The 121896-nt window shown below is 40.4% G+C and overlaps 1 protein-coding gene and 1 long non-coding RNA gene across 8 annotated transcripts; one reads left to right on the top strand and one right to left on the bottom strand.

Moving 5' to 3' along the window:
• The first annotated feature begins 347 nt into the window (after positions 1-347).
• ANKEF1 (ankyrin repeat and EF-hand domain containing 1) lies at positions 348-90284 on the top strand. Of its 7 annotated transcripts, none has more exons than XM_070588830.1 (11): positions 540-713; positions 38957-39347; positions 44394-44593; positions 45338-45487; positions 46931-47054; positions 50681-51503; positions 52924-53150; positions 54621-54784; positions 55994-56131; positions 57005-57185; positions 89803-90284. In XM_070588830.1, the coding sequence occupies exons 2-10, from the start codon at positions 39002-39004 to the stop codon at positions 57161-57163; spliced, it is 2331 nt and encodes a 776-aa protein (XP_070444931.1). In that variant the 5' UTR covers positions 540-713; positions 38957-39001; the 3' UTR covers positions 57164-57185; positions 89803-90284. The 7 variants fall into 7 exon arrangements, with proteins under 7 accessions (XP_070444929.1, XP_070444931.1, XP_008532198.2 ...); XM_008533977.2 differs by lacking the exon at positions 540-713 and adding an exon at positions 33562-33933; XM_070588829.1 differs by lacking the exons at positions 540-713; positions 89803-90284 and adding exons at positions 33562-33933; positions 81373-82387.
• On the bottom strand, positions 23143-28897 carry LOC139078167 (uncharacterized). Its single transcript, XR_011530979.1, has 2 exons — positions 28653-28897; positions 23143-24174 (listed from the first exon to the last, which is right to left on the bottom strand). It is a non-coding gene; the product is annotated as an uncharacterized lncRNA (long non-coding RNA).
• Positions 90285-121896: the final 31612 nt, after the last annotated feature.

Here is a 121896-nt window from a genome sequence, read left to right as displayed (position 1 = left end):
ATTGGTGCATTCCTATTCTTTGGAAATTACAATCCAAGTGAATCAGTTACACAGTTAAGGGATAAAATAAATCTTTGGATGTCTCTCCATCAGGTTATTCATGGTGAAGCAATAGCCCATATTTTACTTTTAGCCATTATTTTGTGTCAGTTGAGAAATCAAAAGTTTCATTTTACGGCTCTTCTGGTAGATACTTGGAGGAATTACAACACACTTTAGCATGTTTAGAAATGTCCTTTTTCCTGGCCACATCTCACAAGGACATAATTGCACAGTGGGTGCTTTCGGGAATTTTTAAATATCTTCTGTGAACAAGGAGAAATACAGACATGTTGGCAAAGCTAATCATTTTCGTTGTGGATCTCACACTTGCTTTGGCCATTTTTGTTATCCTATATGCTATTTACTTAATAGCAGCCACAAGTATTTTCATCTCAGCCCTTTTCTATATTTTCAAAGGGGAGAGGGAAAAAAACTATGATTTCAACAAGGGCGGAGTCTGGGTAGTGGATTCCAGCAATGCTGCTGGGAAGCCATTTGTAGGCAGCACAGAGAGAACCAGCTCCAGGATGCTTCCTGTCCATTTTCCAGCAGGAGAGAAGGGGCCTTCTTGCCCAAAGAGAATGGTTCTGTCTTCTAAAGAACAGGAGCTCTCTGAGGTGGAGGAGACACGGGGAAGACTTGCCAGAACGCCACATCCACCCAAGTGAGAGGTAATTTTTAAGGCGAGTCTGTGGAATGCTGAGCTTAATTCTCCCTTTTGTTACTGAGATAATACAAGTAACATGCATGCTTGAGGGGAGAGAAGAAAAACAAACAAATGCTTTTTATCACCGCCTTCCATTTTTCACAAAGGGAGTTGTCTACATTTCAAAAATGTAGTCCTCTTTAGGGACTACAACCAGCTTTTGTTTTCAGCTGAAAGTCTCATTTACCTAGTAAATCAGGGGGTCCTACCTGTGTTATTGCCTCTCTCAATTATTGGTTAGACACAGGTCAAAAATGGTTGAAACTTCTGTTTCAGTCTTCTCTAGCAGTTTAGCTGAAAGGCTTGGTAGAAGAGAAAGTTTGAGAAAAGGGATGTTCATTCCAACTGTGGGTTGTTTTCCTTGACTCTAAGTGATAAAGACAATCAGCAGTTGTCCTTGAGTGCACAGTGTATTTTCAAAATGGTCCTTGGAGCAAAAACAATGCCTGAGCCCTTGAAACGGCAGAAAGGACACTTACTCTCTTCTTGGTTCGGTGTCCTGTGAACAGGGGAAAAATTTCAGGGTGACCTAACACTAACACTTCAAACTCTGCAGCTGGACTCACTTGGAGTTATCTTGTTCCTTGTTAATTTTACCGCTTTGGTGCAGTGGAAGCAGATGAATCGACTTTGTCTTGGTTTTTTGTCAGATAAATGGCCACCATAGCTGCTCTGTGTTTGGGTTTTCATGGTATAAATCCATATATTTTATGGTATATAGATACATTTTTCTCGAAAACAGTATCTGGTTAGTTTGCAGAAGCTTTTGGTAAATTAATTCAATTTTAGCAATTGTGATTCTAACTTCTTAAAACCAAACCTTTGTCCCCATATCCATCTCCATTGCCTAGTGGACTTTTGACACCTTAACTTCTTAAAGCATGTCTTTCCAACAAACTGTAAAATCATGTTAGTCTTTATGTAAGGTAACACTTAAATGCACTCTTTACCAAAAAAGTAGCAAAATGGTACTCAATAAGGACAAATAATAAGCTTAGCTTCATGGACAATAAATACTTAAATTTTTAATAGATTTTAAGCCTTCTCACTGCAACAAAGAAAAAATTAAAAGAAAAGAAAAGAAAGAACATAGTAACTCAGTGAGGTGATGGATATGTCAACTAGCTTGATTGTGGTGATTGATGAGGATTTTAGGCTGGTTAATTTTAAAACTTCAGATGAGAAGCAGGTTCCGAGGAGTGGAATTTGCTTGCCCTTTGATCAGAGACAGTTGCATTTGTGAAGGAAATCTCCATGCCTCCCTCTCTGCCCCAGGAGGAAGGGGGGATGGCCTTATCTCTGGAAACTCTTAATGGTGAAGGCAAGGATTTAAGTTGGTTACTGTCTGGCAACCTCATGTAACTGACCCCCCCTCCCCCCAGCCTGCAAATATTCTTTTGTCTTTAGCTGAGGATGATATTTAAGCGGTGACTTCTGCCATTTATGCAATCTGGTTTGATTCTTATCTAAAAGTTGTGGGACGGCCCAGTGGCCAGACCCTACGGGCACTGGTACCATTTTAACTTTTTTTTTGCCTTGTAAAGAGATAATTCACATACCTACGCCTTAAATTTAGCCTTACTCTCCACCCAACTTTGAAGCAGAAGCAGCAGCAGCAGCGGCTCCTCCTGCCCGTGGGCCCTGTCCCCACGCAGCAGCCTGACTGCCACGGGTCCTGTCCCCATGCTATTCCACTCTATTCTCTAAATAAAAGAGCACTACTGCCAGATCTTGAGAGTCCAAGAAATCTTTCTTTCGACTCCTCAGCTCACCGACCCCGCATCAGTGATTACTTCACAATGTATACGTATATCAAAACATCAAGTTATACACCTTAAGTGTATATAATTTCCAATTAAGAAAGCTGAAAAAAAATAGAGCATAATGTGTCCAAAAATGAAAAGTAAATAAAAGCTCAAAGAGGGAAAAAAAGTGCTTAAACTTTTAGAAAACAATGAATTAACTTTAGTATAATAACATTATCCATGTTTCAGTCATGGCATTTAAGAGTTTAATAACTGCTCCACGGAAGAAACTGATACATTTTGTTGAATGAGCAGGTTGTAGTAAGGGATTCTAAAATAATTCTCCATCACATAGTTTCTGACTTTCTATACAAATGTAGAGGGGATGACCTATCCTGTGGGATGTGGGTTCACGACGAGTCCGCACCTTAAACTATCAAACTATTGCCCCTACCTGCTGACCACCTGCAGGAAATTTACAATTACAGAAACATTATTTTGCTTTTTGAAAATAATGAAAATTGAAATGGTTTTTCAATGATAAGAAAACTCAACCACCATGCAAATGTCATGGAAGAGGTACGCAGAGTGTGTTCCTATCTGTCTTTAAGTCTTAATTCACTCAGCGACCTCTCTAGAAGGTGCAGAGAGGTGAGGACACAGCTCAGGCCAATTTTAGGACAGGTCCCGAATGTGAGGTATTGCCTGGAGTCAGGGATCCTAGTGAAGAACTAAGCAGCGGTGGGGGGCGAGAGAGAGGAGCGTGGGAAAGGGAGAAGGGACATGACCTGCAAGCCTTGGGTGTAATCAGACTGAAGGGCACCCAGGCAAAAACGCAATTTTGCCTTGCATAAGCAAACAAATTTTGCTTTGCATAAGCATTTGGATACCTAAGAAACTTCTACACTCGACTGTGCTACCTTTCAGGGGTAATGGGCCACAGTTACACCCCAACAAAGATTTCTTGCATGGTCTTTGCCATTTGTCCCAGAGCTCTCTGAACTCCTCTGTCTTCCTAATGTAGAGGATTAGGGTCAATGGTAATGATTTGATAAGACAGGAAAGCAAAAGAGCTTTACATTTTGAATATCTTGAGGTTTGCCATCAACCTTCACCACACAGCTGTCTTCAGGCTGCCTTCAGAGAACCTGCTGGCCCCTCAGGGCATTGAGTTTGCAGGCTCTGCCAGGCTCCTGCAGCTCCCTTGAAGTCCTTTTCGCATCCAAAGCTGTGACTGCCCCTAAGCCCCGACGTGAATTCCAGAAACTTAGATTTAGTTCTGTCAAATTCTTAATGCTGTTGGGTGAGAATTCATTTCTGAGACATATTATTTACCAGCGATTCAACGAGGGCTCTTTTTAGCTTTATTTCATAGAATGTAGCAGCACGGTCTTAAAATTTAAAAGGATCTTGAAAGTCATTGAGTACACTTCTCATCCAATTAAGAAATATCTTCTATAACATCACTGAAAGGTGGTCGTCCAATTTCAGTTTAAATATTTTTCGTGAGACGCACAAAGCAGCCTGTTGTTAAGAAGTTCTTTACAAAATCCGATAGAAATCAGAGTCCCCACAACTCCCATCTCTTTGTCCTACTTCTGCTCTGTTAAGCACTCCAGAAAAGAGTTGACTAAGTACAGTGACTTCACTGGAATCACAAACTCTAAGAAGAAAGAGGAGCTTCTCTCCTTATGAATTCCCTACTTGCTACTCACACCATTGAACAAAGTTGCTGTTTTCCATGTAAATAGCCCCATTTAAGATCATAACTCAGGAGATAAATTTAGGGTTTATTGTGTACTTTTATAAAGGATTCTTAATTTGTCTTTTCTGACTTCTTGTACATATTTGTTAATCAGAAATTTTGAAATTCATTTCGAAGCTTCTTGAAGTCTGGGAGTGTTGCCAATTTGCAGCAAAGAACGTCATTTTATTAGCACATTTATAACTATTAAAATGTAATTCTAATGCACTGACCCAGTTTCACAGCACATCAAAAATTTAATTCAACTCCAAATGACTCTCACAGATGTCCAATAATTTTCCAGTGGATGTTGTTATTTGGAAGTTCAGATGAACTTGAAAAGTTTGGAAAATTGGCAATCTTGTCAATACAATTTTTTGTGAATACAAAAACAGCAACAGTTTGAGTACGCTAATCTTTATGGAATGAGGCCCCTTTTATCAAAGATAGCTAAAAGCAGAGAAAATTGGGAAAGGGTCCAGCTGTCCCATTTCTAGTGGCAAGGGGACCAGCTAAAGTGAACCTAGGACTGGTGAGAGGACGTTCGTATGGCCACGATCCCCACGGCTTTGTTACTAGGCTTGGGAAGTTAGGGTGCTAGAAGCCAAAGGTTTTCTAGTTTTCTGGTTGGCTGAGGGAGAGCAAGCTTTCAGAAGCTGCAAGATGAGGAGGGAACTCAAGTCCTGGAATGCATATCTATTGTCCCTTTTTTTGTTTGTTTCTGCTTCTGGTGACATTTCTAACAATATATAAGTTTTTGGTTTTGGGAGTTCAATTAGGATCTTGATCACATTGCTTATTGGCAGTGTAATTTGAGTCAAGTGACTGCCTCCCTAGGCCTCTATTCCCCCATTTGAAAAGAAGGGGATGTGAACCCGATGACTGTGGGCAGCAACCCACTTACAAAATAGAGAAAGATTGCCACAGATGTTAGCTCAGAGCCAATCTTCCTCAACAAAACAAAACAAAACAAAGCAAAAAAAAAACAAAGCAAAACAGGGTAAAGGACTTAAATAGACATTTCTCCACAGAAGATATACAAATGATCAATAAACACATGAAAAGATGCTCAAATCACTAATCACTGGGGAACTGCAAATTAAAATCATAGTGAGATACCACCTCATACTCATTAGGATTACTACTATTAAAAAACAGAAAATAACAAGTGTTTGTAAAGATTTCAAGAAATTGGACCCCTTGTGCACTGTTGGTGGGAATGTAAGATGGTGCAGCCACTACTGAAAACAATAAGGTGGTTCCTCCAAAAATTAAAAATAGAATTACTATATGATCCAGCAAGTCTACTCTATACCCAAAAGAATTGAAAGCAGGGTCTTGAAAAGATGTTTTTACACCCACATTCATAGCAGCATTACCCACTATGGCCAAGGGGCAGAAGCAACCCATGTGTCTGTTGAAAGATAAATAGATAAACAAAATGTGATATATACATACAATGGAATATTATTCAGCCCTAAAACAGAAGGAAATTTTTGCATATGCTACAACGTGAATGAACTTTAAGCACACTATAAGCCACTCATAAAAGGACAAATACTGGGGCCAGCCCTGTGGCTGGGTGGTTCAGTTCACGTGCTCCGCCTTGGCAGCCCAGGGTTTCGTGGGTTCAGATCCCGGGCACAAACACGGCACCGCTCATCAGGCCATGTTGAGGTGGCATCCCACATAGCAAAGCCAGAAAGACCTACAACTAGAATATATGACTATGTACTGGGGGATTTTGTGGAGAAGAATTGAAAAAAAAAGAAGATTGGCAACAGTTGTTGGCTTAGGTGCCAATCTTAAAAAAAAAAAAAAAAGACAAATACTGTGTGATTACACGTATGAAAGGTACCTGGAGTTGTCAAATTCATAGAGACAGAAAGTACAATGGTGGTTGCCAGGGACTAGGGGAAGGGGGAAATGGAGAGTTATTGTTTAATAAGCACAGAGTTTAAGTTTTGCAAAGAGTTTGAAACACTTCTGTGGATAGATGGTGGTTGGCAAAATTTGATAATTACATTTATCTTCTGAATCAATATATAGAATATCGTACAAATTAAAGTGAAGATTTTCTTTTCACCTGGCTATAGAACTAAGCTATAGGGGATAATGTTCTTCATGGGGCATTTTATATAGGTAAATTGTCCAAATTATTGTGGATTTTACAAAATTGCATAAAATACATATGCCGTATTTCAACCCAGACTGCACAGTAAAATCATCCAGACAGCTTTTTCAAAATAATCATTATTTGGTCTGGGGTTTAAAAAAAATATTTCCAGGTGATTAGAATGTGTGGCCAGAATTGAAAACTGCTCTCGGCTCTACTACTGAATTATCTTTATCAGCCAGAGACTATTGGGGTTCTTCTTGGCACTAATAACCATGGGTCTCCCCAGTGATTAGCTAGCTAATCAATATTGAGGAATTCAATATTGTAAGCCCCAGCATGTAAATCCTACAAATAAGTACTATAGATTCTTATATAAATTAAAAACAATTCATAACAGAGTTTAATGGCACTTTTATTAGATTTGCTTTCAGTCTCGAACAAGATGAGTCAATAATTTACTTGACATTCTGATGCAGTTAATTCTTAGGAAGGCGGTTCAAATACGTTTAAGAAAAGACAAGTTAACTGAAGGGCTCATCTGAAGGCTCCTATCACGAGAGACCAAAGTGAGGACAACAGAAAACAATTACAGAATATTTACTATGTGATTGTTCTTATGCAAGACTCTCCAACTAGGTGACAACCATATTTCCAGAGGTTGGGATTCATTATTTCCTTTGGGCATTAAGCCATCATGCTGTAAATTTCCAACCCTGAGTTCTTCACACAGCTCCAGCCATTCCTCATATTGCATCATGCGTGCTAAAAGTCCTGGCACCAAATTGAAATTATGTTTTTCCTCTTCTGTGGGAGCTATAGAAATAGACTCTATTTGAAGTCTTTGAACTGCATATTGCTGCCTGAATAATCTTGGTAAAAGATGACGATGGCACTTGTTTCTCTGTTCAAAGACTTGCTGTAGCTCCCATTCACCCGAAGGAGAGTAACGTGAATACCTTGATCTGGTAGTCTCAGCCTTCTAACCACTTAAGACCAATGATTCCCCTGTGGGTTGGCTGAAATTCAGCTGACCTAGGCTGGACATGGCTGGGCTAGGCTCCAAGCTATAGGTTGGGTCTATGTCTGGTCCTCAGATCCTTCATCCTCCTTGGACTGGGAGCTACTTGAGGTGATGGCAGGAGTACAAGAAAGACAGAGGGACCCTTGTGTTGACTTAAGGTGCAGGCTTGGAGTTGGCACAGTCACTTTGAGTCACATTCTTTTGGCCAAAGAAAGTCACGTAACATCAGTGGGGCAAAGAAATACACTCCTTCCATGGAGGTCATGAAGTGGGTGAATATATACTGAACAATAATTTAGTATACCCACGAGACATAATAGAATAAAAACTTTCATAATCAATAACATTATCAATATTATTAAGTGGTTCTTATTTACTATGAAATCAAACGCAGGCTTAACATCGTCAGGGTGAAGTTTTAATAGAGGATTTGAAATTCGCATGCTTTACTTTTTGAGATTTTCCATGACTCCAGTGAAACAGAGATTGGGCTCATTTGCTCGAAATAAGTGTTTGGAATCTACCCTTTCTTTGGCCATTTTTCAAAGCTGGAAATTGTACCATCAGGTGTCCTTTGAATTCCTTCCTCGACCTCCATCATCATTGCTGGTGGCTCAGCTCCCCCAGAAGTGTACATAGACGAGGCCCGAAGTCAGTGCTGTCTTGGTAGAGAGAACAGGGTCTTTAGGGTGGACAACATCCTGGATCCACCATAGGCTGACTCTGATCCTGGGCAAGTCATGTAAACTCACAAGTCCACAGTTTATTTAGTAAAACTTGTCCAAAATAACAAATATATTGCTGTGTTGATTAAATGAGATAAAATATGGAAATACAATTCGAAATACTAACCAGAAAATAGATGTCCTTATTTATAATTTGTCTAGACTATAGTCTCTGTAGGTTTTAGTTCTCTTCCATTATGTTTATTTACTTGATTTGTCTTTAGTTAGTAACCAGGTGTCATTAAGAGCAGAGCAAAATTTTTTATTTATGGATAAGTAGCTAACTGTATTCCTATATTAATTAATTTTTCTTAGAGACCACTGACAGAAATAGATTATAATAAAAATAATCAATTAGCTAATCATTTAAATTTGGTTTAATAATCTGGGATACCATAATCGCTTCAAAATTTTTCACTTCATAATAGCAGCTAATAGATATTGACCACAAAGGAGATAACTTATTGAAGTAAGTAATTTTTCCCTTCTTTTAATTATGTGTGATAATTATCCCAATATATCTCTCAAGGCTTACTAATTCAATTAAATAGCACTGAAAGTATTTAAGAATTGCCAGAATTCTCCGTTTCACTTTCCATATGAATGGTTTGCTGAATAAGAAAAAGTGACTAGTGCATACATTCTGGATATTTTTTTCATCTCAAGTTTTGCTCCCTACCCATTTTGCTAGATAACATCTCTATGAAACACTGTAATTTCATGTCACTGTTAATGTTGACAAGTTCAAGGAGGAAATCACAGATTTCTTTTAAAACAAGACTCATGTTTCTAAAATAGGCCTGCCAAATTAGACAAATATATTTGGAAAGGCTTTTTATTCCTAAGGGTTATGCTTTTTACAGCTAGGTTTATTTCACTCGAGAGTGCTTATAATAGGATTTTTAAAAATAATGTAAATGTAACTTTCGTGGAATCGTGGGATTTGTGTTTATATGCTCACAAATCTCACATATGTCAATTAATCATTCAGAGAAAAAGAACAATTCTTGAAAAGGGACATGACTATATAATAAGACCTGTGAGTAGCTATATAAAATCCATCTTTTTAAAGTCATACTAATGTTTTATAAACACAAATATATGAATATATAATTTTCTCCAATTTTTTTTTAGTCTGAAAACCATAGGCTCTTGCAAAGTTCCTAAGTAGCTAAGTAAACATTTTCAGTTCTCCCTGAGTCGAGACAGGCTCAAACTTTCAAAGTGGAAGTGCTGACCTCAGAGCATAGGATAAAACATTCTGAGTGCCCCCGAATGAATTGCTGCACTATAGACTTCATTCCCCTTTGTAAAAGTGATGAAATAGTCTTCTTTTTAGTGAATAATGCTCAAGCCCGTAAGAAATCTTGGGGTGCATGAGCTGGAGGATATGAGTGCAAAAGGATTTTAATTCCAAGTAGTAACATATGGAACATTGATTGTCAAAGTGTTTCCATTCTTCAACCCTTTAGGTTCTTTGCACTGTGACCTTACAAATCCTCCCATCAGAGTGGCTGCATCCCTTTACTCACCTCTTGAATCCAGGCTGACCTTTGGACTTGGTTAGGCCAACAGAACATGGCAGAAGTGAGAGTGAGCCAGTTCCCAGCCTGGGTCTCAGGTGACCTTGAACTTTTGCTTTCTTTTGTGGAGTCCTGCCAGCACCTTGGGAATAGCACCAGCCAGACATGTAGAGTGGAACCCAGTTGCCCAGCCAAGGCCATGACCAGCCTATAGTCAGTATTTAAAAAGTTATTATAATTAAAATAATAAATATTAAAACTTAACAGCAGAGGGGCCGGCTCCGTGGCCCAGTGGTTAAGTTCGCGCGCTCTGCTGCAGCGGCCCAGGGTTCAGATCCTGGGCGCGGACATGGCACCGCTCGTCAGGCCACGTTGAGGCGGCGTCCCACATTCCACAACTAGAAGGACCTGCAACTAAGATATACAACTGTGTACGGTGAGGTGGGGAGATAAAGCAGAAAATAAACAAAAAAAAAAAGATTGGGAACAGTTGTTAGCCCAGGTGCCAATCTTTAAAAAAAAAAAAAAATTTAGCAGAGAAAAATACATGGCCTCACATATCCACCTAAATAACAGGACAGAATGAAAAGAAAAGAATTAACTACTGAAGACCAAAAGTCAGGACATAATAACAAAATATACTTAAGAAAAGGAAGAAAATAACAAAGATAAAGGCAACATTAATGAACTAGAAAACAGAAAAATAGTGGATGAATTGACTAAAAAGCAAGTAATTAGAGGTAAAATAGCAACACGACAGGTAACTTACTGATGAATCTAACCAACAAAAGGAGAAAACACAATTTTAATGTTTGAAAATGGAGAATCAAAAACAGAGAGGAACTTAAAAATACCCAAAGAAAGTATTTTGCAACTGCAAATAAATTTGAAAAATTTTGCTCATCTTGAGGATTGTCTTGGAAATAGAATTCACAAGATCGACCCCCAGTGAGAGACTATAGTGTATTTACATATTACTCTTCCTGGAAGGAATCACAAGAAGTTAATTACAACTTACCCTTTGAGGAAAGAGATCTGTAGGGAAAGGAGAGAATTTCACTTTCCGTTTCATCTCTTTCAGAACTGTCTGAATTCTCTAGTCATACCTGTATTTCACTTTTTTTAATCTTCTGGGTTCATTGGGAAAAGAGATTATGTATTTCTTTGTATTGACTCAAATGACAAAAAATAAAAGATAAAAGGGACAACTGTGTATAGGGTGCACAGGCTGGAGATCAAGGAGTCAGGTGAGTGTGGTGGTGGGCGGAGAGTCGAGGAAAAGGGCCCAGAGACCTGATTACGGGCAAGCTTCATCTGGAAGCAAGGGATGGGCTAAGTCTAATGGAAAAGCAGCTAGCAAGGGATCAGCAGCCAAGCCAAGGCAGGGAAGGGGAGAGCCCATAACAGGGCATCTGCATGAAAATGGACCCATGGCTGGGCGGAGAGCCTCTCAGAGCATCCAGGCTGGCCTGCACCAGGGTTATCTTTGCAGCCTCATCTTTTAGTACATTTCCCCAGGTATCCCACTGGCCATCACTCAGTTCTAAAATGCATTATGTTTGTGTATGTGTTTGTTTTTCAATGTTAGATTTATTTCGGGAAAAATATCCAAATGAGGCTATTTAACACAATTGAATATTAACACTATTTGATCTGGTACTCACTGTTTTTGGACGTGCATATTACACCAACAGGATAGTTACTGATCAAACCTGTTTGTTTCCTCTACAATAGGGGATTAGAAAGGGCAGTTTCCTCGTTCAGAAAGACGGAAGTTAGTTGAAATACAATTTGTTTCGTTTCTTATATTTGAAAGTACATTTTAAACAAGCCAAATAGACACCGTATGGCTTATCAGTAACTTGACATTGAAGAACAATGCACGGTTCGCGTTCTATTTCCAGTTTGCACACAGTGAGTGTTAATTCCTCCCTGCCTTTGCTCTTGCTGTTTTTCATGGGCAGGACTTTTATTTATACATTTTTCGTTTCCTCTCTTCTTCACTCAGTGCCTAGAGTTAATTCATATCCTCACCAGTTGTACATCAGGCTAGTTTCCCCTTCCAAAACCCTCGAGTTATGATGCCATTTATTACTCAATCTGATGGGTGGAAAATTTTATCTTTAAAAAAAGTTTAAAAAATTCTGAATATGGTTGAGCATCATTGAATATACTATTTGGACATTTCTCATTTGGGCAGATATGAAAAATGTTCTTTTACTCTCGAAGAGATGTACCCAGTATGTGACTAGTAACGTGGTTCTAAGTTTCTAAAACCTAAAACTTTGCCCTGTGTGAATCAGGAGTACATAAATCATCAGAGCACGGAAAATGTACCATAGTTAATTAAGGATCCTTTAAATCTATAACTGGGCTTGTTTTAGCAGGAGCAAAATATATCTTTACTAGAAACAAATATTTTAAAATATATTTACTTATTCTAAAAGCCAAGTACCACGGTCACCAGGTGTCTTGAGACTGTCCTGTGTGTCAGACATTATTGCAATTAAGGCCAAAGTTAGCTCTTAAACCTTGGAGAATTTTAGCTCTAGAAAACAGTAGATCAGGATTCTCAAACATTACACTGTTCATGAGTCACTGGACATCTTGTTAGAATGCAGGCTTTGAGTCAGTAGTTCTGGAGTGGGGCCCAGGACTCTGCATTTCTAAAAGCCCATAGGTGATGCTGATGCTGATGGCCTGAAGACCAGACTCTGTTTTAGGAAGGCTTTAGACCTTAGCTAGCTTGGCTCGTCATTTTATAGGCACAGAAAATGGTTAATATACCCCAATACTTGCTTTTTTAATTTAGAGAAACACACAGAATTTGCTTAAGTGTTTCAAGCTAAAAACATCCTATTTGTGTAACATAAATAATATGTGAACAGACTGCCATGAGTAATATAACATCTGTAGCTCTTAGAAAATGAAACATAGTTAATTAGGGATGGCATGAATTCTGTAATTATTGTTTTTAATGTTTTGTTCTTTCTAGGTCAAACCGCCATCTACACATGAATACCAGTGAAATTCTCATAAACAAGCAGAAATACCCAGCAGGCATGAAGAATCACAATGCTTCAAAAATGCATGTATTATGACATTACAACCTCAGTAAAGATAGATGTCATAACTCTAAAAGCTCAACCTTGGAGAGGATAAAAATGGTGTTCAACACCATGTACTAAAACTTGTTGAAATGTCTTCGGAGCTTGAACTATCCAGAGCCACCAAAATGTCCAAGAGTCAAATTGAAAATGTTTTTTCAAAATGCCTTAGCCAATCAAAAGCGAGCTTTTTTGCCACTGTGGCAAAACCGACCATTGCTTTTGCTGGTCTCAGTGTGGTCCAAGCGGAGCATCTTCCACAATCTGATTGAGGAACAGTGTGAAGTCTATGCTTCCTTCTGGCTTTGACCAGACGTAACTTCTCTCTCCACCATTAACACCCTGTCAATACTTTGTCATATTTATCACATTCTGTTATTTTACTCGCTTTGGTTATTTGTAAAGTTTTTCCCGTTTCCTATTAGATTATCCCTAAACTTTAGCATCTCAGCTGCTCTGCATTCTCAATTGTGCCTATTCAAGAGCGGTGAATATTAATAAACACTTTTCTGAATCAACAAACCCCCATAAAATCCACAGCCACAGATATAAATACTGTACATTTCTTTTTTTCTTTCTCTCTCTCTCTCTCTCTTTTTTTTTTTTGCTGAGGAAGATTCTCCCTGAGCTAACATCCACTTCCAATCTTCCTCTTTCTGTATGTGAGCTGCCATCACAGCATGGCCACTGATGGACAAGTGGTATAGGTCCACACCTGGGAACCAAACCCAGGCCGCTGAAGCAGAGCACGCAGAACTTAACCACTAGGCCACTGGGGCTGGCCCAATACTGTACATTTCAAGGAAAGGCAGAATGAATACAGGTGGAACATCAGCTGAGAAATGAGCTTACCAGAATCCTAAAAATTCAACAAGAAGGTCCAGAAGTTAGAGTCCTAAATGTTTGTTCATATCTTTGTTCACATATGGTTAATTCCTTAAGAGTAGTTAATCAGCAGCCAAATTCTAGTTTTTAGACACTCCCACCTTTGTTCATTGGAAGCCATGACAGTGTCATAAGAGCAGTTGGGTTGGGAGGTGTATGAGGAGCCATTGGAAAAGGGGAAACGGGGGAAGCTGGGCATTCTGGAATATGTAGCTAAGCAGCACTGGGCTCCCCAGAAAGCTGAGCTGGACACAGAGTGTGTATGCTGGAAGTTTACTTTAGGCAATTCTGTCTCAAGAAACCAGAGCCAGAGACTGAAAAGTTATCAAGCTAAACACCACTGTGGGCAATTGGGGCTCAGTCCTCTAGGGGGTGCTCTGAGGAGCTGCATGGAACACACCTCAAAATTGTCCACCAGAAGGACAAGCAAGAGATTACGCATCAGCTTTCTTCTCCCATTGGTCAAGAGTTGCCCCAACAGGGTGTTCAGGACCCTGCCCTTCCAGGACTGCACATGCCCAACAGCTGAATGGTTTCCAGAAGGCATCTTGAGAGAGAGCAGCAGAGCAGCTCCAGGGCAGGAAGCAAGAGATAGGTGCTGCTGCTGACGTGGGGTGCAGTCAGGTGACACCTCCACCAAGCTAGTTACTATAAAAAGGCATACCAAGAGGATGTGACCCAGGGCACAAGAGGGGGCTGTCACCAGCTTTTAGAAGCACATGAGTCTAATGCAAATCTGTCTGCTCTGGAAATAATGAGCACAGGATCATACCCATCCCTTCCGGACAATAGTCAGAGAAAGGGGTACTCAACCAAGGGGCAGCCAGAGAGAGAAACTAGCTGGGGAGGAGAAGAAGCCAGGACATCGGGTGCATTGCCTTTACCTAGGGCCAAACTCCACCTTGTCTGTGCTTCAAACACAGACCAACACCTGGGTGGGAGTTTTTCTTTCTCTCTGTTCACGTTTTCGGTATTTAGTTGCTACTTATTTTAAATTGCCAGCTGAAGAGCAATGCCATCTGCCAGCCATTTTTATCTGCACATAAATTCAGTTACTTTATTGCTTTAGGTGCTCCGAGTTTTGTGCATTTTAGAGAAAGCTCTCAGCTTTTTCTGCTCATAACCTGTCTTAGTTTGGGTTTCTTGAAAAGCTGACCCTGAGGCAAGGATGTGGGTACAAGTTGTTTGTTTGGGAGGTGACCCCAGGAAGTGCTGCAAAAGAATGAGGAGTGAGGTAGGGAAGGAAAGGCAGCCGGGAAGTGTGTGTGCATGAGCAGGTTACTGGTGTCAGAATCTTTCTGGGAATGTACCCCACTGAGTGACGGAGAGCTGGGGTGTCTGGACCACAGGCTCCAGTTGCTCATTAGTTGAAGGTTGCTACTGGGAATTCCAAGCTGCTTGCATGGAGGCAGAGAAAGCTCTTCTGGTGCCAAGAAAGCCCCCAGGCTGAAAAGCAAGCAGAGAGGTGTGGATGGTTGAGGTGGAGGGGCTGGGGTGTACTACAGCAGTGAATCCAGAAGTTGACTGAGGGCATGTAGATTGGGGCATCAGTAGCTTCTACTATACACTCTGAGATCGTTTTGCTATGGGCAAAATATCCCAACACAAAGAAAACAAGAGCAACAACCTCCTTCTAGCATCTGGGTGGAAAGAAGCATAGTTAATTAGTAAAGGATTAGAGACAATTAAAATTAGTTTAGAAACTGAGATTATTTATTACACTTTGTAGACAAAAACTTTAGAATGGCATTAGATGCCCTTAATAAAAATCCCCTTTGCTGTGACTGAAGAACAAATTGGGAAAGAAACCGACATATTCATGGCTCTGGCCTATAAACGAAGGACCTCACTGAACCATGTTAGATAACAAGCGCTCGGTTCTGTTCCCATGTGAACACGTGGAAACCATAGGGGAGTTTTTGATTTTCTTGTACTAGTCATTGCTCTGGACCATCACTAAGGTGGAGTCACTCAAAGATGAGGGGAGTTTTGACCCTCTCTTTCTCCATCTGATGTTTTCTGGTGAAAAACCAGATGACAATGTGTGAAAACTTGGCATGAATGCAGTGGATTTCACTGAGGAAAGAAGGCCAGACAGAGCACAAAAGAGAAACTAGAAAGGAAAGACTCTCAGTGGCTTCATAGATTAAAAATTCACCCCAATTCTTCATTTCCTTTTAATAAAATTGTAAATACAAACCTCTGCCATGGCCCCACGGTGCCAAGTGAACAATCCCTCCCCTTGATTCTGGGCTTGGCCTTGTAACTTCCTTTGAACAATGTTGGCAGACATAAACTTGAATGGTGGGCATGTCTTCTTGGCAACTGTGGGCCTCCATGAGAAAAGCATGTCCCAAGTAACTGCTACTCCTTCTCCTTTAGCCTTGGCCCCAGAATAAAACTTGGTTCCAACTTGAACCCAATCCCAGCAGGTGCTTCCATCTTGGAACATGGAGCCTGAAGGAGAGCTGCCCATGAAGCCTATTCTAGATGACGCCATAGCAGTCAACCTGAAAATCAAGCATGAGGACAGATGCTTACCGTAAACCACTGAATTTTGTGGTAAATTTTTAGGTGAATTTATTATGTAGCATTATTATGGCATTGTAAAAGTTCTCAGTAAATACCAAAGTATTCATCAGGCTACTCCCTTTTGAAAATTTATATATACACAGTGTTTAGTATACGAAAGTATTTATTATCCACAGAGGAAAGAGTTGAGGGAGGAGAAAGATGGAGAATGAAGATGGATTTTTGCTTTTATTACATTTATATCTATAATTGGTAAATTTTTTATAACTATGCATTACTTGTGTAATGTAGAAAAGAAAAATCTGACAAAAATTGTTTCCAGAAATGGAAAAATTTCATGAAACGAAAACATTATATTTGGTTAATTTAACTACCAAATTACCATTTATATTTCCCAGCAACTACTATGATGGATTAAAATCTTGCTACTCAAGGTGAGGTCCTTGGACCAGCAGCAATGGCAGGATCTGGGAACCTGGTAGGAAATGCAGCATCTCAGGCCCCACCTCAGACGAGCAGAATCTGTAACAAGATCCCCAGGCGATTCTTGTGCATAAGAAAGTTTGAGAAGCATTGTTCTAAAACATTAAGCATCTTGATTTCTGCTTTAATCACTGAAAAAGAAACTTTAAGAAGTAAAATATTTTATTTAAATTTCTTTCCTAATATGTGAAAAGTACTTGAAAGTATCTTCAAACATCAAAGATAATTTGTGAAGATAAACCTTTCACAATATTAAAAGATGCTAAAATGTTAAACATAAAACTAGAACTTTTCAGTAACTAGGGAGACAGGACAACTGCGTAAAAACAAAACAAAAAACAGCATTTACATATTTCAAGAAGGGCAGGGTGAACTTTGTAAATTGTGATTTTTCCTCCTACATCAAAAATCAGTGTTTCCACTTCCTGAGTGGAGAGCCAGCCTGGGCGTGGCTGTCTGGATTTTCATTCCCCCGTGAACTGCACAGTGCATCAAGACAGGACAGGGAGAAGTAGCCACCTGTGTTCCCATCACCATCTACAGAGACCTCAACTTCCTGCTTTCACATGTAAATCAAATACATCAACCTCTCACCCAAATCCCACCCCAATTCCTACCTAGCCTTTCCCAAAGGAAGCTCCCTGGACATGTGTGACTCCACCTCTAATTATTCGTGACTATATTTGCATGTAGTTTTCCTTATTATACTGTCATTAGCATGAGGAAAGGGCTCCTGTTGCCTGGGCAACCAGAAGTGGCACAAGCATTGTGCTTATTGACTGAATCCTACCTCTAGTTTTTCTGTTGTGCTTTTGGATCCTCTCAGTTTGTGGTCAAAATAATGCAACCCCAACCCCAGTCCTGCCTCTTTTCTTTTTTGCAGCTCTATCGGCAGTGTCCAGCTGATTTGTCTAATTTCTCTTGGATTTATGACCTTAACTTCTCTCAGTTCCACTTGCTAATGTTGATGCTTTCCTATTCCCTAATCAGACCCTCCCTTTTAAGAGCCCCTTCTGATCAAGATTGCCCACTCAATGTTTTCCTCTCCTAGACGTCTTTCTAAAGTGTTACATTTACTATAAAAATGACCCCATTTATGAAGTTTCCTTGTCTGTCCTTCTTATTTCCCTCCTTTCTTCTCGTGCTTGAGTTATTTTGCTACTGCAATACAAGGCTAATAGAAAAATGATGCCCCCTTTTATCATAATTCCTAATAGTAAGCTACATGAAATATTATCTGCCCAACCTCTTTTTCTAGAGTAGTGATTCTTAACCTTGGCTGAGTGTTGGAATCTCCTGGGTGGTTTAAAAAACATTGATGCTTGGGGCCCACCCCCAGAGATTATGATGTAATTAGTCTGGGGTGCAGCCTTGGCAGGGGAGTTAAAAAACCTTCTCAGGTGATTCTAATGTGCAGCCAAAGTTGGGAAGCATGGAGGGTAATAGCTTTTCAACCAGACCTTTTGTTTTTGTCACTCCTTGGCATTTATGATGATAAATTACAATTTTACACTTCGTTTAAGTTCTTATTCCACTTTGGTCCATTTTCACTCCACTTCATTCTCTCCTTCCCTCCTTCTGTGCATTTGAGAAGGCTGATTCTCATAGGCTGTCGTTTTCAGGCTCCTGTCCGCTGGTTTTCAATGGTCTGCAGCTAGTGGGAGGCCTTTCCGGGGATCCTGGAGTACTATGGAGTGAATATTTGTGTCCCTTCAAAATTCATATATTGAAGTCCTAATTCACAATGTGATAGTATTTTAAGGTGGGGCTTTGGGAGATAATTAGGTCATAAGAGTGGAGCCTTCATAAATGGGATTAGTGCCGTTATAAGAAGAGGCAGGAGAGAGACGAGCTTTCTTCCTGCTAGGTGAGGATACAGCAGGAAGGCATCTGTTTGGAAGCCAGGAAGAGGGCTCTCACTAGCAACCAAATGGACCCACACCATAATCTTAGACTTCCCAGTCTGCAGAATTGTCGTGTAAGCCACACAGTCTATGGTATTTTTGTTATAGTGGCTTGCACTGACACGGAGGGTGGGAGAAAGGGAGAAGGCAGGGTGTTTCTCCCCCTCTCTTTTGGCCTGTGTGGTGCCTCCAGCTGTGTCCCCTCTGTGTCTCTAGCTCCTGTCAGACAGTGAGACAGACTCACTGTGCTTTCAATTTCCTAGGTATGACCTGGCCCATAGATTTTGTTAATATAGCCTCTTTCCTTTGACCCTCCAGTCAAGGAGTGTTAGTATACTGTTTTATACTGTTAGTAAATTCTGGGCTATATCATCATCCCATTTGGCATCTCAGTTTACTCAGTACCTGTGCAACCAATCGCCAGTAGAATTGTCTCTGTGTTAAATACTTTTGTTACAGGCTCTTAACATCAGCCCTGATATCAGTTCCCCACATTGAACCCAGCGTATACGGGGTTAAAACTAAAACCCACCACCCCCTTTCCTGCTTCTCTAGCTCCACACATATGTAAATACCTGTTTCTTTAAACTTGGACTCTTTGAGCTTTACAACTAAATGGGAGTTACAAATTGTTAAAAGCCCAGGTGGCCTGGAGTTGGAGGCACACTAAAGTTTAGCTAATCCTGTGTCCTTGAGTTTGCCAGGAAAGACGCTGTCTCAAGAGTATCAAGGAGCGGAGGCTTCCCAGACCTCAACTCCTCGACTCCCAGCACTCAAACCTGCCTCAAACAAGAAGATGAGACAACGGCGAAGGATGCCCACCTGCCATCCTCCTATCTCACCCTCCCCCCGCCTTGCTGCAAGCAGCCTCTCAAGGCCAAACGCAGGCTGGAGGGAAAGCACCGAGCTGCACAAGCTACATGTTCCCCCCTCCCCTACCCGAAACCCCAAATAAAAATCCCTACCCATTCCTCATCGGGGAGCTAGCAATTTTTGAGGCATGAGCCCTTGCTTTGCTCCCTGTGCCTGGCATAGTAAAAACCTTTCCTCTTCCACTCAAGACTCTGTTCTCGTGATTTGGATTGGCATCGGGTTCAGAGACCGAACTTTCGGTTACACTTTGAACTGTTAGCTTCCATGGTAGAGTCCTGCTTGATACAGTTCTCAACATGGTGTCTAGTTTCCCAGATGCAAAATCCCTCATGCGCATTCTGCCAGAACCCACTCTGATTGACCCTCAGAGGGCAGGAGTGGGTGGTGTGCTAGGATGTGTGGCCTACATACCATCTTAAGGAGGCAGGTCTATGTCACTTTGTGAGATATATATATCACACGTTGACCCAAGATCTGTTGTTCCGAGTTACTACTTTAACAGTGGAAATATAAGAGGACTTCCCTTTCCAGCAAAAAACAACTACACATCACTAATATCAGGTGCAGAAGCAAAATGCTATATGCCCCACCCAGACCTTGGAAGGAGTTCTCCAAACCCTTGTTATCCCAGTGTGATTTGTGAACCAGGAGCATGAGTGTTACCCAGGAACTTTAGAAAATCAGAATTCCAGGCCCCACCGCAAGCTTTCATTTATGTAATTCACATACCATCAAATTCATCCTTTTAAAGTGTACAATTCGGCAGGTTTTTTAGTGTGTTCATGACATTGTGCAACTATCAACACTTCTAGTTCCAGAGATCTTCATTATTCCAAAAAGAAATCCTGGGCCCATTAGCAGTCACTTCTCGTTTTCTCCTCCTCTATCCCCTAGACAACCACTAATTTGTTGTCCCCATGAATTTGCCTATTCCGGACATTTCATATAAATGGAATCCTGTAATATTTGGCTTTTGTGTCTGGCTTTTCTCACTTAAAATAATGTTTTTAAAGTTTAGCCCTATTATAGTATGTGTCGGTACTTTATTCCTTTTTATAACTGAATCATATTTTATTTTATAGATAAACCACATTTTGTTTGTCCATTTACCAGTTGGTGACTGTTTGGGTTGTTTCCATCTTTTGGCTACTATGAACACTCATGTAGAACACTTGTGAAGAAGCTTCTGTGTAAATATGTTTTCAGTTTTCTTGGATACATACCTATGAGTGGAATTGCTAGGTCATATGGCAGTTTAAGTTTTTGAGAAACTGCTAAACTTATTTTCAAGGCAGCTGCCCCATTTCATATTCCTATCAGCAATGTATAACAGGCCAATTTCTCCATATCCTCACCCACACTTCTTTCTGTCCATGTTTTGATTATAGCCATCCCAGTGGGTATGAAGTGGTATTTCATTGTGATTTTGATTTGCACTTCCTAGTAACTAATGATGTTGACCTTCTTTTATGTGCTTCTTGGCCATTTGTGTATCTTCTTTGGAGAAGAAAATTCAAATCCTTTGGCCATTTTTAATTGGGTCACTTGTCTTTTATTGTTGAGTTGTAGGAGTTCTTTATAAATTCTGGATACTAGAACCTTATCAGATACATGACTCGCAAATATTTTCTCCCATTCCATGGGTTGTCTTTTCACTTTCTTGATAGTGAATGCACACGTTTTTATGAAAACATACTTTATCTTTTCTTCGGTTGCTTTCACTTTAGATGCCATAACTAGGAAACCATTGCCTAATCCAAGGTCATGAAGATCTATTCTTAGGTTTTTGCTAAGAGTTGTATAGTTTTATCTCTTATATTTAGGTCTTTGATCATTTTGAGTTAATTTTTTGTATAAGTTGTGAGGTAGAGGTTCAATTTTGGATTATTTTGGCCATCCTGGGTCCCTTGAATTGCATATGCATTTTTGAAAGAGCTTGTCAATTTCTGCAAAAAAGATAGCTGGGATTTTGGTAAGGATTGTTTTGAATCTGTAGATCAATTTGGGGAGTATTGGCATCTTAACAATATTAAGTCTTTCAATCCATGAACATGGGATTCCTTACCACTTATTTAGATCTTCTTTTATTTCTGTCAACAATGTTTTGTAGTTTTCAGTTACAAGTCTTGCATGTTTTTTTGTTAACTTTTTCCCAAATGTATTATCCTTTTTGATGCTATTGTAAATGGAATTGTTTCTTAATGTCATTTTTGTGGCCTGGCATTTTGAAATCTGCATTTTTAGCAAGACCTCTAGATGATTCTTACACATGTTAACAGTTTGAGAAGTGCTGCTGTATTCAACAAACTCAACCCAAGTGACATTCCACACAACACTGCCCAATTCTGTCCCATATAGCTGCTGGCTCTCCAGTAAGTGACTTGAGACATCATAGTTACAGAAAATGGCAGAAGGACCAAAGATACTACCTTACTGAGTAAATTAAATGATTTTAAATAAGAGGAAGCAACTAGATAATATAACTAGGATTTTCTGTGTTAATTCCTATGCAATGGAAAACTATTATTAAATATCCATTTAATTTATGAGTAAACTACAATGTTGGCTTCTGTCTGAATTATGTGGATGTAAGCCATTTGAAATAATTGTCAGTTCTCCATTTCATTCTCAATGTATTTTTTGTTCTTTTTTTCAATAATAGCTACAATTAAACAGTTATATCTTATACTAAATATGTTTATTAGACCCTGTTTTGCTTTCTGGTTCCAGATATGACACTAATTACCTCCGTGACTTTGGAATAATCAGTTAATCTTTCTAACTTACAGTTTCCCCAACTGAATAAGGTAGGAATTGGACTAGATTTCTCTAGCATCTCACTCTTTTGGCTGTACATCAGATAATTCTAAATTTCTATCATGTCCAAATATACCATTTAATTTTATGGACTATATATTTCAGAGTCAGTCATAAATAATACAAAGTATGATTCAGAATGGAGTCTGTGAGGTCTAACATTTTTATACATAGATGCAGCTACAGGTCAAATTCAACACAACATTTATAATCATAACAGTATATTCTCTCTAGTGATATATTTTTAGCAAACAATTGTTGATAAAACAAATTAAACAAAATACAGTTTAAAGAACTTAGGAATCCCATGGAGTTGGTTAAAATGATATTTACATGTAAGTCTTCTTCAAATTAATCCTTTTCTGTATATTTAATACTCATTTTCTTTTTTTCCAAATTTCACATCAATCATTTTATAAAAAATCAATGTGCAAATTACCATATTTGTACAAAAGGCTGCTAACACGATGCTTTCCAAAGATGAAGTGAACATTTTGGTAAAAAGCCACCAAGCTAGGGACATTTAATACTTGCATTTCTTTACCGTTAATTCAGGTTAACTTTTTCCATCAGTCCAAGTTACTAACAATTTACGATGTAATAAACATTCTAAGATTTCTGCTAACAATTATTGCCTTGATAAATAAAATCTATTTTCAGAAAACTGTAAAGATGGTTTCTTTCTCTGGTATCATTCAATTAAACATAGAAAACATCGCATTGCATGTTTCTTCAACATGTCCATGAGACTGATGATATGCTCATGTGTCCTGACAATAAAGTCAGTTGTCTGAACATAAAAAATAATAAAAATACTTGTCTTCCTATGATAGCAATAGCCTAGGAGTACTTGGCAATTTGACTGATGCCTTGTGTCTTATTTCAGTTTCCCTTGAAACAAAGCACGAAACAGAGATTCTTGTTCAAGCGATTTATTGAGGGAATGCTCTCAGGGGAGACCTGTAAGAGACTGAGGAAAGCAGAAGAGCGCCAGGGAAGGGAGCTAAGCAGCCACAGGGATGTAACTGAAATCTAGCCTCAGCCTGATCACAGGAGGAGCTCTGGAGTGTGAATGGCACCAGCTGTTAACCCTGCACTGCTCATTTGATGCATGAGTGGTGGATTGCATCCTCCTGGGCATCTCCTGGGATGCGGGCCCCACCGGCTCAAGGCAGTGCTCAGAATGGGCAACTGCGAGCTATTAGCAGTAGCAGTCACAGCAGCTGGGGGGCATGCACTAGTCAGGTAAAGGGTCAGCATCTACCAGAGTCCAGTTCCACAAGTGATGGAGAAATATTTATCCAAATTCTGGTTATTAAATTAAACAATTGGGCTGCATGACTTTGATATATTTCCTCTAGCAGAATGACTATGAGAAGCAGGTTTTCTATTTCTCTGTGTCTCTAGCCAAAGTCATGCTTATTTTTTAGTTTTCCCTTCAGGAAGAGCAGAACTACTTTACAAAACTATATACATTCGGGACAATTTTTATGTTATGATTTTCATTTGAATGTGTCACAATATATTGACCAAAGATTCAATTTGGATTCAATATCCACCTCTATTATCCATATTCATTTTTCTAGTGGTCCAGGGCAGAACCTTGGAGTCATGCAACTTCTCTCACTCAGCCAATTGGTTCTTCTATCTGTAGATACTCAGAATCCACTGACTTTTCACCATCTCCTTGATTGCCATCTGTATAATGCAGTACAATAAATACAGTGCATACAATAAAGCCATAATTCTGTGTCACAACTACCCCTAAATTTGTGAGTTTATGAGTTGAGAAGTTCTGCCAGTCTCGCTCAGCTTAGTTAGGCAGCTCTTCTGGTCTTGACTGGGGCTCAATTACATGATGAGAAGCTGCCAGTTGGCTGATGTAAATTGGCCTCAGCTGGCAGGATTGGCTCTGTTCCACATGGTTTGTCATCTTCCAGGAGGCAAGCTAGGCTCAAGAGAAAAGAAGAAACGGGAAGGCCGTTAATTGAGCCCATCAAATGAAATCAATCTGCCGTACCGTCCTAGTCTAAGACATCAATTCTCATCTGGGTATTTGCATTTACCTAACTTCTCTCCCTACTTCTACTTTTGCTGCCTTCCAAATCTCTTCTCCACAGAGCAACCAGAGCAATCCTTTTAAATCCTAAGTAAAATCCTACCATTGCTCTGCTCAAATCCCTCCAATGATGTCCCCTGTCAGGTTAGAAGCCAAAGTCCTTATCTTATCACCTATATGAGGTGGCCATCTCTCACCCCCACACACTGTGTTCCAGCCATAGCACACTCCTTCTGTTTTATTGACCTGCCAAGAAGATGAATCTTGGACTTACTATTACCTCTATTAGGAATATTCTTCCCTTAGAATCCACTGGGCCCACTTCCTCACTTCTCAAATGTCACTTCTTCAGCGAGGCCTTCTCTTGTCAACCTGTATATATCAGTACCCACTCAGCATTTGATGTGACCTTTACCATTGTTTACATTTCTTCATAGCACCTATCATTTCCTGACTTATTGTATGTTTTTCTGTTTGTTGGTTTGCATATATTGCTTGCCCCCTACTAGTATATGAGCTCCACAAGAATTGAGAATTTATTTCTTTTGTTCACTGCTGTATCTCCAGTGTCTAGAACAGTGCCTGGCGTATAATAGGTACTTAATAATGATTTCTTAAATGAGTGAGTCAATGAATAAATATCCTTTTGCACAGAAGATTATGTTTAAAATTGTTCAATTATTCAAAACTCTCTGGAAAAAATGAATGAAGAGTGAATTGCTGTGATGCCAATGAAAGTTAAATGATAATGCACTGAAGACCGAGATCTAAATCTTGTTATCTGCCATCACCCTTATCTGCTGTCTTGGCTTTGTGTCATGGTCGGATCTCTTCTAAATGTGACTCAAACAAGGATGCAACTAACAGGAACTAGAACACAAATTCATATTGCCCCATTATATTACTCTATTGGATTCATCTTTCTGTACCACCAGATGCGTAAGGATAATTTCAAAAGGAATTCAAGAGAAAAAAAAATGGTCACGGTTTAACACAATATGAATGTATTATTTCTACCTTTTTCCTAAATGATCTTCCTAAAATGTTTGAAAGATACTTTAAAATCATTAAAATATTGAGAATAGCAACATAAAACACAGTAATAATTTCCTTTCCAAACTGTTTTATAAAAAGAAGTCTTCCTTCACTGTTTTGAACACGAGTTATTTTAAGAACTTAGCACAGAGAAACAAACAAAATTCTCAATGCAATAATCATTTTACTGCTTAGTCATATGAAATGAAAATAATGTCACGGATCTTACTGGCAAATCCAGACAGAGCAGTGGGAAATATGACCGAAAGCATGCAAAACGAATTGGACTGTGTCTCTACTACCTCTCATCTTGTGTAGTTAACAAACTCCCAGTCCATTTCATACCTAGATGCAGCCTATGACCCACCTATATGAACCTATGAATAGTCTAAAACGAAGTGAAAATAAAATCTTCCTGTAGTACAAGACAGAGCAGTCACTAAACTAAGATGAGGCAAGTGCTATGAAGTACGAAGAAATGGTACTTGAATTCTGTTTATTCAAGTCTTCACAGAGCTGAGCATGTTCTTTTACCAAATTCAATTACTGATTTGAATATGTAATATATTTTAATTATTGCAGCCATGAAAAGAAGCACTGGCTAAGGATGCATTTAATAAAAATATCTAATCAGCTTGAGGTTAGTCAATCATTTAAGTTTGTTTTTTCATGAAGATCTAATTTCTAGAACAATTGTGCCTTTATTTTCTGTAGGTACGTCCTCATACTCTGGTCTACATAGTGTGCAAATCGTTTTAGAATTGTACCAGTTTATTTCAATTGCTTTTCTAGAGAAGTGTTAAATAGGAGAGAAAGGTTTTAGCTCTTTCTGTAATTGAAATAAATGTACAATGAACAGTAACTTCCTGGTTTCACAGCTATGCTTTGTCTAGTTAACATAACAATGTAGGTTTACTCTGCTTATATATGGAATAGTACAAGAAGTTTGAGAAGGAATAATTATCAATTAATGTAGGCCATATATTAGTTTTACAGACCAGCTATAATTTTTGGATGGATATTCAGATGATATTTACATTACATAGAAGAGATAGACATCAAAAGATTTATTTAACAAATGTATCAAATGTTGATGAACATTGGTTGGGTATCAAATGATGCTATGCAGTTAGGATGTTTGTGGCTGTAAGAGACATCTCAAAATGGCTTAAAAATTGGAGGAATTATTATCTCATTTAGTATGAAGTCAGAGGTAGGGCAGGTTCAAATTAATTCAAGTTAATTAAAGTTCGCAAGTTCTTGGAATTCATTCTGCTAGCCCTAGCTGGTGGCTTTTATCCTGAGGCTTGTTCCCTGTGGTCAGATGGTTACAGTACTTCCTAATGATGAAGCTTGAACACAAGGTGTAAACCAGGTTGTCCCTCAAACCATTGATACGTAGTCACCCTTTTCATAACCAATTATACGATTCTTTGTAAAGGTCCCATTCTCACTTGGTGATGGGAAAATTATTTTCCTCTTCAATAATCTAGTCCAATCTAGGATTTTATGTCTAATTCTGTTATTATAATAGCTGTCACAAGTAATTAGTCAATGAAATCCAGGTACTATCAGTATTAGCACATTGTTCATCACTGGTGTGTGCTGGTGGGAAGGAGAACAGAGGAAAGGGAGAAAATAGAATCTGCTTGGATGAGTGATGGTGACTGATGGTTTCTTGGTGGAAAGAGTTGGCCCATGCTGTCTTATACTCCTGGAGTCATCAGCTTGTCCTGCCCAGGTGCTGGGCAGATAGGGAGTGTCTGATTTTTTAGTTATTACTGATGTGCTGGCTTCAAAATAGCTGGACCGCCAGCCTTATCTCAGCTGCAATTTCCTTTGGATCCCACAGATCATGCACACGCCCTTTATGGGGTGTGTCCCATTATTCCATTGTCACTATCAGGCTAGCTCACAGCCTCTGCCCCTCAGCTGATCTTAGAGATCTCCCATTTGGAAATGCAGAAACTTGTGGGATCATATTTGCTGCCCTCTGAGACCTTAGGGGAATGAAGAGAGGGTGGGTGATTCTGTTTACCCTGCAACCACATCATGTCCTGTTGGCTCAGATCCTGCATGACATCTCCTGCCTTCAGTATCTCCAGATGAGACAGAGGTACCATCAATATGGTCCGGCATCCATGCAAACTTCAAAAAGTCTTATGTTCAGGCCTCTGCTCTGCCTGACCACTTGAATTTAGGAAGTGTTCAGGCACCAAACTATCTTGCCTAAACTCTGGCTCCTCCAGATTATTTCTCTCTCCCCCACCTCCTATTTGTACCTCCTGTGGCATGGTTGGGAGTGAGAGAGGAACAAATCAATCATTTTGTGACAGTCTCCATTTATCCTAGCCATGGGTCATCTAGGCTAAGGTATGATCTTGAAGAGAAAAAAGCCTGATGTATATCATAAGTGTGTATTATAAGTAACTTTACACACATATATTTTATTACTAACTTACCTTCTTGCAACAGAATGCCCTTCGTTGGCAGGTACCAGCCTTCCAGGTACTCTAAATCTGCATTTTAACAAGATTCCTAGGTAATTCCTATGCATTGTAAAGTTTTAGAAGCACTGCCTTACCAGTTTTTGGGCTTTCAGTGTCCACAGAAACTAGAGGCAACAATTAAACAAATGATAAAATAACATTTATTCTGAGCTGAAGACCAAAGTCTGCAGATTGAAATATCTTCCTGAATTCCAGGCAGAATTGATAAGAAAAGATACCAACCTAAATATATCCTGGTTATATTCCAAAATTTAGAGAAGGAAGGGGAAAATACCACAAACTTTAAGGAAAAAAATAATTCACATACAAAGTAAAAAGGAAAAGCTATCTAGTGACAGACATCATCTGCTAGATGACAGTAGAATAACTATCTACTAGAAGAAAATAGGAGAAGCTGGAAGGTAGTGGAATAACATTTATAGAGTGCTGAGGGGAAAGGACCTACCCTAAAAATTCAACACACAATCAAGATACCATTCACTGGTCAGGGTGGAATAAAGATATGGGCAGCTATACAAAGATTCAGAGAATCCGGCATCCATGAAGCCCACTGTGGAAAATCCTGGAGACAAAACTCTAACTGCAAACAAATGACCCAGACAGAAGTGTCAAGATAGGGAAATGAAGAAAAAAGGGGGATGAGGAAAGAATCTTTCAACACAAGCTGTTGGATCAGATAATAAAAATAACAGCGAAGTTCTTTACGTGCTCTATCTTATTCATTCCAAATCACAACCCTGGGAAGTGAGTGTATTAGTTATCTTTTGCTATATAACAAATTACCCCCAAATTTAGTGGCTTAACACAACAAACAGTCATTACTTCACACATTTTGTGGGTCAAGAATCTGGGAACACTGGTGCTGGCTTAGGGTCTCTCCGAGGGATGAAGTCCAGATGTCAGCCAGGTCTGCAGGCACCTGAAGGTTTCACTACAGCTGAAGGATCCGCTTCCTAGAGGACTCACTCACAGGACTGTTGGCTGGAGGCCTCAGTTCCTCCTCCCATGGGCCTCTCCAAGGGGTTGCCTGAGTGTCCTTATGACATAGCAGCTGGAACCCTCAGAGTGAACATTCTGAGAGAGATTCATAACCCACAATATCTTTTATGATCTCATCTCAGATGTGACACACCGTAACCTTCACTTTATTCTAGTCATTAGAAGCAAGAGACTAAATCCAGCATACAAGCAAGGGGAGGGGAATTAGGCTCCACTTTTTTGAGGGAAGGAGCAAAGAACGTGTGGACATTTTAAACTACCACAGTGTTGTTATTCTTTACATTGAAGCACAAAAAAGTTATTTAACTTGCCCGAGTTTCTATGGTTAGCTGGCAGGGGAGCTGAGACACAAGACCACGTAGTCTGACTCAAGTGCCCAAGCTCATCACTACAAGTGAAACTGCCTTTCAATGAAAAAGGGAATGTGTCATAGGCATTGACATGGAAGACTCATACTGCCAGTGATGGTATAATAATTGTCTGGAATTAGAAGTTCTAAATCATCTTGGTGAAACTCAAGAGTTGGAACCAACTCTTTGGAGAGATGTAAAATCATCCCCAAGATCTTAGAGTGGAGGAGTAAAGTGGGGAAATGAAGGTGTTCTTTTCAGATTGGGGAAAGCATTGGGAGAACAGAGCTTCTGGAGATAAGTGGGGAAAAGCTCTCTTATTCTTATAAAATGAAAAAATAGATTATTAGTGCCTGAAAGTGGAGGGTGATTACTAATGGAAAAATTAAAATGGAAAAGTTCATCAGGTTTCCCAAGTTAATAAGGAGGAATTCGAGCAAACCAGAAAAATAAGGAAAAAAGAGGTCATGGCAGAGTAAACTAAATAATCACCAATAAATAAGATTAAAGACTATAATCAAGTATATCACTTGTTACACTAAATGTTGATAGATTAGATTATCTCATCAACAGATTGGATTAAATAGTAGAAAAGTCTAGCTATTTAGCATTTACAAGAAACATACTTGTAAACAAATTGATAATCAAAGTTTAAAAATAAGAGATTGGCGGCAAGGCAAACAAAAAGAAATTAATATTAGACCAGGATGAATTAAAAGTTATGGCTGCTACCTAAGAAAAGGAGAGACATTATGTAACAATAAAAAGCAAAAGCCAGGAATCAGATGTCGTAAATCTATATGCACAAACAGTATGGCACTAAAAATTACTAGAGATATAAGAAGAACTTGATAAAAAGTATACTTACTGTGAGAGATTTAATATATTCTAAGAATTAGACTGATACAGTAAATTTAAAAATAGCCAAGTATACAGGAAATCTGAATAATATGACAGTAGCCTACAAATACTGAAAACATCCTCAGGAGCAAGAGAACTTTTGAGGTGTTTATTTCAGATTCACAAAAATTTTCCCATGTGATCTTAGAAGGCTTTACTGTAAGCCAGAGAAAAGTACAGATCCTCATGTAAATCGATTTATCTGCAAACTGCTCATGTTCTAAAGGAGTGGTTGCTCAACATTCATCCATTCGAGAGGTGTTTTGTAATTGCTACAATATAAAAGAATCGATACGAAAGTCCTTAATGGAAGTAGTAAGCAGTGCTCTATGTTGTCAACTATTTATTTCCCATTTCAAAGCTATTTGACACATTTTCATTTTCCTTGTGGAAAGAAACAAGTAAATATCTGTTATCAATCCATCATTTACTTGTACAATACATAATTTTCAAAATAAATATGCAGTGCAAAATAGCAAATAGCCTTCCTCAAAACACAGAGGCAGCCTAAAAGATTTACGTACTTTTAGAGGGAAAAAATACTAACTCATGGGCATTATAAGAGATGAATTTTGTAAGTATTTGTGAAGATAACAAGAACAACAAATGCTATTAACTTTGCCTCAGTCTTACAAAATGATCCATAATGATTCAACAAGTTTTATTTCCAATTAAATATACCATCACTCACTGGAATGCCATACCAGTTACTTATTCATATTTCCCTTATTTTCACACTTAAATTAATTAATATCGTTATTGCTATGAAACAACTACTCTATGGGCTGCCTTTCAGCTAGTAAATAAGAATTTAAGGGCTCTGGTAGCTAAAGTTTATTACTGGATTTTAATGCCAATTTTTATAAAGAGGTGTGAAGCTATTCAATAGAACCACTTTTATTTACCAAGCATTTTGCAGAAAGCCTGAGACTGTAAGAAGTTGTAAATGTACAACCTTTTTGCATAGCTGTAACTTAAAGATAAAATTTTACTTAATACCAGATAAAGATGGAAGCACAAGTTAGATTAACGGTGGAGAACGTATCCCAACCATCAGTCTGGCTCCGAGTTCGTGTTGGTAAAAACTACATAAACTTTTCTGTCGCTTTTCAATTAACTTTATTTTAAGCAATAGAACTGTTGATGCTCTTTTCTCCTGTTTTTTCATTGTGTTGCCCAAGTTCTGACAGCTGTACTGCCAAATGGCTTAGGGCAAAATAAAATAAAGTTCAAGTTAAGAACTCTGCAGTGTTTTTAAGATCTCTGGCGAAAGAGGGGAAAGGTTGTGTCTATTTACTAATCTGTGGGATTTCTAAAATTTTACCCATGTTATGCCTGCCCCCTCATTAACAGGAAGCTAGTATTTAAGTAGCTTGGCATAACTTGCCTCCCCGGGCTACAAAAAGTTTGAAATCAAATATGATCATCATTGTGAAGTTACTTTTCAGCAGCAGCTACCTGCTCATAAAATCAAAGAGTTTTTATAAAACTAGAGAGTAGCCTTTCAGGGAAAAAATTTCCCTAAAATCAAGTTGGGAGAGTGAGTCAGACTGCTTTGCTTATTTCCAGGGTCTCATTCAACTACAAAGGTTTACCCAACTTCTATTCAAAATATTTGCATTAACAGTTCTGACAAATCCAAGCACAGTTTACACATTACTAATCTATTCCCTTCAGTCTTCTAGATGTTTCTTCCAAAATTTACCAAATCCTCAAATAACTTTAGGCACTTTTTCCACAGTTAAATAGTGCTGCCATTGACATCAACTTTGTCTCCAAAATGAGGAAGACTATCATTGCAAAACTCCGTCACTGACCTGTGATACAGACTCAGAACCCTTCATCTACAGAAGCCTTCCCCAAGAACCAGTCACGCTTGTCCACCACAGCCAAGATGAGATTATTTGTTACGCCTACTTCTTTTATGGCTTGTAAAGGCAGTTTCTATTATTCCTATTTTACAAACTCAGACCCAAGGAACCTGAGTGACTTGCTCATCATCGCCAAACCCCACTAGGTCAATAAATCAAACTCAAAGGTGAGGCTTTGCCCACACCAAGAAAGAGTAATTCAAGAAACGGTGCCCAGATTCAGTTAAAATAATCTAAGAGGGTTATGTGGGAAGAACTTGAGGGTGAATAAAGTTATACTCGAGTATCTCCAAGGAATCAAACTCTCAGACAAATAATCAATAATCAGAGCATGCAAAATAAAATCACGAAATACCAGTTTACACCACTAGACGGGCAAAAAGTTTAAAGTGTGACAAAACCAAGTTTTGGCTAGGACACATACTGCTGGTGGGAGTCTAAATTGCTACATATACACTTGGAAAACAAGACAATATTATCTTGATGTTATAAATAATCTATGACCGAGAAACTCCACTCCTAGGCATTTACTCTAGAGAAACTCCTGAACTTGTGCATCTAAAGACACGTACAAGCACGATCATAGCAGCATTGCTTATAATAGCAAATACTGGAGACATCCCAAATGTCCATCAATAGTAGAACTGATTTAAAAGGGGTGTGGAATGATAATACAATGGAATAGTATACAGCTGTTAAGATAAAGGAACAATAATTAAACATATCAACAAAGATACATTTCAAAAATAAGATACTGGAAGGAAAAAAATGATCAAAACAGTACATACTATTCTACTCGATTTTTATAAATTCTCAAAATATGCAATACTAAATACACATTTTTTTAAGGGAAGCATTTACATGAAGCAACACATTTCAACAGACAAGGGGTGATAAATACAAAATGCAGAATAGTCGTTACTTCTGGAGACAGGAGAGGGAGGATGTAGTATGGGGAAGAAATACACAGAGTCCAGCAGTGAAGCAGACTTCTTTTTCTTTAGCCATGGTATGTTTTGTTTCTTCCTACTTTCCATATTTATATAGCATATTCTTTTGTGTTCATGAAAAAGTCCTTAGTAATATTTTTAAACAGAGTCTCCGGGTAGAAAATAAAATAGATTGGGGTGGGGGAACTATTGCTTTTAATTAGACGCTATTGCATGCTATTTTTAAAAGCATGCATGTTTTACATGCACATAAACAAATAAAAGTTTTCAGAATTTGGCTCCAAAAGTGAGTGTGTTAGGGTTGGGGCTCATTTGTTGGCCCTGAAATAAAATGATCTTGATATATTTGCTCCCATTTGCGTATATTTTTGAGCGTATATGCATCCTAGAGTATGCAAAGAAAATTCTTGGGAAAGATTAACAAGAATCTACAGCAGTTGTCTCTGACAAGTAGATTCGCTTTTCATTTTATTGTATAATTTATTATATTTTTCATATAACTTTACTTTTAAAAGTATTTATTTATTTATACTATATGAGCTTTACGTTTCTAATTAAGTTTTGAATGAGGGCAGGAGGTGGGAGAAGAGGATGAAAGACGGGAGGATTCCCAGAGACCCCAGCATTGGGTGGGCGCTGGAGGTGCTGACGGGCGGCGGGCGGAGACGAGCCGGCCCCGCCCCGGGGCGGTTGCTCGGGCAGCCGGGCCCTGCGTGGCCGAAGCTCACAATCGGCCCTGTCTCGGCAGCTCCCCGCCGCCCCCTGCGCTCACCGGGCCGCGCTTGCCTTTGGCGACCCGGGGCCCATGGACACACCCCCCACTCCCTGCTGCCCCGCGCGCCGGCTCGCCTGCTCTGCCCAAAGGGACAGCGTTCGTGGCCAGGCGCCCAGGCCGGGTTCCCGGAGCCCGAGGTGCGGCTGGGGCCGGCGCCAGGCGGCGGAGACCTAGAGCCCGGCCCCTGGGCGCCCCCACAGGCCGACGCGCGTCGGTGCCGGGTCCTCCGCTGCTTCCGATCGCCCCCGCGAATAAGAGGTGAGCCTGGCACCTTGGTCTCTGCCGCTTGCTCTTTCCCTTGAAATGACATCTCACCCACCCTACCTTCCCGATTTTCCTGAGGTTTAAAACTGAATCAGACAGGCGGCATGCGGGTGGCGTGGTGGTTAAGTTCAGGCCTCTGCTTCCCTGGCCCCGGGTTCGCAGGTTCGGATCCCGGTCAGGACCTAGTGCCGCTCCTCAAGCCGTGCTGTGGAGGCGTCACACAAAAAATAGAGAAAGATTGGCACAGATATTAGCTCAGGGACAATCTTCCCTCAAGCAAAAAGAGGAAGATTGGCAACAGATGTTAGCTTAGGGCCAATCTTCCTCACAAAAAAAGAAAAAAAAACTGAGACACTAAAGAAGCCCCCAAATGTAAACCGTGGTTTACGGTGAGTTGAAACCCACGGACATTTGATTTGTTCATAGTGAGGCTGCTAAATACCTTACAAGGATTATCTCATTTCCTCTTCACACAGCCCCACCAACTGGGTATTATTGTTATTCCTATTTCACAATGAAGAGACTGAGGCACAAACTAGATGGGTAACATGTGCAGGTTTATCCAACCAGTTTGTATAAATAATGATGCGCAGGAAGGAGGATGGCAAACAACAACAGATTTCCCCGCCTCCAATCCTACACTCTTTCCGCTGTTCCAAGCCTGTCTCCCTCCATTCTTCTTTCTAACAAAGCACCCTTGTCTCACAGCCTCCTTTGGGAAGTTGATGAGCTCTATGGCTCACTCCTCACAGGAGAAAAATGCACCTGCACACACACACCACACAGATTTTCTTGTAATTTCAGATTCAGACCCCAAACATGGACCTCAAGAAATCCTGTTCTCCACTTTTGAGATTGTCCATGTAGATGGTTAGATGGGGTGTGCCAAGGTACCCCAAGACCATGCTGAAGTAAAGTACATGTGTGTCTATGTGGTGTGTGTCTGTGTGGCCACCCTCCTCAGGATCAGAGATTTGCGAGGAATTTACACACTTTGCGAGGAACCCAGGACTAGAGGGCAGAATTTGTATTATTTCCTCCAGTGGGGTGAGGCTCTTGGTCACTCGTGAAGGACATTACACAGGGCAAAAATCCCTCCCTAGCATTTCGGGGCTTTAGCTGTGAGGGATGCCAGACATAGCACTGGCCCGTGGACTGCTGCCTACATCACTGTGGCTTGATTGGACAGTGCCACATGCTGCTAATTCTCTGTTAGGTGTGGGTGCTGTCAGAGATGACATTGATGTCTCTGGTTAGGAAGTCTGTCCGCACAAACAATGTGGCAGTACAATCAATGAGCAATTTGGAAGCGTCTTATCCTATTCCATATATGACGTGCGTACATATGCAGTATGACGACACTGCACCTAACCAGAATATGGTTGATAATAATAAAACAAGCCATAAATAGCAGCTAAAATAAATGTCATCAAGCCAAGCAGTAAAGGCCACATGGATGGCTTCTGGGGCAGCTCAGGATTTATTGAGAGCCTATTTATACACACGGTTCTAACAAGCGGCGTTATCTGGTTTCCTAGTCCACCACACGTTATAAACAGATTAGAAGGGAAGAGAGGGGCTACCGCGAACAGGACACGGAAGCCACAGCCACGTGATGGCTGATGTCCCAGCAGCAAAGGAGGAAGCACAAAGAGTAAACGGCAGGCAGAAGAGTGGGGAGAAAAGGATGAGACAAGAGCACGCATGTGACCGTGGTGGTCCCTCTTCCCACGGAGAACACCCTCCTCCTTGCCTTCGTCCCTCTCAGCCTGCCCCGCAACCACCGGAAACCTCATAACTCCCCGTAGATAAGGCTCAGAGCTCTCTCCTGAATTGTGCACACTCCCTCTTGCCTTGTGGATTCTAACTCAGCATGCCCAAAGCTGAACTGTCTACAGTCCCTGACTAATCTAGACCCCATCCTGAGCTCCCCATCTCAGATACAGGTAGCCAGTTGCTCAAGCCAGAAACCTGCGTGTTTTCTTTCCTTCCACTCCTTAATTCCTTTAACCTGTAGTCATCATTTATTGAGCAAGCATTTATCGAATACCTCATATGAGTCAGGTTCTGGGTGATGGAGAAATAATGGCCCTTGTAATATGAAGCTTCTATTCCATGAAGACTATATTCTAGTGGGGGAGACATACATAAATTGAATTTATCTATGTATCTATATAAAATGCTTTCAGACAGTAAGAGCTATGAAGAAAATAAAACAGAGGGGTGTAGTAACACGGTGACAGCAATTTGAATGGTGAGAAGCACTGACCAATGGAAATTCTGAGCAAAGAGCACCCCAGGCAGAGGAAGCAAGAAGGGTGAACTTCCAAAGGCAGGGTTGAGCTTTCATTCCATAAACAGAAAGAAGGCCAGTGTAGCTGGAAATCACTAAATCAAGGGATAATGGGGAGGTGAGGTCGGGGGTAGGGGAGGGGTGCCTAGGAGACCATCATGAAGAATTTGGATTTATTCTGATCACAATGGAAAGTTCTTGCAATGCTTTTAAAAGATAGTGTGGAGGCAGCTTTCCTGGGTGAAGGTAATGTTCTTTATCTTGATAGAGGTTTGGATTACACAAGTGCATTTGTCAAAGCTCATGGAATGTTACACTTAATACTTGCACATTTCATTATATACTCAAAAGACCAAAAAGAGAAATATAAGCTATTAGTTTATAGTTATAAACATCTATTGAACTCCAGTTAAGGATATGTATGCTGGAGGATGTCTGCAGTTTACTTTGAAATGGATCAAAAAATAAATTGGGTTAATGGGTAGATATGTGATAAAGCAAGGATCTCAGTGGTAGATATATGGGTGTTCAACTTTTTTTACATTTAAGAATATTTATACTAAAATGTTGGAGATGTGTGTGAAAGCTAGCCTGATCTCATCTGATCTACCTTTTTGAAAGATTTACTGCTCAGAGAATGGACTATAGGGGGCCGTTGTGAAAGCACTGAGACAAATTAAAAGGCGGTACCAATGTTTTGTCCTAGGATAGGACCATTGGGAGTTGATGTCAGTTGATGTCCCTCCAGTTTATACTGGAGGCAGTTGATGGGATTTGCTGATGGACTTAAAGAGGAGGGGATCTGTGCGAGAAAGAAAGAATGAAGAGTAACTCTTAGTATTTTAATCTGAGTAGGTGGATGGATGGTGATGCCATTATTGGAAATGGGGAGAACTGGAGAAGGTCAGGATGATATCACGAGTTCTTCTCTGAGCATGTTACATTTTAGATGCCTATTAGATGTCCAAGGGGGAATGGAGAGTTGACAAGTAGATATATAACTTTGGAACTCTGGGGAGAGTCAGAGATGGCTGTATAAACTCAAGAGTGAACAATCAGAAACTGCAAATTGAAATGAAGGTCCTGAGATGTGATGAGATCACCAGGAGAGTGTGAGGGAATAGAGAAAGGGTCCCGAGGGCCTAGCCATGAGCACTGCAATAATTAGCTTTTGACAGAAGAGGGGGAGCCAGCCCAGGAGCCTGAGCAGTGGGCAGTGAGCTAGGAGGCAAAGAGGCAGTGGAGATGTTATGGTTGCCTAGAGAGATATATACATCTAAAGAAGGAGAGAGTGGTCAACAGTCAACTTACTGCCACAGAGAACAGAGGTGACGGAGCAGGTTTGTGGTGAGGAAAAGATGGTGCAGTTTCAGATTTTGTAGTAATGTGGAATCTTTTCATTGTGAATAACAGAAACTCAGCTAATTAGCTTATGCTAAGTTAAGGTTGGGGGAAAGGATATATTTACTCTCGCAACCCTGCACATTAGGGTGTAGGCGAATTCTGGCACAACTAAGTCCCCAGTGCCACTTCTGCTGTCAGCCTCAGTCTCAAACACACCCTCTCTCTGTGACAGCCAAGATGGCTGCCTGCAGCCACAACCTTGCACCTACTGCTTAACAGCTTCGGCAGAAAGAGTGGTCTTTCCAAATAGTTCTGGCAGAAGGGTCCCGTAGGACGCTGACTGGCTAATGTCTGTTCTGAGCATATGCTTGAGACATTCACTGTACTGGAGGGAGTGCCCACTCAAACAGGCTCAGCCTAGGACTCAGACCCATTCCTATCACAGGGGATAGAAGAGACAGTTCCATCCAAAATATTGGGGGTGGAAGTTTGTCCAATCTTATCCGATCTACATATTTAAAAGATTTTTCTGGGGACTGAATAGAGAATGGATTATAGGGAGCTGTTGTGGAAGCAATGAGAAAGTTAGCATCTGTAGCAGTGATTTGACCTTGGATAGTACCACGGTACTGCGTGGAATGGATTCCCTATGTGATAATTGTATTCTTTTCCCAGAATAAAATGAAGTCTAGCAGGCTGAGCATACCTAACATGGCCTACTACTCAATTCCAAAGATTGGTTTTTCATAAATAATAAAAGGAGATAAAATTACATAGTAGAATGCTCGTCACAATTTAACAATGGGATTATTTATGAAAACTTAACAGTTGTCTCTCAACCATTTACCTACCTCATTCCTACATAAGGTGATGCGGGAATCATGCATCTCATTTTTGGTATCTCACAAAGCAGAGTAGATGCCTGTTTATAATGAGCATCTCAAAATACTCTTATAACATTTTTTGACTACTAAAGCTTGTATGGTCTCTACATTGTGGGGGACATGCTGGTACAACCATGTAGCGGAGAGCATAAATCCTTACCTTGGCAATTTACTTAGCCTCACCTTCTTCATAGGGAAATGGGAAGGTTGTGTTGGGCAGGGAAAATTAAATGAGATAACAAGAAAACTGCATAGCAAGGCTAGCATTCATTATGATGGAAGGTTTGTTTTGAAATATTTTAACTTGATGCTAGCTGAATAGTTTTGTATTTATATGTAATTTCTATTTTCATGAAATCCGTTGCAATAATTTATGGTAATAATATTTCTTAAGAAACAGCCTCTTAGGGAAGGCATAAAATATTGTTGTCATTTAATTAAAGTGAAGATGACAAAATTAACTTTGAGTTTTTGTTTTTGTCTTTCGCTGCTGTAGTTTTTGTTTTGGTCCAGAAAAGCGTTTTCGAGAAGCTGGTCAAGTATGGCCTTAGCAGATAAGAGACTTGAGAATTTGCAGATCTACAAAGTTCTTCAGTGTGTTCGGAACAAAGACAAGATGCAGATAGAGAAGCTGACCAGGCTTGGGTACCCTGAACTAATCAATTTCACAGAACCCGTCAATGGACACAGTGCTCTGCACTTAGCCTCGGTTTCCAATGACATTGATATGGTCAGCTTTCTCCTTGACCTTGGTGCTCACCCTGATGTGCAAGACCGGATGGGCTGTACTCCGACAATGAGGGCGGCAGAGCTGGGCCATGAGTTGTCCATGGAAATACTAGCCAAGGCGAAGGCTGATATGACTATAGTTGACAATGAAGGAAAAGGTAAAAATCCCCACATCCTACCCAGGAGACACAATTCACTACAATTCAGCCAGAAATCAATAAAATGGACTTTTTTGCTTTCCAACTTCAGAAGTGAATTACTCATGGTTTTAAGTGAAAGACTAGATTCTCCTCCTGTACCGAAGCACACTGTCTCCCCATAATTTGAAAACAGTACAAGTATGTCTTAGGGAAACTAGTTCTGAGAACTTCCTCATTTAAAAAGAAAATTAGATTAATCTGTTTTTTTTCCAAATGTGGAGAATTTTCAGCATCAAACACATGGATATTACCATAATCATAATCATTTATTATAAAATATAAAATCAAGATGAAGAAGAGCATTCCTTATTCTTTTCTACATTTTAGAACCTCGAGTAATACTAGACTTAGGATTCAAAAAGGATTTTGTCCCTTCTCAAGAACAGTCTAATAAAGAAAGGCATTGCATTTGGAAACTTGAAGGACTAGGTGGATTTGGACATAAACTTCAACTTTCTAGGGTCATTTTTAAATGTATTTAGGAATATGACTTCAAACTTGAGACGTGGCATTTCCCTGACTATTCAGATGAAATGGCCGTACTTTGTTCTCCTCTCTAATCTCATTTTAAGACCAGGCCTGGGAGCTTCTTGCCCAAATAACTTAAAGTTCCAGCAGGAGTTGACACAGCCTCATAAAAATCACTGAGAAAATTACCACCAGGCTTAATATAAATTGGTAGAGTTAATCAGTTGTCTCAAAGAGTCATTTCAAGTACAAAGCCATTAACACCAGCCCCACATTGGAGAAATGAATCCCATTTTATAATATTAATGTTTTCTGCAATTTGCTTTTGCAACTCTCACTGAACTTGGTATTTGATAAGTGATTTGCTTAAAACAGGAGGAGCGGACGAAGAAAAGGAACAATTATTTAATTACTTAGTGGCACCACATAACAAATAAACTTCAGATGCGTTCAGGATCAAATGTGTTTTAAAATCTTAAGTCTTGAACAAAACAGAAGCCTCTCAAAGCTCTATAGAATACAGAATATTTCCCAAAGTGTGTTCCATGGACCACTGAATCACTGGGATGTTGATAAATGCTACATGCCAAATTGGTTATACTGTCAAATTCATTAGAGAAACATTAGATGTAACAAATTTAGACATGTTTATTTCACATTTGTCAGACGGACCAAAGACAGTAACATTTTCCATATTTATTTGAGCAAGAAATAGTTTTTTCTTATAGCATCTTATATACCTGGAGTTTTATGGAATATACTGTGGAAAACACTATAATGGAGAAAAGTTGACTGTCTTGAGTTTGAAACAGACATATAAATACAAAGAAAACAAATTGAGAAATTTTATAGCATAAAAATCTAAAATTGTAAAATTAAAACTAAACAATCAAGGTAAAATTGGAAACAAGGCCAAGTGAATATTTGTAGCAAATGTAACAGCCATATAGTTAATATCTGTCCTCATTCAAATTAATATTAGATCTTTCAAGGTTCTGGAAGATGGATGTATGAGAAAACAATCTGACAAATCACACAAGAAGAAGTAAAAATGTAAAACAAAACTTGAAACAGATAGAAAATCTTGTTTCACACATAACTTGTTAGTACTGCCCCCCACAGCCTTGATGCTGTGTAGCCCATGGTACACCCGTTGCACAGAGCGCCTCGTCTTCCCCACATCGTTGAACCTGGCTCACCTTGCACATCCCTCAGTTCAGGTGCCATTTGCCAACCTGCTTTGATTGTTCTACAGTAATCTTTCTGCCATTAACATCCTATTTTCCAGTGATGTTTGGCTCACTGCGCATTGTTTCTAAAGGACAAGCAAACATTTAAGCGGTTAAAATACTTGCTGGATCTTTAGAAGGATATGAGACACACTCTAGGCCTAAACGGCCCTTTGTCTTTGAACTATTTTGCAGAATGTGGAGAAGGTAAAGCTCTAAGCCAATAAACTCCTTCTTGTATGTTGTCCTAGGGAATTAATTACGGTGCCTGGAACTACTCTCTTTAAGGGTTAAGCTAGAAGAGCTCCTTACAATTACCCGCTCCACTGTTCTATCATTTGTAGGAATGCACACCTAGTCCTAAATGCAGCGGGCCAGTTCTATTATATATGACACAATTTTTTTTTCTCTTTCGTTTCGCTTTAGTTTTGGACTGTTGATTCATGTTCTTTATGGCTTAAATAGTCGGCCCGGACAGACTTTGTGAGTTTAACTGCATGAGTTGTACACATCTAAAATACCCATTTGATAAGTGAGTGCCTTAGGGCCTTTGTAATGGATTGACCTCACCTGGTATTGTTTTCTGGATTGTGGTGTTGTTTGCTGTTGCTTTGGTCCACTTTTACCTCCTATGACTTGCTCTGTCTTTTCTGTTTTCAACCACGTCCTTGACTATCTTTCTATTTTTAACTGTTCCCAGTAACCCTATTTTAGATTCGTTTATAGGAAATATATTTCGATTTTGACTATATATATATAATATATAGTCATATATAAATATATAATATTTATAAATATATAAATTTTATAATATAATATATTATATAAATATATATTTATAAATAATGTTTATAAAATACATAAAAAATATATTTTAAAAGTGTGTAAAAATGTTTTCCTATATGGTCCATATGTTGTTTGTTTTATTTTGCCCTGCATTTATTTTCCTTCTAGTTGTATTTTCTAAAATTAATGGTCTGTTCTTAGCTCTTTTGTTGTCATTGTTGGAATAATAGTGTATTTATTTTTATTATTTATTTAGGTGTAATTTACATGCAATGTTATATTAGTTTCCGGTGTACAGCATAATGATTCGATATTTGTATATACTGTGAAGTGGTCACCACAATAAGTCTAGTTAACATCTGTCACCATACATAGTTACAGAATTTTTTTTCTTGTGATGAGAGTTGTTTTTAGTTCTTTTAATGGTTAACTTGATAGTTTTACAAATACATATTGAATTAGCACCTTGCACAGTATTTATTGATATTTTACTATGAGAGATGAGATTAGTACTATAACTCTACCTCTCACCTCTTTTTTCTCCCTTCCAGCACCCAATTTTAATGAATTATAATCATCTTAGTTCTTTCAGTGATTCCTTTTATACCTTTAAATATTAAACATCTGTCCCTTAATCTCTTTATTTTCATTCAATAATATCTCAAACTCCCATGGTAAAAGATGACAAAATCAAATGCTTATACTCTCTCTCTTTCCTTCCAAGTTTTTGTTAAATTACACTATGATTTCTGCATGATTATGAACAATATTCTTTTCTGTATCTAGAATTCCTAAGGTGATTTAGCTTTGGTTCGCCAGTGGAAGGGAGTCAGCATCTATCACTGGTCTTTTAGTCTCATGTTCTCTATTGATCTCCTAATAGACTGGTTTTTGTCATTGAGTAGTTTAGCTCACTCCGTTGGGCGTGTATCTTCTGATGTTTTGCATCCTTAAACTTGCATGTCTGCTGCTTTTATATATGAACAACAGTTTGATAAGTATAAAAATTCCCTATTTTCTTTCCCATGTGACATCATAGAGGTCCTTTAGTTATTTTCTAGCATTGAATGTTGCTATGGCAAAGTCTCAAGGCCAACGCGACTGTTCCTTTTTATAGATGACTTGAATTTTTACCTGGATGCTTACGGGACACTTTCTTTACCTAGTGAGGTCTTGTTGATTGATCTTAATCAATTTTTCCTGGGACCCAGGATGCTCTTTCAATCTTCAGGTTTGAGTTTTTACTTCAAGAAAGTTTTCTTCTCTTATCTCTTTCATATTTTTTCTGTTCCATTTGGTCTTTTATTATTGAATACCAATTACATACGTGTTAAATATTCTTTGCCTCTCTAGACAATTTAAACCCTTGCATCCTCTCAATTACATTTTTCTTAGTTCTTTCAAGTTTTTCTCCATGTTCCTGACCATGGTTTCAGCAATGTCTCTCTCCCTTTTCCAGCTTCCAATTTGACTTTCATTTCTTCAGTGGTTTTATTTTTGTCTACCATTTCTTCCCTAAGTTCTGCTGGCTAGATTTCATCTTTTCATTCTGTTTCTCTTCTAAATGTCCTTCTTTTAGGTCTTGGTCTATCTTTGCACTTTTGTTTTAGAAAAAGTTTTATTTCATTTCTTTGCTATCATGGAAGTGAGTCAGTCAATAATTTTCACATGGTACAGCGTTTCTAGTATATACTTTTTCCCCAGCTTTCATTATCAGGTTCCTTTCCTTTCTTTCAGTATCTTTTTTTCATAGGTCACGTGCTGGTTTCTCATTGGTTATTGTTCCTCTTTGAATGAAGCCTCCTTGTAGAGTGAGATCATTACAAAGTCAGTTTGGAGTATGACTGTTGCTTACCTGACTTTCTTACCAACACTCTACCCCAGGATTATAATGATACCCCTGATCTGTAGTACGTTTTTGACATGGATTATATTGAGAGTCTGTATGTCGTAGGTGCTGGGTGTGGGGATTTAGCATTTTCCTCTCTTTGGTGGAGCAAAATGATTTGCTAAAATGTAGAGCCACTTGCCATACAGTTTTTCTTCTCACTGCTACTATACTGACAGCCTGCTTCTTATAAACATGGCCCATCTGCCCACTGCATCATTCAGTACCAGCTCCTTTGCCACTCTGCAGTTTCAGAGGGGGCCCAGGGACCCACCAGGAGCCCTTTAGCACACTCTGCCCTGAACATTCCAAGAAGGAACACTTGGGGTGTAGACTGCAAGACTGCAAACACCCAGGGTCGGCAGGGACTCACACATCAGCGCTCATATTCTTCCCCAAACTGGGTCCTATCACATTTGTTTGTGACTGTTTTCTACTTTATCAGAAGTTAAACTTTTGTTGTTGTTTCCTTATCTTGGTGTTTCAGCTGGTTTCAGAGGGACAACCAAGGCAGAGATGCCCACCACCTTCAACTGGCTAATTTATGGGCTTTAGAATTATTTTTTTCCCTTTTATTTGATTCAAATATTTAGAGACTATTAAGTACCTTTTGGGGATTCTATTTTTCTGCAGGTATTTTGTTTTACTGCATTTTACCTACTAAGCGGCATTATCGCTGTGCATTGATTGCCCTGGAACATGGTGCAGACGTCAATAATTCCACCTATGAAGGAAAGCCAATATTCCTCAGAGCCTGTGAAGAAGCACATGATGTTAAAGAAGTGTGCCTGACACTTTTGGAAAGAGGAGCCAATCCAAATGCTATCAACTCGGTATGACTATTCCTGTGATTGTAAACATTCCTTTTTTCAATTATAGAGTCTTATTAGTGTAATTTTTGCATTTAAATATAGTGAAATTGTCCTGTTAGCATATAGACTGTTCATTTCTACTCAGAATGCTTTAGGATGATATACTTTCATTATCTTTATATTGCCATGACTCTACAGTCTATTTCCTAATTATGTTTGGAAAATTGGTATTTATTATGTATAATATTAAAAGATCATTGTAGGAAATAAAAAAAGATATCACTGATGCCTAATAAAAATTCATCTTCTTGGAGAGAAAATATGTAGTTCTGCTGTTTCCCTTATCTATTTTTCTCCCTCTCCTCATTTGGCTAATTTTACTGAGTTTTCTTTTAATTGTCATTTCCAGACAATAAAAGTAGATTTTCTTCTCATTACAAAACACCTATAACCTAATTTTAGCATATACTTTAACCTCTTTTCTCCCTTTTTGTCCTACTTTCTTTGCAAGAGATGCATTTTGTAGCATGACTTTTTCACAGGGACATCTGGGGTGACCCGGACTCTGATTTTAGAATTTTACATTTTGAAGACTGACCCATTGTACTGGCTTCATTTTTCTTATTTGTTATACAAAACCTTTAAAAATGTAGAGAGCTAAACATGTAGTGCGACTATAAGGCCAAGTGGGTTTACACCATATTTACACTGAATATGTTATTTAATGCGGCCGGTACAATAGCATCTCATCTGTTTCCTATCCAGTCCACAGGTCGCACGGCTTTAATGGAAGCGTCGAGAGAGGGAGTGGTGGAGCTAGTCCGAGGGATATTGGAAAGAGGAGGTGAAGTGAATGCATTTGACAACGACAGACATCACGCTGCACATTTTGCTGCCAAAGGAGGCTTTCTTGATGTAATAACCTGCTCTTTGCTTTAAAATTTGTTGCTAAAAATGTTCTCTCCTTTGCCTCCAAATTTTAAAATAGCATGTAGGTTACACTAAGGGAGAATTTTTTCTCAGTTACCATCTTGATTTCCCTTAATAATTCTAAAATTATGCTTTATACAAAATATTATTTTTTAAAAACATATTCTGGCTCTTTATTAAGTTTAGTCTGCTTGCTAATTTATTCATTTAATATTACTAATAATGTTTTTCTGTATTCTTAACTACAACAATTTAAAAGTTTTGCCAACGGAGATTACTCTATTTTATGCCTCCATTGCATGCTTGAATCTTCAAAATATGGTCTAATCTAATTGTGGGGAGAACAAGAGAACAATATCAACATACTCTTATCTCCCTAATGTCTGTGTGCATCTAATGACTCATCTTAATTTTAAACTCTAAGTATTCTGATTATCTGGACATGGCAAAGGATATCTCATAGGTACAGTGACATTTAGAAACAAAATAGGAAGCAAAGCTATCCTATTTTTATTTGCTGAGGAAGATTCACTCATCTGTTGCCAATCTGCCTCTTTTTGTATGTGAGCGGCTGCCACAGCATGGCCACTGACAGATGAGTTGTGTAGGTCCATGCAGGGGAACCAAACCCAGACTGCCAAAGCAGAGCATGCTGAACTTAACCACTGGGCCACTGCTATCCAATTTTTAAAAATTCTGAATTATATCTAACATTTGTTTACTCAGTTTTCTCTGAGTTTTAACATAGTTATCCTTATGTTTGTCATTAAGTCTCTTCCCTGCAATAAAAGCATAGATCACAATAGAAGTCACATTTGGTAAAGAATTTGCTCCCTGGATAATGTTTGCCGTAGTCAGATGCCTTCTCAGATTGCCTACATTTACCAAAATGGTAGTGCCCAGCTGAGTATTGAGTTTTCTATACTCTAGATCAATGTGTTTGATAGAAATTTTGGCAATGATGGAAACGTCCTATATCTGTGCTGTACAATACAGTACAAAACAGTAGCCGCATGTGGCTTTTAAGTATTTTAAATATGGCTAGTGAAATTAAGGAACTGGATTTTTTTTTTCCTGAGGAAGATTCACCCTGAGCTAACATCTCCTGCTAACCTTCCTCCTTTTGTTTTTGGTATGTGAGCCACTGCCACAGCATGGCCACTGACAGACAAGTGGTATAGGTCCACACCTGGGAACCAAACCTGGGCCGCCAAAGCGGATTGTGCTAAACTTAACCACTGGGCCACTGGGGCTGGCCCACAAACTGAATTTTTAAAATTCGTTTTCTATTTAATTCATTTCAATTTAATTTTAAATAGCCACATGTCACTAACATGTAATGCATTGGAGAGCACAGGTCTAGGTGCCAGTCTTCATTCAGTAAATGCACATTCCTATTCCTCTACATATCCACTATTTATTTTGCAGATACTGAAGCTTCTTTTTGCCTACAATGGAGACGTGGGGCTGATTGCAATGAATGGGAACACACCACTTCATTATGCTGCCATGGGTGGTTTTGCAGATTGCTGTAAATATATAGCTCAACGAGGTAAAATTGTTTAGCAATTTTATGCTGAAAGTGTTTCTGATTTACCTGTGTTGTAGATGAGTGAAGAATTTGGGCCCGTTACTTGTCAGTTGCTTATCTGTTTCAATAGCCCAACCTCACTCAAATATGTAGAAAGAAAATTGAAATTTTTTCTTACTTTACCTTCTGTTAAATCATAAATCTGATCTTAAAAGTGATGAAAACCCATTTTCCCAAATAATTTTAGGTTATTGTTAAGAATCTACAGATTATTTTTCATGAGTCAGGCAATTATTAAAATGCTCATAGTTACTAAACTCCTTCTTTTAAAAATGTGAACATCAATCTAAAAAAGGACAAATGCTGGAATCCATGTCTTTTAGTCTGGATTCTTAATTATTTTATTTTTTAAACTATTCTATTGTGTCAAGGGCAACGATAACTTTTCTGGATAATTTGAAATTATGGGGAAAATATTTTGAGGATAAACATGAAATAAAATGAAATTTTTAATGGAAAATTTGAAATATAAGTAATACTTATTATTTTAGATTTTCCTATAGCTTTTAGGTAACTTTATTAATTTAGAAATATAAACTAGGTTATGTATAGCTTAACGTATTCCTTAAAATGATAATATTAAGTAATTAAGCTTAAAGATATGGATCAGTTTGGTGTTAATTACATGCTAATTGAATGTACATTAAAAGTTTTTAACTCATAGATGGAAGTGCATCCTACTGAACTTTACGGTAGTGGGGTTTTTTTTTTTTCCAGTTTATGAGAAATAGGCAAAAACTTAAGTCCAATGACTGTAATAGAACAGAGAAAGTGTTTTTGTTTTTCTGTGCTCTACACAGGCACAGAATTTTAGAAGTTACTAGAACCTAGAGAGCCTATACTGTAACCACTAATATTCTAAGTAACGTGCCTGCATAACTAATAGTGTAATAACTGATCCACTTTTACTTTTTATGAACTTATACAGAGCTCATACTCCTTCCCCATCACCCTAAAATATTAAACACTTTTAACAAGGAAGGAAAATATGTCAAATGCAATTTTTGTCCTCATAAACTGTCTCATCAGTCTTGTTTTCAAATCTATGACTATCAGTTTATCTGACATTACTTTTTTAACATTGTGCATTTCTAAAAACTAAAGATCTGCCCAGATTGAGACAGCTTCTTCAACTTTAACATGTTGAATGCTTTGTTATTGGGACAAACATCACTAAACATATACTCTATCATGTATGTACTCCTGGGAGAAACTCATAGAAAGCAGTTTGAGAAGCAAAGGGCCAGTGTGGGCCATGCCGAAGGCCTTACCCAATGGTGCAGAAAAGATTCATCTTCCTGTCAGAATCCTAAGAATAGACTGTGTTTCTAAAACAAATGTCTGAAAATGTTCTGAGTTCTGTCATGTGTTTGGAAGTGCAACCACTTCACCAGATCCTATGTGGATGACTCATTTCCATAGCAGTTATCAGTCACAGCTCCACACTTAGAATCTTAGATTTAAGGCAATTGGAGCAGCAAGAAACCATTAGGAATGAGATGCTCATTTCTAAGTAAACTCCCTGGGTTTCGTCTCTTCTATACTTCAATGTAAAGACTTTTCTCATTATGCCCCTTTTGCTCCTAGTCCTGTCGCTGGAGCTATTTACGAGTCCCTGTGAGCAGTGTAGAGTGCCACATCCAGGGGCAGAGGAGGGGGTTTGGCGTAGTTCTCCTGAGGTGCCCCACGGAGAGTTCTCCTTCTCATGGGCCTCTGGCTGCTGGAGTTCTACAGCACCAGCCAGCTGAAAGTGGAGTATCTCAACCACAGAGAAACATCAGTCACAGAGGGAATAAATGGGTCTTTATTTACTAATTGTAAAAGAGGAGACAAAAAGTCCCAAGTCAAAAGGGGAGGAAAAATGCCTTCAGATCTTTAAGCTGGAATGTTGGAGTCTTTTATCTACATAAAGGTTTCTAACTAGGAGGAAAATGGAAGAGGGCAAGATAAATTAGCAGCTTTAAACTCTGATCCTTCTGCTGGCATGAATATAGAAGGAGTGGCTCAGGAAATTGTCGATAAAACCCCAGACACCCTGAATGAGCAAAAAAGCTCAGTAAAAACAACATGCGTGGAGTTACTATGGAATTACTGCGCTGTGGAATTATACTATTGAGTTCAGTCTCAATGTCCCCTTCCCAGTAAGTCACTGTTCTTTTTATTTTTTTATTGAGGTAACATTGCTTCATAACATTATATAAATTTCAGATGTACATCATTATATTTCGATTTCTGTGTAGATTACATCATATTCACCACCCAAAGACTAATTACCGTCCATCACCACACACATGTGCCTAGTTACCCCTTTGGCTCTCCTCCCTTCCCCCTGCCCCTCTGGCAACCACCAATCCAATCTCTGTCTCTATGTGTTTGTTTGTTGTTGTTTTTATCTTCTATTTATGAGTGAGATCATACAGTATTTAAGTCACTGTTCTTAAAACTGTCCAATATAGAAATTTTAAATCTTTATTGTCCCAATATTGTTTTTGAGGTTTTTTTTATCACTAGTAAACTTACCAGCCTTAGATAAAATTTTAATTTTTGACAATACCAAAGGAAATATTAATCTCAAAAAGCATTGGTGATTAATTTTCTTTTTGACAAGGAATAAAACTAGAAGGTGTTGGAGGGCACGTTTTCTTTTTGCATGCAGCTGCCTATCCGTGTTGGTTCCTAGAGACGCTAATTGGGTACCAATCTTTTTTGATTACATAATGTTGGAAAGCAACGGAACAGCCTTCTTCTAGATGCAAAACACTAGAAAGAGCTTCTTCATTGTCTGATTTATATATACACATAATAGATTTTTAATGTCTCAAGACACATTATAGACAATACAGCCTTCCCCATAGCACTAAGTGGACTTCCTGATGCATTCAGAAAAGTTTATTTATTTGAAGAATGCTTACATGTAATGTTGGTCTCATCATTTTATGTAAGGGACCAAGAAGGAAAATGAGTTTTAATGCTTAACTTGTGCAAATAGAATACTAGAATCTTTTCAGATTTGATGAATAAATTACTTTTTCCTCTATTAGCTTGTTCACATGACCTTACCACCAAACAGCAGATCAATATAAATTGCATTGATTTCATAGAGAATACGGATAAAATCTAGTTTAAGATTGTACACAGATTTACAATCATAATCTTCAAAAAGAAACAGGTGGTGTTCAGCATTCTGAGTTCCTAAGGTCCTATGTAAGCTGTCTGAATTCAGCTTCTTTCCAAATTCAAACGTCACTCTTACTCTTTTCCTGCTTGGCATGAAGTCTCCTTAGCAAGTATCCCAATATAATATTTGTTTCCAGTATCTACAGCGATTACTGTCTAATCCTCTGGGAAGAGAAAATGTAAATTGAAAACATGTCTCCCTCAGAATTCACCAAAGTGAACCTCACAGAAAGAAAAAAATTGCAGCTTAATTTTGTAATTATAATAGCTAAATATACTCATCTCTATGAATAGTTTGGGAACAAACTTGACTAATCCCTGTAAATTAAGAAAAAAGTTGCATGAATGTCATTTGTAGAGCCATGCAGATGCTTCGGCACCATTCATAATAATGATGCTTCGTGTTTTAGGATGTGACTTGAAATGGAAGAATTTAGATCATAAAACGCCTAAGAACCTGGCTAAGGAAGGCGGCTTCAAAGCAGCCAGCAAAGAAATACGGAGGGTGGAGCGAATCGCCAACAAACTGGCTCGGCCAGGAGCTAAAAACCCTAATCCACTCTGGGCACTTAGACTTCACGACTGGTCAATAGAACATGAAACTTTCCTTCGGGAAACCTTTTCGTTTGTGGACAGGGGCGATGGGACAGTCAGCAAGGATGACTTTGTGACCGCGCTGGAGGAGAGGCAAGAATTTGTGACCTCCGAACAGCTGGCTGTCATAGCTCAACTTCATGAAAAAGTTCGGGGAGGAGGGGTTAACATTGATGAGTTCTTTAAAGGAACCAGATTCTTAAGCAAGGCTTATGTCTTGGGATCCTATGGGCCTAAGAAAAAGAGAAAAGGGATGGGCAAAAAGATGAAGAAAGGCAAGTTTGTTTTACCTCTCCCAATCTGCGTCATCCCTGATCATGTCTTTCCACGCCGGAGTGACGGTGGGCCACCGTTTTACATGATTGAAACCTACAAGAATGTAACTGATTGCAATCGGTTTAATCAAGACCGTCCGCCAGAACATCCCATTCAGGATGACTCTGCTTGGTACATAGACGATCCAGGGAAGGTATATTCAAACATTAATTTTATCACCAAGGCAGGAGACCTGGCTTCTCTGAAAAAGGCATTTGAATCAGGAATACCTGTGGATATGAAGGATAATTATTACAAAACACCACTGATGACTGCCTGTGCCAGCGGAAACATCGATGCGGTCAAGTTTCTTCTTGAAAAAGGGTATGTTTTTTGGTCGAGTGAGGTTTAAATTTTGATGCCTCTTCTCATTTCCAGGAAGTAAAAGGAAGGTTAAGATACAGTCAACTCCAGGATCTTAGTAGCATAAGAAAGCGCTTCAGTCCTAAATCTAGAATACAGATAGCTCGTATATGGAGACCAGGCTAACGGGTGCATAGGAGTGTGTACACAAAGATAGTTTGCCTGTAACAATAATGCACAAAGGGAAGGCAAAGGAGTTTTGACTGTAGGGGTAGAAGAGGCCTTCTGATGGGGTATCACTGGCCTTCAGAGACAATTTAACTTGATCTCACAGCTTTACCTCGATGGTGTGGAGTCACTTTTTATTTTATTTTAAATTTAAATATTTTCTTATTGTAGCAAGAACAGATAACATAAGATCTACTCTCTTACCACATTTTAAGTGTACAGTATTGTTAACTGTAATCGTAGCAGATCTCCAGAACTCACTCATTTTACATGGAGTTGCTTTTTGAGCTGCCTCTTTTTTTGTGTGTGGGGATCCCAACAAGTTTAAACAAGTGGGATAGTGGCCATAATGACTACGGATGTGTTTCATTCCTTCCTCCAGAGGGAGTGGTCTTTTCCTTGGATCATTTGTAAATATCTTTAAAATATCAAAGCATGACATTTTTATTTAATTTTTTAATCTAAAGCAGTTACTCAGTGTAATTCCTTCTTCTACCCTTGCTGAATAATCTGGGGTATGTTTCTTAACCTTTCTGTGCCTCAGTGTTCTCATTTTTATAACGGGGCTCTAATGGGGACTCAGTTCACAGAATTTGTTGAAGATTAAATGAGTTAAAATATGTAAAACACTTAGAAGCACAGTAATGCATACTTGATAAAAGGTATTATCATTATTATTATTGCTATGTTTAATGTCAAAGAGGGACTCAAATTTGTATATTATCGAGAGGGAGTATAAAGCAACTAATGAGAATTTGAACTTTTGGACAGTGAATTGCTAAAAAGGACTAAAATTTTAAACAATACATTATAATGCTTAGAATTTTAATAATGGAGGTGCATTTTAAAATTCATCACATGCAGAGAAACTAGACAGAAAATGGAATAATATAACGTTTATATTTTCTGACAGCTTTTGTCTTCATTGGATCCAGTTCTATAATTTTCCTTGATTTTAACCTTTGCAAAAATTGCAACCCCGAGGCTCTAAGTGCCCTTTAAAACTAAACAAAATGTGTATATACACAAAGGAAGTTAAGACTGTCAGATAACGCAGAACAAAAATTACGGCATAGAGTTTAACTTTACTCTCAGCTTCCTTGGTTTACAGTTGAAGAACTTGATAAGACTATATGAAATCTTACTTAGCATTTTACCCTCCAGTGCTTGGAACAACTCATATTTTTAGCTTTACGTCTATCTTCTTTTGTAGGGCTAACGTTAACGCAACAGATAATTTTCTGTGGACTCCACTTCATTTTGCATGCCATGCAGGCCAACAAGATATTGTTGAGCTTCTTGTTAAAGCTGGAGCAGTAGTAGATGCACCTTCCATCAACAACTCAACTCCTTTGACTAGAGCCATCGAGAGCTGTAGACTGGATACTGTAAAATACTTACTTGATATTGGTGCTAAATTCCAGCTGGAAAATAGAAGAGGTACGTGTTCATATTATCAATGGTTAGGGTTAGAAGAGGGGATTTATGTCAGATTCCAAACCCCTTCTGATTTTATTCTTGAGGGACCACATTTTCCCCTGAGTCACCGCTGCAAATACAAGCCTGAATTAAATGTTATGGAAGTTTGTCTTATACTCAATGCTTCTCAAATCTTTGGTGTTAAAGGAGTACTTCTTTATGTTTGCAATCTGTCATGGACTGATACTTTTATAAAATACAATAAAAAAATTATTTACTGGAAAAATGTAGTGGAAAAAGCCATAAAATACAAGCCCAAACTTTTTTTATCATTAGATTCAAATGACAGAAATTCTTCTATCAAATTGCTATAAAAATGTCTAAACACTTACTATTTTTTTCTTTTTTTTAAAGATTGGCCCTGAGCTAACGTCTATTGCCAATCTGCCTCTTTTTTTTTCTTCTCCCCCAAGCCCTCCAGTACATAGTTGTATATTCTAGTTGTAGGTCCTTCTGGTTGTGCTGTGTGGGATGCCGCCCTCAGCATGGTTTGAGGAGCTGTGCTAGGTCCACACCCAGGATCCAAACTGGTGAAACCCTGGGCCACTGAAGCAGACCGCGTGAACTTGACCACTCAGCCATGGGGCAGGCCCCTAAACACTTACTCTTAACTTCTGTAGTTATTTTATTAGTTTACGGCCTTGAACCACTATGCAGATCAAGTTTGAGTTATCACACTGTTTTTACTCTCTGTTCCTAATAATTGACGTGGTTTAAACCCTCGGTAGACTTTGGATCCTCTAAAGCTGGACAAAGTACTTCCTGAATGGAGGCTCTCTCTAGGAAGTAAATGGGAGGCCTACTTTATGTCATAAATATCACACGTGAAGAATAATCATTTGAATAAACATTTGAGCTCCTTATTTGGAGATGTCATTTTCTTATAGTGGGACCCATTGCTTCCTTTTGATCAGAGAGCATCAATACCTCTGGCTGCTTCAGGCTGCCTTTGAGTCACAGGTAGTATTGTATTAAGCCTGCCTGAGGTGTCATTTATACTCAGCCATCAGCATAGAGCGCTAGTGACCACCAGCTTCCCCAGACCTTTTTGAATATACCTCCTTACCTCATGGAAGGGGGAGGATAATGTAAAATTGTCACACAAAAGGAAATGTGTGCAAGGTGGGAAGAGAGCCAGCAATTAGCTATTCAAAGTGTAATCTATCAATATTTCCTATCAACTCCTTAAGATACATGCTCAAAAAAATTAACAAGAAAAAATTGTTTTGCTGGTAGATGGCACTTTAAATTATGAGATTTTTGAGCTGGATCCACCTTAGAGAATACCTCATCTAGCTCTATGACTTTACACACACCATTGCTTTAGTAATCACCCTTGCTACCACATTCTTAGGGCTGATGTACTGAAATTTTTCTACCTGGTCTATTATTAATCTGTTTATTGTAACTCTGAATTTATCTTTTAAACAGGGCATACTGCCATGGATGTTGCAAAGGCATACGCTGACTATAGAATAATTGGTTTGATTAAAGAAAAGATGGGTAACTTTCCAAAACCAGCAGAAAATCAAAAACTAAAAGGCAAGCCGTCTCCTAAATCCAAGACTGAAGGCCCTGAAATTAAGAAAGAAGAGGTATGAACAGCAATTCCTACCCATTAGTAACTGGAGCTCCTTAAAAACTTGCTGGGGTCTGGGGCTATGGCACTATTTATGTATTGCTATACAACATAGGCAAAATAATATGCAATCCATATTTTTAGCACCATTATGCAATACTTTTAAAGAAATATCTAGCAAGAAAATTCCTATTACTGGAAAGTCTAAAAAGTGCTCATTGCAAACAGAATCCACACAAAAACCAAGTTGGTTCAGCCAAATACAATTAGAATGTTGAAAAAACACCTGGTATTGGATATGTTTATATTTGGTCCTGAATTATACAGATTTGATGAGATGGCCCAAACAAGGAAAGAGGGTAACCCTTCTGAGGAATGAAGGCATGATTTTCCTTCATTTTGATCTTATAATCTTTCATTACCCACTTTACCACCACTCCTCTCCCAAGGAATTTTAATGATTCCTATTGAACCCTGGGATATGGGGCTATTTGTAACTTGGATACCCTGCAAAATGAAGGTTTTACAGGCACCAAATTGACTGTTCCTGGTAATCTGGAGTGGTTTGAGTGCCTCTAAGCTACCAGCAGAAGGTTGAGGCTGTTGCGCGTGGGAATTTCTGAGACATCAAGACTTTGTCATTAGCAGGGAGGTCCTAAGTACACTTCTAGCATGGAAGCTTCTTTTAAGGAAGCAGAAGGATCCCTGGAAATTCTTGGCAGACACAGGACAGGGGACAAAATTCAAGAAGGAAAAGCTTTAAGGTTATCAAATTAGAAAAGGTTGAAGAAATGTAGGTGGTAGTAAGTGGGTAGGGTAAATAGATTGTAGGCATACAGTAGAGAGTAACAAACATGGAGGATGAGAGTGAGGATGGCCAGAAGTGAAGGAGGATGAATCAACTAAAGCTCCTACTACATGCACCATTATCATTTCAGTAGGAATACATCCTTCTGATAAATGAATGGCCACAGGTCAAGTATGGATATCTTGAAAACTTATGTGATCTGTCACTGATACTATTTACCTAGAGTTAAATAAGGCAAACTAATTCTCTCCCGACCCAAATTTGATAAAATAATCTATTTCATTTCAAATTATAATTCGTATAGTAGCATTTTTAGGTTTTTTTTTCAGCTTCAGAGTAAGCTGTAGAACAATAAACAATTTTAGAAAGTGCATATAGGTATTTCCAATTGATAGATTTTTTTGGTCTTGTTTCAAGGAACCACTTTCTTCAATGTATACTATACCAACCATATCGGAGCAAAAGAAAATGCATAAGGATAATGTGGTTTATCTCAATTCGTTGATTACTAGTGGTTATACCAAGAAAGTAGATATCACATTTATTCCACGGAGGGTAAGTACTTTGGAAAGATCTTCATAACATGACATAAACTTATAGTGTCACTTTTCAAATACTTTTTGCAGAGCACCCAAACAAATGTCCAAAGGTTATCTTTCATAGTTACAATTTGAAGGTATCTTTTTGTCAGGTCCTGCTACTTCCATCTCAGTGAGTCCAACTTGTTTTAACTCCCAATATCTGATTCCCTGTCTTACTATTTCTATATTGACATTTTAATTTTCCTTAAAAGATTGAAGTCTTCTTTGGTCAATGCCATTCCCTATAGTCATTTAGTCACCAAATTCTGCAGATACTTTTTCTTGGTACTTCTCAGAGCCAACCCTTTCTCTTGGTACTCACTACCACCATCTCACTTGGGAGTTTCATGCTAATCAAGACTGAATTTACTCAGTAGCTTCCTAAAACATCTACAGTTAAAGAGTCGAGATATCTTTGGGGAGTAAGAGTGGTCTTGCCAATGCCCATCAAACCATACTGAATAAGAAACCACCAGCTCCCTCTGCCTTCTACAATGAAAATAATTTTGACTTCCCCATAAGACATAAATGTAGTAAACCCAAATGATCTACTAATTCCATTGTTTCCCTGTTTTGACATCCTAAAAATGAACAGCAGCTGTTCATTTTTAGGTCCAAGGATCATCAGAGAGATAACTGAAGAGTATTTTAGTTGTCCAAATAGTCACCATCAGAAATAATGATGTCCATGTAATCACTGATGTCATGTAAGAGGAAAAAATAAGTTAAAATAGATTGAGAAGTATATTTGATAGTTTTAAATTAAACATATTGAAAATTGTCTGAATATGGCATGTTTATTGGCTGTCATACTCATACCTGCTCTGGATGTGGTTGCTTATTTAAGATCTGGAGTCCTGAAGCCACAACGGTGGAGTTGATCAGGAAGAGGGAGCTGCGTCGGGAGAGGTTCACTTACGAGGTAGATTTTGATGACTTCCTGATGCCCTTTCAGAAGAATATTGCAGAGAAAGCTCAAGCAATGGAAGCTACCCTCAAGACCTAAATCACAGCAGTTGCTTCTTGGGGTAAGCATTATGAGGCCCAGAGACCAAACTTTGGAGAAAGTGGATATTTTCATCAAACCCAAAGCAATCCACAAATTAAGAATTTGTAACCAAATACTTGTTTTTGTTTTAACAACTATAAATATTCTGAGCTGTCTAGAGAAGATGTGTTTTATTTCTCAATGAATTACATGTCATTCTGGATAAATCGTCCAATCTTCTTTAAGAATATAGTGAAATAAATGGCATTTTGGTTATAAATGTAACATTATTGTCAAAAAATTTACAAGATGTACACCATTATGTTTGTTAAAGATATAATTGTAGTGGAAATTGATGAAAACAATTTAATATTAGGGAAGAGAAGTAGTTTTTAATCCATTAAGGAAGGAGATTGTTTCTCACACAGTATTATAAGTGATATGTGTTAGACACCTTGGGTCAAATAAATTTTGACACCTCTAGTAGATGCTGTCAGCACTCCACCCATTTATTCTCTGCTTTGTGATTGTCACACTCTCAGGTCTGACTTCCAGACACTGGAAGGCTGCCTCTGACATTTAAACTTGTACAGGAGGACCAAAGTATGTCAGAACTAGCACTTCCTGGAAGTAGCTATCAAACAGTGACTGAATAGAGTCAGTGTGTTAACAGCACAGCTCCCTCACCACTCTGGTGAGATTATTCTGAAGTGCACATTCTTACTGATGCTAGAGCTCCCCAGCAAGATTAAAATCAAGTTTATCACAGTGGTAATTTGTTTGATAACACATCCTTCATTGGCTGCCTTCTCTTTCCAGTCCTCTCACTTTTCCCTACCCCTTCTGGTCTTTATTGAGATCACTTCCCATATACCTACACATAGGAGTGGCATCAGCATCACGGCAGAGTGAGCTGTTCCATTAGTCTCTCCTCCCTAAGATACAATGAAAAGGACATTCATAAACCAACAGAGGGCATTCACACAACACAATAGATGTCTGAGAGATCCACACAACCATATATCTGAAGTTGGGGGTGCTGGACACCCCAGGAGGCAGTGGAAGAAGGTAAGGGGATATCCTCTTCCTCCAGAGTGGCAGTGATATAGGGTGCAGGGCCTTGCACAGTGCCAGTGTGCAACCCCGAGAGGGGAAGGGGGAGAAGGCAGCCATCCACAGGAACACTTGCGCTCTTGGAGTTGCCTCCCACCCTGTGGGAATGCCTCACACTGAGTTATCTAAGCAATTGCAGGGGGGTCCACACCAAGCCGAGCAACCCAGGTGGGCAGACAGTGAGTGCAGAGCGGGGGAATGTGAGATTGTGCATGCAAAAGAAAGCAACCCTCCTACCTGGTGCACCAGCTTGGCCCAGCAGTGAGAGCAGGGGAGGCCTGTGCCTATACATGTAAAGCAGTGGCAGCTAGCGGACAAATACAGACAGTCCCTGTTGGCACAGCTTCCAATGAAGAGGCACATCTGCCAGGGGTCACAGAGGGCTCGGAAAACACAGCTTCTACCTGCCCCCAGTGGTGGCAGGTGGAATCTGTTATCAGATACAAGCACTATGCAATGGCAAAAGCCACCCCATCAAATAGCATGAAGACGTATATTAACACTCCAGACCAGAAGGAAAATGACAAGTACCCAGAAATCAATCTTGAAGTTACAGAAATTTACAATCTAAATGACAGAGAATGCAAAATAGTTATCATAAAGAAACAACGAGTTACAAGAAAACTCAGACAGGTAGTTTAATGATCTCAGGAATAAAATTAATGAACAGAGGGAATTTTTCACAAAAGAGATTGAAACTATAAAAAAATCAGAAATGTTGGAGATGAAAAATACAATGCATGAGATAAAGAAAAATCTGGAGTCCTTAAAAAGCAGAGCTGATATTATGGAGGACAGAATCAGTAATTTAGAGGACAGATATATAGAAATGCTGCAGATGGAGGCGGAGAGCAAACTAAGACTAAAAAGAAATGAAGAAATTCTCTGAGAAATATCAAGTTCAATTAGGAAATGCAACATAAGGATGATAGGTATTCAAGAGGGAAAGGAGAAGGAAAAAGAAGCAGAAAGCTAGTTTTAAGAAATAATAGCTGAGAACTTCCCAAACCTGGAGAAGGAGCTGGAATTACGTGTAAAGGAAGCTAATAAAACTCCTAATTACATCAATGTAAAAAGACCTTCTTCAAGGCATATATTAGTAAAACTGACAAAAGTAAATGACAAAGAAAGAAGAGCAGCAAGGCAGAAGAAAATAACTCACAAAGGAACCTCTGTGAGGCCTTCAAGGCATTTATCAGTGGGAACCTTACAGGAGATGGTGAAATGATACATTCAAAATTCTGAAAGACAAAAACTTTCAGCCAAGAATACCCTATCCAGTGAAACTATCCTACAGATACAATGGAGAAATAAAAACTTGCCCAGATAAAAGCTGAGGGAGTTGATCACCACAAGACCCATGCTACAAAAAATGATCAAGAAGGCCCTCATACCTGAAAAAAAAAAGGGGGTTACAAAGCCTTGAACAAAGAGATAAATAGACAAAATCATAAAATCACAGCTCTCTATCAGAACAGGTTAGCATACACTTAATTATAACATTAAAGATAAAGGGAAAGAAAGCATCAAAAATAACTATAATCACTTGATTTTAATCACAAACTCACAACACAAAACAGAATAAGTTGTGACAATATAATTCAGACAGGAAAGAGGAAAGGGATGGAACCTACTTAGACTAAGGAAATAAGAGGATATTAGAAAAGGGACTATCTCAACTATAAGATCTTTTGTACAATCCTCATGGCAACCACTAAACAAAAAATCAGAACAGAGACACAAATGATGAATAAAGAGAAAATCATCATAGAGAAACACCAAACTGAACTGGCAGTCAGAAATATGTGGGAAGAGAAACAAGGGAAATACAGAACAACCAGAAAACAAGTGATAAAATGGCATTATTAAGCCCTCATATATCAATAATCACTCTAAAGGTAAGTGGATTGAATTCTCCAATCAAAAGACACAGAGTGGCTGGATGGATTACAAAACAAAACCCAACAATATACTGCCTCCAGGAAACACGTCTCAGTTCTAAAAACAAATGTGGGCCCAGTGTGAAGGGATGGAAGACAATACTCCAAGCTAACAGTGAACAAAAGAAAGCATGTGTTGCTGTACTTAAGTCAGAGAAAGTAGACTTCAAGATAAAGATGATAAGAGACAAAGAGGGGCAGTATATAGTGATAAAAGGGACACTCCACCAAGAGGACATAACACATTAATATCTATGCACCTAACACAGGAGCACCAAAGTACATAAAGCAACTATTAACAGACCTAAAAGGAGAAATTAACAGCAACACAATAATAGTAGAGGACCTCAACACCCCACTTACATCAATGGACAGATCATCCAGACAGAAAGTCAATAAGGAAACAGTGGAATTAAATGAAATACTAGACCAGATGGGCTTAATAGATATATATTAAGATATATATAGAATATTCCATCCAAAAACAGCAAAATACACATTCATCTCAAGTGCACATGAAACACTCTCAAAGATGTTGGTAAACATGGCAAGCTTCAACAAATTTAAGAAGATTGAAATCATATCAAGCATCTTTTTGGACCACAATGCTGTGAAACTAGAAATCAACTACAAGAAAAAAGCTGGAAAAATGGCAAATATGTGGAGACTAAGTAACATGGTACTGAACAACCAATGGATCAATGAAGAAATTAAAGGAGAAATTGAAAAATATCTGGAGACAAATGAAAACGAAAATACACTATACCAATTTATGGGATGCAGCAAAAGTGGTCCTAAAAGGGAAATTCATAGCAGTACAGGCCCACCTTTACAAACAACAAAAATCTCAAATACGTAATCTTAAACTGTACTTAACAGAATTAGTAAAAGAAGAATAAACAAAGCCCAAAGTCAGCAGAAGGAGAGAAGTAATAAAAATTAGTGCAGAAATAAATGAAATAGAAACCAAAAACAGTAGAAAGGATCAAAGAAACTAAGAGCTGGTTCTTTAAGAAGATATACAACATTGACCAACACTTACCCAGACTCACTAAGAAAAAAAGAGAGACAGATCAAATAAATAAAATTAGAAATGAAAGAGGAGAAATTATAAAGAATACCCCAGAAATATAAAGGATTATAAGAGAGTGATATGAAAAACTAAATGCCAACAAATTGGACAATCCAGAAGAAACGGATAAATTCTTAGATTCTTTTTTTTTTTTTCCTTCTTCTTCTTCTTCTTCTTCTCCCCAAAGGCCCCAGTACAGTTGTATATTCTAGTTTTAGGTCCTTCTGGTTGTGCCATGTGGGATGCCACCTCAGCATGGCTTGATGAGCAGTGCCATGTCCACACCCAGGACCTGAACTGGTGAAACCCTGGACCACCAAAGCAGACTGCGCAAACTTAACCACTTGGCCAAGGGGCCAGCCCCAATTCTTAGACTCTTACAACCTCCCAAAACTGAATCAAGAAGAAATAGACAATCTGAATAGATGAATCACAAGTAAAGTGATTGAAACTGTAATCAGAAACTTCCCAAAAAACAAAAGTCCAGCACCACATGGCTTCTCTGGAGAATTCTACCAAACATTCAAAGAAGATTTAACAGCTATCCTCAAACTATTCTAAAAAATTCAAGATGGAACACTTCCTAACTCATTCTATGGGTTACCCTGATCCCAAAGCCAGACAAGGACAACACAAAGAAGGAAAATTATAAGCCAATATTGCTGATGAACATAGATGCAAAAATCCTCAATAAAATATTGGCAAACTGAATACAGCAATATATTAAAAGGCTCATATACCGTGTTCAAGTAAGATTTATACCAGGGACATAGGGATGGTTCAACATCTGCAAATCAATCAATGTGATATACCACATTAACAAAATGAGGGATAAAACCCACATGATCATCTCAATAGATGCAGAGAAACTATTTGACAAGATCCAACATCCATTTATGATAAAAACTCTCAATAAAATGGGTATAGAAGGAAACTACCTCAACATAATAAAGGCCATATGTGACAAACCCACAGCCAACATCATACTCGATATGGAAAAACTGAAAGCCATCCCTCTGAGGACAGGAACAACACAAGTGTGCCCACTCTTCCCACTCCTATTCAACATAGTACTGGAGGTTTTGGCCAGAGCAATAAGGCAAGAAAAAGAAATAAAATTTATCCAAATTGGCAAGGAAGGAGTGAAACTCTTGCTGTTTTCAGACATGATTCTATATACAGAAAACACTGAAGAATCCATCAGAAAACTGTTAGAAATAATGAACAGCTACAGCAAAGTTGCAGGGTACAAAATCTACTTACAAAAATCTGTTGCATTTCTACACTCTAATAACGAACTAACAGAAAGAGAACTCAAGAATAGGATCCCATTTACTATCGCAACAAAAAGAATAAAATATCTAGGAATAAATTTAACCAAGGAGGTGAAATACCTATACAATGAAAACTATAAGACATTATTGAAAGAAATCGATGATGACATAAATAAATAGAATGATATTCCATGCACATGAATTGGAAGAATAAACATAGTTAAAGTGTCCGTACTACCTATGGCAATCTACAGATTCAACACAATCCCAATCAGAATCCCAATGACATTCTTCATGGAAATAGGACAAAGAATCCTAAAATTCATTGGGGCATTAACAGATCCTGAACAGCTAAAGCAATCCTGAGAAGAAAGAACAAAGCTGGAGGCATCACAATCCCTGACTTCAAAATATACTACAAAGCCATAGTAACCAAAACAGCATGGAACTGGTACAAACAGGCACACAGATCAATGGAACAGAACTGAAAGCCCAGAAATAAAACCACACACCTACAGACAGTTAATCTTTGACAAAGGAGCCAAGAACACATAATGGAGAAAAAAAGCTCTCTTCAATAAATGGTGTTTGGAAAACTGGACAGCCACATGCAAAAGAATGAAAGTAGACAATTATCTTTCACCATACACAAAAATTAACTCAAAATGGATTAAAGACTTGAAGGTAAGACGTGAGAACATAAAACTCTTAGAAGAAAATATAGGCAATATACTCTAACATCAGTCTTAGAAGCATAATTTCAAATACCATGTCTATTTGGGCAAGGGAAACAAAAGAAAAAATAAACAAATGGGACTTCGTCAGACTAAAGAGCTTCTACAAGGCAAAGGAAACCAGGAACAAAATGAAGACAACCCACCAACTTGGAGAAAACTTTTGCAAGTCATATATCCAACAAAGGGTTAATCTCCAAAATATATAATGAACTCACACAGCTCAACAACAAAATAACATACAACCGATCAAAAAATGAGCAGAGGATATGAACAGATATTTTTCCAAAGAAGATATTCAGATGGCCAATAGGCACATGAACAGATGTTCAACATCACCAATCGTCAGGGAAATGCAAATCAAAACTACAATGAGATATCACCTTACTCCCGTTTGAATGGCTATAATCATCAAATACTTACACCTAAATCCTTGTCTCAAGACGGCTTCTGGATGGACCCAAACTAGGACAATATTTATGCTATTAGTTATGATTCTGAGTTCCCTAGCAAAAATGTTAAAAGTGCATTCCCTCATCTTCTGTTTACTACAAAATAAACATTTCCTCAGCAAGAAGGATTTGCCCCAGGGTTTTGTGCAATGGAGAAGCGGTTTGAATGGTATTCATCCACTAGCTGATACTTTGGACAGAATTGCCAGATGCCAGAAAAATATATATATAATAGAAAATGACTAGGTATCATATGTGGCTTTTCCTTAAGGCAAATATGTATGAGGAAAGGGAGAAGCGGGGATTTAAGAGACCCACCATGAAACCTTACAAATGTCCATTGGGATTTGAGCCTGAGGCCTGACTCATGCTTGGAAAAGAGGTATATCAGGGTTCTGCCAGAGACATAGAACCAGAAGCATAGTTAGACAGGTGATAGATAGATAGATAGATATAGGTAGGTAGATAGATAAGGAGCTTTATTGCTAAGAGTTGTCTTATGTGACTGCAGGAGCTGGCCCGGCAGGCTCTCAGGATGGGCAGGCTGGAAATTCTTGGGCGAGAACTACCCCTGCAGTTCACAAGGGGAATTTCTTCTTCCTCAGGGAAACCTCAGTTCTGCTCTTAAGGCCTTTCAACTGATGGGATCAAAGCTACCCAGATTATTGAGGATAGTCTCCTTTACATAAAGTCAACTAATTGTAGATGTTAATTGCATCTGCACAATTCCTTCACAGCAACACCTACAACTAGTGTTTGACTGAGTAATCGGATTCTATAACCCAGCCAAACTAAGACATAAAACTGACCATTGCTGGAGGTGTGCTATTGAGTTAAAAGCTGGTGGAGGCATCACCCACACCAGGAAATGGAGTGAGTGCTGGGCAGGAACTCCGAAAATATCCACAAAAGCCCCATTGACAGAGTCCACTTTAGAATCTGCCTTGCCAGGAGGCACTAACTTCAGATTACAACGCCGTCAGCCATATGTGATGAAAGGGGTCTCCTTTAACTCCCTCCCTCCCCTTCCACCATCGGATGGGCGAGGGCCTTTCACAGTAGCTGGGACTCGGGGAGGAGGCTGAATGAGTGAAAGAAGCAGCACCAGGGCCCACCTGCCCCTGAGGCAGGCTTGAGCTCTGGTTGCTTACAGGTTTTGTAATATAAAGCCTGGAGATTGGCTGGTAGAACTAAATTTTGTCTGTTTTATGAGGTTTTCTGGTCTGTTTTCTCATTTTGAAATTTTGACTTAATGTCAGGTTTACAGAAAAGTTGTAAGAACTTTACAAAGAATTCCTGTGTATTCTTCACCCAAATTACCTACATGTTACCCGTTTACCACATCGCTTTCTCTCTTTCACTCTCTATGTATGCATACGTGTGTGTGTGATTTTTTCTGAACTATTTGAGAGTCAGTTGAAGACATGGATGTTCTTACCCATAGATACTTCAATATATATTTCCAAAAAACAAGGGCATTCTTTTATACAACCATATTATAATTGTCAACATTAGGAAATTAATATTTGAATTAACTATCAGATCTACATATCTTATTTGTCCCCATAACAGCCTTTATAGCAAAAGAAATCCCACATCATGGCCTGCATTCAGTTGTCACATCTCCTTGGTCTGGTTTAGCTTAGGACAGTTCCTCAATCTATCTTTGTTTTTTGATAGCATTGGCATATTAGAAGACTACAGGCCAGTTATTTTGTAAAGTGTCCCTCAATTTTGATTTGTCTTATATTTCCTCAAGAATAGATTCAGATGATGCCTTTTAGGCAGGAATTCCACGGATGTGATATTGTAGAATATCGCCTCAGGAAGCACGTGATGTTGATGTATGATGTAATCGTTGTAAACTTTAATCTCTTGGTTAAAGTCGTTTCTACCTGGTTTCTCCTCTGTAAAGTTATTATTTTTTCTTTTGTAATTAATAAGTATCTAATGGATAGATCCCTTGAAAGTATGTAAATTTCCTGTTAGTCCCATAACTTTCGCCCATGAATTTCAGCATTTGTGGATGATTCTTGCCTGAAATAATTATTACAGTGATGATTGCCATAAGACGACTTTCTAATTTCATCATTCTTTCTACATTTCTTAGTTGACTTTTTACGGCAGGGCAGAGCTTTCTCTTCTTCCCCATTAATTTATGTATGTAAATCAGCATAGACTCATGCATTCCTTTTTCATTTAATGAGTAAAATTCCTTTACTAGAAGTATTTATTTTGGTGCTCAAATTGTCTCGGATTTGGCCAATGGAAGCTCCTTCAAGCTGGCTCCTGAGACTAGGACATTTTGTTCCCTAAAATAACTAGAGAAAACTTTATTTCTTGAATGTGAGGGAAAATGCCTACCCATGGTTTCATTCAGGAACAAGGAAAATGAGTCTGTAACAGCAGATTTTCAGAGGCTATCATTTTCTGCTATATTCACCCTACTGAATGCTACTTTCTCAATGCCAGTTTCATTTATAGGGGTGTTCTGTGATCACCTTCAGCTATTTGTGAACATAAACTGAGAGAAAGTGTTAGTGTCAAGTCCTATTAATTCTCTTTCTCCATATATGAAGTGTTTATACTCATTTGAATGGCTCAATAACATGTTTGAATGGGAATTGTGTGAGAGGATGTTTGAGTGACTAAGTTTATTTCAAGTTTGACATTAAACCCAAACAGAGCAAAGCCAAAGTTCTTTCATGGCCCTATAAGGTCTTCGTGCTATTTAAAGAGTGGTCCATGGGCCAGCAGCATCAGCATCACCTGGGAGCTTGGTCCCACTCCCCCCAAAAATTGCAGTACAAAATCCTATATAAGCATAAGGAAAATTTTGTAGAGGAAATTTTGCCGGCATAAAAAGACAATCTGTCAAAGTTACATAAAAAATCTATTTAATATGTATGGTAATCTCAGACTTGTAAATATGCAACACATATAAATAGTAACTTTCTGGGTTTTAGAATTATGAATTGATTTTTATTCTCTTATTTTGGCTTACCTATATTTTCTAGTTTTCTTTTATACAATGAACATGTATTACTTTGGAATAAACAACAAAATTATTTTTTTGAAAAAAAATACAAGTTGACCTAGAAGTCCAGAATATCAAAGTGGTTTTACTAGTATTTGCCTCTTTTATTCCTTTATGTATAGTGACTTAATTAAGATTATTTCAGAAGGAGACACTGAGCCAAGAATTCAGGAGCAAGGGATTTGTTAAGGAAATGCTCCCCAGGGGAAACCAGTTGGGGCGAGGGGGTGAAGCAGGACAGGCAAGTGGGGGTGAGCTTTCTGATGAAGGCCCAGCTTAAGTCTAACCTGTGGGGAGATGCAAAGCATAGGCTAATGTGCTGGGCTTCTGGATTCCTGCATCCCTTAATAGTTACAGACTAGAGGGTACTGGAAAGGCTATTGCAGTGCTCAAAGGCAATTCAGTGAATTGAATTGGCGGGTCATGGGGGTGCTATTGGCTGGAGAGTATGCAGGAGCTGGGGGTGGGTTCATAGTACGGGAAAAGGGGCACCAACAGTGTGTGCTACAGAAATGTATCAATAGGAGCTTAACTTTAGAAGGAAATAGTCTCTCTATATAAGTCCTTATCTTTAAATTAACACTGTGGTGAATTGGTTAAGAGTGTGGTTTTTGTAGTCATCGGATCTGGATTTGAATTCTCACTCTGCCATTTACTAGGTACCTGTCTAATGGATCAAGTTACAAATTGTCTCTGAATCTCAATTTCATCATCTATAAAGTAGGGGTAATAATATTCCCCAAAATAATCTATAGTGAGAATCAATTGAAGTAATATGTGCAAGGATTCTAGTTTTGTGTATATGCAGAGTTGGTGCTCAATAAGTGATGTGTTTTTAACCTTCTTTCAGTCTCAAGCTGCAGGGTAAGCCAAAAGAAGGCACAGGGATGGGGACCCAGACCTAGACAATCAGAGGGGGAAAGGCTTGTTGAAGCAGATTCACTCTCAGACTGTCAGCTGAAGCGACTCAAGCATGTAGACATTTTCTTTATCTAGTTTCTGATAATTAGAGAAAGATGAACAATAGCCATTTGCTATGGAATAGTTACTAATTCCAGTCGTAGTAATTTTAGTGGATAGTAGCCCAAATGTTTACTTTTTTTGTTTTGTCTCTAGAGCCTAACCAATTTGTTTTAGAGTCTAAATAGTTTGGTAATTACAGCAGTGCCTTAGGTCAAGCTCCCCAGAAATTGAGCCTGAGATGGGGGCTCTTAGGTAAGTGCTTTACTGAGGGAGTGCTCCCAGGAGAAAGGGCGTGAGGAAAGCAGGAAACAACAGGGAGAGGGCCTAAGGAAGAGAAAGTTAGCCTCAACCTGGTTCAATGAGGAGCTGTGGAGGATGAACTCTACCACAAGGTTGTCCTGCCCAGAGGGAAGGAGGCTGGCTGGTACCCTGCATCAGTTAGTCATTGGTCAGCTCCTTGTGGGGACAGAAACCTCACAGAGCAAGGTGGTTCCAATCAGCCAAAGGCAATCTTCCTGAGAAGAGGGAAGCTCTAGCCAGAAGCAACCGTCAACCACAGCAGCTGAGCAATGGGGCACCAACCGGTAAAGGGAATCTGGGCAGGGCACTGATAGCAACTGCTACAGATGACAGCTTTGGGGTACATAGTTTGGGTGCAAAGTTTTGGATGGTGACTTCTTGAGGATCATCTTGTATAACAAACTTTCTCTTTAAAAAAGCGTTAACTTTTATCAACTTCCAAACTTGTCTAAATCATTCTTAAGAGTAAAGAATGAGCAAGAACAGCAATGAGAATCCATTCAGCAGCTACTTAAAGGGAGAAAGCAATTCACCAATCCTGTTGGCAGTTTCTGTTTCTTCAAACTGGAGTTGAGCATTATCAATCACTGAAAATTATAAACATGAGAGACAGAAGGCTGCATTCTACCGCACGCTCAGGATAAAGTCACGTCTAATTATGTACAAATGAATCTGCCCCACTGCATTTGGCTTAGCAATTTTTCTTGAGTTCACAATTTAGCAAATTCACAATGTACCCGTGAAGGTACCCAAGAGAACCAGCCTGCCTGTAGTTTGTTTCTGAAGAGGGTGGCATGAAAAGAGAGGAAGAGGGGAATTCAGACGCTTTCTACCCTTAGGGAGATATTTGAAGTAAATAGTCATCTGAACTGTGTTATTATTTTCTAAATATTTGTACAGGGTATATATATATTTTTTCCTGGATTTGTGTTTCTTTAACAATGGGTCCTGCGGGAAATTTACAAACGAAGGTAGAAGAGGCGTTTGTGTCGATGGAATAAGTTCACATTAACATTCTTAGATCCTTAGGTAATTGTTACTACATCATGAATTTTATCTGGGCAATAAGAAAGAACTGGATATTCTGTTAACATTCTGGAACTCACTGGAGATCTTTTATCCTAGATAAATAGTTGAGTTTTGTGTGTGTGGGGGGGGGTGTATGTATATATGTGTTTTATTCAGGATTAATAGTGATGGTCTTTCCCTTTTATCTTCAGTAAATAAGACTTTAAAGAAGAACTAATACACAAAAGATGATTTGATTTCCGTAGGTTTAGTGACTTTTTATAAGATGATTTGAAATATCCATATATTTCCCTAAACATGGGAGATTATGATGTTCTTTGTTGTTGGGACATGCAGGCTCCAGAGTGATGCTCCCCTCCTAAGGAAGTTGGAAGTAAGAGAAGTAAGTATTCCCTCATAAAAATTAAATAATGAAATAAACACGGAAAGAAAGAAATGAACAATAGACAAAGTATTACTGATAAGCCTGAAGGGATCCCAAACTAAAGCAACATACTGCATAGCTAAAGAAAGCGTCAACCAGAAGGAGGATTGATCAGCAGCAGAACTGTCACTAAATAGAACAGCCAGGCTGACTGTGTCGTTCCAGATTTGGCCCCAAGTAGGGACCTCTGGTCTATGCAACACATGCGCCTCTGTTATAGATCTAGACCTTTCAAGGCGGGTACCACTGGAATTCTGAACCAACAAGCAATGCTTGTTCTGCACACAATTTGGTTTTCCTCATTAATTCACATCTGTTTATTGAGCACTGATAGTGACAATCCTGGGGCTGTTCCTTGCTCTTCCTCTGCAGTGCATCACTGGAGACTGTGCCATACAGACTATCTTTCTCGGGTTTCTGCATCGTCTGGCTTCCAGCTGGATCCAGACAATGGCAGATGCTGGTAAGATGAGAGGAGAGGAAAGAGTAGAGAAGCCAGGGTAGGTCTCCTTTTCCCTCTTTGCCTTGGGCCGCATCCCAGGCAACAGGTGTGTCTGTCTCCCTGACGGCTTCTGTTCCCATCTGACCATCCTGCTGTGGTTCCAGATTTCACCAAGTGACCCTGGTCCCTGGGCTTTACTGGCACCACCTCCTCCCCAGTCCCTCAAGCCTAGGGATGGCACCAGCTTCCTTTTGTTAATATCTGGGCTGCCTTTCCGTACTCTGATTGGTTCCTCAGTTTCTTCTATCACCTGTGCCACCAAATCCTTGCATTAACTTCAGTTCTGTAAGAACTCAGAGTGGTTTCTGTTTCCCTGGTTGATTCTGATTTACCATGTATGAAGCACTATAGTAATTCAGGAGAAAATGAAATGCAAAATTAGGCATAGCCCTTGCCCTCATGAGCTTATAGTTTGGTAGGAGAGACATATTTGAATAGAATAATCACAAAATACATATGTGACAATTACACAAGGGTGAATAATTGAAGATTATCACAAGATTCCCAAGATTCCACAGGGTATACTCACGTAAGGTTTTAATACAGGTAAGGGATGCGATACTGCAGGAGAGAGCACGGGCAATCATATTTGGGTCCAAGACTTCTAGGCATAACCTCCCAGGGTCCTTTGTAGTTACTCAGGACAGGTCACACTTTATCTGCAGATGATGCACTATCAAGATAACCATAAACCCAGGCACACATTTATTGAAGGGTCTTTTATACCCACCGGGATCTTATAAAAACCCAGGCTGTATAACATGTTAAACAAAGTACAAACTATCAATCTACAGATCCCTAAAAAGTCTAGACAAGCTAATACAGGTTGTCTCCAGGGGAATTTTTAACTTTAAATAGCACATTATAAAGTCTTGGCTGGTACATTTCATCCTTATCTTGGCAGACTTCTAGGTATCCCAGGAGATAAGCATAGTGCTACCACAGTATAGCTGCAAGGTAACCGTGTCCTTACGTGACGTGTGAACTTACAATATGCGCCATGGAATCAAGGAAATTCACGCTAATGAAATGGCTTTTAGCTGAGATCTGAAGGATGAGTAAGGAATTAAGTTGGCCCTGATGGAAGGGAAGAGTCTGGTGGAAGGAACAGCATTTTGAAGGGCAGATCCATTCCAAGAAAAGAAATAAAGGCAGTGTGATGAGAACATCCATAGAAACTGGGCAGAGGAAGAGGCCAAAGCCAGATCCACTGAGACCCCAACCAAGGTTTTTACTGGACCAAGGGGAAGAATAAACTTGATTCTAGCAGGATGTAAGTCTAGAGCTGCTGGTAGACATCTTCGCTCCCTTGTGAGGACATTCTGGCTGAGCTCGGAGCTCACACAGATGAAAGCAGAGGTGAGAGAGCAAGGGAGCTGGAGGATGAGAGTGCCAGCAAGCGCAGGGGAGAGAGCCACAGTGCTCCAGCCCTGCATCCAGTCATGCTCATTCCACCTTTTGAAATTCTAAGCTTTATGAGCCATTATATTCTCTGTTTATTAAGTTGGTTTGTGTGGAGAGTCCTAATACAAAAAGGACTGCCCTTCAAAGAATATGGAGAAGCACCAAGAACCGTGGCGTTACCAAGGAAATTCCTCGGGCGAGGGAGGAATCAGTAGAATCAAATGGAAATCAACCACGTGCCCAATTCCATGTGGTTGCCTTACAAATCCCTCCAGGGACTTTCCTGCTGCATTGAAAATGCACCACAATCTAAACTTAAATCATTTTAAAATTAGTCATGGAATGTGACTAAAAGTCATGTATGTATTTTCTCAGTGCCTAGTCACAGGTAGAGAGAAGTTTACTCTTAGGCTAATTCATCCCTGACAGTTATTCTCCTGAGTTCCTGCATCTGTTCTTCAGTGTTCCCTTCTTTCTTTCTGCTGGACTGTATTAGCTTTCCCTTTTGCCACTCATAACAGCTATTTGTATGAAGCAAATCTTTCTCTAAATGGCTGCTTCTCATCAGCACCCACTGGTAGAAGGGCTCCCTGACGCCCCTGCTCCTCTGAGTCTCAGCTCCACTCCAGGCCCCAAAATGCATAAAAACTGTCGATCATTCTGAAGAAGTAAAGGGACTGCAAATAAGCAAGGAGCAAGTCATCTCAAAAACTCTTTGCAAATGACTTTGCAAGAGTTTTTCTTTTTTGGAGGGTGGAGTGGGAGGCGGAAGTGGCAGAATAAAAACACTGTATTCCTAGACCACACATCAGCAGATAAATGTGTTCTGCAGCAAGGAAATTACCCTCGTAGTGCTAACTTCTAAATCTGCTACATGTTTTTTGATGCAAATGAGAGCACATTGCCTTACACTTTCCTGGTCAGGGACCCACACAATTGCGGTAGCATGAACTGATTGACAATAAAATCCTTCCATTACTTAACAAAGCCTTTGGCTTTGCTTCATTCGATATGTGTGAGTAGGAATGCACAAAAAAAAAACAAGAACAGATGATGTTATCTAAGCCATTTGGTAAGAAATGTCTGACAAAAAAAAAATGTAAAATGTACTTATCGATTCAAACGCAGTAATTGGCTTGGTGGTTTTCTATAACATCCTTTCTACTTATAGAAATCATCTTGAATATTGCGAATGTTCTTAAATCTTTTATACCTCACTCTAAAAATCAATAGTCTAAAAAGGCTAATCTTTATCAGGCTTCTGGGGAAAAAATTACCAGAAGAGAGGGAGAAATGTTTTTATTTTTATCTAAACTTTTCTGGTTGTTTCTGCTTTTCCTAACTCTATTTTCTCACCTCTAGCATTAGAATTGTTGGCAAAGCTTCAAAGAAGAGAAAAATAAACTGAAATTTGGGGTGCTCAACTGAAATCATCACTTAAAGATCACCAGTCATTCATTCATTCGTTTTATTCGATAAATATCAAGGGTCTACTATTTGCCGTCAGCATCCTGGGCACTAGGTGTAGAATGCTGAACAAAGCACAGTCATGCTCCCTGGGCTCTTGCCACCATAGGGGGGACAGTAATTAAATCAACCCAAAGTATCATTATACAACGTGACAAATGTTATAATGGAAAAGTACCGGGTGAGGTTTTAGGTTGGGAGGCAGGGAGGGCATCTCTGAGGAAGTATCTAATCTGAGACCTAAGAATGAGTAGAAGCTGCCAGATTGGGAGAAGAGAGAGGGAAGCAATCTATACCCAAAGAAGCACCTCAAAGGCTCTGAAGTGAGAAGGAGCCTGGCTTGGTGAGGAGCATGCTCAGAGGAAGACCAGAATGGCTTGAACAAAGATGGGGCAAGGGGGAGATTGCTGAGGATGAGGTTGAAAGGGAGGCTGGGGCCAGATTTTGAGGACCTTGCAAAGAAGGTTAAGGAGTGTGAATCTCCTTTTAAATTCATATAACGGTAGTCAAAGGATTTAAGCTGACAAATGGTAAGATCCAATTCTCTTTATTAAAAGATCATTCTGCTTGCTTTGTGGAAATGGCTGAAATGAGGACAAAGTTAGAAGTGAAGTTATCACTTGGGATATTGTAATATTCTGGGTGAGAAATGATCGTGGCATAGTTTAAGGTGTTGGCTGTTGTGTTAGCCAGTCTCCGGATTGGACCCAATGATCATCTCCTCCTGGTTTTCACATCCTGGTGTATTTCCCTTGATTATTAAACAGGGCTGATCTGTGTAACCCACAAGCTCATACAAAAATGATACAAAAATGGTGGTGAGTGACTTCCAAAAGCATGCCAAAAGGGACATTGCAGCCTCCTGTTTGCTGTCTCATCGATTACTCACTTTGGGGGTATCCAGCTGCCATGTCCTGAGGACACTCATGCAGCCCTATGGAGAGTTCCCTATGGGGAGAAACTGAAGCTTCCCACCAACAACCAGCACAAACTCCTCCGCTGTGTGAGTGACCTGCCACTGGAAGCAGATCTGCCAGCACTAGTCAAGCTTCCAGATGACTGCAGCCCTGGCCAACATCTCATGCAACCTCATGAAAGACCCTGGCCAGGATCATCCAGCTAAGCCACTCCCATATTCTTGACCCACACAAACTGTACGAGATATAAAACGTTCATTGTTGCTTTAAGGCACTAAGTTTCAGGACAATGTATGATGCAACAAGAAATGAGTAATTTAGTTGTGGTGACATAGAGAAGGGAGCGGATTTGAAGTATATTTGGAGGTAGACTAAATGAGATGCGATGAAGGCCTGGATTTGTTGGTGAGGTTTTGGGAGGCAGCATTGAGAGTCTCTCTCAGATTTCTGGCTTGTGTGACTGGAGAGATTGCATTGTGTAGTGAGAGTAAAGAATGCATGAAAAAGGAACACATCTGAGGTCAAGAGTCTGGTTCTGGAAATATTTAAGGACACCTGTGAAACAGTCAAGTGGATAAACAGGCTCAAAAAAGAAATCTGGACTATTGATATAAATTTGGGAGCTTTTGGCTTAATGACAGTATTTGGAATCATAAGAATAAATTATATCAACTAGATTAAGACGATAATTCTGCCTTAAGAGCTGAAGTCTGAAGGTTCCCATAACATGGAAATCTAGAAGAAGAGAACCTGGCACATAAGAATGAGAAAAAAAAAAGTGGTTATAGGAGTTGGAAGAAAAAAGGAAAACAGAAGAGTATGGAGTCATGGAAGCCAAGATAATAGTTTCTCACGAAGGGAGAAGAAGCCAATGTTGAAAGTTGCTATGAAGTTTAGTACAATATTCCCTGAAAAGGAACCAGTGCAGTCACTCCTGATGTTGGCTACATTTTGGAATCAACTGGGGAATGTTAAAAAAAGAAAACCACACAGATGCCTGTCCTCCACCCTAAAGATGTTGCTTTAATTGGGCTTGGATATGGACTGGGTGTCTGGATTTCAAAAGCTTTTCAGGGCATTCTTATGTAAAAGTTGGGAACCAGTAATCTATTGGATTTGGTGACGTGGCAGTGCTTGTGGGCCTTGGCAAAACTGTGGGCCAGAAGCCAAATTTGGTAGGTTGAAGAATCAAATCTATTACAATATATCTTCCTTTGTTCTTTCTGATAGATCAGTGTTACAGCCCTCCCATGTTCCCAATCTAATAAATTGAATAAATTGAACTTTTAATAAATCGAACTTCTTAGTAATAACCTTGTCTTAGGACACTTTTGAACTATTTCCTAGGTCTGTGGTTCTCAACATAGGCTACTATTAGAACCATCTGAAGATCTTCATAAAATATTCATGGCCCATTCCAGGGTGAAGAGCACTTCCTGGGCAGTATATAGAGGCAATGTAAATTTGTTCTTTACTTGGTGCTGATTCTTCAGGACCTATGAGCAAGTGCTAAAGATTACAAGATGTCAAATGCTAAAATGGAAATGATAGGAAGGAGCTTCCATTGGCTGAATGCTCAATGGAAGTGCAAAATTTGTAGACTGCTCAAGACTTTACCTATGATATGTTCCCCTCCAATACCTGCATATAAGGAGTGAAATACTATTGAGGATAGAAATTGGATGATGTGTATGACATTTGCCCCCTAGGAGAAAAGACGTTTTTTTTTTTAGAGATTTTATTGTTTTCCTTTTTCTCCCCAAAGCCCCCCAATACATAGTTGTATATTCTTCGTTGTGGGTCCTTCTAGTTGTGGCATGGGGGACGCTGCCTCAGCGTGGTTTGATGAGTGCCATGTCCACGGCCAGGATTCAAACCAACGAAACACTGGGCCGCCTGCAGCGCGGAGCGCGCAAACTTAACCACTCGGCCACGGGGCCAGCCCCAAGACTTTTTTAAACTAATGCATTGCACAACTCTAGGAGGTACCATTACCACAGAATACTATGTGAACAGTGCCCCCTGGAGTTATGTGATGCAATAGCCTTGTCTATAATTTACCTTAATGAAAAATACACACCACTGAGGCAGATTGGATCCATAGTATGGCCTCTTCCTGAGGGTTATTCGGCTTCACATTGCTAACAACCTCTTCCAAGTGATAGCAAATCACATTGCTCTTTATCTTCAATAAGTTACCCAAGAACTCCAAGGGTCATAACAATTTCATGAGGAACTTGGCTCTAGTAACAAAAGTCAGTATTTTTAGTCTCTAGCTTTTGAGGTAGGCAGCTGGAAGTATAGCCAAAGGATTTCAGTGTTCACAAAAGTGAGACCGAGGGATACCTGCAAATCTCTGTTCTACTTCTAAAATTCCTGTATTTTTCTAGGTGACATAGAATTGGTAGGCTCAGAATTTGCTGTAAAAACATTGTTTAGGGGCCGACCCTGTGGCATAGTGGTTAAGTTTGGCACGCTCTGCTTCGGTGGCCTGAGTTTGCAGGTTCAGATCCTGGGTGTGGACCTACACCACTTGTCAGCCATGCTGTGGAGGTAACCTATGTATCAAGTGGAGGAAGATTGGCACAGATGTTAGCTCAGGGCTAATCTTCCTCAAACAAAGAAAAGAGGAGGATTAGTAGTGATTAGTACTATTCACCAAATACTTTCTGTTCACCTCACTCCCTGCTCTGCCCCCTTGTGGCAAGGAGGTGCCAGGTGACTATTCTGAGCAATGAGTGGTGAGCAGAAGTGATGTTTGCTATTTCCGGCTGGAGCTTTGTTCAAATTGCAGCTGTGAGACTCTCTGAGCTCTGCTTCCCTCTGCTGCAGGCTGCTCTATCAGCCTAGGAGATATGGAGCAGGATCCAGAGCTGCCTGTCCATGGAGATGGTGGGCAATAAGCAACTGAGATTACAGGTTGTTGACTACCCTGACTAATAGACTTACTTCATAGGTTTGTGGTGAGTGCTCAATCGGATAATATATACTGGCAATTGTTCTGTTTATTATCTGTCACACTATAAAGTGCTAAATACACATGCGTTTCCATCTTTCAGGTAAGCATTATTGGACTTCTATGTCCAAGTACTAGCATTTGTGTAATTTCCAGGATTTAATTTTCAGCCCCAATATTGACTGATCCAAGTTACCTTTAGAAGTAACTACTCTCACATTTAATTTTATATGAAAATTATTGATCATCAAGTTTGTAAATCACATTTTCAGCTCATGAAAATTGATGATATGCAAGAACCTGTAAGAACTTAACATTACTTGGCTCACAAAAGTAAACTCATAATGGCTAAAGACTAATAACTAATCTCCTTTTCAATAAATAACCATAAGCAACTGATTTATTCAGCTCTTGCCAAATACAACCGAGGGAAATCTTCACTGTTTGATAAATATTGAAAGAGTGTTTAGTTTTAACTTGCAATAAATGCAAATCATATGTGCTTAGAGAAAACAATCAAAAGAAATAATATTCTAAAATAATGTTGATTCCTTCCTTTCTCTCACTGCCATTTTTTTCAAACATTTATGCTCTACTTATAAATATGCACCTGTATATATTATGACTAAACCTATTTTTACTGCTTCACAGTAAATCTTTTGCTGAATATACGGGATCATAATCTCCGGTGTGTTATATACTAAGGGAAAATAGATTTGGCAACAGAAATAGAGAGTTACATTCCATGAAAAGCCAACTTTATAATTCCATTAAAAACCAACTTTATAATTCATAACTGGACTTAAATTCTCTCCCAGCCCAGTGATACACTTAACTTCCAAAAGGTCTAAAACAAATTTTCCAGTTTTATAACTTCCAGAGTCATATTTTTCTCTATTTTAAGAGATAGATTCCAATATTTATATTGTTTTCCATGGATTCTGAAAACAATAGGTAAACGGCTTGACAATAAGTATGATTTGATTAAATTCAGTAGTCTCTTGACAGGAGATGGCTTTATTATTTGACTATTCAAATTATTAATCGTTTTTTATTTAATTTTTAAATACTTAAAAAAATGTTTTCTTTTTTTTTTTTTTTGAGGAAGATTAGCCCTGAGCTAACATCTGCTGTCAATCCTCCTCTTTTTGCTGAGGAAGACTGGTCCTGAACTAAATCCATGCCCATCTTCCTCTACTTTTTTATATGTGAGATGCCTGCCACAGCATGGCTTGACAAGAGGTGTGTAGGTCCATACCTGGGATCCGAACAGGCAAATCCCTGGCTGCTGAAGCAGAACGTGCAAACTTAACCGCTGCGCCATGGGGCTGGCCCATATGTAAATATTTTCTTAAATAGGAATACATAATCATACAAAATATGCAAATTAGAAGGAAGAAAAAAATCACCCTTTATTCCAACCCTAGAAAAACCCACTGTTAATCCGCTGAGGACTTTGTCTCAGTCTTTTTGTACACATTTGCCATAAAGATAAATGCAAATACAAAATAATATATACTGTTTTTTAACCTTCATTCCTGATTATAAATGTAACCTATATGGTTCCTTACAGAGAATTTTAAAAACAGAAAAATTATTAAGAGAAAAACATAATCGAGGGCAAACCACCAGAGATCACTGTTATTCGTGTTTTAGTGCTTCCACTAAAAGCAACCATTAGTTACTCCAGAGTTCACTCAAAGGGTGTTTTCTGTAGAATGGTCCTCAGCAGCACAATTACATTTTCCGATGCCGAATATTTATTCATCTCTGAGTTAGAGCACCTGCAGTCAGCATGCATTTGCAACATGGGGCAACTGCAAAGGTTTCATCCTGATGTTATAGATATCAAAGACCCAGCCTGTTCTTGCCAAGAGCTCCAGGTTTGGGAAGGATGTAGACTAGAAAACAATCATGACACAGAGCAATTAGTGATAGCATTTGAGATAAGCTCAGGATGCAGTGGAACTGGGTGGACGGAGCACAAACCTGTCCTGCTGGGGAAGAAAGTGTGACGGAAACGAGCTTCCTGGAGGCTCGGCAGTAGGGCTTCACTCTGAGGGATGGATGCAGCCAAAGGCAGGGAAGAGGAGAATCAGCAGGGAGCATATACTGTCCAGGATCAAAGGTAATCCCACATGGCTGGAAGGTAGAAAGATCGAGACAAGTGATGAGGTGGGAGAAGTTGGCACAGGCTTTGTAGTCCATGATAAGGAGTCTGAGTTTTATGCAGAAGGCAATGAGGCAATTAAGCAACCAAGTCATGTAATCAGGTGTGCATTTGAGAAAGAGCCTTCTGGCTGCAGGAGGGAAGGGATGAGAGACCTGGCAAGGCTGAGGCTGCAGGGGACAATAAACGACAGCAGTCATTCAGAGGAGAAATGGAGAGGGTCTGAGCGGAGGCAGCGGTAACAATGGATGTTAGGGATGTCGAGGAGGCTTAGAATATTCCTTACCCCTCCACATGCCACTTGGGGATTAACCTGAGATGTTGATCATGCCTGCCAAATTATCAATAAGACACTATCTCAAGACTTGCCTTGATAATCTCCTTTCAGTTTTTATGATATGAGGTTAAACATGACAAATAAGAACATATTTTGGATCTTACTCCAAAGGGATCATTGCATAAGACCTGGGTAAGATTCTGACACAATAACTAAAGTCAGGAGCTAGGGACCTATGCTATGTCATAGATGGAGAGCAAACGGCTCAGGTGGATGACCTCAAAGACCCTTCTAGGGCAACGTGCCCACTGCAGAAGAACAAGAAAAATACTCCTTTGGGCTGTGGTGATTTATCTGAGCTACAAGGTGAAAGGAGAGTGAATCTATTCTGAACAACACAGTGAGTAAATCACCGTCATTCATGGCGCTTCAGTGAGACACTTACCCAAATGGGTACACATTTGCCGAATAAACAAACTTGTTGGGTAGAGGTTGAGAACTTTACAGATGCCAGGGGACGATGAGATTCAATATTAATTGTTTTCTTTTTCCACTTGGGTTGCTAACATAGTTTATTTGCAGAGTTCTCTTAATCAAGATGACTGACACAGAAACAGTCCAAATTCTTTAGCACAGTACTTACAACTGTCCAGAATTAGCTCCTGGATGCTTTTGTTTTCTTCAACAATTAGAACTTCCTGAAAGTGGCTTAAATTGCTTCATGAGGGGATAATGAGTTTGCTGTCACTGGAAGTATTCAAAAAAAAAGGCTGGAAAACCACTGGAGAAGTTTTAGACAGGATTCATACACAGATTAAAATACTGGTTTGCAGTGTTGAGGGTTTTTTTTCTGTTGTAGTTATGTGAAGCTGTGTTTATGTATTACATTCTTCTTTCCTGGTCCCCAGCACCACATAAACAAATTCAACTAAGTTGATATAAAATTTCAGACACAAGGGCAAACAACCAAATACCTAGAATTCCTTTAACACCCATATTTTAAGTTTGCGTATGGCTTGACTAGGTTGGATCTTCTTATAAAACAATGATATTTGCTTCAGCCTTAATTGAGAGCTAACTTTGTGTTGCTAGATATGGAAAAAATAGGTCATATATAAACAGCTGTTGAAAATTGTATCAAATTAAAAACTGAGTACAGGTGTCTACTTGCATTAGCAAGATTTTTCGGTGAAAGAAAAGTTGATGAAAGTAATCCATAATAGTACATAAAAACATAGAGATTTCCATCAGAAGAATAAAAATTGTGAAGACTCTCTGGGAGACAGGAAACAATCACGTGCAGAGAAGATGACAACTCCGAATGCATGTAAAAGAAAATGATTCTGCCGAAAGTCGGAAATATCAGAGAAACTCCAAGGGAGGGAGATGCCATCCAGGGGAAAATGTGATGGAATGGGACACTGCCATTGTTGATGAGAAGTGATGCTGTCTCCATCTGAAAGATTTCAGGAAATCTTCTAAGAACTGAGGTCTGAGCTGGCTTCATAGTCCTTTAAAGTATTTAGTATTCTCTCTCGTACTACTTACTGAATTTGCTCAGGATGAAGCCACATGGCCCTTGGGAGTGTGTTACACTAGAAAGAAGAAATGCGTGACTCAGGCAATTTTGACGGTGACTCCAGAGCAAGAAAAAGATCTGTGACTCGGGGCCTTTGGGGAAGACATCCCTTCACAAATTGATTTAAGTCCTTTTCAAGGCCACACAGTTACCCACAGAACATTAAGGTCCTAAGACAAACTTCAGGACTAGTGTCTGAGAGATACGGAATTACCCCTTGGCGGAGAGACAAGACGAAGTGGGAAATTTTGTAACCAGAAAAATTTGAGCAAGTCCAGTCCCAGGTATCTGATTTTCATCCTCACCATCTTTAGAGGGCATTAAGGTCTTCTGTGTCTCCAATGAGATGTTCTATTTTCTAAGGAACTATATTAGAGAAACCTAGGATGGAAGATGGGAACTGTCAGAGTAGCGATCTGTGACAATGGGATTGGGAAATTTGACAAATGGGTGGGCATAGAGAAATTGACTAAAGGTAAGAAGCATGATGTTAAAATGATATCAAATGGAAAATTTGAAAATTTATCCTGTGGGAGACACAATTTTATTCTGAATGAGAATGTGATTGCTAAGAACCACTCTTCAAGTAATCCAGGATTTAAATTTTCTTGTTCCAGACTCAGAATTTAAATGGGCAGACTGATGTAGAAGATTTTGGGATGACTCTCCCCTCTTCATATGGCTGGCATCTTTCCATCCTCCAGGTTTCGACTTTAGAATTACGTCCTTACATAAGGTTCTCCCTGAATTTAGCAATATGGGCTTATATGGTTGATTGCAATGTACCATGTTTGTTTCAAAGTTGAGTGATTAGAAAACCGTGGGCCCGAAATATTGTTCATGGAAATGTGCATCCATACTAGATGTGCCCTGTGCCATTACACCTGCGCCCTGCCCAATCCCTGCTGACCTTCCTTCTGATTCTTCTCTTCACTGACAGCCTCTTCTAATGCACCTGCATCCTCTCTGTGGGCTTTCTCTGGCTGCAGGAGCATGATCCAGAGTGCAAGGCAGGCTGGAGGTATCTGTGCATTGCTGCCTCCAGAAGCAGCCCTCAACAACCGTCCAATGTTGGATAAATACCCCAATCCTTTCCTTCTGGGTGGGACAACACTGAACATGTTATGCAAAGTCTCTCAAGAGTCCCCAGAGGCCTAGCTCCAGCTGTCCACAGCAGTAATTCTGCTCATTTGTGTATACCCATTGATGGATTTTCCTCCCTTCCTTGTCTCACTTCCCCACTTGCCTTATAGTGGTTCCTGGGAAAACCCCCATGTAAACTACTTGCACTCACATCCTTATTTCAGTCTCCTTCCGGGTTCACCCAAACTAAAACAGTATTTTTCCACATAAGAAAATGAACCAAATATAAAAGAAAGCAGATTAAGATGAATTTGAACTGACGATGTCTGATGATCAATAAGCAAGAATAGCAGCAATTAAAAACTATAGATAACACCACCAAATGCACCGATCAGTGTTTTCCCCAAGCCTGTGGGGATTCCTACTATCCGCCTGTGTGCAGCAGCGTTACACATTTTATAGGGCTGTGAAATATTTAGTGGAAGCCGACTTTCATTGGAGTCCTGAATTACTGTTTTTAATAAACTCCAATATTGTGCTATTTAAAACGGACAAATACCAAATTTTAGTAATAATGAATTCTGCATAGAGTAACTGACTAGTATGTAGCACTGGTTTATATATAAAAAATAAAATGATATCATATGGCATACCATTTGCTCATAAAAAAGAAAAAGCTCTCCGTGTTTTAGCAGTCTGGACCCTTAAGCCTCCCCAATGCTGGCCCACACTTTCACAATTCCTGCTCGAGACAGAGGTCACACAGGGTAAAAACCTCACTAGTGCAAGCAGATGCCCACTCCTTTCTTGACAGCCTGAGCCTCGGACCAAAAATACTTTAAACAGTAAGTTCCCAGTCCTTGAAAGAGCAAACATGCCTTGAGGGGGAAGAAGAAAAAGAAAAACACACAACAGTCTTATCGATGCTTGTTTGATATTTACTCTTCTCTTTCTTGGGTCAAGCCTGCTGATCACAAACTGGGCTTCTGCCAGGTTCTTGCCACATTCTTTCAACAGTCATTTTTCGGGAAGTTGTTTTCTGGAGGAGATTTCAGAAAATTGTCCCTGTGAGGAAATCAGCCACGTGTACATTGTTGAGAGATTCTACTGTCTTGGGGTGGGGGGCGGTAGGGGGTGCGGGGGCATGGCGCATCCATGTTAAATCATTCACTCTTCTGAGGGCAAGCATCTTGTCTAACTTACTTTCCCTTTTCCAGGACAGTGCAGGTCAGTAAGCCAAGAGGGAAAGCTCAGTTCCCTTGCCTGGGGTTAAGGAAGAAAGCAAACCTGAGGCCCGACTTCCACTGCAGCGCCCCCTGCAGGCTCCACCCACTTAGTCTGAATTCACCACCTGCTTGGCTTCCTTCCCTTCCCTGTCCTGCTTCCCCCATTCCTTTACTGTCTCCTTGGAGACCTTCCTTACTAAACAATTTACACGTGATTCTCATCTCAAGGTTTTCTTCTGAGGATCATCAGCTAAGACATCAACCCAAGAGACTAAAAATCAATCCGAGAGCTGGCAATATGCAAATTAATGGCTACCATTTTGTCTTAGTTGAGGGCCCTTGATTTCCAATGAGGAGAGAAATGCATTCCAATGAGCTTGAATGAAAAGTTTACAGAAGACTGTAAATGGCCCGAGGTACATTATGGCCTTGGGGGAATTAGAAAGTCACCTTTAACTTGTTGGGCCGCATGGTCTCTCTTCTCTGATTCTTTCAGCACTTGTACTTGCCGATTTTGCTGCAGTTCAATACCCCTGTGATGCTTCACTGTAAGGTAATTGTTTGCACATGGCTGTGGCTTACTAAGGGAACAGAACTCTTGCCCTGGCTCTACAGAGAACCGATTTAGTCAATCTCTTAGTGCCCTAGGCCCAAATGCCAGGGGAAAAAACCCCAAAGCACCAGAACCTGATTAGTCCATCTAGGGTCAGGTGTCTGCTCATCTCAGTCAGATGTGGCTTCAGAAGCAGGGTCGTCTGCCACGACTTGGCCACTTCTTCAACAGTGCTGTGGGCATGGGTGGGCCTTTTTAAAAGGGATCATAGGTTCAAGGCAATGACTTATATCTCTAAGATAACAACAAACCAAGACTTTTTTGTTTTGCCTTCAAACCTCTCACTGTGTGCCCTGCCCTACCCAGTCAAGCTTGAAGATCCTCGCATCTCTTGAGCATTGTGGGGGACTGGAATTGGCCACCCCAAGATATGTCTCTTTGGCATGAGGATTATTTTGGGCTGGCTACTTTTAAAAACTGCAGACAGGAAAGAAACTCTGAAAAGTAGAATTTACTTGCTCTTTCTTAAGAAACATTTACATTTCTAAGGGAAATCTCCATCTGTAAAGGTGTCTCCCCTCTGTACCAGGAAGGAGAGGTGAGCTTATCTCTAGAAACTTTTATCAATCTGGAAGGCAAGGACTTAAATCTGCATAATAACTTACCCTTGTTTACTGTGCTTTTCTGGTTATCTCCCTTAACAAACTCCCCCCACCCCCAACATCCTCCTTTGTCTTCAGTTGAAGATGATATTTAAGGTGGTGGCTTCAGCCATTTTGGTGAGTTGCTCAGTTTGCTTGAGCTTCTCCCATGTATACATGTTATAAAGCTTTGTTTGATTTTCTCCTGTTATTCTGTCTCATGTGAATTTAATTCATTTTCTGGCCAGAAGGACCCAGAGTGGGCAGAGGAAATGTCTTCCTCCCCTACAACTCTTCCATCAACTTCAATCTCATGGGCTTGTTCGTGGTCTACCAACAAGTGCAAGGCGAAATTTGTCTCCATGCTCTCTCTCACTATTCCTCCAACTCTATAGGCTTTTGTTCTGTTTCTGAAAATACTTTCCTTCCTTTATTTCCTGCCTTCTCCATGAGGCTTTTCTCAAGAATTCAATCCCCCCTCATGCTTAGAGTAACATTGTATTCTGCTCATTTGTCGGTAAAGTCGGGGTTGTCTTCCCAACTCAGTAAGCTCCTCAAAATCAGGGAGAGACCATGCCTCCATCTCTGCTGCTTCCCCTACAGCACTTGGCATCATTCTGCCTACACAGTCAGCAAAACACAGCTGCTTCTGGTTAATGTACTGTTTGGATTGATTAAGCTTTCCTACAGCACTTATTTCAAGGCCTTGCTCATAGGCTGGAACAAGAAGCTGTTTGTGTTACTGCCCCTCACACCTTACCACTGCACTGTGAGCTTGTTCTACTTCCAACTGCCAGTATGTGCACCTCTTTCCCAGAGGGCCTTCTTTCAAACACCACAAAGCCACTCTGGCCTCCATGCAGTAGACTGGACAATCTGGGAAGTTACCCACTGGCTGTCCTCAGACACTGATCCTTAGGGGCTGGTGGATATATAACCCAGCCCCTTCACCCTTTGTAAGTCAACTCTGAGTCCTCTACACTGGCTCCCAGAGTGCCCCAGTGGGCTTGAGCTCCAGTTGCCCATGGTGGTAGCTTATTCTATAGGGTACCTCCTTCTGGCTGCCTCCTCTCCTTGTTTCACTTCCATACTTCCCTACTTATGTTTCCTAGTATCATCTCCCAAATGAATTGCTTATACATGAATTCTTGTCTCAGGGTCTCAGGCTTACACATGAATTCTTGTCTCAGGGTCTCAGGCTTTTGAGGGAACCTGAACTAAGACAACATTCAACAAATACTTATGGAATGAATGAAAAGGTGGTTTTCACCTTCTGTCTCATAGGGGGGAAGCCAGGCCACGGACAGGGTTGGATTTCTCAAGACTGGAATGGTAGAAGGCTCAGCTCCCATGCTGTATCTCAAAAGTGGAAGCACCCATAAGGGGGAGGCTGCATAGGAATCAATTTAAAACATGGAGCACTGTATCCTCAGGGATAGTTGTGAAGTTCACGGCACCCAGCTAGGCCTAGAGAAGGCAGGTGCTGATAAACAGTTGCCCACAAGTTACTGGCCCAATTTGGGATGATAATATATGTCTTGGCAGCCTGAAAACCGTAGTCCCATTTGTCCTGGTTGCCACCAGTCCAAAAAAGAGGAAGAAGCCAGGAAAAAATAATACCGTCAGACTTTCTGCTAACCTTCACAAGCAACCTTTGACTTGAGCTATGAAATCAGTGAGATTTCCCCCTTCTTTTGTCTTAAATTTTGGAACAATTTCTACCTGCTAAAATAGTTTTTTAGAAACGAAGCAGACAAAAGCCCTACAAATGCTTGGAGATAATAGGAAAAAGCAGTTCTCTGATCAACTGGAAGGGCAGCTTGAGTATTTCTGCTGGTTGGTTGATTGCATAATTCAAGTTCTGGAACATTAATGCGTTATTCCTTTGTTTGCTGGAGGAATGCAATTGCTCAATGAAAAGTGAAAAGACTTTACAAGCACTGTTTTCATGATTATCTACCAAGTTCTTGCTTTACCTTGTTTGCTTAATCAAATGTCTCCTTGTGATCTCTTTGGGAGGTTCGGAATTTCGTTAGCTCTTTCCTTAAAGAGAAGTTAACCTATTCAGGAAGGAAGGGTTATTCATCGTAGGTCAGTGAACATTAGCACTTTCTAATAATTAGTTCCAAGCCCCAGTTTCTAGACAACTAACCAGTTCAGCAAAATCCTGGTTCACAGGAAATTGACCTGTTTTTCAGCAAAACCACGGCAACCAGTGCAAAATGTAGTATCTCATAGAACTGTGTTAATTTGTCATTCAGCCAAAATGAGTTGCTATAGCGCAGCAACAATTCGAGCAAATGATGCTTGTCTCTTCAGTGGGGGAAATCTATAAGATTTTAATTTGAGATCTGCCTGGCTATCCTGATGAAAACCATCTTAATGAGCTTGTAAATTTCTCATTGTTTTCTATTATAAAAATGTACAGCAAGTTTCCTGCTCAGCTATGCATAATGAGAAGATGAACAACCTCACTGCTGTGGACTTGAACTTGAATACAAGCTTTGTCTTTTCAGAAAGATTGTGTGCTATGTGGAAGAAGGGCTTGCAAGAGCCCTTAGTTTGGAGATGAAGGGTGTCTTCCTATTTTATATGACCATGGTAGCCAGAATAATGGGCCCTTCCTCCAAAATGTTCATATCCTAATGCCTGGAACCTGTGAATCTATCACCCTACATGGCAAAAGGGGCTTTGCAGACGTGATTAACTTAAGGATCTTGAGATGTGGAGCTTTGCTGGATCTTCTGGGTGGGCTCAACCTAATCACAAGGGTCCTTCAAATCATAGAACCTTTCCCAGCTGCAATCTGTGGGAAATGTGACTATGGAAGAATGGTCAAAGACATGTAATCCCATTGGCTTTGAAAATGGAGGAAGGGGCCACAAGCCAAGGAATGTGGCTGGCTTCTAGAAGCTGGAAAAGACAAAGAAACAGGTCCTCTCCTAGAGCTCCAGAAAGGACTGCTGCCTTGATGACACCTTGATTTTAGCCCAGTGAGATCCATGTCAGACTTCTGACCTCCAGAACTGCAAGATAATGCATTTATGTTGTTTTAAGCCACTAAGTTTGTGGTAACTTGTTGCAGCAGCAATAAAAAAACAACACAGGGGCCAGCCCCGTGGCTAAGTTCGTGTGCTCTACTTCAGCGGCCCAGGGTTTTGCCAGTTTGGAACCTGGGCACAGACATGGCACCACTCACTAGGCCATGCTGATGTGACATCCCACACAGCACAACCAGAAGAACCTACAACTAAAATATACAACTATGTGCTGGGGGGCTTTGGGGAGAAGAAGAAAAAGAAAAAAAAGAAGATTGGCAACGGATGTTAGCTCAGGTGGCAATCTTAAAAAAAATACAGTTATGATATTCAAATAATTCCTGGAAAAACTTATGTAAGAAAAGAGAAAATGTATTATGGTAAAGTTTAGTTCTTCCCCCAAAAGATGTGTATAAGTGTGGCCTTTCTTTTTTCTTTCCTCTTCTTTTCTTTCCTTTTCCACTATCCAGAATTAACAGCTATTAACACTTTGCATTATGGCCTTTCACTCTATTTTGTAAAAAAGCAAAATATTCATTACAGTTGACTATCAGGTCCCCTCGGGCCATAACCCCTACTGCATTCCCTGACCCACTCCATCAACCATAATCATATTCTAACATGTACTCTTATAATCATTAAAAATATTATACAGAAATGCATAATCAATTTATAGTATTATTTTGTGTGCACTTTCTAAATTTTTACATATAATGTCATAGAATGAAGGGTTGTTAGACAAGAGCTGGAAAACAGGTCGCAAGACCATTACCAAAGATGATGCGTCTTAAGAAAGAGAGAGGGGCTGTAAGCCCCTTGGCATCTCCCTGGCTTCCTGTTACCAAACCAAGCGAGTCTGCTACTTGGTGAGTTGAAATCAGAATCTCTACCAGAAGTAGTTGTCACACAAAGTAAAGTTTATTTGCCACAAATAAGGGGCCCCCGGCAAATTGTTTTACAAAGGAGCCCATACAAATAAGGCGTTCTGAGCACTGGACAGCAGGGGCTTTTTATTTCAGATGAGGAATGAATATTCAAAAGGGAGAGGCAGGCTCAGTTGGAAAATATGTTTCCACATACATCACTTGTTATAATAATAAGGCCTAAGCTCCTCCTGGGGCAGAGATCTTAGCATTAAAATGAGGCAAAGGTCATCTCTCGGGCACTTTTCAGCCCCTCTGAGCAGGCGTGATTCTTGCAGTAGGGTTTGGATTGGTTCAAGGTGGTTGGTGATTATATCTCTTAACACAATAAAAAAGAAAAAACAATTTGGAGGAACAGTCAAATGCTTCTGATACCTCCCTTGAGTTGCTCTGGGCAAGTAGTAGGTGACATTCCCTTTGCTTTTCTATCTTTCGTCTCCTCCCCAGCTTCCTATGGACAGAATCCAGCCAGAAGCCAATTGGCTGGGAAGTCTGAGAGACGGAGCTTGCAGGATGAGCCTCCTGCAATGCCGAGGAGATCAGGGGAGGTGTGGAGGATGGATCTGAGCCCAAGCAGACAAGTGTCTGGCACAAGCTTTGCAGTGCACATTCTGGACTTAAGATGATGTTCTTTAAAAAACCTTCCAATTTTCAGCTTTCCAGGATGAAGATCATGTTTTTCAGTTTAGTTTTGTTGTTTTGTGCCAAAGAAACTTTGAATGCTTAAAAGGATATTCTGCAGGGAGCCTCTACCGTGGGGGTGGGGGCCCAATGGGACAGGAGCCCCCCAGTTGGCATGTCCCTAGAGATTCAAGCCCTCACTTATGGTTCTGCTGGAACTGTATCTTCTGACTTCTGCATGGGGAGAAGGAGTCTAATGGAAGGAAGAATCACGATGTCTGGAAAGTGGTGATGCCGCCCCTAATGTCAGTTCTCCCACATTAAACCCAGCATATATGGGGTTAAAGCCAAAACCCTCATTCTCTGCTTACTCCCTGGCTTCCCAGCTCCACTATCCACCATGGAAACAAACAGCCAAGGTTGCCCACCTGCAAATTTCCTTATCATCTCCTCCTCCTTCCTGCAAGCAGCATCCCAAGGCCTAATGCAGGCTGGTGGGGAAGCTCCGACCAGCCAGGCCACTGACTCCCCCAACCCCAGCCCGCATCTACAAGCAGCCACGTTCCTCACAAACCTTTAAAACCCCTTGCCTCCCCTCTTTCGGGGAGATGAGATGAAACGAGATGAATTTGAGGGCTCACTCTCGTCTCCCAGCTGATGTCACCCAAAATAAAAACCCTTTCCTTGCTGTAAGCCTGGCCTTCTGGTTTTTATTTGGCCCCTCTTGTGTGGCGGGTAAAGAGCCTTGGTTTGTGGGTGCTAACAGTGGGAGAAATGGAGCAAAATACAAGCTTCCCAGGGTTGCCAGATTATTTCCATAAAAGTATCAGACTTGTAGGAGTGAAAAAATGGACAAAACAGCAGCAAAGCTGATGCAATATGAAAAGATTCCTGGAAATAACCTACAACAACATCTAACATTTTGCATTAAATAGAATATTTTTCCATTTTGTATTTTTCAGGAACTCATGTTTTATACCCTCAGCTAGAAGAGTGTCATACTGACCAAGAGAACAAGCAAAAGGGATGTTCACCGATGAAATGACATGAAAAATACTAAAAACGGCATAATTAGATAGTTCCAGACTTTCATAAGAAGACTAATCTGAGAGGGGTTGCTGACCCATTTCTTCAATGCTTTTCCAGAGTAAAAGCTCAAATCTCAAACACTTTCAGAACAAAATACCACAATCTTAAATTTGGTGAACACCACCCTGCAGCATATACACTACAAGTCCGGCCTTCAAATCACTGGTTAGACAGAAACTGTAGACCAGCACAGTCCACCAGAAATATAACGCCAGCCATGTTCAAAACGGTAAAAGGAAACAGGTGAGATTAATTTTAAGAATTTTTTTTATTTAACCTCATATATCAAAAATATCATTTCAATATGTGATCAATATAAAAATTAATAAAATATTTTTGCTTTTTTTAAATCTAATCTTTGAAATCTTATGTGTATTTTATGCTTATATCATGTCTCAATTCAGACACTAAGTTTTTATCAGAAATACTTGATCTAGGGCCGGCCCTGTGGCTGAGTTGTTGAGTTCGCATGGTCCTCTACAGTAGCCTGGGGTGGGCCAGTTGGGACCCTGGGTGCAGACCTACGCACCACTCATCAAGCTATGCTGTGGCAGCATCCCACATAGAAGAACTAGAATAACCTACAACTAGGATATATAACTGTGTACTGGGGCTTTGGGCAGAAAAAAAAAGAGGAAGATTGGCAACAGATGTTAGCTCAGGGCCAATCTTCCTCACCAGAAAAAAAAAAAAGCATACTTAAAAAAAAAAATACTTGATCTGTACTTAGATTTTATAAAATGTACAATTGGTAAGAAAAATTCACATATTCAGATTGTTCCAAGCATACATGAAAAAGTTTTCCAACAACCGAATTGAAGATAAGTTTTTAAACTTAATTTTTAATTAAAATGAAATAGAATTAAAAATTCAGTTTCTCACATTGGCCACATTTGCTGTGCTCAGTTCACATCTGTGGCTCATGGCTGCCATATTGAACAACGAAACACTAGATAGAGACCATGACTGCAAGAACATGTGAGATTTTTTCCACCTTTACAGCCTTTTCATGCTAATTTTTATGTGACCTGTTTTCTCTTGATAATGATTAGCCTGAAGCCTTTAAATGAAAAGCATCTGTGTTCTTGTTATTGGTGTCAATAAGGAATTAAAGAAGGTTCCAGAAGCAGGGAAGTTCCATGTAAGAATGGGAGGATGTTGGTGGAAGCTTCAGAGAAAGGAAATCAGCCTAATTCTCCAAGGTCTGTTGGACAGAAAGAACAGAGGCCCCCAGGGCAGCAGAATGGGCCTGGACAGTGATCTGGCGCACTCTCAGACAGGGCTCTGTTACCAATGACAGAAACTTGATTGAAATTGGCTTTGACAATGAAGGTTCTCTATCAGCTCAAGCAACTAAAAAGTGTGCGGCCTCTGTAATGGGAAACTCAGGCCTGGCTAAATCCAGGGGCTCAGATAATATCATTATTTATTTGTCTCAGTCTCTCAGCATCAATGCCCCCTGTGTTGCTTTAAATTTCAGTCCGAGTTTCTCCAACAGCGGCCGCCAGCTATCCCAGCCTTATGTCCTTCCTTAACATCCCTACCAGAGAGAGCCTGCTGCTTTCCTAAAGGCCCCAGCAGAAGTCCTATGGCTGATGCTCATTGGCCTCTGCCTGGGTCACATGCTCATTCCTCAACTAATCCTCAGGCCTGATTGATTTCCAGCCTTGGAGGTGGAGGGTCAGGTCTCCCCACTCAAACCACATGGACTAGATAAATGGAAGTGGTTCTCCCGAGGGAAAATCAGGTTGCTATAGCCAGGAGGAGAGAGAAGGGATGGTGAGCAGGAAAAGTTCCTCATATGTCAAATCAAGACTCTTGGCAATGAGGAGGCTACTTGGTTCCCCAAAAATGATTATGATTATTCAAAGTTTATGTGGCTTCATGAGGAAAATTGTGTCCTCCACCAAGTGCCCCATCTTCTTTTCCATTAGTTAGTCGTGTGGGAATCCATACCTTTTTCAAGCTATTAAACCTTGAGGAAGTTGTCTAAACTCACTGTGCTTCAGAGTTTCCATCTGTAAAATGGGACCAAAAGTAGGACAGGCGGCCTCTGGAGAGAGGAGCACCTACTGAAAATGTTTACTGAATGAATGAGTGGATCTGATTTTCAAAGAAAAGGGTATACACGCTTTTTTTCACAGACACACCTATGTCCTTAACTACGGTTGGCCTGTATTGTAATTTCCCTCTGTGAGCACACGTCAGAATCTAATTAAATTAAAACCAATAAAGCTCTCCTGTGAAGGATGCTCTGGTTAATTGAACGGCACTAATAAAAAGCTGGGCCTTATGACCATTATGAGGAATTGTCTCCATCTCTATTCTGTTCGTATTGTCACAATATTTGGTTTAATTTAGTTAAAGTAATTATCGCAAATGGAGTTTAGCTGGGAAAAGACTCCTTGAGAAATGCAGGTAACATCTCCAGGCACAACTGCTGGGAAAGCAGGCTTCAATCCCCACTCGAGGTATGAAAACGCCCTGAGGAACCGCCTGCTCCTGGTAATGCCAATTGATATACGGTGGGAAGCTGAGCCTCAGAATCTTTTTTTGTTGGATATATTCAATCAATAAAAGGGAAGAACCACCTATGAGAGGTGATTCTAGGACAACATGCTCTGCCTTCCCTAAAGGACTAGTGTGCTGTAGCCTTCCCTGCCCTCACACCTGGTCTAAAATTACCCCCTAGAGTCACTTCACTGATTGGGCATTGCCTTAAGTAGGCCCTGGCCTATGACAGGCACATTTGCCACCTGCAGGGACATATGTTAACGTCCTAGCCCCACCACCTCTTTCACATGGAGAACATATTAGATGATGCAGCTGGGGTCTGAGAATGTTCCCCATTCCTCGTCCCTCCCCAGACCCATACCCTTGCGCAAGTAACTCCGTAGTTCCTTCCACTAGAACTCTTGCTCTGGTCCCAGGTGGCTTGCTCTGGCCAGTGGAGTATGGACAAAAGCAGTGGTGTGCCAGTTCTGAGCCTGCACCTCCAGAGGCAGCACGTCCTTCTGCCTGCTTCTCTTGTGCTTCTGCCATCCCATTCTTTGGTTCCAGAAGAACGAAAGACACATGGAACAGAGCCACCCTGGCCGATCAGCAAAACTGTGAGCATGATAACATATGCTTGTTGTTACCTGCCACTGAGATTTGGAGTGGTTCGCTATATAGTGCGCTTGTGGTGATAGTTGACTAATACATCAGCTATCAGCTGAGAGAGAGCAGGGCTCTGAGCCTCTGGGCCATAGCAGGTGAAGTTTCCTGTAAGGGAAGGCAGAATTTGTAGGAACTTCATTGCAGCCATTCCCTATCCCTTTTTCCTTGTTTTCTATAATTACAGAATCTAAAAAATGAAATATCCCCCTTCCCAGAATTTTTTACAGCTAGCTGTGGCTGCATGATCCAGTTCTAGCCAATGATACGTAAGTATTGCAAAGGACTCCTAAGAAAATTTTTGCTGTCTTGATAAGAAAAGGAACTTCTGTGACTGCCCTTCTCCCCTCTTCCTGCCTCGAAGGCAGTCTTGATGCCTGATCTGTGGCAGCCAACTTGCAACCGGGAGGTGAAGTCAACAGCTTAAGGAGGGCAGAGGAGGAAGATGGAAAAAGCCTGGCTCCTTGATGATGTTGCTGAGTAGCTAAACCAGCCGTGACAAATGCCTATCTCCAGTCTTCTTTTAACACAAGATACAATCAGTGTCTATTTTGTTTCAACTCCTGGCAGATGGCGTTCTGATATCTAAAATGAAATGCCTTCCTATCTGATACGCCTCTTTTACGGTTTGGGTCTGGCCCCATCTGTTTACATCAGAAAGACGTCGTTGTTTCCTCACTGGGTATTGGAGGAGCTGAGATAGAAGGAAACTCAGGGTTTCATAACTACTGTGGGGAGAGGGAGGCAAGCAGCAGTCTACCTTTTAGCATCAAATAGAAGTCCCCTAGGAATGGAGATGGGGGAAGCTTGGATTACTTCTCTGTCTTGGCCTATTAAAATCCAACCCACTGATCATTCTTATCCTGTTCCATGAAGTTTTCTCAAAATCTAGCCAGAATGAATCACTACTTTCTCTGAATTCCTAGAGTTGTTTGTTTTGGTCAATATATGCCCCTCAACTGACATCACACTCAGCCTTGCCCGAGTCCAGCTGTTTGTGTGTCTTATCTTCCCTACAAAGAAGTCTTTCCCTACCTAATGGTCCTTGCAGAATCTTTTGAAGAACCTAATAGAGAGCTCAGAGTGCATGAGGCCCTTAGTAACTAGTAGTAACTATTAATTAAATAAAATAAATATGAAATTGCTTTATAGCACACCTAGCATCACATCCAGGTTTGTGGGTGTATCTGGAAACCTAATTAGGGACTGGCACTATGGGAGATCGGAATTTGCCCCAAAATGTGATTCTTTGGCTTGATTATTTTTAAGAACAAAAGATTCAGAAGAAAACTGACTTTCTCCCTAACTGCCTAAAAGAATTTAAGATAGAAGGTCTGTTCCAGGAAGGTGCTATCACCATAGACATCTATAACGGTAGACAAGGAGGAACCTAGCAAGGCTAATTTGATCAAAGTCCTCTCCACATCTCATTGTCTTTGCAAGGCATGGCAAACATTTGTTTACCAAACATTTGCTTTTCCATCTCCATATGAATGGCCTTCCTCCCCTTGGAAGCCCCAAACCACTACCCCCAACATCCTCTTTTGTCTTTAACTGAAGATGGTACTTAAGGTGGCAGCTTTGGCCATTTTAGGGAGTTACTCAGTTTTCCTGGGTTTCTCCCATGTGCAAGTTATTAAATTGGCTTTATTTTCTCCCGTTGTTCTGTCTCATGTCAATCTAATTCTTAGACCAGCCTGAAGAACCTAGAAAGTAAAGGAATATGACTTCCTCCCCTACAGCAGCAAAAATAGTTCAGCTTAGGATGCCTTCTACCACAGAGGAAGCAGGTAAAGAAAGAAATACGAGGACTAAAGAGAGGAGAAAGAAAGAATAATCCAAAGTCACCTCCAAAGTGACCAGAATCTCCATATAATTTATTGCCCCTTGGGAGTTCCTATCAGATGTTCTGATGACAAAGAGTCAGCAGTCTGGCATGGTTTTGCATTTTTACTCTGTTCCTTAAAATATATGTTGGATCATTTAGACTTTTTAGCTTCCACTTTAGTCAAAAAGAAGAGGAAAACTCTAAGATGGAAAGTGCTTGAACTCATATTTAAGAAATGGGGTCGTGGGGTATCTTAGACTGGGTCCCCCAGAAGCAGGCCCTGAAAGAAGGATTTGAGTCCAAATGGTTTATCTGTGAGGTGATCCCAGGAAACACAGAAGGAGAATGTGGAAATGAGGCAGAGAAGGAAAGGACAGTAATACAAGTGCTTTAAAGAATAAGTTACACCTGTGGGTAACTGGAGCTCAGTCTTGGTGGGGAGCCCTGTGTGGAAACACATCTCCAAGTTATTCCTCATGGGCGATGAGAAGCTGGGATATTTATCCACTAATTCCCATTTCTCATTGGTTGAGGGCTTTTCCTGGGGGCACTAATACTTTGGCACTCCCAGCCTGCTCCACTCACCACTGAGCATGCTCCTGTAGCCAAAGAAGGTGCTTAGGGAGAAGCCATTGGCAAGTCCAGGAAGGCTGAGTGTTGAGAGTACATGGGCAGGGCGCCAATAGTGTCTGCTACGTGGGGAGAAGTAGCAGATGGAGGAGCAGGGAGCTGGGGATGAGGAAACAAGGAAGGAGGAGCACTCACTTGGGTAGGGCTGAGATCTGGACAGCCAGGGTGGTATGCCAATGAATGAAGGTTGGTGTCGCACTGAAATATCTGGGAAATCTCTAATACATCTCCATTTATCTTTATTGCCTTTAGATTTTAAAATGTCTTCAAAGTCATAAGGGTCAAAACTCACATTTATCAACCTTCATGTCCTCCATTGATGGAATAATAGAGTACCTCCATACAGTGGAACATTCTGGAGTTTAAAATTATGATTCATGAAGAGTTTTCAATAAAAAGGAGAAATGCCTATCATTTAAGGCTAAAGTATTTTTTTTTAAAAAAAGGCAAGATCCAACATTGTATAGCCAGTAGGGTTTCCATTGTGTAAAACAAAGTAATGAACCAGTATTGAAAGAAAATATTAGTGTTCAAAAGCCTTTGAGTGATGGGCTTGTAGTTACTTTTCTCTGCTTCCTTATAATTTTCTAAACTTTACATATTTTCCACAATGAGCATGTATGACTTTTATAACTTGCTGACAAAATCGTTGAGGAAATATCATGTCACTTGTCGCCAATAACGACCCTAATATGATTTTGCTAATTTGGCCCATCTGAGCCTCTGCTGTTCAACTCTGATTAGGACTGTGCTCAAGGAGACCAGCTCCCAGGAGATTAATATCCTCAACTCTGTTCTCTTCATTTCTCAAGAAGTCCACGTCACATTCCAGTCCAGCCATTCAACCAATATGTATTCATCCATTAAATAAATATTTATAGACTACCCACTGTGTGCCCGTCTCTGCCCTAGGCACTGGACAAAGCCAGACATAAGCCCAGCCCTCATGTGGGGAACAGAGTAATAAAATAAAATAAGTAAATAAAAATTTCTATCTTTGAGGAGTGCTATGCAGGAGAGATACATGGTTCTCTGGGAAACTATAGTAGGAGATTTGGGTCTAATGGAGGAGGCTGCCCTTAGGGAGTGAGGTTCAACCCAAGATCTGAAGGATGCATAGGAGTTAACCAGGCAGATGTGAACTGGGTTTCTAATGTGTGCATGGGGTCACAATGCTAGGGGCTTGGGATGCTATGCTCAAACCTCTGTCCTCAAAGACTTAGCCATCTAATTGTCGGGTCACAATCAAGCTTCCTAGAATAACAGAGACAGAGGAAAACCAGTATTGGACTAAGTCCTCCAGTGTCTGTGGGAGTTCAAAGGAAGAGGCAATCAATAAGAGCTAAGCAGCCAGGAAAGACTCTTCGAAGGAACTGTATCTTGGGTTCAACCTTTATGCCAGAAAGAAGGAAAGATGTCCCAAGCAAGGGGAACAGCACTCATAAACGCCGCAAAGGGTCAATGTCAGGGATCCTTTAATTGGACAGTGAGATGACCAGTAGGATAAGAGTAGAGAAGAGGTGTCAGTTGGAAGGGATGGCCTGTCCTTGAGAGGCAGGTAAGGATGCTTGGACTTGATGTGCTGGGAACTAGAGAGCAAAGAGTAATAAGACAAAGGCAATATCTACAGGAGGATTGATATGGCCAACTATACCACCTAGAAAGAGAGGGGCTAGAGGGGCTGGCCACAGTGGTGGAGACAGCAATAGAGAGTCTCACAGCGAAGACATCCTTCCTTTTATCCATGAGACACTGAGAAATAAGAGGTTCACTGGGTTTTTAGTCTCTGAAAAGGAAATTTCTATTAAAAAGGGATACAACCTTATATTGCTTGATATAATCTGTTTCATCTCATTTATTTTATCCATCTATCTCGTACAATCAAGAAAATAGACTAAACTCAACCAATTTCTTTCCTTTTCCAGAAGCTCCCTGCACAGAGGAGACCATATTTGCAAGTCATCTAGGACTCAGCTCTTCTAGAGCAAACCCATAGACTGGGAAACCCTTCTCCTACTTTAGGGAACCCCTCTTTCCTATCCCCAACCTTCCTGACTCACAAAAGTTGTGCCAGCTGTGGAGGAGTGGGAGTGAGGGTGGGAAGTGTAGGTCATATTGTAAAGGCCCTCCTTAGCCAAAATGCCTTGCCGGAGGGGCCACAGAGGATGAGGGCAAGGGAGACAAATCCCTTCCCTAGCAGAAGCTGGCGGACAGGCAGTGCTCATTCTGCCCCGTGTTCTGTCCTCATGGTTCCCACGACCAGCAATTCCTTGGGCTGGAACATACCTTGGTAGGTCATTTTCTAGCATGTCTCCTTTCTAGATAGCCCCTCCTATTTTCTAGATCTCTCCAGAAAGGACGAGTTTCTAAAATTCTCTGCTATGTCGTCTTACTGTATACTTTAAGGGCCCTTTGAGTAGTAGCAGAGAAGTCAGCCCCATCCCTGCATCAATGTACAGTGCAGAGCCCCAATCAGGACAGCGCTGGAATTTCTATACAGGGGAGATTAATGTGTGGCAATCTGCTTACCCGATGGGGCTTTGCTCCAAGCGACATTTGCACAGCAAGATGCTATTTATTTTGATTTTACGTTTATTGGGGCAGCACATGGAAGAAATGGGGTACTAAAGTACACATCTTCCAAGCCTGTCCTTGATACCACTACTGAGCCCTAAAATCAGGTTTCTTTTCCATTGGAGACTCTCTTATAAAAGTCCTATACCCTAGTCCTTACTATCACACCAAGGACGGAACAGGGTCTGCACGCAGAAAGTGTTTGTCAGTGAATAAACTGGCCCATTAATTATGTAGCTTCCCTAACAGAGCTGGCTGCGTCTTTATCATGGAAAGGTGAGCACCTGCTGAGCAGGTTCTCAGGAACCGGGCTCACCCTAAACACCTCACCCAGACCAGGCCTGACAGCTCTCAGGGCGTCTCTTGGGAGACACCATGCAGTTTTCCTGGATCTCTGGGGCCCTCTAGTGGCTGTCTTAGGCTGAAGTCCCGCCTGAACCCAGGGGCACTTCACCTCCCAAAAATCTAACCAGCCCTGAATTTAAAAAGAAAGAAAGAGGGGCTGGCCTGGTGGCACAGCGGTTAAGTGTGCACATTCCACTTTGGCGGCCCAGATCCCACGTGTGGACATGGCACCGCTTGACACAGCCATGCTGCGGTAGGCGTCCCACATATAAAGTAGAGGAAGATGGGCATGGATGTTAGCTCAGGGCCAGTCTGCCCCAGCAAAAAGAGGAGGATTGGCAGCAGTTAGCTCAGGGCTAATTTTCCTAAAAAAAAAAAAAAAAGAAAAAGAAAGAAATCCTTTTCTGTTTCTTCTTATAAAGTGCAAAAAGCAAATTTATGGATGTCTAGTTTCTGACACCAACAAGTCTCATCTGGCCTCTTAATGTGGCCCTGGTTGGTTTGGGTGTCCATGAGCTTTGAAAGCATCTTGTTGCCTGCTTTATAGCCCGAATGGCTCTCCCCTCACCCCAAATACGTACTTTAATTTGGACTTTGGGTTTGTTTCAGATCACCCCTGACTGTTATCTTCTCACAAAAAACACAGGAAGGGCCTGACTGGGTCCTTGATGTGGAGGAGGGCAGATTTCTCTGCCTGCCAGGCCAGGGTGCCCTCCCTTGCAAAGTCTCTGCGTGATTCTGGGCTCCAGGGCCATCACAGAGATCCTTGGCAGGACCACGGACTGCTACTGTCTTTTGCGACTTTGGTAGGTAGGTGAAACGGGGTGTGGTTTAAAGTTGGCTATGTTGGTCATTTTTTTTTTTTTTTTAAAGATTTTATTTTTTCCTTTTTCTCCCCAAAGCCCCCCGGTACATAGTTGTGTATTCTTCGTTGTGGGTTCTTCCAGTTGTGGCATGCGGGACGCCGCCCCAGCGCGGTCCGACGAGCAGCGCCACGTCCGCGCCCAGGACTCGAACCAACGAAACACTGGGCCGCCTGCAGCGGAGCGCGCGAACCCAACCACTCGGCCACGGGGCCAGCCCCTATGTTGGTCATTTTTATGAATCGGTTTGTACAAACCCATGGGAAGCGCTCCTAATATAAACAGCCTGCGTTACTGCTGTATCACCTTCATCTGACCCCTGGGAGCTCTAAAGAAAAGCCCATCCCACTTACCTGGCCTTCAGCCTGGACCAGGCATTTAGGCCACTGGCCAGGATGAGACTGAAGGAGAAGGAGCCTACAAGTCTGATGACACCCACTGTTCCCTTGGCTGAAAGGAAGAGAACGAATATTTGCTGGGCTTGTTCTGTGCGCCGACTGTTGAGTATCTCATCTGGTGGGGCAGTAATGATCATCTCCCTTTCACAGAAAAGGAAATTGAGACTCAGAGTTGAACGTATTTCCCAAGATCACACTACGTAAGGATTCTATGTAAGTGGCAGGGTTAGGATTCAAACCCACTTCTGACTCTAAAACCCACTTTTCAGCCAGCCCCTGCCTCTTATCTTACTTAGCTTTGGGTTTCAGGTTCTTGACTCATAGTCTCTGTGAATGGTGCCTCCAGGAGTTGGGCAGTACAGAGCCTGCATGTCTGTATGGAGTAGTCAAACCAACTTTGATTGGCTTGAAACCCTTCCATGGCCAGGATTCCAAGCCTTGCCTGAAATCTACAGCCTTGCTACTCAAAGTGTGGTCCCTGAATCTGCAGCCTCAGCAATACCTGTGACCTTTTTAGAAATGGAAATTATTGAGTTCTACCCTAGATCGAGTGAATCACCATCTTGAAGGCTTGAGACTAGGAATCTACACTCAGGGCTTCTCAACTTTGACGTGCACCCTGATAACTTGGGGATCTTGTGAAAGGCAGATTCTGATTCAGAAGGGCTGAGGAGGAGGTGCTGAGCTTCACCATCTCTAACCAGCTCCCAGGTGAAGCCAACGCCCTGAGCCACGATTGGAATAACATGGCTCAGATCAGTAATTCTCAAACTTGAGGCTGCATTCAAATCAGCTAGAGGGCCTGTTGATACAGATTGCTGGGAATGACCCCAGGAGATGCTGATTCCGAGGATCTGGAATGGGGCCTGAGAATTTGCATTTCTAACAGGTTCCCAGATGATGCTGCTGCTGCAGGCACAGGAACCCTGCTTTGAGAACCCTTGTTCTAACCTATTAGGACGTCCTTAAATTAGACAATTAACCCCATACTTTCTGGCTTTGCATTTTCACAAAGCCCTACTCAGTCCTGGGATCCTGGCACTTTAGAGCTGAAAGGGACTTCAGAGGCCAGAGGCAAAGCCAAGATTAAGCATCCTGACTCACTATTCAATGTTGTTTACTCTGCATCCCACTGGCTCCCAAGCTCCATCAATTCTCTAGCATCCAGAAACTGCAGTATTTTTGGTGAGCTCTGCATCTCGGGCCAGCTTGGCAGGCACTTGAATTCCAATCAGACACATATGTCATTAGCACAATCCTTAAAAACACAGTGGCTTCCTACCTCACAGCTCTGTGAAAAGAGGGCTTTGGAAAAAACCAGCAGCCAGGCTGGCAGCTGTGGAGGAGAGAAAATGCAGCAGCTAGCAGGCAAACCAGACAAGGTGATTCAGCACAGAGGCCCTGGAGCAAAGTAATAAACCAGGGTACTGACAGCAACTGGTACCCACATTCTGCTGGGCAGCTCTGAGAAGGTCTTTCAGCCTCTCTGTGCCTGAGAAGATGCTTTTCTTTAGGAATAACAATGCTCTCATTCAAGGAAATATACACGAAAGAAGGTCTCAAATATGGACTTGGGGTGGGAGTCAGATTCAATCAGTTAGTTTCTCTTGCATGACAAATCACCCAATACTCAGTGGCTTAAAAAAGCAACCATTTGTTATTGCACATGAGTCTTTGGGAAAAAGCATAAATGTGCAAAGCCCCTTGAGGCCTAGGCTTGGAACTGGCATTCCAATACTGTCTGCCATATTCTATTGGCCAAAGCAAGACCCAAGGCTAGCCCACTGCTTGATGGGAGGAGCTGTAATATCACAATGTAAAAATATAGAGAAAGGGGATGGTTTGTGGACATTTTGCCATCTACCACAGAGGGGTTTTCTCAGTTTAGGAGACCCTGAGACAAAGATTCCAAAGCAAATGGTTTACCTGGTTACTTGGGAAGTGAAGGAAATACTGGTAGGAGAGTGAGGGTTTGAGACACAGAGGGAACCTACCAGTAAAGTGTGCATAAGCAAGCCAGCTAGTACTCTGGGCAGCTGGAGCTTAATTCCAGTGGAAAACTCTGGAAGTGTTGGACACATGTCTTTTTGTTTTCCTACCTGAAAGAGAGCTGAGATATTTACACATCCATTCATATCAGTCATTTGTTGAGGGCTGCTCCCAGGGGACACTGATTCCCCATCATTTCAGCCTCCCACACTGGGCAGAGTGGTTCCAGAGGTATGCAAGTCCTGGCAGCTGGTGCCCTGGCCACTGTGCACTGAAGAGGTAAGGTAGAGAGATATAGGTAGGACACCTACAGTGTCTCCTGCAGTGCAATGCTGATAAAAAAGAAAAACATCTCAAGCTTCAGTTTTAAGATATTTTAGTCAAGATGTCTTTTTGTGTGTGTGTCTATTTGCTTTATTTTGGGTGATGCCTCATTCCTCTTGCTGGTAAAGGTTGGAACACTGTCAAGTTGTCCTGCAACTCAGGAAACAAAATGCCAGGTGACATTCCTAGATGTCCTTGGAACTGAACAATTAGCAGCATGAGCCGAGAACAAACAATTGAGCCCGCTGTAGCAGGGGTGGGCCACTTCGGCTCTGCCAAGGCCACTGCTCTGCCTGAGCTTGCACCCCCGCAGCAGCATCACAAACCATGGGGGGCCACAGCACAAAGGGGCAGGCAGAGGTTGCTGGCATTTTCTAAGGAGAGGGATTCACAAAACCCCTGCAAGGAAACAGTAAGGAGAATGAAGCTTTCTACTTCCAGAAAAGTCTTTGAAATGTATAAAAAATGGGCTAGAAGGTAAACACTTAACTTATAGTAGAGATTTATTCTTGAGGGTAGGAGTGGAAAGACGATAGTAGGATTAGGTTGAAAGTGAGAATCAAAGACATTTAACATTTTATTTAAAATATTTAAAACTAATGAGACAAAATGTCAACTATGATCAATTCTTTGTAATGGATATTAGTTAGTTGTCATTATTATCTCTACTTTTTCATAAGTTTCAAAAAAGTGTGTGTGCAGGGGGAAGATATGATATTCTCCTGTAATTAGCAAGATCTGGTAGGGTTCAAGAAGTAACACTGATCTGTTTCTTCAGTAATCTTTGACAAATACTCTTTACTGAGCCTTCATTTCTCATTTATAAAATGAAGATAATAATAGCAGTGATGTCAGGGGATTGATATAGCTTCAAATGAGGTAAAGTACCCATAGTGCCTAGCACAGTGCCCAAAGCAAGATGCTTGCTGCTCCCTCTGCCCCTGAACCCTCACCACTGTGGGAACAAAGCTTAGGCTCCTCCCTCACACTGAGTCAAACCAGTCGGCAAGTTGTCTAGATGTTGCCAGAAACAGAAAAATCTTGAATAAAGCTTATCCTGACTCCTCTGAATCCAGGGACAGAGTTGGTCTAAGAAAAAAAATATATATATTTCTTGGAAATACAGCTATAGGGCCATCACCCCTTGTAAACAGAGGGATTCTTGAATTTAGCAATAAATACTTCTTAACTTTTCTGAAGGCTTTAAAGTCTATCTTGAAGGAGCACTAACCTTTTCCAGAATAGACCTAGGTGCTTTTACGTGGCCTGTAAAGAGATACTGTCTTCCTCCCTTGAGTGTCAATGAGAACTCCTGATTTGTTACAAAAATTAGAGGAAGCCCACAGCCAGACTTGACAATACAAAATACTATGAGGAAAAGAGAGAGGGGGGTGATGTGCCTGTAAGAGTGGAAGACATGGAATGAAGTCTATTGAAATGAGGAATTAGAGCCTGACCTCCAGGAGAGAAGGCATCTTTAGCCTCTCTCCATCTTGCCAGGGAAGCTGGGGGTAGCCTTAGACACAAGAGCATTCCTCAGGATCTCATTTTATCTGAGATTCTCTGAATCTAGAAGAGATTGTCTCTAAACAAAGACTGGGAAGACAGAGCCGAGAGCCACTGGTCTGGGCTTGCTCCATGCAAAGGGTACAAATGACCTCAGCCTGCTCCTCACTTGAGGATCTGCAAGAGGTGCGTGTTTGTGTGTGTGTACAGGGCTTCCCGTCCATTCTGTATCAGCTACCTATGACCACAACAATGCTGCATAACACACCATCCCGAAACTTAGTGACTGGACACAGTAACTACTTATTTAGCTCACAATTCTGAGACTAGCAATTGGGACTGAGCTCAGCTGGGAAGTTCTGGTTTCAACCAGGCTGTCGTGTGTCTATGATCAGCGGCATGTCTGATAGGCAGCTCTGTAGTCTGGGCTAGGCTTTCCCTGATCTCAGGGACTGAAGAGTCTGTCTCTTCTCTCTGGCCGTGTGCTCCATTTTCTTTTCTCTGCAGAACCTCTCCATTTACCTGCCAGCTTGCTCATAGTCCTTATGGGCAGCCACATTCCTAAGGCTACAAGAATTTACATCCTTGTCCTTGTCTTCTAACAAGGTACAACAGCCTCTGTGCGTGTGTGTGTATGTGTGTGTAGTGCAAATTCCCAAGAGAAGAAATTTTATTGGCTCAGCCAAAGCTACACACGGCTACCCTTGGGTCAGATGTCCAGTCCTGGATTAACCAATTATGCCGAGGGATGGTATCGTGGGGATAGGATCTCATCATAACCCAGGACTGATCCTGTGAATGTGGTAAGTTTTCCAGAAGGGGCTATGATTGAAGGAAGCAATGAAACCTGCCTGGTATATTTTTATTAAAGTATAGCATACATGCAGAAAAGCTCCAAAATCATAAGTGTGCCACTCTATTAACTTTAATAAACTATTTCCCTGTATAACCAGAACCCAGGTCAAAAAGGCACAACACGGCAGCATTCCAGAAACCCCGTGTCTCATTTTTCCTCCCTTCAAGGATAATCACTATACTGATCCCTAACATCACTGATTAGTTTTGTCTTGTTTTGTGTTTATACAAATGTAATCATGCAATATGTACTCTTTTGTGTCTGACTCTTTTATTCAATAGTATATTTGTGAGATATATCCATATTATTGTGTATATTTACAGATTGTTCATTCTCATTTCAGTGTCATAACCCATTGTGTGAAAATATTACAGTTTATTCATTTTACTGTTGATTGGTATTTGGGTTGATTCCAGTTTGCATTGTTACAAATCTTGCTAATATAGATATGTCTTTGGGTGTGCACACTTTTCTCTTTTTGGTACGTGCATTTCTTTTGGAAGTTTCCAACTCAGGGATACAAAGATTTTGAGATTTTTTTTTCCCACAAAGTTGGAAAAAATGATGGACTCATTTTGGACACTTCGACTCAGCTTCCCAAATGCTATGTTTTGGAGGCTTGCCAATTCAATCAATATTTTTGTGCCCATTATATAGACCTCATTGGGTAAACCTCCTATAGATAAACATTGGACGTGAGAGATGATAGATAAAAAGGAGGCCTTTCATACATAAGCAGCTATTAAACGGTTTACACAAGGTGCTCAGTCTCTGTGAGACAAGAAGCAGAGGTGAGCTGCCTCTGTGTCTTTCTCTTATGCATTTGGCAGCTCAGTCTCATGTCCTGCAAAGAGAAGGGAAGGACAGCACGCTCTGTTCAGATCCTCAACAGCTGCGAAACATTGGAAATTGATTCAAAGACACCAGAATCAAATCAAGTCCCCCAGATTTAATAATTATAGAAAAAATCTTATATACGTTTCTTTTGTATTTCAAATACAAAAGGAGGACAGGATATAAATGTAGCAAGAAAAACTTTAAGACTACAAGGAGATGACAGGAATATTAAAATTATCTGACAAAATTTTGAAGCAGCGATTACAAAAATACTTCAGTAGAAATTATGAGCATATTTGAAAGCAAGGAAAAAATAGAAAGTCTCAGCAAATAAATAGAAAATATAAATGAGAACCAAATAGAAACATTAGAACCAAAAAATATAGTAGCTGAAATAAAAAAACTCACTGGATGGGCTCAATAGCAGAATGGAGGGGACAAAGAAACAATCAGTAAACTGGAAGATAGAACAATAGAAATTACTCAATCTGAACAACAGAGATAAAATAGACTGAAAACAATCAACAGAGTCTTAGTGACCTGTGGCATTACAAAAAAGATCTAACTTTCATATCATCAGAATCCCTGATGGAGAGGAGAAAAAGGGTAAGACTGAAAAAGCACTTAAATAAATAATGGTTTCAAAGTTCCCACAGTTGGCAAAAGACCCAAATCTATAGACTGAAGAAGCTGAGAAAACCTTAAACAGGATTAACCCGAAGAAATCCACACCAAAAACACTACAGACAAAGAAAATCTTGAAAACAGTGAGAGAGAAGTGACAACCTACCTATTGGGGAAAACAACTAGAATGAAAGTGACTTCTCATCAGAAACCATAGAGGTTAGAAGGGAGTGTCTCAACATTTTTCAAGTGCTGAAAACAAAGAACAGTCAACCCAGAATCCTAGATGCAGTGAACGCATCCTTGGGAATGAAGGGGAAATCAAGACATTCTCACATGAAAGAAAATGAAGAGCATATGTCGCCAGCAGACGTATTCTAAAAGGAGGAAACTGATAAAAGAAGGAACCTTGGAACATTAGGAAGGAAAAAATACAGTAATCAAAATTATGGATAAATACAATAGAATTTCCTTCTCCTGTTGTTTCCTAAATTACATTTGAGGGTTGAAGCAAAAATTATAACACTCTCTGATGTGGTTCTCAGTGTATGTAGAGGAAATACTGAAGAAAATTATATTATGAACAGAGGAGGATAAATGAGTGTAAAAAAAGATAAGGTTGTCTATATTTCATTCAAACTAGTAAAATGATGGCAACAGTAGACTGTGATGTTATATATATACCTACAACAACCGCTAAAAAAGTTATACAAAGAGATACACTATAAATTATTCAAAATGGAATTCTAAACAAATGTTCAACTAACTTATATAAAGGTAGGAAAAAGAAAACAAAAATAAAAACAGAGAAAACAAACTGAAAACAAAAATAAAATGGCAGAATTAGGCCCTAATAGATGAATAAATACATTAAATGTAAAGGATCTAAATATATCAATTAAAAAACAGCTTGGCAGAGCAGATTAAAAACCATGATCCAACTGTATATTGTCTACAAGAAACTCACTTCAAATATAACAATACAGTCAGGTTGAAAGTAAAATGGTGGAAAAAGATAAATCAAGCAAACACTAATAAAAGAAAAGCAAAAGTGACTATATTAATAGCAGATAAAGTAGACTTCAGAACAAAGAAAATTATTAGAGTCAGAGAGAGATATAATCTGATACAAGGGTCAATCCACCAAGAAGACATAGCCATAGTAAGAGTGTATGCACCAGACAACAGAGCTGCAAAATATGTGAACAAAAGCTAATAAAACGAAAATGAGAATTAGACAAATCCACAATTATAATTGTAGACTTCAACACCCCTCTTTTAATAGTTGATAGAACAACTAGGCAGAAAATCAGATAGGATATACAAGAACTCAACCAACAGGATCTAATCAACATCTATAGAAGTATCTTCCCAACTACAGCAGAACACATGCCCTTTTCAAGTGCCAGCAGAACATATATCAAGATAGACCATTTCCTGGGTCATAAAACAAACCTCGACAAATTTAAAAGAATTGAAATCATACAGAGTATGTTCTATCATAATGGAATCAACCTAGAAATCAAATCACTCTCCTTGTCCAAATTCATGTGTACAATGACATTGACAAAACCTGCTACAGTTACCTCCCAGAGTTGATAATAGGCATTAATAACATTAGTTGAAAAAGAAACTTTACAAATATAAGAACCAAGCCTATATATAAATGTTAGGCATCTGAAAGCTTTCGTTTATAAATAGATGCCTCAAAGTCTATTTCTCCTGGAGTTCAGAACATAATTATCTGGCTACGACTACCAACTAATTTCATTTTCACCATCAGTCATCAAATCCCTTCAATACCATCAAAGAGCAATCTTGGACAAGAAAAGAGAGGAGCTGAGCTCTTTTCCAGTCCTATGACTCACTCAAGAGGCCAGGAATATGCCAACTCTTCCCCCTCCTGCTGCAAATATTGTCAAATAATCCTCACTTAGTCTGTGTCGTAGAGCACAGACCACTTTAAGGCTGAAATACCACTTCCAACATTTTCTATTTCGGGACTGGTTTGGAAAGGTTGCACAGAGTTCTTCCCATGGCCCTTCAGATGAGAGGAAACCATTTGGCCATTTATAGCCTAACGAGACAGAGATAGAAGGGATAAAGCAAATTTTGGCTGTCATTGCTTTGCGGGCAGAGGGTAGGGATTATTTACTCTATTGGAGGCATTCGGAACTACTGGATGCTTTATGCAGCCATTAACTTTCAGCTATTTCAATAAACTCTAAACTGGCTTTTTAAATTAAGGAATGCATAAGCTCATTTAATAGGAAATTTAATAGTAGTTAGTTGATCCAGCATCCTAATATTATTATCTGGAGCTTAGGTTCTCCACAATCCTTGGCTTTGCTATTCACATGGTTGGCTTCATTTTCAAGGCCGGCCAGAGGACAATTGTGGATTTATCCGCCTTCATTCAAATATGGAGAGAGAGAATAGCTTGCTCTTCAGAGCAGACTTCTCCAGAGGACTCCAATGACCCTCTCATCACATATCATTGGCCAGAACTGGGTCACATGACTTTTCATAAACCAATCACAAACAAAGGGGATGAGATAACCCTTAGTCCAGTTAGATTCATTCTAGAAGCTGAAGGGATTCCTCTGAGTCATATGCTCTACATGAGGTCTGGGCACCTGAAAAAAACTGAGGTTCTATTAGGAAGAAAAAAGGACATAATGGGTGCTATGTAGGAAGCTGGTGCTCAGTAATGCTGCTTTATGTTTCTAGGAGCAGAAAGCCCAAATAGACTAAAATGATGATGTGACCTTATTGTCTCACATAACTGAGAAGGTCCACAGGTAGATCTGGCAAGGCTTGGTCCAGCAGAACAAATGATGTCATCAAGGACCTGGCTTCCCCGTCTCTCTGCCTTCTGCAGTACTGGCCCCTTCCTCCACGTAGTGGTCTCCTGACAGCACAAAGCTACAGTAGATTTGGAGCTTGCATTTCTCAGCATGTTGGCGGTAGGGTGGGAGAAAGGAATCAGTTCTAGTAGTTCTAGTAAGAGTCTTCCTTTTGCCAGAATCCTCAGAAATTAGCTCTTCATATCTCATTGGCTTTGATGGGGGCATGTACCCAACCTAAACCAATTACTGTGGACCAGCAGTGGAATAGTTTGAATGGTTTATTCCAATGATAATCTATATTCGTAAGGGTAGGCTAACAGCAGTGAAAAAACAACCCCCAAAATCCATTGGTTTAACCCAGAAGGATTTATTCCTTGCCTTCATTCAATGTGAGTGGACAGAGTGGCTCTGCTCCACACAGTTATTCAGGAACCCAGCCTCCTCTTATTATGTAGCTTTGCCATGGGCATCAGAGTCCTATCCTAGATGCGAGGAACAGATGAGAGGAGAGAGAAAGAGAGAGAAAACACTCTAGCCCAGGTCTTGGCATCCACAGCCATGACAGAAATGTGACTTCATTCATTTCACGTCTGTGTCCTAATTTCCTCTTCTTATAAGGACACCAATCATTTTGAATTAGGGCCCACCCTAATGACCTCATTTTACCTCTTTAAAGACCGTATCTCCAAATACAGTCACATTCTGAAGTGCTGGGGGTTAGGACTTCAACATATAAATTTAGAGGGACACAATTCAACCCATAGTAGGCTCCTATGAGAAGTGAATGATTTAGTATAAGTTAAAGGCTTAAATCTATATAGTAGATACGTACTCAACATTAGCTATCAAAATTATCTTATTTTTCTCAGCAGTAGCAATAGACACCGTAGCAACAGTATTTGAGTCATAGTAGCATCACTAGTAGAAGTAACAGCAGTGCTGCCTGAAAGAAAAGGAGAAAGGGCCCTTAAAGGAAAGGGGAAGACATACTTTAAAGAGAAGTGAGATGCAAGGGAATAGTATTTGTATCACAAAATTCCAGTTTCTATGGCTGTACAACATATTATGTCAAAATGTAGTGGCATAAACCAACAATATTTATTGTCTTCAAGAATCTGAATTTTCAAAAGGGCTCAATGGAGATAATTCACTCAGCTGTACTCATCACCAGCTGGGGCAGCTCAAAGTCTCACTCACGTGTCAATGCCAGCTGTCACCAGGGACCTCAGTTAAACACCTACTTGGGACCTCTCCACGTGGCCTGGGCTTCCTCCCAACGTGGTGGCTGTGTTCCAAGAGCAAGCATCCTGAAAGAAAGTGGAAACACAGTGTCTTTTCCAACCTAGCCTCAAAAGTCAGTTGCAATTACTTCTGTTGCATTCTACTCATCAGGGCATTTGTAAAGGCTGTTCAGGTTCAAGGGATGGAGAAATGGATCAATGGAAGGAGCCAAGGTTCTGGAAGAGCATGTGGTCTTGGAAATACTGCCATGGTCATTTTTGAAACATGCAATCCTCCACTCATCCCTACCTTCCCACACAAAGAACCTTCTTCTGGAACATTCTCCCATAAAACACTGTTGGGTTTGTGATTTTGATCTGATCAAGATTGGATCCTTGTCCTGTATTACTCAGTTCCCAGGGATTTGAGGATAAAATGGCACATTGGGCAGAAAACATGTGAGAAGAGCTTTATAAAAGAAAACTCCCCAAATAAAGGTTTGGTGTGCACCAAATCTTCTTCCAACCAGGCACACATACAGAAAGAGGGTTGACTTTCTGATTTCCCAGATGATCCATCCTTTTAACGCCTCTAGACACAATCGTGTCCCAGCCCTGCACAGGGAACTCAGATTTTCCTCTGTAAAATGAAGGCTAGAGGCTGAGAAGATCGACAACACCCTTATCAGCTCTAACATTCTATGAAAACAGAAAAAAAAGAGAATGAATTAAGAAAATTTAAAAGCATTATGGTGGGGACATCAAAGGGAGAAGCTGAACTGTTGCTTGCTTTATATTTGAACGCTGTGCATGGTTTTCACGATGGCAACAATAATTTATTGACAAAATGCTTTTATTGAATTGCGTTTACTGAAGAGGTCCGGCATGCTTTTTCACCAGCTTGCTACAATTAAAAGCAGCAGTAAACAGAGCCTTTCTATTTAGATTGAAAAGCAACAATTAAGCTTGCTCAGCTATAAATAGGAGGCAGCTTCACATCTACGGCCCCAACTGCACACGTTAAAGACTCCAGTCCCAGATGCCCCCAATTATTTCTACAGGGCAAACCAATAAATTGTCAAACTCTGACCTTAAAACTGACAATTTCTTAGAAAACAGAAGTAGGAAAATTATGCATAATTCTAGATAATTACTAGGATGTCCATGAGGCCAGGAAATCAGTACACATGCTAGAAATCTAAATTCACAGCCTTCTAGCTTTTTCATTTTCCCATTATCAAACCACGTTTTGCCTTGGGTGGCTGTCAGGGCTGGCTCTCCTTTGCCTGGGAGGCATAGAAGAAAACGATGGATTTAAGAATTAAGGTAGGGAAGATAGAAAATATAAAGTTCTTTCACAAGATTTCCATTAGTTCTAGTGATTCAGTAAAAAGACCAGAATACAAGCAGTCAATGTTGAATAATTTTTAATAAAAAAAAATGCAGGGGTCAGCCCCGTGGCATCACAGTTAAGTCTGGCATGCTCTGCTTCAGCAACCTGGGTTCGTGGATTCAGATCCTGGCCACAGATCTACCCTACTCATCAGCTGTGCTGTGGTGGTGACCCACATATAACATGGAGGAAGAGTGGCAGAGATGTTAGCTCAAGGCTAATCTTCCTCAGCAAAATAAAAAAAAAAACTATAAGCAAGCAAGTGCCATTCATCCCATCTCTAAACCATAGATACTGAGTTGTGAAGGCATTTGATTCAACTTCCTCATTTTCTGCAGGAGGGAATTGGACACTCGGGAAGCCACATGTCTTTTCCCAGGTCAGGGAAGTTGACAGTGGCAGAGTGGGAACTCAATAGTGTTCATGATGGCCACTCCAGCATCCATTGAACGGAAAAAATTGCCTTCCTCTTATTCTTTTCAGTACAAAATACTAGACGAATGAGACCTAAGTAATAAAAAGTTCAAAGGGTGCAATATTTCTTTGAGTGCAAGACAAGCCTTCAAAGGTGACAGGATTTTCCCCCTTGGAGATACAGGGTCCTCTCGGCCTCTGTATCCCTCATCTGAGCCAAAAGTTGCCAATTTCCAAAAACCCAAAAAGAATGATTTTCCAAAATCCGTCTTGGGTGATTACACCTTTTTGAGACTTGTGAGTCTTGGTTTTCTGTTTGTGCATGCCCCGTGTCTCCCAGAGATTTTCCAATTGCCTGTGACTCCCCTTGAGTCTTGTGCTGCATATTCTTTTTTGCTCCTTCTCACCTCTACCCAGCTGTGTGCTCCAGGGGATTGACATTTATGGACTCGTCAATGGTACCCTGGTCATTTGGCTACCATGGAGCTTGGCTAATGGGGGAGGTGGGCAGGGCACTAACGGGAGACTGAATAGGAAGAGGATAAAGAAGCTAGGATTTTTATTCCTCCATCTCATTCCCTGCAGAGTGAAGCAGAGGTGCCCAGCTGAACCCATCCCAGATTAGCCAGACCCCAGACGCATGAGTGAGAATAAATGACTATTACAGTAAACCACATCAGTTTTCAGGAGTGGCATGTTATGCAGCAATAACTGAAAAATACAAATTATGGTCAGAAGAATTTAAGACAACATAGCCATTCTAAAAACTGAGAGAAACATCTCTGAAGACCAGAAATGGAAGTGAACACAGAGGAGTAACTGGGATTGAGTTTCAGACTCACTTAACTCCAGATCCAGAAGCAAATGGAGAAATCTGGGTTCTTGTGGGATAACAAGACTAAAAGTGTTCCATGGGAAGTAAGAGACTCACTCCTCAAATTCATTCTTAAAAATCAGAAGCAAGTTTGAGGTTTTCTCATCCACTAAAGGATGCGAAATAAGCTCTTAAAACCACTATCTGAGCTACCATTTATATAAAGCTGTGCAACAGGGAAGCTGTAAGAAATAAAGTCTTTCATCCTGCACTTATGCTTAAATGTCTGCTGACTTTGTTGCTGACTATGTAATAACCCCAATATCAGTGTAGGTTGGGAGCCCTGAGCCACCAATATAAGACCTGGTTTTGGACTGAATGTTCTTAGGAGGTGGTGGAAGAAGAGATCACATAAAAAGCTGCAAGACTGTGAGACACGGGGTGGGGAAGCAGAGAGAGAGAGAGAGAGAGAGAGAGAGAGAGAGAGAGAGAGAGAGAGAGAGGAAGAGAGAGAAAGAGCCTCCATTCGATAATAAAGTTCCCAAACACTTGAGGAAACACTGCTAAGAAACACAGCAACAAAACCCACAATAGGAAATGAATTCAGTCTAGACAAAATGGAAATAATAAGATATTATTACCAACAGATCTTCACTGAAATAACTACTAAGGAATATATTTTAGGGGGCCGCCTGGTGGCGCAGCAGTTAAGTTCGCACGTTCCACTTCGGCAGCCCAGGGTTCGCCGGTTGGGCTCCCGGGTGCAGACATGGCACCGCTTGGCTAAGCCATACTGTGGTAGGTGTCCCACATATAAAGTAGAGGAAAATGGGTATGGATGTTAGCTCAGGGCCAGTCATCCTCAGCAAAAAGAGGAGGATTGGCAGCGGTTAGCTCAGGGCTAATCTTCCTCAAAAAAAGGAATATATTTTAGGCGGAAGAAGAAAACAGAGACCCTCAGTGTGTCTTAGGTTGGATTCCCCAAAAGCAGGACCCAAGATAGGGAAAATCAGGTGCCTATGGTGTATTGAGGAAGGACTCTCAGGAGAAGCATCTAAGAGAGGAAAGCAGAAAAGATGAGACGACCAAGTGAAGATGTGTGCTGGGGTAAAATCTAAACTTGTCCTGATCCGCAAAAGGCTCTGGAGCATAAATCACGGTGTTGACACAAGCACCTCCTCCTTAAGGCAAGGTGGCTGGCCTTTTGTATACCTGTATCGGTCAGTCATTGCTATAGGCTCCTCCTGGTGGGGAATGTAGGAGTGTTACCTCCTAGGTATCCTTTGAGGGCAATTCTTGGCAAAGGGGGCCTCTGTGAGCTCTTATCAGCCAACACTCATAGCAGCTGGGAGCTGGGGGCTCCTGCCGACCCAACAGCATCTACTACAATTGCCTAAATCTTGGGCTCTGAACTGGGGCCTTCAGCAATCAGATCCCCTTCTCCCCACCCCGCCTCCCTACTCTTGGCCTCCTCCTCCTCCACCAGCCCACATGGCTGGGGTCCCCCCATACCAGCTGCTCACCCACAGGTTACTTGATTTTAGTACCTGCATACAGTCAACCGCATTGGCGCCCGACACTTTATTAGTGTTCTAAATCTTTGTTTACAGTTACCAAGACTCCCTGGGTGGCAGCAAAAAAGTCAACAAGGAAATAAAACTCCACCACCTGGCGTATTAGTTGGGGATAAAGCTATACACAGGTAACAACTGGGTATGTGCCCACAAGCCTCGGGGCATTGTCGGCCCTGAAGGCTCATCTGGAGTTACGGGGTTTTAATTCCTCTTTCCAAGCCTGCCTGTTTATCCTCCGCATCTTCCAGTTCCTTTGCACCATTTGAGCCTTAGGAAGCTGAGGCGGTAACAGCTTTGAAGCTGCTCCGCTGCCTTTGCCAGCCCACATCGATCGTTTGATCCAATTGCTTGCTGCTACCTCCAGCAATCTCTTGGCAGAATCTGTGCCATTACATCTCATTGTCTTTTTATTCTCAAACTCACATCTTCTAATGATGCTAAATCCTCTGTGCTTCCTATTGTTTGAAATGAACACTTGAATGTAGCCCTGAAAAAAAAAAAAACCTCTCCAGCTCATCTTATCTGGGACTAAAGAAATTAGGGAGGGTCCAGAGGAAGTCCTTGGCAGAGGAGCCAGGAGAAATATGCCGAACTTGACCACTCCTGCCTCAGCCTTCCTGGTTTATTTCCTGGACCGCATGCAGAGACCTCAAGGGCTGGAGACCCCACGGGGGCGGCAACAAGCTTGTGCTTGAATCCTGGTTTCAGTAAGTCAGAGCTGGGTGACCCGAGGCAAGTGACTTAAAATCTTCATATATCAAATTGCTTCTCTGTAAAATAATAGTACCTATTACATAATTGCTGTAAGGGTGATATTTGGAAATGTATATTAGACACTCAGCCTCAAAGCTGTATCTAGATTTGGTAGAGCCTGAAGTTTATACCAATATACCCTTCCACAAATGGTGAAAAGGGGTGAAGTAATGTTTATCAGAGCCTGATAATGGTCAGAGTATTGTCCATAGACTGAGAAGTAGACAGGAGTTATGAGAAACAAAGGAGAAAAAAAGGAGAGGCAGATCTATGGATTTAAAGATCAATGATGTCTTCTGTTGACCTTCTGTTGATGCTACTGAAAGACATTCCATGGGAAGATCAAGGGGAAAACCTCTCCACTTCTAGGATGTCCAAGAAGAACAGAGGTCTGCTGAAGTCCTGGGAGAAGATCCTGGACAGATCATGTAGTTCAGCTGAAGATAGGAGCAAAGAGTGGGGAGTAGTCCCCACTCCTGAAAGGTGGTGATAAATAAATGAAAAACAATGGGATATAGTGGAGTATATGGGGAAGCCATTTGGTTTAAAACTAATTTGGCCTGACATTTTTCCTAAAGGGCCTGACGTGGCCTGCTGAGCATGCATTATACATCTAGTTTAAATATTCACTGTGTCCGAAACACAAGAATGATGGCCCTAAAGAAAGGCATGTAGCTTCCTCCCATATCGGCATTTCTTTGAGGATAAGCATCTCTTCCTGGAAACTAAGGATTTATCACTGACCTGCTGTGCTCACTTTGTGACCACTGACCTGCAGACAACCAATCTGCTGTGCCAGCTGAGCATCTCATGACAATTGTAAAGGGACATTCCTCTCATATGTGATGTATACTCTTTGTTCCAAGATGGTATATAACCGTTCTGTACATTCCACTTCTTTGGTGCCCTTCCTTCCTTGGGGAAAGACAACCCCAGTCTGGTCCTCAGATCTGGCTTATAATAAATTCACCCCAATTTTGATTTATAGATTGAGCATGAATTATTTGCATCAACTGTAGAAAGCAATTCATGAACAAAGAAAAGTCCACAGTTTGGGAGAATAGACCAGAATATGAGAGAGGAGGCAAAACACATCATATTCTTGGGAAGGAAGATGGCAGAAGCTGCATTGGAAAACAGTCAGCTCTATCCTTTGGCCATAGCATCCTGAAAAGAAGAGAAATCTGAAAGCATTCTACACCCACAGCGAGCAGCAAGCAGGCCTTCTTCTGAATTAGCAGTCCCCATCATGTGAGGACACACAGCAGTTTCCTCCAGCAGAATCACCAAGCCCTGCAGCAACCTCAGGAGCCAAGAGTGAGAAGATCTCCTCGTCAGGGTGCATGTAGGGGTGTGAATTAAGTGATAGTGGGATTTCTGCTTATTATGGGACCCCGAGAGACCCTGGGACACATGGGGACTTCGGTTATTCTCACCCACCTACTGCAGAACTGAAAACATTGGATTGTTTTGTGATTTTCTCTCTAAATTTAACTTTATTCAGACACACTGTAGTTAAGGCTTATAAAGAGTCCAGTCTTTCAGTACATTTCCAGGATGGCAGCTAAAGCCAAGAAGGAAGCAATCGCCCTCCACCTTCACCCCATAGAATAAGGTTACCTGTCCCTCCGTTCTGAAAACTGGTGGACTCCAAAGTTAAGCTTGTCAGAGCCTTCCTGCTTCGAGGCCTCCACATCTCTTCCAGGCGGCTGCTGGACCTCATCAGTCAGCTCAGTTTTACCCAAATCTCAAGGGTCAATCTCTACCGATCTGGGAAGAATTTACGCAGTTTTCATGGTATCAGTTTCTCCTCAATGCTCTGGCTCTGAGTGGTACATAATCCTGTTTAAATGCCTGGATCCTTTCTTTCCAGATAAAGCCCACTACCAGATGGCTCAACATCAGCTGGGCGGGTGCTCCTACAAGTCCCCCTGCTCCTTGGACCTCTCTGTTTTGGCCTGTCCCACTGGCTCTCTTGCTTCATCTCATGCTGTTTCCTCTGCCTGAAACCTTCTTCCTGTAGATTTTTGCATGACTCACTTCTGCCTACTATTCAGGTCCAGCTTAAATCTCAACTCCTCAGAGAACCCTCTTGTGAGTAATTTACCTAAAACATGGCATACCTTTGCCATTCTCTTTCACCTTACCTGCAATTGTAGAAGTTATTTATTTACACTCAATAAATGAGATAATAAATATCTCTTTCCTCCACTAGAATACAAAATCTACAAAGGAGCCGCTTTGTCTTGTTTACCATGAAAACCCCAGGACCTAGGGAAACTTAATAAATATTTCTTGATTGACAGGGTACTGTATTCTACCTCCCCACTGATTTTTTTTTTTCCAGCAACAGCATCTTGGTTTTTCTCTTCAGCATTAGCCCCAAGTTAACAAGTCCAGTCCAGCTCTGTCCCAAGAAACAAAATTTCACATTGACAGAGAATTATATGAATGCACTTTGAACAAATATTCGTGATTTTCTATACTGGAAAATTTTAACTAAGTTCAGGCTTCCAGAAAACATTTGTTATTATATCAGCCACCTGTGGGGTTCTCTGTACTTTTTCTAGAAAGTGTATATAGGACTGGGAAAAACAGAGGAGCATCAGTAAATTATAACGCTCAAAAAACTCCCACTTGGCTTCACAATAGAAATGAATAATGGATAGAATTCCCCCCTCCCACTGCTGCTTTTGCAGAAGGACACGGTACTACACTATAAGTTCCATACATCAGAACTACGGCTGGCTTGTTCATTTCTGTAAACCAAGTACCTGGACAGCTCTTGGTATGTGGGTGGTGCTCAACTAATGCATGTTGAATTCTTGTTGAATGAATCCAGGGACCAGAATCATAAACATTTGCCAGTTACCGAACAGAGTCTTGGGCCTTGAGAAGAAAGGAGTTGGCCATAGGACCCCAGAGTTAGTGCTGCCGGAGTCAGTAGAAGACCCAAACATTAGCACACCAAGGAGTGGCAGGCTGGAGAACATCTTTGCTGATTTTATGATTTTACCTATAGTACCTGAGTACCCTTTACTCACTAGAACTCGGCTCCTCATAGTAAGTCAATTTTATAATGGGGAATTTCATTCTTTCATTATATTGAAGGCATTTAAGGTCTAATAAAAAGGGTTATGCCTTGACTTGGTGTCAGAAATTAAAAGGAAGACATAATTTGCATATTTTGACAATACCTTCACATATTCACCTATGTGATCCTTGCTTGAACACCCTTGCAAACATGTGAGAATCAGGATTCCATAATCCCACTCTTCAGTGGTTTCCTCTGGAGGGTCATGTACATGTGTTCCCATCTTGCTTTCTCCCTGCCTTCCGATTTTACTCATATGCTTGGTAATCACAAGGGTGGGCTGGTGGCGGAAAGCAGAGCATTGGGCACTGGTGCAGGCAGATGTTTGCATGTTTTCCTTTTACCCTGAACATGAGGTCATGTCAACGTTTGCAATTAGCCCTGGAATTAGCCCTTACCTTAAAGATAACATTATCTTTTTCCTGGAAATGATCAAACTCTGAGCAGTAACATCAGATCGTATCACAGTCCCTCCAGAGTGCCTCAATGCTTTTAATAAATACATGGCAGAGAAAATGTTTTTCTTGATTCTAGCTGTGTTCTATAACAAAAGCTGAAACTGCACAAGGGTGAGGTATTGCGATATTCTCACAAGTGCTAAAAGGGATCCCAACTGTCCAAAATAGGTCCATGTGTCCAGATGGAGACCATTATATTTGCATGTGATGTCTAAGCCTCTTTTCTGGCACACTATTGTTTAAGAAACCACTTTTCTTGCTATGCCCTGATAATCTCACCTCATTTCCGCCAAGAGCAGGACAGAATCAGAACAGCATGACCAAGAATCCGCTCTAAAATGTGATTTCAAATGGAGAAGAATGAAGCAGTTTTTCGGAGACCTGGAAAGCACACATTGTTTAGGTTGACCCAAAGCCATCCCCAGGAGGTATGATGGTTTCAAGAGGGTTGTGCTTTCTTTGACACTCCTCCTACTAAGAGATAGAGTCTAGGTTCCCAGCCCTTGAAAGGGGGTGGGCTTTGTCATTGCCTCAACCTAAAGAGTACAAAGGAAGTAACACTGTGTGACTTCCGAGGCTGGGTCTGAAAGGGTCACTCAGCTTCCCCCTTGTTGTCTTGGAACACTCACTCTTGGTGTCTTCAGCTGCCCTGTAAGAAATCTGACTACCTTGAGGCTGCCTTGCTAGAGATACCATGTGGAGAGACCACTGAAAGAGAGAGAGATAACCAGTGGCCCCAAATGTTCCAGCTCCAGCCATTTGATCTTCCCAGTCCAGGGAGTGCCATACATGAGAATGAAGAAGCCTTCAAGATGACGCTAGCCCTAGCTGCTGCCTGTAACGATCGAGAACTGGAAGCCAGAAATGCCCAGAGGGGACTAGCTGATCCCAGAACCATAAGAGATACTAATAAATTATTACTGTTTTAAGCTGCAATAAATAATTAGAACAGAAAGCACATTGCACATAATGTGATGTAGAACTCAACCCAGGTGATTCTCCTGCTCACTACTGAGTACAAATGTGAGCACACAGAGACAAAGTAATGTCTCACGGGACAGCAGAGTTGGTAGCTGTCTGCTGCTATGGTTTGAGGGAGACTCAATGGAACCTCCCTCGGGGGACTGCTCAGGCCCCTGACTGCTCCCATAGTAATTGCTTCTTTAGGATCTGCAACCTGGCACACTTGCAGAATGTTAGAGACCCACATCCAGTGGGTTTCAAACTAGGAACATTTGGGATTTGGGGAAGGGACTGCCAAGCAGATAGGGTGCAAAGGAAGCCTGGTGGGTACAGCTTATTCCTTTCTCTGTTCTCAGGGACAGGGCTTCTTCCCAGCCTCACAGGTGGGACATGTGAACTAAGTGGCCAATCAGTGCAATACTTTCCTCTGGCCCTTGTGATTGGTGTAGGCTCAGACATGTGGTTCATGCCAGGCCAATCAAAATGAACGTCAGGACGTTCACAGGGAATGCTGGGGAAAAGATGCTCACTCTTTTTCAGTACGTTGGAATTTAGAAGAATATTGTTCTGGGACTTCTAGAAGCCATCCTGTGATGAGGAGGGGCAGAGGATCCTGGGAATGGAGTAGAAAGAGGGAAACAGAGTGGAGAGGAGACAGAAACAAACAAACAAAACTGACCCTGCTCACTTTGTTTGTACCTCTGTATCCAGCTATTCTTGAAGCTGGATCTTCCTGGACTATTTTGTAATGTGAGCCCACAAATTTATTTTATTTTTCTTCTTGATGTAAGCAACTATAATCAAAGACATCAATAGGTACATAAACGCTTAGCTTCTTTTGAAGTTTATGTTGGAAAAATTATTTCTGCTGCTAAAAATGTGTTTAGAAACAGCTGATCTCAGTCCAGCTGACCTAGTCCTGTTTTGCAAAAGGAAAGGAGTAGTCAAATTAGAACCCTGGTCGCCTGACACAGCCCCATGTAGTAATAATCATGATGATGATGATACCAACATTCACTGAACCCTAATCCTGGGCAAGACAATGTTCTAAGTGCTGTGAATATACTAGCTCATTTAATCATCTTAATAATATTCTAGGGTACTCTATGATTATCCCCACATACAAATGATGGAACTGAAGTACAATAGTCCCCTCTTACCTGCAGTTTTGCCTTAAGTGGAAAATTCCAGAAATAAACAATTGACTTTTAAATTGCACACTGCTCTGAGTAGAGTGATGAAATCTCATGCTGTCCCACCCCATCCCACCCAGGATGTGAATCATCCCTTTGTCCATTGTATCCACATGGTGTATGCCGGTCAGTCACTGGGTAGCTGTCTGGGGTATCAGATTGACTGTCCTGGTACCACAGTGCATGTGTTCAAGTAACCCTTGTTTTACTTAATAATGGCCTCAAAGCCAAATTTATCATCAGTTATTGTTGTTAATCTCTTACCGTGCCTAATTTAGAAATTAAACTTTATCATATGTATGTATGTATGGGAAAGAAACGTAGTATATCTAGGGTTCAGTGCTATCCCCAGTTTCAGGCATCCACTTGGGGTCTTGGAATGTATTCCCTATGGATAAGGGGGGACTACTGTACAGAGAGGATAAATAACATATTCAGGTCACACAGCTAGTAAGCTCACATTAAACCCAGCTTATTATCTTAGCTATCTGCTCCACACTGCCTCTGACCAAGTAGCGTCTTTGATCAACCCCTGGGTTCTGGGCCCTTCGTCTTTTTATGGTGCCTCCATTTCTTAAAGCATGCATCCCAGAAGGCCCGTTAAATGTACAGGGGACAATTTCCATCACTGTGGATTTGCCTTCATCATCTGCTGTTATTCCAGCCACAAAGTACCTGCCTTATTCATGTCTGCTTGGTTCTGATATGTTTACCAGAGATGAGAAAATGCAGAGATCAAAGAGAAGATTTTTAACTTAAGTTGTCAGCTTGCTTCTGCTTCCAAAAATTCTCGTGCTTAAAAATATAGCACAAGGCTTCATTCTTCCTTACGGAAAAAAAAAAAAAAAAATCAAATTGTAGCCAACTCTAAGTCCTCATTTCACTTGGGTCAAGGAAGAACCAAATCTCAGTGAGTATGAAGGTTCTTCCCTCCCCCAGCTCCCAAAAAGGTCCAGGAAGCTGTATGCAGCATAGACTTTGGGGGGAGCTCCCCCTGGCACTTGGTCACCCTGTATGCTCATTGTTCAGATTTGTGAAGTCCCTGGAAGGAAGTCGGCTCTGACAGTTGTCTGTCATCCTTGGATACAGGGCACTTTGCTGGGACTGCTTTCCCAGAGCCTGGTGTCTAGCTTCCCTTCATGGGCCTCGCAACCATTTAATTCTAAGGAGTTGAAAGGGTGCAAAATAGGAAACCACTATCCATTTCTTTGTCTCCATTAACTTCCATCTCTCTGCTTTTGCTCTTTCCACCTATCCTTCCCCTTTGATAAAGAAACAAACACCCTTACTGCCCCCACTCCATTCTTCATAG

Source organism: Equus przewalskii, chromosome 21, assembly GCF_037783145.1.
Source record: "Equus przewalskii isolate Varuska chromosome 21, EquPr2, whole genome shotgun sequence".
NCBI classification, from domain to species: domain Eukaryota; kingdom Metazoa; phylum Chordata; class Mammalia; order Perissodactyla; family Equidae; genus Equus; species Equus przewalskii.
Note: the sequence above shows the minus strand (reverse complement) of the source record. Positions and strands in the feature narration are given on the sequence as shown.

Excerpts from the sequence above, each read along its gene's own strand:
- ANKEF1 (XM_070588830.1), top strand. The coding sequence starts at position 39,002 with ATGGCCTTAGCAGATAAGAGACTTGAGAATTTGCAGATCTACAAAGTT. Across the intron at positions 53,151-54,620 it reads CCAGCTGGAAAATAGAAGAG|GGCATACTGCCATGGATGTT; the intron begins GTACGTGTTCAT and ends TCTTTTAAACAG. Across the intron at positions 56,132-57,004 it reads TCACATTTATTCCACGGAGG|ATCTGGAGTCCTGAAGCCAC; the intron begins GTAAGTACTTTG and ends TGCTTATTTAAG.